The following is a 105,000-nucleotide window of genomic DNA, read 5'->3' as shown; positions in this document are numbered from 1 at the left end:
TCAGTTTAGCTGTAAATCATCCAAAAACCATATCGATTTTCAGTTCTGAAAGTCTACTATAAACATGTTCCAGAAAATATACATAATACGAGAAATTTTTATATCATATAATCCCTTGGTGCAGACAGAATATCGAGTTGCTTTCCACTGCGTGCGAACAACCTATTTTGAAAGAGGAAAACTTATGACTCAGGTACACAGCCTAGGCCACACGTACACATGTATATTACATACATATGTATATATGTGTATATGCATGTGGTTGTACTTCTATAGAGTCCAACCAAGCCACGGTTCGCCACATCTCGTGCATTCACAAATCAAAACGAAATTCATCTCATGGCTCAGTTCGAGTAGTAGACAAGTTAGCTGCTTGGGTTATGAGCTATACAGTTAACCTGAGCCAATTTCTTTTTTTTTTTATTATTATTTTGATATATACTTGGTTTTTTTTTTTTTTTTTTTGCTTTGGTTTTGGTCCAGCGACGTGGTCTACGTGCTTGGGCAGCTGCCCAGCATTCGATTCAAATTGAAAAATATATGCGAATCGGACTACGTGTGTGTGTGTGTGTGTGTGTGTGTGTGTGTTGCTGGGCGAGGGGCGGTGTGAGTGGCTTTTGAGCTGTAGAAATTGCTAGACAAGTTCTCAAAGTGCGCACCACTTACATAAGTGGGCAAATTTGTTGTTGAACTGTGGTGCCGAGGGGGGCTGATTGGTTGGTGGGCTGGCGGGTTGGGGGGCTGGCAGGTTGGCAGGTTGGGCAGCCTTGCCAGACGTTCAGGGTGCGGTAAATTGATCAGAAATCACGTTGAGGAAATTGCTTTAAAATGTGCAAACGCAGACATTTCCATGCGACTGGCGCGTAGCCCGACCTCCCCACGATTGTGGGTGTGTGTGTGTGTGGAGGGTGGATGGGGTGGGGGGTTGATTGACTGAGGTGACTGAGGCTGGGGCAGACGCCAATTAAACTTGTTTGAAATTCAATGTAATACGCTTTTATCTTGCATTCATATTATTATTTTATTTCATTTCTGCTTTCTTTCTTTCTCTTTTTTTTTGTTTCATTCACCATTTTATATTATATTTCTTCTTTTTTTTTTTTTGTCTCCTCTGCGCTCCTCTTTTCTCTCGTCAGATCAATTTGCAATGTTGGGCATTGTGCGTTTAATGAGCTGCCCGCTGAAAAGTTGAGCACTTGAGACAGCATTGAAATTGATTGATTGATTGATGGATGCTGACTGCTGGCTGCAGGCGATTGGCTGTTGGATACTGGATGCTGGATGCTGGATACTGGATACTGGAGGCAGCGCCTCCTTATCAGGGCCGAGCTGAAAGGCAGCAATTCATTAACATAAATTACCCGCAGGCCGTGGTAACGAAAACCGGTTCCGTCTATTAACTTGTACTCGATTAACATACAAGAGATACACGGAGATATGGCAACATTAACAATAGAGAGAGAGAGAGAGATATGGAGAGATAGAGACAGGGAGAGAGAGATTCGGATACGCAATCCTGTTGCACTCACATTTGATTTGATTGATGATGATGGCACTTGAGTGCGCACGATAATCATTTATAAGGCGAATAAATGTTTACTTAAAATCCGACCCACACACTCCTTGACCCCACGTTCCTGGACACGCCGGCCATGAACAGCCCGCAGTAGCAGCCACGTTTCAGACCGACAATGCGCCGAGATTCGGATTCCAGATTCCAGATTCGAGATACAGTTTTAGATTCAGTGTCTGCCAGATACGTCGAGGTCGTTGAAATTATGAAAGCCTCGCACAGTGACCACGAAATGTAAGTGCACAGAATGCAAATGTGAGAGTTTACTAGATATATCATGTGACTTAATACTTTGATCTAAGCAAATGTGAGATTGAAAAAAGTTAAGCCTATTATATATGTATGCTTATTGAATGATGATTGATTGAATGATTGACCAGCGAATTTGAAATCAAAAATTTTGGTACTCAGCATGAATATAATGGATTACAGCCTATTTACCTCATATCATCTATGATTGACATTGATTGACGGGCTAATGATTGGCATGCGATACTAATGGAATAATTTTCAGGCTGAATAGAAGAAATAAATGAAATGATTGATCCTGATTGACTAGCTAAGTGCAGACTGAATATCTTATATTAATCAAAATAACTATAATAAACATATACATATGACAAACAGAACGATTGATGGTGATTGACTCGTTGATTGATTGATCGACGTATAGCATATCACATAACGTATAGAAAAATTTAAAAGCTTGCTGTTGATCAAACCTAACACAAAGCAATATAATGTTGACTAAGCTAATGATTGTTGAAGATTAATCATATGATTGATCGGCTAATTGTTGGTAGATGGATTGACTTATTGATTCAAGGGAAAACAAATGTTGAAGCTAAGCAAATATAAATTATTTCATAGACAATATCGGACTGATTGAGACGTGCGAAGCACAAAATTTAACTTTCAGAACGATAAAACTTTACCTAGCAATGATTAAGTCACTGATTGACTGATTGATGGGCAGATTACAGCCTTGCAGCACGAAAATACTTCTCCTGCTGCTCGATACAGTAGAAAACCGCATGGAATTTCATTAGTTTTGTGGCTAGACTAAGGCCACTGTGCCGCCTCGGGAGACTACGGGAATGGATGTGGATTTGGATGTGGATGTGGATGGCGGCGATTGCGACTGGGCGCAGCTCAGCTCGCCGAAGGCCTGTCAGCTGCAGCTAGCGTAGAGTCTGGCCCTGTCAGGGCATGCCCCGCGAAATTTGCATTACAATTGGCTGCCATCAGCGGGGGCGAAGTGTGTGAAGTGGGCGTGTCTTTGGCATATGGCGCACTCCAACTTCAACTTATCTTCAGTTGCTTGTGGTGTGATTGTACGACTCCGTAGATAACAGAAAAAACTCAAGTATTTCTTGCAGTATTTTCAGACTACGAGTTAAACATGTCTTAAGTGTCGAATTTGGATATCGAAATTAGATAGAGTGGCTGTCAATCAAAATTTGCAGGAATAGATTCGATGGCATCCACTCGGAGTACTCAAATCTTAGAACGTTGCTTCTAAGCAAAATCCGTGATAAAATCTCAACTCAGCGAAAACTTTTACGTGGTAGAATCTTATCAGAGAGAGAGAGAGAGAGAGAGAGAGAGAGAGAGAGAGAGAGAGAGAGAGAGAGAGAGAGAGAGAGAGAGAGAGAGAGAGAAAGAGAGAGAGGGATAGAGAGAGAGGCAGAGAGAGAGAGAAGGAGAGGGAGAGAGCACAGACAGACAGCATCGTCTTGCTAATCATCCGCCTCTCTCCCTCTCTTTCTGAAATACTAAGTTTGACCATATGAACTGAAATTCAACCCAAGACTACAATAATTTCTTCATCACCTTACCAACTTCGATTAGGTGGATTGGGACTTCAGCTCTGCTAGTGATCGGAAGCCTAAATTTGTCACAACGAATCGCATTTGAATCCAATTGAATGCGCTTCATAAATATATGGAAAGGTCACTGTGATGTTCGACAGGGAATAACCAGAGCTGACTGAGGGTCATTGACCCCTGTCAGTTACCCGGAATTCATACGGAACTTGCTGACAATTTGCCAGGCATCAAAAATATGAAATGAAATGCCAAACGCTGCACTCCCCGCTGCTGCGCTGTGTGCAGTCCGTTCCTCTCTGATTCCGCTCTAAAAATGAGTATTGATAGCGCCTGTCGTCACTTCGTTATCTTTGGACTTATGAACAAAATATTTGTATGCGGCAACGTCTCAGTGTGGGCTTGATGTGTTTATTCCACTGGAAAGCTGAGTCAGCTCACAGTTATTAACAAATTCCAAGAAAGCCCAAGATTGAGAGCAGAGGAGGGAATTTTAGAGCTGCAAGAAATTTACTGTACAAACGTTGACCTATAAGTAGCTCACCTGGAAGGCGTGTGGAGATGGAGTAAGACTGGGGAGCTATAGATTGAAATGCGCCCTAGACTACTCTTATATAATATTTATTTGGAGTAGGCAATTATCTAGTTATCTAGGGGCTGAGCTGAAGCATATGGATAAGGTGGATAGTTTTCTTTTTTCTGTCCTGTTTAAGTTCTCAATGGCAAGAGACTTGCTTGGTATACAATAACAGTAATTGCGTTGTTAAAGCCTTTATAATTGTGTAATTATATAATTTCATTAGTCATTAACAAAGTTGCTCTTCCTCTTTTCACTTGAGCAAGAATATTCATTCACTCGACTCTCACGGAAGTAACGCAAAAGTTGGTAGAGAGTAGATACTCTGACATACTCATATACATACTTGGGCATATTTTACCTGAGCTGAACTCGAAGTAATTATGCATAAATAATGCGATAAGCCGTAAATGGCATCATCTCTCTCTCTCTCTATCTCTCTCTTTCTCTCTCTATCTCTTTTCTTTCCTTACGTGCGGCCCCTTAAGCAGACCTAATTGGCGCACCCAGCGGGCTCAAGTACTTCCCAAGTATAAACACCCAGCAATGCACTCTTCATGCACTCTAAATTTTTGTTGTTTCATAGATTTTAATGCAATACGCAAAGGTGAAGACCAAACAGTGCACATGCAGGGGCAGCGGAGAGAGGTAGACAGAGCACTATTAAAAAAAAAGAATATATAGCTACAGTCGAGTCTCTATAATCTGTACTACGCTAAGTCGAAAATCGCAAATAAATCGAAAGAAAATTCTATCGCCTGGAAACGAATTCGTTCTCTATCATTCCCGATAATTTGAATTTATGTGCAATTGCCATTTGGAACTATCGAGACTCGACTCTATACAGAATATATACAGGTGTGTATAGAAGAAGATATACAACATTTTATATTGTTATACCATATAGTGCTTGCTATAAAGATTTTAGGAAATTGACAAATATCAATAGAAGCATTTGCACTTCCCAAAGTTATCGATAACTCAAGCATATGCCAAGGCATAATTATCGATAAGAGTCTCACTCTGGCTTGGTCCGCTGCTCTTTGCATCAAATGCAGTGCAAACGTGCTTAAACATGTTTAAGCAAGTCATTCACGTAGCATGTGCCAGTCGTGCATACCCCACTGCAGCACGCCAACAGCCAAGTGACAGTCAAGAGCCAGCAATTGAGCCAGTACTTCATTTAACTGGAAGACTTCTTTGATTGGCTGTCAGACACGTTCTGAGTTGTTGTTGTTGTTGTTGTTGTTGTTAGTTGAGAGTTAAAAAAAAAACAGTTACCATTGCAGTTGCTAATTAAGCCAACTGCATTTTTAATTAGATATCCGTAGAAGCAAGAAACCCACACACACACGCACACGCACACATACGCACACACACGTGCGCACACGTAGTCCTTGGATGGAATTGGATGCGTTGCGTATACGACACGTCTGACGGGCGATAAATTAAAATAGTATAAAAGAAATTGGCTGCTTGGCTGCTAACCAGCAGCAAAGCTGCAACTGACATGTAGAGCTACACACACACACACACACACACATACAGCATATCTATGTGTGCATGTGTGAGAGAGTTGGTTGAACGCTCAACCGTGTGCATAAATCATCAACAAGAACGAAAAAAAATATATATATTTATGAATATTTGCGCGAATTGCCAAGCATATTAAAATAATATATATAAATATACATATATACATACATATATATGTATATATATAGGTGCAACGGCGCCCCTAGCCATGTGCGAAAGAGCCGGCAATAGTCGAGCTAATTTGATGAGCTTAGCAGCCCCAGGGCTATTGGACTTTTGGGGTCACGCTTTGGGGTCGACTAAGCAGCGCTTTGTCCGGCATGTGGTGCCGGTGGTGCAGGTGGTGCTGGTGGCATGGCATGCGGCCCCACTGCAGCGCGCACGAAATTAAGGGGCGCAAACGGTGAGCGAATTTGTGGAGTGCACTCAGCGCGATCGAAAACAAACGGCAGCCATGGCAGCCAATGCAGCAGCAGCCAAGCTCACGCACACACACACACAGATACACAAACCTCACTCACACACACACACACACATAAGCTGGCAATTGACTGCGTTGTGTTTGCGTGTGGTGGAAATCGTTTGAACACCTAGACGAAACTTAACTACGCAATCAGCCAAATAACACGCACGCAGTGTGCTCGAGTAGGGTATGCCTGACTAAGAGATACCCAGCGTCGACCATACTAATGTGTGTACATTCTAAATGCGGCCTACGCACTTAAAGTCTTCATAAATTCGACATATCTTAGGGGCAATAAGTCGAAGGATCTAAAAATTTGGTATTTAAGGTATTTAAGTACTAAAATCTGCGACATTCTTAAGCAATAAATAGCCGCTCAATATATCTGTGGTATTTTTCCAATCAATTGATAGTTTCTTATTATTAAATATAAAATACGGCCAATTTTATATACTTATATATATGTGTATAAGAAACTGTTTATAAAATGATTAATATGCAATGAGTAAAAAAAACCTATTACATTATATATTATTAATTATGATAAAATTTTAAATAAAAAAAATATATATTGAAAAATTTAATACAAAAATATATATATATTTTAACCATTTATTTTTTAAATTTAAAGATTTAATAGCATATTAAAGATTAACTTTATTTAAGATACACATATATACAAACATCCTCATGCCTCATACCTTCTGCTGCCCGCCTGTTGCATGCCTCTGCACAAAACCGATATACCCTAGCTCTAGCCTCATTTCAATGGGCTCAAAGTACAACAAATGAAGTTGAAATGCCGTTAAATGCTGTGAAAAGCCATTTACTAATTTGCGGAACGCATTCAATAATCGAAATAATAATATTTTATAGTTGAACATATGCATGTGTGTATATATGTATCGATCTATAAATATTTATATGTTCTATATGTTTACATGTCTAAATTATATGCGTGTATGTTTGTCAGTGTGTGTGCGTGCGATTTGTTTCACTAAGTAGAGTCCATTAGAGATGAAAGTCCATTTTATAGACCAAAAACAGTTGCGCAAGCCAAATGATAACGACTGTGAAATACCCTAGCAACCCAAACTTCAACATAGAGAAGCTCAAATTGTTTGTTTTATAGGTATTATAGAAATTTCATAAGATAGAAACTAGTTTGAGAGATAGGAACATGATAACAGAGAGAGAGAGAGAGAGAGAGAGAGAGAGAGAGAGAGAGAGAAAGAGAAAATAGCTAATACTAGATATCTCCACTTCTATCACATTCCGACAGTATTTAAATATTCTTACGATATGTAAAATTAATGTGGCCAACAATTTGGTTGAATTGCATTGTCAGACATATAATCCACTTTGTTTTACCTGCATATAATCAACAAATAAATATAAATTCTGGCAATCAAATCGAAATTCGCTTTTGATGCGATATGATAGTAAAATCAATTAGCATAATTATTTAGACGAACCTAAGGCAACTGCTTTACTGGTTTTCGATTTTACAAAAGACGAAAATTTAATTTATAGAATTTAATAAATATAACTTTAAATTTAATTAGAGTTTGAGCTGAAAACTTAAGCAAAAATCTATAAAATAAATATATTGTATATAAATACTAGCAGAAATACTGAGTGTATAATCATACATGCATCCATACATTTGTGCATACATACATACATACACTTAAAGATAAATATATAGGGCATGTGATTGGCTCGACTTCTACTCTTTAATCCACACACTCGCTGTCTCGCTCGCACGCATGCCAAGCCCTAACTCAGCTATCCTTAAGTCTACAAAGTCAAGCCTAGGAATCTCTTATACGCCAGCATTTATCTTATACACATTAAGCACAGCTAACTCAAAGTGAGAGAGAGAGAGAGAGAGAGAGAGACAGAGCGGTAGTCGATCACTCCTCGCACCTTATCCTTATCTCTTATACATAGAAGGCTAACGGATGGCATTGCATTTGTTTAGCATTATGTCACTTCCGGTTTGTTGCGCTTGCTTCCATTTCCGTTGCAGCTGCAGATGGAGCTGTTCGACTGCTCAAGAGATTCGCTCTCCATATTTAACCACCCATGCATATCACTATATTTATATTAAGCCATATGTTTCCGTTCGAATTTGGGGCCGCATGACCTTGGCCAAGTGGGGCACTTCTTGTGTGTTGCCCACCCAAAAAAAAACATATACATATGTATGTATATATAAAGCAAACAAAACTAAACAACATATCTAATGCCGACCACAGTGAATTTGAATCAATTAAAATAAATATGTTACTCAATTGAGATATACACTAACGAGCATACAAATGGGGTACTTTCCAATTGGAATGCATATCGCAAGACTTTTACATGAAAGAGTATAAAGATATACAATTGTATAGCTCTCTCACACACACTCACACTCGTGCAAGTAATTGGAGTACATCGAAATTGCAATGCATATCGAAATATCGCATGCTAAAGAGAGCGAGACGCAGAGCACTCTTATACTAACGCAGGCCAACCAATATACTCTCACATACATGTGGATGAAGACGAATCAGCAATAGTCTAAAATATGTACATACACATGTACATATATGCATATGTATATTTATACTTTGTCAGGGCATTCGTAAGTCGATGTAAGTTGAATGCTCACTTTTCCAATCATTAACGATTTTTCTCATTTGTTTATATTTGCCATGTGGTGGATATGAATCACAGAGTGGGCAATGCATTTCCACATGTAAATGAATCACATCAATGAGCGCGAGAGTGAGAATCCATCCAATCGTAAATTAGTAAATACATACACACACATACTTCCATATATTGAAGCACTCATTTATCTATGCTGCGTGTCGAAGGCCGAAGGCCACTCAGCGCTGCGAATTTGAGCTGAGTATAACGGATCGACAGCTGATAAGCTTGTTGTCCAAGCAAGTTTGGCGTTGAGTGAGTTTATCAGTCGATGCAGACGCAGAGCGCACAAAATCAAAACAGTGTGAGAGAGCGAGGGAGAGAAGCAGATGAACGCCAGAGAGCCGCGAGCACAAATGTACCAAAACTTGTACTCTTTGGTACACTGGATCGTTGAATTGGTACACTTAATGTGACGAATGAATGCTGTATTTCGCATGTTAAATTAAAAGGAGTTTGCACGTTAAGCTTACTAAAAATATAGTCTCAAATAATTTTGCCTAAATGACTCACAAATTTCATGGAAATTATATATGTATACATGAGTGTGTATATTGCGTGAGAGTGGTACACTTGGCGTGTCTTGCTTTTGGTACACATTTTTTTCGAGTGACGGCCGCTAGCTGTGAGCGCCTCAGAGTTCGCTCTATGAATTGAGCAAGTCTGTTGCCTGCCGCTCTCACTCTCTTACTCTCTGCTTCGTATATGCATGTGTGCGTGAGTGTGTGTGTGTGTGTGCGTGTGCATGTTGTTGTGTATTGCGCGCTCACTCTGACTCGCTCGCATACGTGCCGTTGCTGTTGTTCTAAGCTTTCAGTCGTTTCGCCGTCGCCAGTGGCATTTTGTGCTTGCTGCCGCACGCAATGTGATTTTCTGTGGGCACAGGCCGCGCTTCTTGTTATTGTTGTTGTTGCCTGCTAACTGTTTACCTTTTAGCAAGTGTAGTGTGCTTTTGTTTTTCTGTATATTTTGTTTTTGTCGTGATTTGTTTTGTTTCTGGTGTTGCTTTTTGGCAACTGCCGTTGCTCTGGTCATGTCCGTTAATCATGACTACGATCGCAAGTATTTGCGCAGCATACGCGGAATCTCCAAGATTGTCTGCCTGGTAAGTAATTCATCGGCCACGCCTACAAGAACAGCAATAACAGGCAACACTCTCATGCTCCTCTCTTCTTCTTCTTCTTCTCCTTCTTATTTGCCACTCATTTAGCTGTGCGCCTTCATCGGTTTCCTCTGCATCGTGTGCAGCTCGGTGCGGCTGAGCAATTATCGCGGCTGCTTCTACATAATCGTCGTTCTCCTTGGCTTCGCTGTGACGCTGACGCTGCTGCTCTGCCGCTACCTGCGGCTCGGTCAGAGCTGGCGATGGAACTCGGCGTCATGGTCGCTGGGCGTGCACGCGTCCCTGGCCATCACCCATTTCCTTGCCTCTAACTTCGTGCTCGGCCTGAGCGTCAATGCCTATACGGCTGCCGCGGTGAGTTGAGCTGGCGCTCTCTTATACTTATACACATATACATATATACATATATTTGAACTTGTCTCTCTCTCTCTCTTTCCTTCTGTGCTCCTTGCAGTTCTTTGGTCTTACGATATTTAGCATAAATGGCCTGGAGGCCTACAGCTGTTATAAACGCACTTGCCAGCGCGATGTGGCTACCCAAACGGTCTAGACGCTGCCCCGCTCTACCCCTCCGATCAAGAGGCTGTGTGGACGCGCTGAACTAGGCGCTATTTGTATTATCTTAAGCTAGTGTCAATTGAATGTGTCTATGTGTGCATGTATGTACGTATGTGTGTGTGTCTGTGTGTGTTTGTCTAGTGGAATAAAGTCTTAAGTAAGCTAGTTAAGCTAAAAGTCACATACTATGTATACCAAGTTATTGCCCAGTTTGTTTTTGTGGCCCGATTAGCTTATCAATTAGATATAGATAAAGGGCATCGGCGGCGTCTAACTGTAAACACGCTCAGTTATCGAATTCGGTCAGAAACGATGCGGGCAGAGCGCAAAGCAGAGACGATACTGCGCTTTATCCATTATGTCATGAACGCGTGCGATTGCAAGGTGCCAAATAGCTGAGCATGAACCGAAGAGTGTAACAGAGCGGGAGAGAGAGAGACTGGAAGAGTGCGATGAGCGTGTGGAGAGCGAGGGCTGGAGACTTGCAATATGAATGCGAAAGAGACAGCAAACACCAAGTGCAGCATATGATGCCAATCAAAGCTCTTAGAAAATACATACATACATACATATGTATGTATGTATGTCTGTATGTACATACATATGTAAATTGAAATCGGGAGAAATTACTCAAGCCTAAATATAGTCGCAGTTTATTTGGCTCGCTTTAAGCAAGTGCGCTTACTATTAACGTCAATTTTCGTGCAAATCTGATTAAGTTTGAACTTTGTAACTTATTTTTTGGCCTTCGTCCCAATTGTCGGTCCGCCTGTCTGTCAACTGATTTGGCCTCCAGCGTCGAACTACAGTTAAGACGCTCTGGGATTGTAGTCTCCAATTCTCCAATGAGAGCCGCACTGGCGACGTCTGTTGCCATTGTTAACTTTTGTAAATTTGAACTTATGCGTTAACCTGCCTCTAACTCTACACGACCGTTCCACCCCGCACCGTCCCGGCCCTTGGGCCAACACTTTTTGCATAATTTACCTTGAGATTTTTGCCATTGCCATTGCCATTGATGTTGTTGTTGTTGTTGTTGTTGCTGTAACTTTTGTTGGCAGCTGATGAAGTTTTTGGCTGGCCCAACGTCTATTTAAAGCTTGTTTATTTATGTTATTGTTACAGTTTACTGTTGTTGTGCTGCTGTTGCTGTTGCTCTTGCTGTTGTTGTTGTCTGCCGTCTGCCAGAGTCTCCATTCTGTTAAGCACCTCGCTTACGTCTCTCACTCTCTCACTCTCCATGTGTATGTTTGTGTGTGTGTGTGTTTGTGTGTGCACATACATAGTATATTTATTAATTTAATGAACTGCGCCATATCTCACTGCATTTTATGTGCCTCAAACCACCCATCCCCCCCTCTCTCGCGCTCACTTTAAAGCGCAGCTCACTCTCTTATACTCTGTTTGTGTGTGTGTTTCTGTGTTTGTGTAATTCAGCTAGTTACAGATTAACTTGGCCTGCTGCCTGCGCTTATCAACTTAAAGGAGCAAGCAGGCACAAGCGTGTCTATGTGTGTGTGTGTGTGTGTGTGTGTCTGTGTTTGTCGTGGTAAATAAGTTGGGACCACTTTTCGCTGTTGCTGCTTTAACTGATCAATCTTGAGCGGGGCTGTGGTCTGGCGGGGAGGGGGCGTAATTTAAGAGAGCACGTGGCTGACGAGGAGTGCGAGAGAACGGGCTGTTCTCATGAATCATTGGGTGGGCGTGGCCAGGGAAGCATTTAATCATTACTCACACTCAATTCGCCAGCTGCCAATCGAAAGGAAAAGAGTACAGGGTATACGGCATTGTACAAGTACTGGCACCGGCGCAATACCCAACTGCGCCAACCGCCGCCGCCCACTGCAAACTTGACTTTCCCATTCGAGTCACGCAGAGGGAAATTAATTAGCCCAGTTGAGCTGTTGGCCAGCTGGCCAGTTAGCCAGTTTGGCAGCCCCAAATGGAAGCGTGCCTACGGACTATTTATGGCTCTAATGGGGGTCGCTGCAACACTGGCCCCAAATGCCAATGACAATGAGAATGCCAATGATCATGATCATGATGAGCATCATGATCACGAGCGAGCGCTGCTGCCAATGCAAATTGACAATTCAATAAAAAACACTTGCGATCCGAAACGGATCAATTCCAATTGAATTCGAATAGCTTTGATCCCAGCACTGGGTATCAGGTAGCTGAAATACCCTGTAAATATGGGAAATAAGCAGTGATGGCTTTCATTGGCCATATTTGAGTTTTTAGCTAAGAAGGAATATGTATTATAATGGTCTATAGCTATTCTATAACTATATATACCCTGTAGATAAATACAAAAATTGATAGCTTTCTTAGAGTATAATCATATATCTAAATTCTTGGGTCTGATAGTAAATTTCAGTCAATATTTATACGAGGTAAATATTAAATATGAAACTATAGGGTATATCTGAGCTTTATACCTATGTATATAGGTTTCCATAGATTTATTCCATTGAAATCAATTGAAGCTACTACAGATCCTCTCTAAGCCCTAGCCTGTATATAGGAATTTTAATGTCCTTCTCCCATATCCACTTCCTCTTTTTAGGTAGGACTAATGTTATAAATGGCAGTCTCGCAATTTTCAGCAGATTAAAGTGAATTTCTTCAGTGAAACATATTAATCACTTTTGGCTTACCCGCTTAATTTATAGTTTGTTCTCCAATAAATGTCTGCGTCATGTTTTACAATCAACAAAAAACTGGAAAAAAGTAAACTAAAGCCCCATTTGATTGCACACAACATTGATTTTAATTAGTTTTAGGAACGTGTTCTTCCGTGGTCTGTGGTTTTACTTATCGAATAACCCAGCCCACAGCCGGGCGTAATTATAATTTAATGTTGTACAACAACTCATTTGCTATAATTAGTTACTTTGAGAGTAATCTGTTAAAATCAAATGGGGGTCAAATATCAGGGACTAAAGCAATTTGCTATGCGTAACATAATACCATAGCATACCCATGCTCCGCTTGGCCACGGGGTATGCCAGAAATGTTTTTGCTACAATCCGCATTTGGCGTACTCATGTTACCTGCCGCATTGACTGCGTACATAATAGATTCTGAGCCACTGTGATATACTTGTGTGTATAGCGGTAAGTGCTTCCAGTGGAGAAGACACCGACTAACCAAGAGAGCGCGTGCAGCTACCAGAAGTGTCAGACCAAGACAACATTGAGCATGCATATGCACATAAACATAACTGTTAATAAAGCGCCCTTCGCTCCTCTCTCTCTCTGTCTCTGTCTCTCTCTCTCTCTTCAATTAATTTCGGCGCGAGTCGAGTTAGAACTCATGGAAGAAAGTAGCCAGCAATAATTGTCAAGCACACGCACTCACACACACACACACACACACACACAAGAGCAGGCTTGCACACATGTTAATAATGCATATCTCCTCACCTACTCTCCTTCACTTTATTTACTTGTGCTTTTGGCACAGCTGCTGAACTCTGCAGGCTGAATCGTACTCATTTGAATAGTTTTACAAGTCTACAGAACTCAATTTCTACACATCAGCTGCCATTGGGCAAAGCAAAAGCTACAAGCAGCACATATGCATAACTGTTAATAAAGCGTCTTTTGCTCTCCCTCTCTTCTTTGATTTCAGTGTAAGTGAAGCTAGAGCCAATGCTAGACAGTGACAAGCAATAATTGTCAAGCACACTGACACACACACATGCAAATGCAAGTGTGTACATGCAGACACTCTCTCACCCACTCTCCTGCATTTCGTTGTCTTGTGCTGTGGCACAGCTGCTTAACCCTGCTGCGTGAGAAATTCTCATGTGAATATTGTTACAAGTCTACAAATGTCAATTTCTACATACCAAGTTGCCATTGGTCAATGGTCAAAATAACCGTTATATTGCTGTTCAATTATGTATTTAGAGCGCAGAAATTAATTAATAATGGAGCATTAGCCAATTGAGCGCCTTTGGCATTTGTCCAGTGCAAACAAAACGAATTCGATCAGATGTCCGAACACTTGCAATTAAATGTCAAAATAACAAACACTTATAAAGAGCGGAAAATCGCAACAGTCGCGATGCCAAGGGGCCAAGGGGGCCAACGGGTGGGCGGACGCGTTTAATTAATGAAATCATTTTCAAATCAAGCGCGCATTTAATCAAAGCGCCCCGTTCAAGCGAATGCTATTTGTCTGTCTCCCCGTCCGTCGGCTCGCTGCTCCCCTCCCCTTTGTCCGCTGTGCGTCATTTGTTTTGTCCTTAGCTTAGAACTGATCCGTCCCCGGCCAACGCGACGTCTGCCTCAGCCCGCTTTGCGGTCGGCATTTGCTAAATGGAGCATTCCAAAGTGTTGCCCGCCTACAAATCGCTGCCACAATAATGCGCCCGAAGTCCGGCGCACGCAGGATGCGATGGCCAATGGACGTAATGATAGCGCTTCCTGCCGCAATTGCTGCCGACTGCCTCATGCCTCCTGGTCCTGGTCCTGGTCTTGCCCTACTCCTGTTGCTGCTGTTCATTGTTCGCCTCATTATCCGTTTATTGTGGCGTTTGTTGCTGTCGCTACTGTCCGTTATTATTTTTAGAATTGACATATAATCTCTGGTTGCATTTAATGGGCGTCCATGTCCCTTTGGCTTCGTCCTCGACCAGCCAATTTCGAGTTAATTAATTGCATCAATCAACATTTTAATAACCTGCTCTATCTCCGGCGCCCGCTCTCTTCATCTTCCTCTCCCTTCCACTTCCATTCTCGCTTCCTTTCTCACTCTCTCCCTCTCTTTGAGATGGACATCTGTGTTTCATCTCGAAAGTCAACTCGACTTAACTTCTGTCATCTGTCAATCTCCGTTTCGCCTCCTTTGCAGTTGGAGTTAGAAAAGCTCAGCACAGAAATGACCGACTGCAAGTTACCCTGTTAATAAAATAAAATTAAAAAAAAAATAATAATATAAAGAATATCTAGTACCTTTATATCTATATATCGTTAGAGAAGTGATCATTGCAATATTTTTTAGTTTTAATTTCAATAAAAAATATATATAAAATAGATTTAAAATTTTTATACTTCTAATTATTTATTGCAATAATGAATTAAATATTTTTTTAAATAAAAATCATAAAACTAATTTAATACATATATAAAATAATAGATTATATATCAATAAAGAAGGAAATAAGGAATAAATAATTAATATATTAAATACTTATTGTAATAGTAGGCTTTTACATCATGATAGATTTGTATGTATATATTTTCGGTTTGTAACGAATCAAGATTGCCATGAGATCAGTGTTTTGGCCTTTGGAGCCTGTAGAAAACATTCGTATAGTCAGTCATTCTAACAAAATTTCTCATCGGAGTAACACTAAATTTTTTTTATTTATTTATTTTTATTTTTTGGAAATTTTTCAAAATTCACAATAAAATTTTTGTCTACGCGTATTCGTGAAAAAGTGCTTAAATATAATGGTAATACCTTGCTCTTACTATAGAACATTGTCTATTCCATCATTAAGAATAAAATTATTGCGGTTTTGTCACACAGTCGGATGTCAGATCCTGGATGGGAATACGGAAGTTTCTGTATTTCCCATCTCAACTGAACACTTGCGTCTTAGCTTCTGGACGTGCTCTTGACCATCCCGATTGCCTGGAGCATCTGATATGGCCGTATGTATATAACTAAAGATTCCTATTTACAGCGTCTTCAGTCATACAAGTTTTTTTTTTTTTTGGTTTAGTAAGTTTCGTTAAACGCATTCCATTTGTTGGGTTAATAGCTTTAGCGTATTTTCCAGCAAATTGTCTTTAAAAAAGCTTTTGCAAACTTGTCTTCGCCCAACTTAAAAGCAGTTGCCTACGATTGGCTTGGCTATGAGCTTTCGTGCAGCGCTTTCATTGAGCTTTTGAGAAACGCATTTGAGCTTGAACTAATCGAAGCCATAAACCATTGTTGATGATTTCGTACAGCTTTTTGCCAGCTTGTAACAAAAGCTGCAAAGCTTAAGTTGAGTGTAATCAAAAAGCTGTAATAATTAGCCACTTCTGATATATTCAAAGTAATATATATAGATGAATTTATTGGATTTTCTTATATCCTTTAAATATTATAGGAAGCTTTCAATCTCATCAGCTAGATCTTCTCGCAATACAATAATACCATATTTATACATGTAAAGTCAATTATAGATGTTAAAAACTTTATAATGCATATATTAAACGCTTCTGACAGCTGAAATGATTTGGAATTGTTCGTAAATTCCTTGAACTTGTAAGCTACAAAGGGTATAAAGATGGCTAAGCTTTCCTATCTTTCCACTATCTCAATTCCCTATCAATAATATTCTGTATATCGAATTTCCTATGAAGTAACTGTATACAGATGGATGTATTGAATTAGAAACCATTCCACAGAGGGAGACTTAAGGATTGTATGTTCCGTAGATATACAATATCCACATGGAGGGGCTATCAATTGCTGCCTGCCAAAGTACTCTAACCCGGTTTTCTTTCTCAATGTGACATCCTACATTAACAAGATATTTTCGCTTAGCGACGATTTATCAGTTGGATATGCAGATATATACACGCATATCTCGATGTGTATATAGAGAGAGAGATAAACGTGTCAATTTGCTTACTTAATAATCCTTATCTATATCAGCATCGTCTCATACTTTCATTAATTTTCCGCTTCGATTGGGAAATTCAAATGGCGTCAGTTTTCCAGTCGATGTGCCAAGAGGCTCCCCATCGATACATATGTATGTAGGTATAGATATATGTATATATATACGTGGATCGAGTTGCTTGGGGAACACTCATCATTTGTTTGGTTGTCGCGTTGTCGTTGGCTAATGAAACTGAAATGCTCTGAGCACTTAATAATAATTCATTCGGTTGCCAATAACTGATTGGCCAGAAAGATATCGCTATCTATCCCTCTCTTTCTCTCTCTCTCATACAATTTTGATCCTTGTGTAAAAAACTGCAAATGCAGCAAAGCCCAAACGCATTTTGATATCAGCTAACTGCATGTTAAATGCTTTAACAGTCAGTTAAATTTGATTTGAAAATTACTTTGCTGTAAACTTTTCTTCCTCTTCTAGCAGCATGGAAAGTTGCCGTTGCAATTTCTCTTCTTCTTGTTTGCTTTTTCCTACTTCATCTGGCAGTTGGTCAATGCGTCTGTTTGGCTGGCATTTGGCCAGGCTAATGCACTGCCAGCGAAACTATCTTTTTTGGCTTTTCCTCTCGTTTTATATTTTTGGCATAGTTGTGTGAGATTTCGCATCCCAGACGCAGTTGCTTGGAGCAGGAAGTTGGACGGAGCCAACGTTGACAACATTGCAGAGTGCGTAATTGCTTTTAAGCCTGATTTGAGGCACGCCCCGCGCGGCGCTATCTCTGTGGCATCTAGCGAATGCGTTGCTATTAGCGCTAAGAGCTGCGCATTGCCATTGCGCCTGGGCGGAAACATCGCAACGGGCACAGAGCGCCCACACACACACACGCACACACACACACAGATATACAAATATTGAGATACATTCAAGATACGAACTAAGCGCTGTGAGCTTCGAGCTGCGTCGAAGACCTTCAGTGGGCGTTTAACTACAGTTCAATGCATGCCGCAGCACCCTAGAAAGGAAAGAGAGAGAGAGAGGGACTAGTGCACGCGAGTGCTGAACAAATTGATTAGCTGCTTGAGGCAGAGACAATCAAGTGCGAAGCAATTAAAATAATCAATTACAGCGCCGATCGAAGCTGAGCCCGAATAGTGTCACGCTGCCATGTAAAAAGAGATACGCCACAGATGCACAGGCCAAGCAGCCGACAAACAACCGAGTCACTTGGTCAATAGCATTTTAGTTGCGGTCAACGAATCTGGCAAGTGCACAGAGCCAAACACAGCGCGACGGCTAGCAATACTTCGATATAGATACAGATACAGATATAGATACAGATATAGATATAGATACAGATATAGATATAGATATAGATATAGATATAGATATAGATATAGATATAGATATAGATATAGATATAGATATAGATATAGATATAGATATAGATTAGATATAGATATAGATATAGATATCGCTCTAGCTCTCGCTCTCGCTCTCGCTCTAGCTCTCGCTCTAGCTCTCGCTCTCGCTCTCGCTCTCGCTCTCGCTCTCGCTCTCGCTCTCGCTCTCGCTCTCGCTCTCGCTCTCGCTCTCGCTCTCGCTCTCGCTCTCGCTCTCGCTCTCGCTCTCGCTCTGCTCTCGCTCTCGCTCTCGCTCTCGCTCTCGCTCTCGCTCTCGCTCTCGCTCTCGCTCTCGCTCTCGCTCTCGCTCTCGCTCTCGCTCTCGCTCTCGCTCTCGCTCTCGCTCTCGCTCTCGCTCTCGCTCTCGCTCTCGCTCTCGCTCTCGCTCTCGCTCTCGCTCTCGCTCTCGCTCTCGCTCTCGCTCTCGCTCTCGCTCTCGCTCTCGCTCTCGCTCTCGCTCTCGCTCTCGCTCTCGCTCTCGCTCTCGCTCTCGCTCTCGCTCTCGCTCTCGCTCTCCTCGCTTCTCGCTCTCGCTCTAGCTCTCGCTATCGCTCTCGCTCTACGCATCCTCTCGCTCTCGCTCTCCTCTGCTTCAGCTCTCGCTCTCGCGTCTTCCCCGCTCATGCCGCTCTTCTCTCTCTGCTTCGCTCTTCTCTGTCCCTCGCGTTTCCCCCAATTGGGAGTGCTTGGTGTCAAGCTGTTACTCATCCCTCGTACATGCCTCTATTGTAGGTATGTATTATCCACTAGCCCATCTGTACATAATATTGTTGTGTAATTCGGCTAATGGTATTTGCAATCTGTGCCATATCAATGACATCATCTGGCTGCAATGCACTCAACAATGCTTTGTTTGTTATTTTGTAGCTCACATCTCCGATTTGTTTTGTATTCGCGCTTTGCTTCCAATGGCAGCCATCGCGACGCCTTGAGAGCAAATGCGATTTGTGTCCTTGTTGTTGTTGTTGTTGTTGTTGTTGCAGCTATTGCAATTGTGCAATTTGACATTGCTGAAAGCGCAGAGTCACATCGCTGGCGTGGGTAGCCCAAAGAGTTTCCTATAGCTGTTGCTATCGATATACATACATATGTGTAGACAGTCTGCATGCAACGAGGTTGGCTCAATGAGTTGCCTATTCAGTATACATATTATATACCATTTCACTTTACATTCAACCTACTCTTTGAGCCACCCTCGTCTTCATTCCTTCCACTCAATGCGAATGCTAAACTTGCCTAAGCAAATTGCTTCAATTGAAATTGTGAATCAGAGCGGGAGAGAGAGAGAGAGAGCGCGAGACTTTGGATCACTTCAAAAAGATCTCCGAAATGATCTCTCTCATTAACTAACAATTATGTCGACCATCATATGGCCAAATTGTTGCGATTTGTCACAGTCTAGTTAGGGAAATGAGAAACGCGTTTTTAATTTCGATTTCATATCTTATGCAAATCGTTCGCTTGGGTCTGGGCCCAAACTGTTATTTCGGTTGTGCGAATCGTCCGTTAATTTGCCAATCATTATGCATGTATGCATGCGACGGAGGTATTTAAGATATGCAAAACTGCCCCAGGCTGTTTATCATCGCCACATCTCTGTGCAGCATCAATCGCTCAACTTGCAGCCAGTTAGTTGGCCGCCTGGAGTTGGCCAAATTAATTGCATGCCAGCGCGCTTGAGCCCAAACAGTTGACGCCAATCAATTTGGCAATGGACTTGGCTGACAATTATGGGGAAATACGATAGCAGAGAAATTGGGGAGACCTACAGATTACAGATATGGGCATTGGTGGGGTGGCGAGAGGAGGTGCTAAAGTAAGAGATCTTTAATTTGAATATACCTTCAAGCAATTTATTATTGTATATCTCTATGTGTTCCATAATTTCCAATTGCCTGAGATCGGTGAAAATCAATTTACCTGCCTTTAAGCATTGCTCAATAAGAGCTGAGGACTATAGCTGGGTATATTTCAATCATACAATTTGACTGAGGGGGTACAACTGGAAAAGAGATAATTCTTCTGGTTTTCTTCCTTTTATTGCTTTATCGGAATTTCTCTCTTTCAAGATAGGCTTCTGTCTTTTCGACATATCTTTCTACCTATCTCTTTATGTTGCTTTACTCGAAATTAATCTCTGTCTCTCTCTCTCTCTCTCTCTCTCTCTATGGCGTTCATTCTCTCTAGAGATTTCAAATTTCTCAAGAGATTTTCTGCTACTTATCGCAATTTGTATCTAATCCTCTCTCCCTCTCTATCTGTCGCTTTTTATTTCTGGCTGTCTCTATTTCTATCCTGCTCTCTCGAATTTATCTGTCTCCAGATGTCCTTCCACTTTAATCTCTTATCTCTCGCCTCGCTTTTCTCTTTCTATGTCTCTCCCTCTCTCTATTTCTCTATCTCTATCTCTGTCTCTCTCCCTCTCTCTCCCTTTTTCTGTCTCGATTTCCACCAATCTTTCCCAAAATAGACCTTCCTTGAGATTTTCCATCCAAATCAATGTCTCTATCTCGCTTTCTGTCTATCTCTAACTTGCTCTCTCTCTCTCTCTCTCTTTCCTTTAACATCTCTATTCATAGTCTTTTGCTTATTAATATATATATATATATTGTTATCTCACTCTCTCTATCACTCTCTCTCTCCGTCTATCTGTTTCTTTTCTTCCTTTCCATACTTAATCAATCACCAAAACTCTACAGAATTTATTGACTTCTCTTCGTCTTCGACTAGCTGATATATATGTATATGCACTTTATCTCTTGCGTGGGCTGCCAATTGAATGCGTCACGTGCTGGCCACTAGAACAACAACAGCAACAACAACAATCCCAGCAGTCGCAGCAGCAGCAGCAACGTCAACTGCTGCGCATAATAGCATTTACAACGTTTACCGGTTTAAGGCACAGCTGATCGTGTTGAGCCGCTTCATTCATGAAGCTTCAATTGTTACCCGACTGCGCTCGCTCTCTCCCGCTCTCACTCACAGCATTTGCTGGCATTGCGCTCTCTCGCAGCTTAACGCCGCTCTTCGCAAGAGCTTTGGCTCGGCTCGCTCTCTCCCGCTCTCTCGGCTGTTACAGCGCTTTAAAAGTGTTTGACGGCGCCTGCGCGCAGCTCAGACAGTTGACGGCGTTCGCAGCGAGCGCTTGGCCAATCGTCGCGTTTCTCACTCGACTATTTGTTGTCTTTTTTTTTGTTTTTTTTTTTTTTTTATTTGACTCTCTTGATTACTGGGTTTGTTGTTTGCCGTTATCCCGAAATAGAAAACCAAATGCAAATGCAAATGCGTGCATGAGTGTGTGTGTGTGTGTGTGCGTGTGTGTGTGCGTGTGTGCTTGCTGTTGGCGCGGAAGTGTTGAGCCACCTTCGGACGCGCGATATCTGGCCACATCCTGCAATTACGCGCGTTTTTGCCGCGTTTCGTGCGCGTTTTCTGCTGTGCTGTGGACATAAACATTCAATTATTTTGTGTTTACTTTAATTTATTTCTATACACTATATATATATATATTTTTTTTTCGAGTGTTGATCGGGCGGCATTTCCGCATTAAGCAAAACTGCAAAGTGCTTCAACTAAACACAAGAAAAACGAAAATTGGGCAACATAATTGATACAACAACAGTAGATACCAACAAGTGCCATAAAATTATAAATAAAATGCAAATTAATAACGTTACTTGAGAAATACACTTAAAAGAAAAAAATAACAATAAAAATAAAAAAAATTTTGAGCAATTTGTTCGCGCTCTCTCTCTCTCTCACGCTCCTCGCTGTGTGTTCCGCGCTAATAGTTTCCTGTTTATAAAAAATAGAAATATACTTAAAAATAGAGAGAGCAAAATAACTGTGCCTAGTGTTGCAAGCTTTGTTGGCGCTGTGGCAAGTGGCAGTTGCAGCAACGTCAACAGCATAAAAATCAGCAACAATTGCTGTTGTTGTTGTTGTTGTTAATGCCTGCTGCTAAAACACGCTTAACAAAATACTTTTTACTTTTATGGCCAGCAACTGGCAGCAGCAACAGGCAGCAGCAACAGCAACAACAACAATAACTGGCAACAGGAGTGCGTGACCCCAACACACAATTCACTTGCCACTGCTGTGTGTGTGTGTGTGTGTTGCCTGCAAAAATTTCACTTTGCAGCTAAAGTTGTTGTTGTTGCTGCTGCTGCTGCTGCTGCTGCTGTTGTTGTCTCCTTAGCCTGACTATCAACTTATTTTATTTTTATTTTATTTATTTTTTTTATATTTGTATTTTTGTCTTTTGCTGTTGTTCAATATGAAAGTGAAATGCAGCTGCTGCAGCAATCAACAGGTCAATAGCAAATTAAATAAACACAAACGTAGTCAAACGATAAACGATAAACGAAAAGCGATTTCAATCAACAACAACAACAACAACCACAATATCGATCATTCGGAGAACAACTAAGCGAATATGTTGAAGGGACATCAAATGCTGAAGCTAATGCTGATGCTGGGCTGCTGCGCATTGGCCATGGCCAAGCCGCCGGCTGCCGCTGCCAAGCAGGAAGCCAGCAGCCAGCCAAAAGGTAAGTTTGTTTATCACATCTATGACATTATGTTTTTTGTTTTTGTTGCTCTCTGACCCAACTTAATTAGCGGGCGACAGCGAAAGTGACGCCTCGATCAAGAGTCGACCTGGCCGCGGCCTTTCGCTTTGAGAATTGTGGTGCATAAAGTCATCAACGGCAACAGCAACAGCAACAGCGAAACGAGCCATAGCATTAGCGTGAACCGGTTGCAAGGCGAACGAGCGAGACAGCAAGAGCGAGGGCCGAGGCCGAGCGAGCGGGACAGCGGATGACTTTGATTTGTGGCATCGCTTTCACTTTGGCAGCTGCTGTTGCCACCGCTCTCGTTGCCATGTCTCTTTGTCTGTAGCTTGTTATGGGCGTCGCGGGGGCGTGGCAAGCCTCAAATTTTTATTGGCGATTTCGGCCAAGAGCAAGCCAAGTCACCTCAGCTCAGCCTTACAGTTGTAATTGAATCGCATATCGTTGCACACCGAACTTGAACACACAATGAAAGAGAAACAAAAACAAACGAAAATAATAATAAATATATCCATGCAAGAAAACTTAGCAAAGAAAAGAAGAGAAAGGAACGGAACTAAACGCAAACTCACTTCGAAATTAATCACAGTTAACTAACCTACACAGTTCTATGTAATTTATGTCTATTGAACATATGTATGTCAGATAAATATATAACAAGATGAATATGTAAAATCCATATACATTTGCCAACTCATTTCGTTGCTAGCAAGCGGGTCGTATGGACTTGGAAGGATTTTCGTCGGGTCCTCTAAGATTCTGCTCAGAATCTTAAATTTAGCCTGAAATTTGAGTTTTCATAGAACTATTTCCTTGACTATATGTTTCCATATACATATATAGTCAGTCGTACAGCAATGTGGTCTATTTAGTGGGAATTGTGCTCAGCCTCTTCTGTCTCTCTCCCTCTGTATCTTCTATCTTGCGATTTATATCCATCTCTCTATACAACATTCTCACATCTTTCTCTCTATGGCTTCTTCACGCTCCCTACCTATTGCCACTCTCCTTTGTACCTCTTCTCTCTGTTACTGTCTCTCCCATTTCTCAATATTGTTCCCTCGCTCTTCTTAATTTAACTGGATGTCTCTTTCTCTCATTAGTTCTCTATATGTCTTTCACTCTACCTATGTATCTCTCTCTCATATCATATTTCATATTTCTCATTCTCTCTTTCTTTCTCTTTGTCTCTTTCTCTTTTGCTATCTTCCTGTCTCTCTCTCTATCTTCCCCTCTCTTTGTTCCTCTTTGCCTCTCTCTGTCTCCATCTCTCAAACTCTGATTGTCTCTCTCTCTGTTTCTATATCTGTATCTCACTCTCTGTATCTTTTTCTTTCTCTGTATATTACCCTTTCGCCGTCTCTCCTTTCCCACTCTCTATTTCACAATCTCTCCCGTCTCACTCTCACTCTCACCCAGTCTTTTCTTTATTTCACTTGCTCTGTCTCTCTTTATTGCCGACTTTCCATTTCATTCTATTCCTTTTTCTCTCAATCTCAATATCTTTTTTCTCTCTTTTTATCTCTCCTTTTCATTTGCAACAGTTTACTTAGTTCCATTCTCTCTACCATACCTCTCTTACCCTATTTCTCCATCTCTTCATATCTCTCTCTTTCGCTCTTTATTTCCATCTTTATATCCACCTCTCTCTGATATACCCATACAATTTTCATAATCATTCCAATTAGCTCACTATAACAAGTGTCTAAATTCTATTTAATCACTATATCAAATTGTTGCCACAAAAAATATTCGATTTTTTTGCTCGAAATGGTCATAAATCTTGGCATTTATGAGTTTTTATCATTCTTGAAATCTCTCAATTAATCAAAAATAGCTCGATCATACAAAAAAATTGTTAATAATTGAGTATATCTATAGAATGTTTGTCAGCCTAGCTAAAATAGTTGCTTTTATTTTACTTCAATTAAAAACTACAATTTGATATGTGTCTTATTTAAATACTATATTAAATATATTTTCCTTAGTATATTGATTCCCGTGTTGGGATAAATAGTATGTGTATTCCTTATTCCTTACATCATATATCAAAGTTTTAACTCGAATACTAACAGGGAACATATAGAACATGTAGATCAAATAGCTAGAAACAAGAATTCAAGATCTTTACGTGCTTCATTCTAATTTCTATTTGTACTCTGTCAGAGTAGGTCTAAACTTAATTTCCTGAAAGAGGAATATAAAGAAGATTTAAAGCTAACATCATAGATATTTGCAGTAGACTCGAAATATTTTCTACTTATTTATATGTCATAATGATATTCCGTCTCGTCTCTTTAAATTCCACTCTCCTTTTCTCCATCTCCCCCTACCTAGTTTTAAGCTCTTCAATTAAATAATTTACGCCTCTCCCACACACACACACACAGACGAGCGATAATTGATCATAAAAGCTGATCAATACCTCAACTACTTGGCAAATATCGAAGACAGCTCTGCCACGCCTTCCATATTTAAGACGTCCAGCTTGCCGCCCCATTGCCGGCTGCCGGGTGTCTTCCCGACTTGCCAATTTGTTGGTTAAGTAACAAAAAGCAAAAAGCAACCGAAAGCAATGAGCGAAAGAAACGGGCAGCTAATTAATCAGAGCTCACAAGGCAACAAAAGACACACACGCAGAGATCGCATACAAATGTCTACACATGTAACACTCTAATGCGATCCACAAACATTTTCCCAGATGCTGGAGCTTACGACATCGCCAGCAGCAACAACAACAATAACTTTTTGGTGCCCATCTCTGGCCAAAGCGGGCAGCTTCGTTTGTCTCATCTGCCTGGTGCACTTGCTTCCGTATTGTTGTTGCTGCTAGCTGATGTTGCAGTTAGCCAAGTTAATTTCTTTTGTTTATCAGCCAGCAGCAGCCGCAGCAGCCGCAGCTGCCTCACTTCTCACATGAAGAGCTCTCTCTCTCCCCCTTTGATGCGGTCGACAGAGTTGTCTTCAGTCCCAGTTGCCCATTTGCCTCTTTGCCCGCCCCTTTTGGCTGATGGGCGCAGCCCAGCAGACACACACACATAAATATATATATACATATATACTCTATATACGTACTTTATGGCCTGGCTTGTCCATTGTTCCGCGCTGCCTACAGCCGGCAGCACAATTTTCCTTTCTTCACATTTTCCCTCAGTTTTTCATTGCAAAAAAAAAAAAAAAAAAATAAAAATAATAATAAAATACAATGTATATTAATGCTCACATAAATTCAGTGGCATTATTTATGAGCACGTCAGAGTGGGTGAGTAACAGGCGTGCCAAACTAGCAGATACCCTGTAAAATAAAAATGTAATACAAATTTTATGAAAATGTTGAGAAAAATTCAGCTGAGGGTGCATCATTTATTATAATTTTTTTTTTTTTTTTAACTTGAAGTAAATAAAAATTAAAAAAAATTGTAATAATAATAAACATAATTAAATTAATAATATAATAATAAAAAATAATAATAAAAATGATAAATAAATATATAAAAAAATTATAATTAATAAAAAATTAATTTATAAAAAATTAATATATAAAAAATAATATATAAAAAAATTATATATAAAAAATAATATATGAAAAAATAATATATATAAAAACAATATGTAAAAAAAAATATGTAAAAAAAATATATATATATAAATATAAAAAAAAGCATATAAAAAAAATAATATACATATATATGTGTATATCATCTAAGTTCTCCAATTTTCTACTTTTTCAAATAATATTTCTTTGCAAACTTTAATCCTATTTAATTCATATGTTGTGTGAAAAGTAATAAATAATAATTATTATAATAACATGCATTTAATAACATACAATAATTTTTTTTGTATTCATTTGATATCATATAGCTGCACCCGACGCTCGAAAGGTGTGAAAAGTTATTGCTATAAAAAAATATAAATTATATATAATTATGAAAATATACACATATATAATTTATGTTAGGTCACAATCTCCGACTCAACTTTATTAAAGCAACAATTTTTGCTCTCGCTCTTTTTTTTTTTTGAATTAATATTTCAAATGTTTGACAATTTAATTGAGACACTCAATGAATAAAATATACAAACTCGCAATTATATTCAGATGCTGACTTATAACTTATATATATATATATATATATGTATGTATGCATGCATATATGTATAATCTACTTTTCTTGATGAGCTTGTCAAGAGACGCCCCCGATTCGTAGCGGTAAAATTGTAAGCAAACGATTGCCATTCATTTGCACAATGAATGAAGCTGAATGAGTGCATGAAATAATACGCATATAAATCGAAAGAAATATACACACATACATGTGTATGTGTATATGTTGTTCCAACCTGTGTATATAATAAAATTCATAACGATCTCAATTGCTGTTTGCCTCAGAGACGTGTTGCATGCCATGTGGAGATCTGCCTTTGGCTTCCATTATACATATGGATGGTGCACCGTTAGTTTCATATGCTTGAACGGTATTAGCATTTGTAATACCCATACGAATATCGTTTCATTTCTTTGCGGTTTCCATGCCATCGCTGGAAACTGGGTCTTGCGACTTTCAATTGGGCTAAGCTACCATAAGCAGTTCACTTAATTATTTCATTATTTTCAGCTCATTATGACCTTATGCCAATTGACTTTCCAATTGTCGGCTTATCGAATGAAGTGCTGCAGCTATGTGAGAGCAGTGTATATATGTATATATGTGTATACATATATTTCTAGCTAAAGCATTAATATATGTATATAACAAATTGATATAGATGTACATAAATGTAAATTTTGGTAATTTATTTGAGAGTGAATAAATATTTCAGATATCAAATCTAAAGCTAAAGCTGAATAGGAGTCTAAAATTAGTGGAACTTAAGTTGCCCTTATGGAAGGATCTCTAGACCATATCAGAGGAATTTTGGTTCATATTAATACAGCTCAAATTCACTATTTAAAAAAATATATTTATTTATATGGAAGTGCAAATCCAATATACTCCATGCTCTCAAATAAAAAAGTATAACAATTATGAATATAAATACTTGGAATATTCAAAACATTTATAAAAAAAAAAAAAACAATTTTGTTATTATTATTATAATTATTATTATTTATTTTTAATTATTATTATTATACTTATTTATTTTTATTTATTATTGTTATTATTATTTATTTTTATTTATTATTGTTATTATTATTCTTATTCTTCTTCTTCTTCTTCTTCTTCTTCTTCTTCTTCTTATTCTTCTTCTTCTTCTTCTTCTTCTTCTTCTTCTTCTTCTTCTTATTCTTCTTCTTCTTCTTCTTCTTCTTCTTCTTATTCTTCTTATTCTTCTTCTTCTTCTTCTTCTTCTTCTTCTTCTTCTTCTTCTTTATCTTCTTCTTCTTCTTCTTCTTCTTCTTCTTCTTCTTCTTCTTCTTCTTCTTGTTTTTATTCTTATTGTATTTTATTTAAATTACTGTAATAAAAGTTTTGTGTAATTCAATAAAAATATTAGTTTGGTTGGCCATAAACGTTTTGAACTTTAGCCAAAATATGGAAAGGCTGTAAGACACACTCAGAGTGTGTGTGTGTGTGTGTGTGTGTGTGTGTGTGTGTTGAGCATGGAAAGAGTTCAGCTTTGTGATTTGGAACAAAGCGTAATTTCGTTAATTGTTGTTATTGTTGCTTGTTGTTGTCATTGTCATTGTGTGCTGTTATTGCTGTTGTTGTTGTTGTTGTTTAATGCACTTTAACGGCTTTTAAAAATTTTAAATGCTGAGTTTTAACCTTTAAACGGCAACTGAGACTGACTGACTGAATGAATGCCTGACTGCCTGACCGTAATTACACAGTTTTATGTGAGAGCTGATTTTATTAAAGGTTTCGTTATACCAAATGCCAAAACGCATTTTGGGGCAATTGGGCAATTGAGAAATTGAAACCGAAACCGAAACCGAAACCGAAGCCGATTGCGATTGAAGTTAAGGTTGAAATTGAAATGAAAAGAAAAGCCGCGACCGTCGCTCGATTCATCGATCATTGATCTAAAGCAATTGGTATTGGGCAATTGAAGCCGAAAGATAAATCGTGTCGCCAAACAGTAGCGACAGCTACAAAAATCATTGCTCAGCCGCACAGAGATAGAGATAGAGATATAGAGAGAGCGAGTGAGTAACAGAGTGAGAGTGAGAGTGAGAGAGAGAGCTTATGCAAATGAGTAGATCTATAAAACGCATCGTCGCCAATAACAATAGATTTTTACTTACATAAGCTGGCGGCAAAAATGCATAATTAGCTAATTAAAATCGGCAAATCGATTTTGATCCACATTTGTGTTTTTATTGTTTGCCATTGAGGGAGGCGAAAGTAAAATAAAAAAAAATAATAATAAAAAAAACAGAAAAGAAAATATAAAAAAAGAGTACGAAAAGCCAAAACTAAATTAATCAAAATCAAAGCGCGGTGCATTTGAAATTTCGTCTGTAACATAAATGAAATTGTTTTTTTCTTTTTCTTTTTTTGTCTCTCACATTCAGTTAGTTTTGTTTTGTTATTGTTATCTGCTTTTCTTTTCTGTTTTGTTTTGCTTTCGGAACATTAAAATAAATTAACGAAAATGTGCGACATGCTGTGCAGAGTTGAGCAAAGCCAAGAGCTAATCGTGTGCACAAATGTGTTAAATACCCTAACCAAGAGGTCGCCCCAACGCTTTGTACTTGCTTAAATGGAGAAGAATGTGGCGAAGGCTTGATGGATAATTAACCGAAACTCTGCAAGTTATTGTTCAATTGAGAGATTGTCTTCGCTTGAGCAGCTAGAATTTAGGGGGATAACATAGGGCATATAAATGAATTTAATGTGCTAGAGAATCTAGCTCTCATTTTTTCTTATAAATAATGATTCTTTCGATAATTAGCTATATTATTGACTAAGTGATTGATTATATGATTGACTAGATGACTGGCTGGAAGGTTAGTTAAGTCATTGAGTGACTACCTGTATTACTGATTGTTAGACTTATAAACAGATTGATTGCCTGATTGACTAGCTGGCCAACTGATTGAGTGAATGACTAGTTGACGGACTGACTGACAGACTGATTGAATAGCTGATGGATGGACTGATTGACTGACAGACTGATTGAATAGCTGATGGACTGACTGATTGACTGACTGATTGGATGCTTGACTGACTGGCTGATTGACTAACTTGGGGACTGATTGATTGACTGACTCACTTATTGACACACTGATTGACCGCCTGTTGGATTGCTTGATTGACTGACTGACTCTAGTATTTACCAACTGATTGAATGCATAATATGCAGATTCTTAGACTGATTGACTGATTGATTGGTTGATTGACTGACTGAATCAATTAGTGATCAACTGATTGAAGATTTGAAGATACTTAGACTGATTGACTGATTGATTTACCAGTTTTTACACTGATTGACTGTTTGATTGTCTTGAGAATTGATTGATTGATTAAATGGATGATGAGCAAAAGATTTGTTCATTGTAAATTACAGACTAATTGGCTGGACAAGAGTGACTGACACGTTTGCTTGATTGGCAAACGAACTGATTGATTGATTGAATGACTAATTGGCTGTTGTATTAGTTAAGTGACTAGTTGAATGGGAGTTTGGCCAACTGCATCATTGATTGACCGATAAATTGACTGGTTTCTTGATTGAGTCGACACTCGCAGCTTAGATTGATCAAAGTCAACAATAATACTTAGGCATATAGCTCGACTAAGTAACTGATTGATTTACCTATTGATTAGTGATAAATTGCCAAGATGCTAGCATCAAAAGCTTTCTCTAACTTAACTAGTTAGTGCATTTAAATGTCGTCCATTGAATTGTTGTAATTTTTGTCGCTGATTTTTTGGAACATTTGATTAATTACGTTTTGTGTAGTCTTAGCCAAAGCATTTTCGACTGTTATTTACGGTTTATGTGAGTGTCCATGTCTGTGTGTGTGTGTGTTTGCAATTTGTTATACAAATCGAAATGTGGCAATAGCCAAATTGAAGCCAAATGATGTCTTCATTTCGCTCTCGCAGTGAAAATAACGTAATTGCTTGCTGTGCAGGGCCCGTTGGCCATTTGGACACGCACCGTTGGCCATTGCAATCAATCACAAAGTTCCATTTTCTATTTGCCACACAGATGGAGAGAGAGAGAGAGAGAGAGCGAGAGAGAGGGGGGTAGATAAAGATAGGAGTCGTACAGCCGCATGCAAATTGCGTTATGATCATAATGATCAGTTAGGTCATGTTGTAATCCCAAAAATCAATCAGCCAGCAGTTTAAAGCTGACGAAAAGATGAGCCAGCCATTAGGCAAGACAACAACAAACAACCAACCGACAACCGACAACTATCGATATATCTGTGTGTGTGTGTGTGTGTGTGTGTTTGCATTGCCGCATAATTGTGATTGGGGTTTTGCCACTTCAGGCAGCCTGCTTCCAAGTAATTCATGCCATCGATGGTACTCCACACTGCTTACAATGTGTCCAAGCTGTACAATAACATTATTATTAGATGTACCTTGCCCAATTGTGAGCTAAATGAGATTCACAATTGTCTCGTAACACACTTTCTATGGCAAACACTCACTCAGTCTGCCTTTTATATTAATGAAATAGAGAGTGGGAGAGCGAGAGAGAGGGAGCGAGAGAGCACGCTCGCTCTTACAGCTCTATCAAAAACTTCTTCCAAACTATTTACATATGGATATTAGAGATCTTTGTGTAAACACATTCGAAATTTCCATAAGTCGATTGATCTTTTGAAATCCGAAAGAAATTATAGATGCATAAGAGCAAAATAAATACGAGTAGAAGTCTGAAAGACTCGGTCGGCTCTGGCTTCGAGAGTAGAAAAAATACATATTGTTGACTCTGCTAAAAGTTAGCGACATCTTAAAAGTCTATAATGATGATATACAAGATTAGCTGTTAGTATTTTAGCTTAATCTGGGGTAAGCCGAAGACAGCAAGACAACGATTGCAGCTAGATCCGCGCAGCAATGCCGAGAGTGTTTCGAAAGCAGCCTGGCCAAAGCTGAGCTAGTTCGCGGAACTGATTTGGCAACTGATTCGGTCACTGGAAATATGACAATGAACAGAGTATTACGAGTTCATCTGAAGTTGAAGCTTGAAGTAAAGATCCCATAGGCAATCGAGTTGGGCTCTAGAATATAATGAAGCGCTATGAGAGCTAAGCTTCGTGTAAGCAGAACTAAGAAAGAGGATTTGAGTATATAGCAACTATAGCTACAGCACCCTACCCTATAGCACAGTATGCCCTACTCTAGAGCACAGCATACCTTACCCTAGAGAACAGCATACCCTACACTGCATATCCTATCCTTCCTATCCTTCTGTACAGTATACCCTACACTGTATATCCTGCATAGGTCACAGTATAACCTGCCTAGATAACAGTATACCCTACTCTAGAGCCCAATATACCCTACTACAGCACAGCATGCCCTACACAGCATATCCTGCATTTCAGTACAGTATACCCTACACAGTGTACCCTTCCCTACTGCACAGCAAACTCTACTCTAGAGCACAGCAAACTCTACTCTAGAGCACAGCAAACTCTACTCTAGAGCACAGCAAACTCTACTCTAGAGCACAGCAAACTCTACTCTAGAGCACAGCAAACTCTACTCTAGAGCACAGTAAACTCTACTCTAGAGCACAGCAAACTCTACTCTAGAGCACAGCAAACTCTACTCTAGAGCACAGCAAACTCTACTCTAGAGCACAGCAAAGTCTACTCTAGAGCACAGCAAAGTCTACTCTAGAGCACAGCAAAGTCTACTCTAGAGCACAGCAAACTCTACCCTATAGCACAGCAAACTCTACTCTAGAGCACAGCAAACTCTACTCTAGAGCACAGCAAACTCTACTCTAGAGCACAGCAAACTCTACTCTAGAGCACAGCAAAGTCTACTCTAGAGCACAGCAAAGTCTACTCTAGAGCACAGCAAAGTCTACTCTAGAGCACAGCAAACTCTACCCTATAGCACAGCATACCCCATCAAGTCCAGTGCCAAATAATGAGTAACGACTTCAGTCATAGTCAGGCTGGCCTAGCTTCAATAGTCTCAAAGTTTATTCAAACTGAATAGAACTAAGAAAGAGAGTTCGAGTATACAATAGATGCAACTATAGCTACAGCATAGCATACCCTACACAGCATACTCTACTCTAGAGAAAAGCATAACCTACAGAGCATACTCTACTCTAGAGCACAGCATACCAAACAGTGAGTAACAATTCCAGTCATAGTCAGGCTTGTCTAGCTTCAATCGTCTCAGAGCTGTTCCCCAGCCTCGCCAACTGCTGACTCCCGTTGCACAAAGCTGTTGCAACTACAGGCAGCAACTGCAATCAGCAGCAGCAGCAGCAGCAGCAAAGCGGAACAGAAGCCAACAACACAAGACAGCACAACATAAAAGTTAACAAAATGTCTGCCTGGCGATTCGTTGGCCGAGTTCACAACTGTGATTTGCATATTTATGGAGCTGCAGCCCGCTCGCATATTCCCATGTCTGTGAGTTCGTGTTGTGCATTTGGCGACAGTTCGCTAACCTTCACCTTGTTGCCCAAAAAGAGACCAGCAGCAATAGCAACAGCAACAGCAGCAGCAGCAACAGCAGCAGCAGCAACAACAACAAACAACCAACAAACAACAAACTGTAAAACCGTTTGTTGGCGTTTTTTCGGACCCAGTTCCAGGCTAACTGTTTGTCTGTCTGCCGGCCCCGTTGGCTGCTGTCCGCAGTTGGGCCAAGACCCGGCCTGGCCTGGAAACGTGTTTGGGGGCCGTCGCCGCTGACTCAGCCAAATAACGTAGTTGCCCATGGAGCCAGCCGTGTGTCAAAGCGCGTTTCAGGCGACATTTAATTGCATGCGGCGTGCATATAAATAGCTATTCGTATATATGTATCTCTCTATATATATATTTGGCAAATATCACGCATACGCCAAGTAAGCTGCACGCTGCTTATTAGCCATTTTTAGCCGCATAATAACTGTATTGTGCGTTGTTTGTTGTTGTTGTTTTTCTCTTTGTATGCTGATTACGGCCCATTTCACTCGGCCCCTTGGCCGCTTGGCTTTTGCTTTTGATTTCATTGAGGACGGGGGGAACGTGACTGCCCCACATTTTGCCCTTGTGTAAATATTTTGAAAGGAATCTGCGATATTTGATCGGCAAAAATTATTGTAGCTGCCGCCGCCCCAAACAAAAGCCGCATCGTTAATCAAAAAAAAAAAAATAAAATAAAAAATAGTTTTGTTTGCAGTAATTTTTTGCTTTTATTTGTGCAATTATTTGGAATTTAAGTACGGGTATTATAATATATTTTTGATTTGATTTACTTCCATTTCTTTAATTTTCATAATTATACGCCATTGTCTCCTTTCATTATTATTTCGAATCGAATCGAGTGAATTGCCAGAGATCGTTTGCAGCGTTTGCTTGAAATAAATAAATCATAAAATTGCCTAAAAGTCAATTCAGATTGAGGGAACTGAGAGTTGAGACAAGCTGAATGTAGATAGATGTGGTATAGATGAAACTGACATATTTTGGCAATAATAATATGTAATGAAAATAAATGAGCAATTTTTTTGATATGCTTTTGTTTCATATGCTCCTAGAAAAAGCGAAAAATTATATTAGGTTTTACTTGGAATAATTTATGCTTAAAGTCTATCAACTAGTCAATTGGCTAAGTGTTATCGATAACTGAAATGCACGTTGAATTATAAATAATTAAAGTTATAAAAAATTATAAAAAATTAAAGTCAGCTCTTCATAAGATATGTGATTGAACTCAAAGCCAGAGTTTATTGAATCAAGTTTTTTTTTTACCTAGGCAATTTGGGATAAATATAAATATATAAGCAGTCGACTCTAGTTTTTTCAAACCTGCGACTTTTTTAACTTCTCATAAGTTCAATATTATCATGAGTCTTCTATAGAATTCAGGAACCGTAGCTATTATAATTCTTATAGCAAAAAATTAAAATATAAAAATTATTTTTGAGTACCTTTAAAAAAAAAATATTTTCGATTATTAACATTAATTTTTATGATAAAACCAAACATAATTATTATAGATCAATTTTCATATAAAAAAAAAAGCAAAGCATAACTTTTATTTTCAATTTTTATAATCAAATTACGTTTGATTTTTAACAATTATGATTTAATAAATTATTTATAATAATTAAAAATAATTTTTTTTTTCCAAAAAAAAAAGTGCAAATAAAAGTTTATCCTCTTTTTGAATTTAGTGTAAACAAATATCTTTTGTATATTTTCCCCTCTCTTCTTGGCGGGTTTGAGCCAAAATTTTCAACAATTCATAACTCTTATTTGCGGTGCCTGGTAGAAAATCTTTGATATTTCAAACACTTAAAACATTCGATAATTCGTAAGACTGTGCTATAGATATGCGTATGTTTATATATATGTAAATATCTTATATCTGTTTTATTCACTTCAGGGATCTACATATACTCAACTCAGTAAAACAATCATAGACTTTAAATGTTTTTTTTTTTTTTTTATAAGTATTTAACAATGATGAATCGCAGTAGCAGCTGCATTGTGATTGCGCCCATGACGCCTACACCCCCGCCCCCACCACCACGCTGATTGGCCGACTGACTGACAGACAGACAGACAGACGGTACTTGCTCAAACGTGGCACGTTGCACTTCACATATGTATTTAGTGTATGTCTATATACATACATACATATATATATGTACTTATATTCGCCTCAGAAATCTATCTTCATGGCACAACTGAGTCAGCGCCCAGCGAAGCGAGCAGCAACAGTCGAATCCATGACTGCACAATGATTATTGAGGCATACACACACACACACACACACACACACACCAACACACACAGACATACATAGTTAGAGAGCCACGGACAGATGGCAGACGAATGGAGGCAGATTGAGATAGTCAGTCAGACGGTGGTGCATGGAGAACAAAGTATGGAAACGCGAAAAACCTCAATAACAAAACGCAACTAACTAGCGCGTCCTTGGCCAGTCAACATTATATATAATTATTTCTTTTAATTTTTGCGCCGTGTCTGCCACACGATGACGATATAAATAAATACTGAAAAAAAAAAAAAAAAAATAAATAAAAATATATATATACACATATATATTGTAAATAACATATAGCGAACAGCTTGTAGCTCTTTAGGGGTATTAAAGAGCATATGCGCAAAGCTTGCTCCCCTTCCCAGCGCTCCGCCGCCGCCCACACACCCCCCCTTGGCCACCCACTCAACTTGGATTCACGACAAAGACAAAGGCGCAACTTTAATTAGACATAACGATGAGAAAAAAAATTATATATAGTAATAATAAAGAGATATACATACATACATATATGTATATACAGCTTAAGAATTATTACGTTATGAAAACTTTGGCAATTATTATGAGCAGCTCTCTATAAGAAGCAGCATAGTATACACTCGCCAAGGGGCTGTAGACTTTTGTGACCGAGTGTGTGTAAGGCTTGAGCTGTAATATTTTAAATTGTATTTCTATTATGCCTATAGCAACATTTATATATTTAGAGCAGCTCTATTGTGTAGCAGTTCTTCTGAGCATCTGACTTCCTGATAGTTCCAGAAATTTGGCTACTATTAGTTTACTTGATGAATTTACTCCATCTCCCTAAAGAAATGTTGTTTACTTTCTATGACTTTTCCTTGACTTTTCCTCCATTCAATCTCGAGCTATGTCGAATAGAATAAAAAATCAAAATTTCAGATGTTTATTGATTTTATATTGCTTTTAAATTTTAGTTTTCAAATTTGGTCTCAAACTCACATTCTATATATGATAGAGCATATCATCTTCGACTAACTAAAGTTAAGTTTATATTCTTGATTTGTTTGTCTGCTGTAACAGATTACACAGGTTCTTGTTGTTGTTGCTATTGCTGTTGCTGCTGCTGATGTTGTTGTTGTTTTCTAACGATGTGCCTCAATATTACAAGCCAAGTCTAGTCATGTCTGCTCCGACCCACTGTCATTATGTCTATTTTCAGTCATGTTCATGACTTTTCCCATGGAAGAGACCTGAGGGTCATATGCGTGCACAGTCAAGCAACAACAGCAACAACAGCAACAACAACCGGAGCAGCAAAGCGACGACAGCCACACATTTTATGTCATGCAACAGCTAGAGCACTCATAAATAATACTCAAAAGAGCCATTTAAATGCTATTATTGCAAAAAAAAAGTATATATATATATATAGAAAAAAAGGTGGATAAACAAAAGCAACAACAAAACAACAATAAATAAAGCAACTAAGTGAGACACAATCGAAATGGCGGTAAATGTTGCTGTGTCGTCTGTCTGCCTTTCCGTCCGTTTGTCTAGCTGTCATTTATTTATATTTATAATATTATTTATTATGGCTTCAGTTGAATAAGTCAATTCCTAATGCTAAATACACAATCGCACAATTCTCCAAAGCTGTGAAATGGGAAAGCAACTTCGTGATTTATAGCATTGAATACGATTCAACTATTCAAATACAAAGCTAAGCATGTAGCTGATAGAATGCATACAATGGGTGCTACATAGAGCAGAGTTCGATTTATTTGCCTGCAACTAAAGCAGTCGATGCTGAATGTAAACCCAAATACGGTTACGCCTTTTCAGGCTTACCAATGATTGTGTAAATTCTATGGCACTCTAGTTATAGCTCTACAATTTGTTGTTATTCGACAACTCTTCTTGAAATAATTTCAAAATGCATCGATTAAATTTTAATAATTATAAAAAATGAGGTTGAGAAATTTGTTTATTATAATAGTTCAATCAACTTGAATTGTTAAATTGATTTTTTAAATATTTTCAATAACAAAAAGTTGAAAACATCTGCATAAATTGTTGACCAAAATGAATGATGATTACTTTTCTATTTTATTCAGGATTTTTATAAGTTGATAAATAATTCAATAATTTAATATACATTTTAGTAATTTATTTTTATTACAAATTAATTATTGTATAACATTTTTTAATCTTTTTAAATTGGTATTTAATTTTCAATTCAAATTATTCAAAATAAATATTTGTTTAATAAATTTAGAGATCAAGAATCAACGCTCTCTCCTACAGTTCTTCTTACTCACATTAGTTAACCTCACGCCAGCTATTGTAATGGCCATGGAGCGCATCCAGATTTACTCTCGACAGCGAATTTATTCATTTTAATTTAATGTTAAATTTTATTATAAGCTAGGCAGATCTAAATTCGATCTATTCTAGATCTATTCTCGTCCGCATATGAACTGAAGCATCTAAGCTCAATTGGTTTTTTGGGTTTTCCCTGAAATGTCCGACTATAAAGTCCTCTCTTAGGTATTAGCTATTCTGAAGTATTATTAACTTATATATTTTATGATTTCTGATTCCGAATTGCACTGTTTGCCAAATTTAGCCAATCATATACAAATGAATATGGCTGCATAGGACTGCTGATGCGTTGCCATATCATGTATTTAATCAAATAACACTAAACCGCTAAAAACAAGTATTTTCATAACATATTTAAAATTTTAATATCATATATTTCACACTTTATCAAATTTTGCTGAATTACATATATCGTATAAAATTGTATATTATTATAAAATATAATTCAAGCACTTTGAGCAGCATTTTCTTATCATATATATGGTTGTATATACATATATAATTTTCGTTTCACTTATTTCACATTTAATAATATTACAATATTAAAATTGTGAAATTAGAGTATAAAATAAATCACTATTGGTTATTTTATTCATTTAGAAATGTACTAAAATTGTTTGTTTTAAATGTATTTAAGCTCTTGCATATTTGCTTGCCTTTCCGCCAAGCGTTCGAATCTATTAAAACAATTCAATTGAAGCTGCATTAAGAAAATTGTAAAAAACAAAGTCATTTACAGCTGTATTTATTTATTTAGATTATATTAATGTAAATGAAATGAATAAATAAATACAAATGAGAGCATGCTCTGATTCCTGTAGCATATTTCATGCTAAGCAGCTCGAGCTTTATTGTCGAAGTTAGTGAACTTGACACCTAAGCTGCAGCGGTCTACAAAAGTTCTTTTCGAATCGATTCAATATATGCATACATACATACATGTATATATGTATATGTACCCATGGCATATCCATATCCAATGCTGACAGAGCAGCAGCAAAAAGTTGGGCACTTGATATTTGAAGCAGAGTTTGGCTTTGCATTGGGGTCGCCGTTTGACATTGAGGCGCTTGCAACAAGAGCTCGCTGCGGCAGCGGCAGAGGCAGCATTGGCGATTGTGCATCGACGATGGCAGATTACTTGTATAAATAGTTTTTTTTAGCAGATACATGAAATGTGCATAGGGGCTGAGCACCAGGCGCAAGATGAGCTGCAGCCGAAGAACAAGAAAAACATAAACAAAAAACAAAAAAAAAAAAACAGAAAAAAAACATAAACGAGGCAATTTTCAATAAACTGTTTAAGGTCAGAATAATGCACATTAAACGATTGTTGTTTATTGGCAAATGTCATGTTCAATTAGTCGCCAGACGCTGGCTCCAGCGCCAAACGGCGGCCAATGTCACCTGACGCCGCGGCTGAGGCGCTCGTCGTGTGGCAAATGGCGCAGCAAAACGTGGCATGCAACGCGTCGCTGTCAGAGCGAATTATGTTAACAAATTGAGTTATGGTTATGGTTATGGATGATGGCGCACTAATGTATGTGTGTGTGTGTGTGTGTGTAACAGGTGCAGGCCGAAGTCAAAGCCACAAATTGCCAGCTAAGCAACAATTAAGCCATGGCCAGAGCAGCCAGCCAGCCCCTGGCCCATTACAGCAAACAAACCATTGTAAATCATTAAGAAACATAACAATACCAACACACACATACACACACACACACATATGCGAAACGAAGTGACGGAAATGGAAGTGGTAATGGTAATGGATATTCAAAATTTGACCACAGCGCTACAAATCTCCAGTTGCTCATCTCTAATTACAAACCGAAGCTCGCGGCCATTCAAATGCAGCCCGCTAATGAATTGTTTCAATGACAGTGCAAAGAGGCGCGCTTAGGTCACAGTCAGAGTCACAGTCCGGCTAATGATAACTTAAGCCAAAACGTAAACGATTTCGTAATTGAGATTGTTATCGTTATGGCTATGGTAATTAAAGTGCTCGGCTATTTGGCTCTTTATAACTCAATCAATGATTTCATAGCCATAGTAAATTCAGTTCTATTGCTCTGTGATCGTTTTTTGCCAAGTGATTGCAGCATAGAATTTGGCGGAATTTTTGTATTGACTGCATGAGTGTATTGCCTTTAACAGTTGATGAACGATCGATAAGTAATCAAAGCAGAGCTTACATTTGCATTTGCTTAGCCTTACTTTAAGTCTAAGTCAATTATATAAGCATTACTGATATCGTCAATGTTATCATTGACAATATTGTTATCGTTATCGAGCTAAATCTGATTACAGTGACTAAATAATCGATTGCATGATTTAAATTACCCGATTTTATCGATACATATAACCTATCTACAAGTTATCAACTATTATACTATTTCATATAACCTATGAATAAGTTATCAACGATTATAATATTTAAATCAACCGATTCTTATCGATTTATATGGCCTATCAGAGCGAGATACCGATATATGATCTTAATTATCGATAGAGTATCATAATCAATGCCAAGTTATTCCATGTATATTGCTTACATGGTTGTTTCTATATAATTTTATCCTAACCTTTATATTTTCATCATTTTTTCGATAGATATGCGATATTATATATAACTCCTATCGTTCTGATTTCGTTATTTCATGTATGTATATGCTCAGTCTGAATCTTTCAGATTCAGCTGTAGTAACTATCCTCATCGCTATGATTATCTTTAGTATAAGCGATTACTAAACGGTACAAAAGCTGATAATAATCTCTTAAGTAGTACCAGTTCATTTAAATATAATCTTTATATAAGCGATAACATTTAGAATAGAATATAAATCGTTGCTTACCGTAGCTTTATAGGAGAGATAACAGCTTTATATGACACTCTTATGAGTTTCTGAAAACTACTTGAAAACGCAATTCATTTCCACCAAGAACTTCTCTTCTTATTGAGATATTCTGATCAGCAAATGCTTCTATAAAGTTTATTTTCTATAGAAACCATTTCGTAAGACCATAAATATTATGTCGCATTCTGATCTGTGGCTCGATAAGAGTTATAGATGCATAGCAGCAGCTAGACACGCTCGTAAAATCCTTAATAAAAATGGTTTCCTATTTCACTTTATCGTCGCATGACTTTATCTCTGCATATATGTATGTATGTATATCTGATCATCGGGGTATTCAAAGACAATTAATGCAGTGCCAACTCACAATTTCAGACGCTGACAAAGCCCATTCAATTAAAATGAATGTTAATAAATGTTAAAGAATAAATGAGAAAGAAATAAGAAAAAGAGCTCAAGATACTTGCATGCAAATGCAAAACGTGTGGATGCCATAAAAGGTGCAAAGAGGCGCATGATCCGACAGTTTGCGGATATGTGGGTATACATACATAAATGTGCGAAGCGGAGCGGAGTATATAAATATATTTATGGCTGTAGGTATTCATTAGGTGAGCAGCTCCCACTTCGATAAATCGATAAATCAATATGCGATGCAACTGTTGAGTTGTGTTTCTGTGTTTAGGTGTGTGTGTGCTTTTAATTGAGTCAGGCGAGGCGTCAAGATTTATGGGCGCAGTCTGGTCTGCTTAGTCCGTGGCCTGTACGAGTTGTACATAAAATCAAATTGCTTATGCACAAACCTCTAATAATGTTGCCTACCCGGCATTGGAATGCCAGGCACGGAACGCAAATGAAACTGAAATTGAAACTGAAACTGAAATTGAAACTGAAACCTAAAACCAAAATCTATGCTAAAATTGTTATATTTGTTATTTGTGTTGTTGTTGTTGTTGTTTGTTTTGTTTGTTTTGAATCGAGGCAAGAGACTTGGAGCACACGTCGCAGCTCATGGCTAAGATGGCTAATTGCGAGCGCATGTGTGGCAAAGTGTTTTAGAAATTAACTCCAATGCTAAGGCATTAAAGCAATCGCATGTTATTGAAATCGGAGCAAACTCATTTATCACTAACACAAAACAAACAAAAACAATACGAAGACAGCAAAAACGAGCCGCTTCTTCACTTAAATTGAGCTCTAACTCGAAGATGGAGCAAAAACCTGGCCGAGTCGCTGGCAAAGGTCAAACAAAACTAAATCAAATCGGCTTCGGATTTTGCCAGCCATAAAAAGAAAACGTTCTAAATTATTGCTGTCATTGAGGCAAAATTATATAATTGAGCGCTGAGAGTTAAAGATCTATCAATCAATCAATCAAATCGGCAGCAGCCAAACAGAACTGGCTATATGTATGTGTGTATGTGTGTATGTGTGTGTATATGACTGAGAGATCGTCTGGCGACAAATTAGGCTGTGATTATTGCCTCCCGCTGCAGCGACAGCAGAAATATTTCGTGTGCAGCGCGAGTGCATATTGTTTATTGTTTGGCCTGTCCTTGTTTAAAGTTCGTGTCTTAAGTCTTTTGTTTGGCTGCTTGACATTTGCACAGCAACATCTTTGCCGTTGCAGTTGCCGTTGCCGTTGCCGTTGCCGTTGCCGTTGCTGTTGGTCAAGTTAAATGCCATTTTGTCGCTTTGAACTTTAAAGTTCAAGTCTAAAAATGTTGAAAATTGCTGCCAATATTTGCTTTTGGGTTGGGCCAGAACCTCAGCAAGCATTTGGCTACACAGCGAGCACATATCAACATAAATACATATATACAGATGTATGTATGTAGCTTCGTTAAGCTTACTCCTACGAAGCTCTTCCATCGCACACATTTCAATGGCAGCCTAGCCCCAATAATTTTTGCTTAGCACACGCCTTAAACACTAATTGCATGAACATAAATATACATAAATATAATAAGCCTAGACTCGATTTCAATGGGCAATGCGGAAGAAGAATTGAGTCTAAGGCCCGCAGCGCTGGCCAGTGTCAAGGCTTTGGCAGCCTAAACTAAATTAGAGCGTTTCGCCTACTGCTCCTCTGCTCCTCTGCTCCCACCATCAAATATGAAGCTCAGATATCATTAGGCCAATGTTTTGCTGCAGCCGCAACAAAACTAATTTTCACACACTAGAAAAATGCAATTTTAATTATATGACAACAACAACAACAGCAACAACAATTTGTTGCTTCGCTTGATTGTTTAACTGCGGCTTCGTGTGTATTTTGTTTTTATCATTAAGTTTTGTTGTTTGGCTTTTTTTTATGTCATTCCATTTAGCTCACGGGCTGTTGTCCCAGACCATGGCATAGAAAATCAAATATAACATAATGACCCCACAATGCTATTATTGTTGTTGTTGCAGTTGTTGTTGTTGCTTTGCATTTGCTGCTGCTGCTGCTGCGGCTGGCAAAATCGCATAGAACGAATCTGAGGTAATTTATAGCATCACTCATACGCCGCGTATGCCGCAGCGCAATAAACTGAACAGTGGAGTAAAACTTATATTGCCGCAGAAGAACAACTTGAGTAGTTGAAGTAATTGAAAATATGACTACGGCCATAATAATAAAACAAAGGAAATACTGCGACTCTTTTATGCCAGCCAATTAGTCAGATTTGTTTTTTTTTTTTATACCTCAAATTATTATTATTTTTTGGTAGATGTGCGTGAAGTTTTTTACGATACAAATTACGGTTAATTTAGTATTTATTATATATGAATTTTTTATAGATGCGCATAAATAAATATATAAATCTATTTGTAAGTAACTCACATCAATCAATATAAATATATTTTTATTGCATATTCAATAAATAAATAAAAATTTTTTTTTTTATTTACCTACATTTTTATACCCTGAACCCATTGAAAATGGGAAATCAGGGTATAATGGTTTTGTTAAAATGTATGTAACAGGCAGAAGGAGGCGTGGCAGACCCCACAAAGTATATATATTCTTGATCAGGGCGACGAGCTGAGTCGATTTAGCCCTGTCCGTCTGTCTGTCCGTCCGTCCGTCCGTCCGTCCGTCCGTATGTTTGAACGCGTCGATTTCAGAAGATATAAGAGCTAGAGACTTCAACTTTTTTTTAAAATGCCCGTAAAAACAGCGCGCATATCGAGTTTTTCACTAAAAAACGATAACTCATTCCGATACTTTTTTATCGATAAAAACCCTTATCGAAGATCAGTTTAAACATTATATCTCCTACATCTTTCAAGCTAGAGTCTCCAAATTTAAAATGTATACTAAGATGAATTTTATACAATTTCGGTTTTTGTTAAAATTTACCCCCCACCCCTAAATCCACCCCCTCACCCTCATCTTTGTAAAAGTCGTATATCAAATACTAGAGACTTGTGCTTCGGTATACACATACATTTAAACATCATGATTACGTTCTGTAAGTTTCATTACGATCGTACGTCTAGAAATTAAATTATTCAACAAATAAGTTCTCCTAATATTGCCAACACTGCAGCGCAACCCAAGCGCAATAGGTTATAAATTTATAACTCCTACATTTTTAGAGCTATAGTCTCCAAATTTTAAAAGTATATTCCAATGCATTTTATACAATTTCGGTTTTTGTTATATTTTGGATACCGGCTCCAAATTCACCAGAATCCCCAGTGAAGGTCAGATTCTAGTATAGCTAATTGTGAATGATTTGACATGTTTTTTTTTAAATGCCAAATATTCAATAGAATATGTAGATCATATGCTGAAAGTTTCATTAAATTCGGTTTAGTCAATCGACGTTAAAAAATAACAAAATGTTTGGCCAATTAACAAACGCACGTGCTGTAGCAACAGCAGTTTTCCAATACGTGTGCACACATACATTCAAATATCTTCTAGCACATTCTTAGAATCACATCAGCAGTTAGTTTCGTTTAGTTCTGCTAGATGGCGTTGCATCAGTGAATCTATTTCAGTTTTGACATTGCGAATAACAACAGAGGAGTGGCGTCATGGTAGAGGGCGCGGCGCTCGATCGCGAGGTCCCCGGTTCAAATCCTGCTGGGCGTATTGTAGTTTTCTTTAAATTGCTTCAAAATTTTTATATATTTGTGATTAATTTCTCTTCTATTTTTTCAAAAATCGAAATTGAAATTTTAACATTTTTATTAGTTTGGTTGTTCTTGCACATTCTTAAAGTCACATCAGCAGTTAGTTTGACTTAGATTTGGTAGATGGCGCTGTAGCAGTGAATCTATTTCAGTTTTGACATTGAAAATTAAAACAGAAGGGTGGCGTCAAGGTAGAAAGCGCGGCGCTTGATCACAAGGTCTCGTGCTCAAACCCGGAGCGTGTCGGAATTATCTTTTTTAATTGTTTCAAAATTTTTATTTATTTAATTAAATGAGTTTTCTATTTAATTTATATTTTGAAATACATCGAAATTGAAATTTGAACCATACTAAATGTGCTTTTCTATTAGTTTGGTTCAGGGTAGTATCTAGTCGAGCACTCTCGACTAGAGTTTTCTTACTTGTTTTTAGATAAATTTTATTAATTTTTTTTTTTTTTTTTTTTTTTTTTTTTTTTAAATATTTTTTGATTACATATGTAGTTACATTTTTAATATATTTTTATTATAATAATTTAATTTATATAGAAGGGATCCTTGGGCTTTCAGTTTTTATTTATTTATTTATTTTTCTTGTTATATTTATAATATTATATTATTATACATGTAGTAACATTTTTCATATATTTTTATTACAATAACTTAATTTATATCGAATGGATTCCTCGGGCTTTCAGTTTTTATTTATTTATTTTTCTTGTTATGTTTAAAATATTATTTTATTATACATTGGGCTTTCAGTTTTTCCTCACCTTTTTATACCCTGAACCCATTGAAAATGGGAAATCAGGGTATAATGGTTTTGTTAAAAGTATGTAACAGGCAGAAGGAGGCGTGGCAGACCCCACAAAGTATATATATTCTTGATCAGGGCGACAAGCTGAGTCGATTTGGCCCTGTCCGTCTGTCTGTCCGTCCGTCCGTCCGTCCGTCCGTCCGTCCGTCCGTCCGTCCGTCCGTCCGTATGTATGAACGCGTCGATTTCAGAAGATATAAGAGCTAGAGACTTCAACTTTTTTTTAAAATGTCCGTATATATCACGCGCATATCGAGTTTATCACTAACAAACGATAACTTATTCCGATACTTTTTTATCGATAAAAAACCTTATCGAAGATCACTTAAGAAATTATATCTCCTACATCTTTCAAGCTAGAGTCTCCAAATTTAAAATGTATATTAAGACGCATGTCATACAATTTCGGTTTTTGTTAAAATTTACCCCCCACCCCTAAATCCACCCCCTCACCATCATCTTTGTAAAAGTCGTATATCAAATACTAGAGACTTGTGCTTCGGTATACACATACATTTTAACATTATGATTACGTTCTGAAAGTTTCATTACGATCGTACGTCTAGAAATTAAATTATTCAACAAATAAGTTCTCATAATATTGCCAACACTGCAGCGCAACCCAAGCGCAATTGGCTGTATATGTATGTGTATGTATGTATGTATGTGAGTGTGTGTGTGCGCGTGTATTTGTTTGTATGCGTGTGTGTGTGTGCGTGTGCGTGTGCTAACTATTATTGAAATATCAGTTGCTTGTAGGGTTCAGGGGATCTCGTAGTCGAGCAGTCTCGACTAGAGCTTTCTTTCTTGTTATTATTATTATTATTTTTTTTTATTTTAATTTTTAATTATTAAAAAGCCTTACTCTGTGATTGCTAAACTCTTAGCTACATTATAATATTCAATATCGTCGGCGTTCATTTCTGAGAACTAATTATGTGCTCTCTAAAATATGAATTTGAGACTGAAATTTCCTAGAATCCATTAGAGCATCAAAGGAATTCAAATGGAATGCATTTCCAATATTCTCTTTCTCCCTCTCTCTCTCTCTCTCTCTCTCTCTCTCTCTCTCTCTCTCTTTAACGAGCGCATGCCACAATTGTAATTGGCATTTGCAGCGCATTAATTGCATTCAAATATTTTCAAATTAACACGGCTATTGCTCAATCAACGCCCCCACAAATGCGCCCATGAATGCAATTGCAGGAATTTATTTATTACAAATTCCAGAATCAATTGCAATTCAAATTGGCGTCAAGTATTGATTAGTTGTGAAAATATTGCTGCTTAGCTCATGGGAATTTTCGGCAGCTCTCTAAATGGTTGGCTTCATTTGGCCCACTGTGCCACTGCTGGAGATCTGAAGGCATCTTTTCAGCAATTATTATTGACAATTACGAGTAATGTGCAACATGTGCTTGGCAAGTGGTTTGTCTTGAAATGAGATTCGTGCACACACTCGATGCACACTCTGACATTGACCGCATGCATCGCCGGCCGGCTGACTGTCAGAACTGTTTGAATCTCTGTCCGGCTGTTCGGCTGACCGGCTGTCCGGCTGACCGGCTGTCCGGCTGACCGGCTGTCCGGCTGACCAGCTGAGTCATCGTCTTGAGTCTCGAGCTGCGGCATCATGCAACGCCGCGGCGCAAGATTCTTGAGTTGATTTTCTTCATTTGGTTCGTAGTTTTATTTTTTCTTCTTCTTGCATTTTTTTTCCTGCATGAAAACGAATTGCAAATGAAGTTAAATAAATGTCGTGTTGGTTAGTTGGTTGAGTTGTTGAATTGGCTGCTAGTTAGTTGCACTGCCAGCTTCAAGGTTGGGCGCCTCAATGCGGAAAACATGACAACACACAAAATGCTGAGACAAAAAACAAAAAAACAAAACAAAACTGTCATTAAAATGTAACATAAAAAGCCGCTAATTGCAAATGCTTAGACACACACACACACACACGCACACCTTGCACACTCTCACGTACGTTAATAACAAGCTCATAAATAACTGCAAGAGCCGTTGCATTGCATTGCCCATTGGCCCCCAGTGTCAAACAGGTTGCGATTGCCTCCAAGTGTAATCCAAGCCCAAAACACACGCCCGCAATTCTCGGGCGCATAGAACCAGGTCACTGCGGCAATGCTGCACTCACAGATACCCTTAGAATAATAAGATATATGCGAGACGTATGTATTGCCATGGCGTTGGGTAGCAGAGGCTATGAAAAGAGATTTAAGTAATCGATAACTGATGATACTTAACTGCATACATATATGATCGATAACTGCATACATATATGCATCAAACATAAGTGCATATTTGCATGATGTATTAACAAAATTTAGTTCTACTTAAATTATATGTAGAAAGGATTCCTTAGAGCATATGCATGTTAATATTGCAATAGCGACCAAGCCAGAAAGTTATCGATAGCCGATTATAGTCAAGTCTCGACAATTGGAAATGATAAAGGAATCAGTATTTTTTTACACAGAAATTGAAATTATTTAGGGTACAGAATTTTTTCCATTTATCGCGATTTTTGAATTAGTACAAATTTTCGAGTCTCGACTGTATATACAAAGGAACATATCTAATAAGTATATCGATAACTTTGCACAGTTTATCGATTCGGCCCTTATTAATCATCATTAATCAATTATTGATCAGTTCATCTAAAAAATATTTAATAATCTATTGCACTCTAGATCTATCGAACGCTGCGTTGCTTTGAGCCAGCATATTGATTGATTTATCGACAGCAACTAATTTTTTACTCAACTGCTCTTGGTTTGACAGTTGCATAGCTCGAGAATATCATTGAATTGAACTTTCAATTACGGAACCGAACCGTTAATATAAGCTTTAAGCAGCAGCATTATCTATGGCATTTAAGCTAGACCTTACACAGCGCCCTCTGCAGCAGCAGCAGCAGCAGCTGTGGGCGAAGGTCAATGCTATAACGCTTCAAACTTGCCCCAGGCAAAGGTCAGGCAAGTGCAAGTGCATCAAATGCGACTTTCCGACATCAACTCAACTTCAATTTAAATGGCTGGCGGCTTATTTGGCGGGTTAGTTAGTGAAAGTGAGGCTGTCTTAAGGCATTATAAAATTTATAATCGGCTCACACACACGCACACTCACATACGCCGAGTCGAACACGCACGCGCCGCTGTAAATGCCAGCTAAGTGCCGGAAAATTGCAGCGAGTCGCTGATGAGTTGCTCGGCTCGGTTCAGTTTTTTTTTTTGGGCGTGGCCAGCGGCCCGCGGCCCGTGGCCAGTGGCTACAAGTGGCATGCATCATAATCAAGTCGTGCCATGAATTATCGTGTCTGTTTATCAAATCTTAATGTGTGGGCCGCGCCAATTTCGTACACCTTTCCAGGTCTAACTAGTCGGCGTGTCGGCTATATCATTTGCTGCCACATAAACCAAAGTGGCTTATGAATTGTTTTTGGCCACAAATTTTACAACTGATTGCAAAACTGGCCAAAATGCATGTAAAAGAAATTTTATGGATTTACTTGCAAAAATATGCAAATGTATCTTTAAAGACAAGCTGAGAGACCATATATCATCTTGAAATAGGGTGGCTTAAGTGAGTCGGGTCTAAGCTATATGTTAAGTGTTTGTTTCTCAAACCGCATCCATTAAAGCATATTAATATATTTCATCCGCTTTAGTTTTAATGAGCGGCAGTAGGGCAGATATCGTATAGCCTCTTCATATTGCTGAAGAAGATTAATAATCGATTCAATTCAGCTACATTAATCTGTCTGCGTGCATGCTATAAGCGCAGATTACTTAAGATATTTACAGGTGTTTATGCAACAATTGTAAAACGAGTTTCGTATTAGCGAATCTCTTGTTATTAAAGTTGATATTGCAGTCATTGTCTCTCTCTCTCTCTATCTCTCTCTCTCTCTCTCTCTCTCTCTCTCTCTCTCTCTCTCTCTCTCTCTCTTTCTCTCCATTTCTTTCTCTCTCTCTTTTTCTCTTTCTTCATGCACATGGTTTCCTTCCTTTTCCACCACAATATCTTACCTTGTCTTAATTATTAAGAAATATATTAAACAATTTTAAAATAAAATATCTATTTTATTATAAAATATGATTATTCAAAAAATCATTTCATTAATTAAATTGCATTAATCATCATTATATGAAAGGGAACATACTTTAAACTACTCTAGACTTTTTTTGATATCTAAAATTAGTATTACAAAGTGAACTATTTATTCAATATATATTTTTTATAATATAACTTGATAAAAAATAAAATAATTATCTATCAATACATCTGATAATAAGCATTTGGCATTATTCACCTTGAAGTCGAATTGTTAACGGATTCAATCACTTCTATCTCTCTCTCTCTCTCTCTCTTTCGTTTTCTCTTACCTCTGCTTCATCCACCGCACCTTCTCACACTCCATCTCTCTCTCTTTCACCCTCTCCCCATTATGGAATTCTCCTTTGTAGTTGACATATGCAACGCATCATTGGTATCAGAAGACCTTTGAATTGCGTGACGTCACAAAAAATCAGACACAATCAACATAATTGACGCCCATTTAACGCCCACTTAACCGCGCTCGCATTACAAACGCGGCCTATTGCAACACGCAGGCTGAACAATGTGATAATTACACGGCTGACGCCCGCGCAGCTACCGTCCCCCTTCTCTCGCCTCCCGTCTCCCGTCACCCGCCTCGTTCAGGCTGTTGCCGAACAAAGCCAGATAATCAGCGAATTGAAGAAGAAGTGTCATGTTTAAAATACAATGTAAAATCACCGACAACAATCGCAATGTGCAATTTTCATGTAGTCGTCGTTGTTGTTGTATGAAAATGACTAAACACATGTATGTGTCATGGTGCATAAGCATACGCACACACAGACAGTCCCTCATATCATTTGCTGTGGGCACGACGCGCTCAATTTAACGCATACGCCCCGTAGTACCGCAAGTCTCGACATCGTCATCAGGGTCATCATGTTACGAGTACTCGAGCGAGCCTCGCACACCCGTACATCACAACCGTGTATAGCTAAACTACACACACACACACACATACATACACAATCCTACATTATAATTATTTGGTTTGCCTCAACTCTCAGTCTGTAGTCTCTTTCTCTTTCTTTTTCTCCCTGACTTCTCGCCTTGCTTTTGTCTCCCTGTCTGTCTGCCTCGCGTTAATCATTATGAAATATCTGTATTTTGCTTTGCTTTGCCTGGCTTTTCTTTCTTCTTCTTTTGCTCATAGTATTGTTTAACACTTTCATAATTCCCCCAGCAGCAACAACAACAACAACAACAACAACATCAGCAACAATTGCAATAATCACTTTTATGCTGTATTTATCACTTACGTCGCCTTAATTAATATAATACACAGATTCGATATAATTATTTTTCTTTCTTCAGCTATTTCCACACAGCTCTCTCATTACTTGCACATTCGCTCTTTACCGTTTTCTCTCTCATTATTTTCAAATAGTTTCATGTTTCAAAAGTAGTATTTAGTCTAATAATTGGACCGGATTACAGAAAACTAACTTTTCTTTGATACAATTCAGGTTGCTTCTGCTGCTTCTCTTGCTGTTTCTATTTGAAATATATGTTTAGCTTGGCTTAGATTTAACTTGATTATTTATTATATGCGCTTTGACATTTGTAAAAGTCTTAGAGTCTATGTTCTTAGGCATGCAATTTCGATATACCCATATGCATATTCAAAGGCTAAGCAAACGAGTATAAACACTTGTGTTACTTGAGCTCTTGAGTACCTCGAGAGGAGGCGTGTTTAGTTTTATGAACTTATGTTCGTGTAAGAGCAAAGCTTAACAAAGTACTCGTAGAGGGATCTCTGTATCTCACTCATCTGAGTACAGCTTAAGTTCCTGTTGATCTGTCGAACTGCTTAGAGTATTCCCGACCATTGCAATGCATTAAATAGATGCTCAGAACAAGAGCACAGAGACCATAAAGCGCTTTAGCTAATATATTGAAGTGCTGCAGAGATCGCTGTCGCTCATCCAATATTTAGTATATGTCTAATGCATATAAAAGGGATAAATGCCCTTCATCAATCAAATTCTCTTTTACTTATCTCAACACTTCAGTCAGTCAATGTTTGAGTCTATTCTTGTTTGATTGCATGGTCTAGGCCTATTCTAGCCAAAATGTAATGCGTTGACAAAATTCAATGAAATCGTATAGCAATGATCACAATATCAGCTGAGTTCTAGCTACAGGGTATCTTTAGGTCTTTGACTATCAGCAGGTTGTTAGCACTCTCTTTGGCTTGGGAATAAATTCAAACGCAGGAGTCGCTTAAACAAATTTCCATTTCATTAAGCGCTCACCTCTATCTACAGGGTATCTTCAAGTCAGGCACTGCCTGCTGTTTGCTTGTCTTTTCTTTTTCAGAGTTTGCCGTTTCGTGACTTTCTGAAGTTTTCGCGCTTTGCTTTCGTTTTCATTTCAGTTTTTCGTTGACTGACTGACTGACTGACGGACTGACTGGCTGACTGAATGAATAAATGAATGAATGATTGATGAGCAGACACTCACTCGATGAAAGCGTTGCGCGATTTGTGTTCGTCTGCCTCTTCAGTTGCTTTCATCAGTGCCAAGCATGAAATTGGTTTTGTTTCTGTTTCTGTTTTCGTTGCCACTTTCAGCAAAAGCCAAAAGCAACGGCCGCTCATTTGCTTCGGGCCAACGGCAAAATGCAAAGAAAATTGTAACTGAAACAATTTATAATTATTCTCTTTTGTCTTGCTTTCATTTCCATTCAATTCAGCGTGAATATTGAATAATTGTTGTGCAATAACAATAATAATAATAATAATCATACAATAATCATGCAATGCAAACAGCTAATCGAACTTTCAGTTTATATATTAGAATTAACTGTAGCCACCCACACATAGGTTAACTGTTATTCCTATTGGTTAGCTTGAATGTGCTTTGAGCCAATCAATTGTTGGCCAGCCTTGGCTCACGTTTCCATAGGTGTTATTTCTGTTTACTGATTCGCTTGATAATGACTCTACCTGCTGCCTTTTCATTTTGCCGTTGCTTTTCCTTTGGCCAGCGGCAAATGCAGGCAATTGCGCAAAGCAGAGAACTAGTCGATATTACATAGAAGACAATGCCAGAAAGAAATATGTACCTCACATGTCAGACGAGCTTACAGATACCCCTTAACTCTAATTTGTCGATATATATTTGTTTTACGATATTTTCATAATAATATATTTAATTATTATCTAGATATTGATGGGTCTACATACCTATATCATCTATCTAGCCTTTAATAATAATAATGAAATACATATAATAATAATAATATAATGTAATACATGAAATAATTATAATAATAAATAATATTAAGGTCTGCCAACTGTCTTTCGACTACCTTCGGTATCTCGTAAAAATACAGGGTATTCAGCTGGAAAAAACCGTGCTGTGCACGCCTTAAATCGGGCATGGCCGTCCATGAAACGCTCCAACGAGCTGATCAAATAAATAATAAAGTAATTTATACCTAATACACGATATATCGATGCCACAAGCCAAAATCTGTTTGACCCAATTTGTGGTCGGCGCTATCGAAAATCATCAAACCGCCGGCCGGGCAGCCCCCACAGTCGTCACACAAGTGTAGCAAAAAACTTCGCTACTCTGGCCGGGCTACCCGAATCTGAATCCCAAACCAACCCGAAACATGCCCAGACAACGGCCAATTACACTTAACAAACTCATTATGTTCCGTTTTCCAGGCAACAAAGAAAAAGCCAACAGCGGGTGTCAATATGCAAGGCAACTGCCAAACACAAGTAGACGACTAGGTTATACCCTAGATAAAAAAAAAAACTTGAGTCAAATTTCATTTGCAGAGGAAACTTTTTTCGACTCAGGCAATATGCAGAGCACAAAATAATAATTGCCAATAGTCGGGTATAGCTGCTCTTCAATGTGTACAGGGTATACAACAACAGCAATAATATAGAAAAAGGCCAGCGAAATACCGTTAGCATTGCATGCAGTGAAAATTTGACTTCATGTTGAAATAAATTCACAGTCAAGCGGCCAACAGCAGCAATTGCCCATATTGTATGTATGAAAGGCGGCTCGTGCTGGATTGCCGGCAGTTGGTGGCGGTGGCGGTGGCGGGGAGGGGTGTGGCAAGCCGTGCATGTGCTGTGGGAGGGTCGGAGGCTAGCTGGATTGGCTCGGCTGCCAGGCTGACAGGCAACATGGCTAGAACAAAATTTATGCCAGCTGCCAGCTGCTTACATTATTATCGACTTTTATCGAGGCGACATTTGACTGCTCAACGGCAGCTAACAATAACAGCGCCAGACAATAAAAGCAACAGCAACAGCAGCAACAACAACTACAAATTTGAATGCAACCACTGAAGCTAAATGTAATTGAGCCGAGCGCCAACGAGTGGCGGCACGAGTGGTGCAGCGCTTAGATCGAACAGCTGATAGCAGCCAAATATTTTGCTCTCTTAAGAATTTTGCATGCTACATTTTTCCACATGTTGCAAGCCAGCTGCCAACGATGACAGCTGACTGATGTATGCAGCGTACCATTTGTGAAACTAATCGATATGTGTCTGTGCTATCGATATGCCGATCTTTTGCATAGCGAACATAAAGTTCATAAACAATTATGAACTTTCAACTGTGATCGTTGCGAAAAAGCATCCCTGATGAGCGACAAATATTCAAATAAAAATGCAAACAATGCAAAAAATTCTTTCATTTTGCTATGATCATAAGCTAATTTAGATGTGTGATATATCTAGTAAATATAATTCTATATTTTCGTCTTGCATACGTATGGAATTGTGTTTTTGAGGGAGCCCAGAGAATGCGAAGAGTGATAAATAAATAAGACAGACATGAATGAACTGCATGCATATGTATGTGTGTATGTATATGTACAGTGTATAAACATATATATGTACATACATATTATGTATGTATGTATGTAAGCATGTATGTATTTCGGCTGAGAAGCTTTTAAGCGCGCTAATAATGAGCTCTTATATGCATATGTAAATGTATGATATGTTCATATATGTATATTACTATATGTATATGTATATCTATTTGTACATACATATATGAATACGTACATATGTATATCCATTATATAGGTATAAGTAAATCTATATGTATGTATATGTGTGTTTGTATGTATATCAATATGTATATGTGTGTGTATATGTATGTATATCTATATGTACATATATGTATATGTATATATATGTATATGTATATGCATATCTATATGTACATATGTATATGCATTTCTATAACTATATGCATATGTGAATGTATGTCTGCATGTACATACATATATGTATGTGTATCTATATGTACATTCATATATGTGTATGCATATAGACATACTTACATATGTATGTGTGTGGATCAAACATCCAGCAAATACGAAGTTGAGTGGAAACTCCTGCACAAGTTTATTCTAGAAGCTTAAGTACAGAGTGCTCAAATGTAATTTATTTATTCATACAAATTTCTGGTACATACATACATATATATATCAATTTATGCATACATATGTAGCTTACATTTGTTTCTTTACTTAAAGTAGTTTCGAATCCTTGAGAAGAATACTGACTAGATCTAAAGCACTAGGCCTTTTGCTTGGGAGAGTAGCCGAGTGGGGCATTATAATATGCATATGTATATGTATATAGATATGCATATATGCATGTATGTACATAGATGTTTAGCTATTATAATAACACTTCTAAATCATCGTATATGTATGTATATATATAGGTAACATAGTGTCTGCTCGTTATGGAGCCTATGATTGGATAATTTACATACATACATACATATGTATGTACATTGTACCTTATTTTATCTGAAGGGATATCATATTTACGTGTCTATTCCTATCGCTATAGAACCCATGCGCAGATTTTTGCTTACAATGAAATTAATTTTCGTGGCTTATGCAACTGCAGCTTGCATAATTTAGTGCAGGAATAGGATGAACAAGTCCAAAGTCTTTAAAATTTCTAGTTGAAGACGTCGCGACGTCTTCAATCCACTTGATAATTTCCGCGTCGCAAATGGCTGAGGCTCTTCCAATAAATGTTGCAGCTTTCGCTAGTTTCTCGACAACAGCAAATGCTAGCCCATCATCATCATCATCATCGTCATCATCGTCATCGGCATCATCGTCATCGTCATCTACCTACACATTTCGCCACTTAGCAATGACGGGGCAAACAAAGAAGTGCTGCCTGCTCGGGCGACGAGCCACTCGATGCTGAAGTCGATCTTCGAGTGGAAGCCCGCTGGCTCGAGTGGCCCATCGAAGAGCCGTTGAGAAGACGTTGCTCGCCTGCCTGCCGGAAGATGCATTGCAATTTTTTTTTGTTATTTTGTTTTTTTCTTGTTTTTGTTAGTTTTTAGTTTGTTTTATGTCGACTGTGTAACTCACTCAACTGTCTGTCTCTCTGTCCGTCTCGTTGCAGCCGAGTTTCCCGAGGAGGACAGTGACATGCTGATGGAGCCGAATGACTTTACGCCCATAACGGTGCTGCGCTCGCACGAGCAGCAGCATTTCCACATGCCGCCCACCACGCAGCTGCAGCAGCCGCACCATCGTCCAGTGGCTGTCACGCCCGCACAGAGCCGCCACTTTCAGGCGGTGCCCGTGGAGCAGCAGGAGCAGTTCCGTCCGATAGCCAATCCGAACACGCAGCTGATCTCCAGAGCCGATGTGACGCCCGGCCCGGGCGCCGACTCGCACAGCCAAGCGGCGCAGAACTTCTATCCGCCCTTCTACCACGAGGCGCCGCCACTGGGTCACTCGCGTCCCTATTTCGCCGGACCCGCTGGACCGGTGGCCGACAGTACGCCGCTGCAGCTGCCGCTGTTGACGCCGGCGCAGCAGCAGCAGCACCAGCACCAGCAGCAGCAGCAGCGCGGCTTTGATGCCGCCATACTGGGCAGCGGGGACTTTGGCGTGCTGCGCGGCGGCACCTTCTATCCGGAGGAGGAGATGCCCTACCATCCCGAGGACAACAGCGACTACATCTATGGCGATGCCAACAATGGCCATGGCCGGCCCAGCGAGTCCTTCATCCAGAAGTACACCTATCCGGAGGAGCAGTTCGCCAACTTCCGCGACTTTGCGGACATCAATACGCCCGCCGATTCGGCCTTCTCCCAGTTCGTGGTCGTCTATGCGGCCAAGAATGCGACCAAGCCCAGCAATCATCCGCATCCGAAGAACATATTCGAGCAGCTGGAGCTGCTCGATCGCGAGAAGGCGCTGGAGGAGGCGGCCCTCAAGAAGCAACAGCCCAGCAAATCCAAATCGAAGCTGTCCAAGACGAAGCTGCAGAAGAAGTACAAGAAAAAGCCAATTAGCAAGGAGCTCGAGCTGGAGCCGCTGCTGGCGCTCAGTTAAGCACTTCACTTAAGCTCTCTCCATCCACTCCCATCAGCTGGGATCGAATTTCAACTGCGAAATTTGCACACAATTTTGTCCGCTGTTCGCTGTGTGCTTCATTAAATTTTCTTTTATTTATTTTTTGTTTGAGCAAAATGCAAATTTCAACTTTAAACACTTTACGAACTATACCCTACCCCCCTACACCCCCACACCCCTACTCCTGCTTCAGCGGCACTCTTCATCTTCTTGCCTTTCATTCATTTGTACACGTGCCCAGGTCCCCCTCCTCATCTTATGGATTGCAATAGTTCCGTTAGTTGTGTGTACTTATTATTATTATATTATTATTCTAATTATTATAATTATGATAAATGTAATTTTTTTTTACCTGTTTACTTGTTGCCTCACAGTTCGTGTTGCATAAATTGTTAATTCTACGTAATTTTAGCCCGTAGCCTACACGTATTTGTATTTGTATTTGTATGTGTTTAATCGTATTTTATGATGCGTATCGATTACTTAATTATTTTTTGTTTAATTAAACATAATTTTACATGTATTTGTATTGTGTGTGTACATAAAAAAAACAACAACAACCAGCTCTTAATTGTAATATTAATAATAAAAACTTAATAAAAAAAAATACTATACAACATCTATTATTTTTGGCAGGTGTGTAAAGGGGTTCTCTTTAATTTTTGCAAGTGGAGCAATTAAAAACAAAATAAAAACACTATTCATTAAAAATATATATATTAAAATAATAGATAAACTCCGTTGAATATTCGATATTAGGCTGAAATTTCGATAAGTTTTCAAAATTGCATTCACACATTTCGCACACAAAAGATAATTTGCATTGAATGGCAAATCTTATTGCAAAATGTTATCGATAATATATGGAGCTGCCAAAAATATAATTATCGCAAAGTCTGCCATTCGTACTTCCTCTCTCTCTAGAACTACATGCACAGCTGAACGTACTTTTGCCGAGACAAGGTGAATTAAAAATCTGCAATTCATGTATTTATATAAAATAATCGGCGTGAAATATTAAACACCAAATAAAATTCTACGCAATTAAAAGAGAAGTGTGATATTATCGAATTGAAAGTCTTGAATATTGAATAATAAAACGAGTGTAGCCAGCATGTGCTTTTAATAAATTGTAAGTACGTACATACAGATATACAGATATATATATAATTTAACAAAAATTTGGCCAAGTTTCAGTGTCATTTGCGCAAATACAACAAGAGTACGGTGACTTTAGTGGCACACTGTACATAGGTATATTTGGCAAAAATATCATTGATCAAACTAAATTCTATGCAATTAAAATAGAAATATTATCCTATAGGGCATACGAAATAAAAGACAAGTCGAGCGAAGCCGGCGCATGGTTTTGATGAATTCTAGGTATGTATGTACATGCACATACACAGATATACATACATATGTATGCATGTATAGTAAAGCAAACGAAGTATATACATACATATGTATGTACGTACATATAAGAACAAAGAAAATTCTGTGCGATTTAAAAAGAAATGTAATAGGGCTGAAAATTGAAAGACAAATCGAGTGAAGCCAGAGCGTGCTCTAAATAAATTCTAAGTATGTATGAATGTACATACATACATACATATGCACATGCCCACACTTGTACATACATACATACATACATATAGTAACAATAGGTGAAAGTCAAATAATACATTTTATATTGGGCTGCAAATCAAATAAAAATTAAGACAAATTATTCAAGTACGAGTGTAATTTGGGCGTGTTTTCATATTTATATTATGCACATATATATATGTACATACATACATGTGTACATACATTCATACATACACGTGTGTATTTATTCACTAGGCAAAAACACATATTAACGTTTTTACATACATATGTACATGCATACATATATACATACTTACATACATACATTGTGCATGCTACATACATGGCTATGTATATACATACGTTGTGCACATGTACAAACATACATACATAAGTACTTAAATGCGTGCATACACATACATACATATATACATTTATATATAATATAAATGCACAAACACATGCATAACTACTTACATACGTACATAAGCACACACGCGTATACCCCAACATACACATACATACATATGTATATAAGTGCACACATGTATAAAAGTACACACATATGTATATAAGTACTTACAAATATAAATACATATGTGCATACAAGCCTACAAACACACACACACACACACACACACACATGCATAAGCACATATGTATGTGCGTACATACCCACACATGCATATACATACCCACATATACACATATGATACATACACGCCTAGGTACTTACATACATATACTCATACATACAAGCATACCTACACACACACACACATATTATTAATGTTTATATACATGTACACCTCTACATATGTATATACCTACACACACATACATACATACATACATTGTGCATGCTACACACATGGTACATACCTACATACATACATAGCTATGTATATACATACGTTGTGCATATGTACAAACATACATACATAAGTACTTACATGCGTACATACACATGCGTACATACACATACATATGTACATATACATACATGCATACACATGCATAAGTACTTACATACGTACATAAGCACACACGCGTATACACCAACATACACACATACAAACCTACATACACACACACACACATGCATAAGCACATATGTATGTACGTACACAACCACGCATGCATATACATACCCACATATACACATATGTAGATACATACATGCCTAGGTACTTACATACATACCTTCATACATATACTCATACATACAAGCATACCTACACACATACACATATTAATGTTTGTATACATGTACACCTACATATGTATATACCAACATACACACATACATTCATACATTCATGCATATATAATAAAAATACGCGAACAAATATATGAAAGCCAACAAAAATTAAAAAAGATAATTCTGATATAAAAATGAAAAATGTTCAATGAAAATGAAAATCAATTAAAAGAATTACTGTACTCAAGTCCGCATGCAATTTGAGCCTGTTTATATTCATATACAACATTTTTAAAGTATAAATAAAGTTCGTATTTCTTTCCCAAAAACCTTAGTCTTTGGCTCGAAGCGTATTGAGTAGCGTTGTGAAGGAGCTCGCCGTGCGAAAGATCTACAAGGAGAGGAGCGCCTAGTCATTGCTTGATTCCATTACTGCGGCAATGCCAACTCACCCACACGAGCAGAGGTCTGCCCAGCCTGAAGAAGTAGGCGGCCAGTTGGGTCTCCTTCTGGGCGCGCTGCAGCGGCAGCAGCAGGAGCCGGCGCTGGTGCGGCGGCAACTCGTGCCAGGGTAGCAGCTGGTAGAGCTGATAGGCGAACTGCTGGCCCTCGTGGCGCACCTGCTCGGCGCCAAAGCCATAAATGCACAGCTGTGAGCTGACCACCAGCGAGAAGAAGCCGAGAAAGGCAAAGTTCTGATTCGTGTGCGGCATTATGTACTGGCAGATCACCGAGCAGTAGAGCACACAGATCAGCAGCACCTCCACACAGGCAATGTCGCGGAAGCCCGCCTCAAAGCGAGCCACCAACTCCAGCAGTCGGGCATGTTCTCTGAACAGCTGTTCCAGCCTCTGATCCAGCTCTCTCCCAGTTGACGACTGCATGCGTTCGCTCTGCAGCTCCAGTTCGAGGCGGCGATAATGGGCCGTCAGGCCGAAGACGAACCAACCATAGAGCGTGTCCACGGCTGTGGTGGAGCAGCAGAAGAATGTCAGCACCGGCACCATCAGGCAGCAGTCAAGGAAATAAATTACAGGATTCGTGACGTCGTAGGGTAAGCTGCAAGCGAAAATAACAGCTAAGTCGGAGGCATGTCTGTACAATGAATATGTCGAGAATTACTATAAGCATTTTGTTTCCAGTAATATGTGTTCCATTAATATAAGTGAGCAAAGGAAAAAAGGCACAGAGGGTAACAAATTAAAGATTAATACATTTGGGTTTCACTCAAGGCGAAACTAAGTACTATCTCAATCAAGTCAGCTCAGCTGCGTTATTAACTATTGATCTATAGATCAATAGATAACAACTCACTCACTCATTTTACTTTTTAAATATCATAAACGACATTAAGGGGCTTTAATGTTTATTTTCGAATTAAAACCCAAAATTAGAAGTTTCTAAACTAAGGCAAATATTGTAAAAGCTCAGAACGAATCTCTATAGATATTATAAAAATGATGTACTCAAATTAACGATATATCCACGATTCCATATATTAGGTAAGGTCCTAATTACTTCGGTATAGTTCTTTAGGTAGGTCCGGAAATATTAGAGTCCAGAGTTCTGTTAGCAGTTTCGTTAGGTTCTTATAAGTTGCAACGATATGTGGGTTTCTAGCAATTTGTTGAAAATTCTTAACGTGTATGTCCTGAAATATTAGAGTTCAGAGTTCTGTTAGTAGTTTGGTTAGGTTCTTAAGTATTACAGGCGAAAGATTTGCTAGAAAACGAGATAAGTCCTCGGTGTCAAAGCATTTTGATTCGGCGACTGAGCATTACAGCCGCAAGTTCTGCTAACTGCTTAAAAGACAATCAGATATCACATAGGAAATTTCGTCAAGAAGATTAGGAAGGTCCCCAAATATTACAGTCTTGACTTCTGTTAGCAGTTTGGTTAAGTTCTTAAGTATTACAGGCGAAAGATTTGCTAGGAAACGAGATAAATCCTCGGTGTCAAAGCATTTTGATTCGGCGACTGAGCATTACAGCCGCAAGTTCTGCTAACTGCTTAAAAGACAATCAGATATCACATAGGAAATTTCGTCAAGAAGATTAGGAAGGTCCCCAAATATTACAGTCTTGACTTCTGTTAGCAGTTTGGTTAAGTTCTTAAGTATTACAGGCGAAAGATTTGCTAGGAAACGAGATAAATCCTCGGTGTCAAAGCATTTTGATTCGGCGACTGAGCATTACAGCCGCAAGTTCTGCTAACTGCTTAAAAGACAATCAGATATCACATAGGAAATTTCGTCAAGAAGATTAGGAAGGTCCCCAAATATTACAGTCTTGACTTCTGTTAGCAGTTTGGTTAAGTTCTTAAGTATTACAGGCGAAAGATTTGCTAGGAAACGAGATAAATCCTCGGTGTCAAAGCATTTTGATTCGGCGACTGAGCATTACAGCCGCAAGTTCTGCTAACTGCTTAAAAGACAATCAGATATCACATAGGAAATTTCGTCAAGAAGATTAGGAAGGTCCCCAAATATTACAGTCTTGACTTCTGTTAGCAGTTTGGTTAGGTTCTTAAGTATTACCAGTAACATTTCGGCAGACCACTTTATAAGTTGCAACGATATGTGGGTTTCTAGCAATTTTCTGGGAATTCTTAACGTGTATGTCCTGAAATATTAGAGTTCAGAGTTCTGTTAGTAGTTTGGTTAGGTTCTTAAGTATTACAGGCGAAAGATTTGCTAGAAAACGAGATAAGTCCTCGGTGTCAAAGCATTTTGATTCGGCGACTGAGCATTACAGCCGCAAGTTCTGCTAACTGCTTAAAAGACAAACAGATGTCACATGGGAAATTTCGTCAAGAAAATAAGGAAGGTCCTCAATAGTACAGTTGACTTCTGTTAGCAGTTTGGTTAGGTTCTTAAGTATTACAGGCGATTCCATCCTCAAAGTCTGCTATATAAAACATTTTTCACATTTGTTATCCTCTATAGCCTTTGCTTCCCTATGATTATGTTACAAATGCCTTAATCAAAATGAATGTAAATAATTTCAGTTTAAATTAACTTGTATATAAGTAAGCAAATCTGTCAATATCAAATAATAATATCAAAAAATGAGAATAAATTGTTTGTGACAAGGGCAAAGGACTACTCTGATGCCAATTTTATGTGGGAATAAAAGCTGATCTCAGTTTAATCAAATGATATCAGATAAATATTAGCCACTTACGCGACCCGAAAGGAGCTGACGGGCACAAATTGTCCGGACTTGTAGTAAATCAGAGTCGTGGATGCGACGGGCATGACCAGGAAGGAGATGCTGGTGCCAGCACACATCAGCAGGTAGATGGCCGAGAAGATTTGGCCGCGACGGTTCTGCACTCGCCAGACTCGCAGCTCGGCTGCATCGATGATTGGCCGCAGAAATGGCGCCTGGATGGCGGCGATCAGAGACACCAGCTCCCGGCCCTTGCACACAAAGATGATCATCTTCAGCAGCGAGGAGACCATCTGGATGCCATGCATCAGCGCCTCGGAGCAGAGCACTATGTCGTGCCGCTGCTGCACGATGAAGCCGCAAACGGTGCACAGCTCGAAGCTGGTGGCCAGCATCATGACGAGGTAAGTGACTGGGGAGCGGAGCGTTCTCCGATCCTGCTGCAGGTCCAGGCCCATCAGACCAAAGGTGAAGCGCTGCACCCACAAATTGCCCAGACACGCCTCCAGCAGCTTGGACATGCTGATGCCAACTGAGGCAATGCCAGCCGAAACTGATAAGGTTTTGTCGTCCAACTGCCAACGTCGAAGTCGATTTTTGTGTGCATCCCAGTGTGGGAGTGTGGGACAGTGGAAGAAATCGCTTAACCAGACTCGTCTAATTGACCTTATAAATAAAACGTTAATTTGTCGGTCTTCATTAAAATACACACACACACACACACACATACATACACACTGGGCAGAAAACGTGGCTAAGTAAAACTTCATGGTGAATGATTTAATTATGCGCCCCGGGCGCGGGTCCGAGTCCACACCTACTGCAAGACAGGCAGGCACCTGTTTGGCACAGTGGAACAAAGTCAGCAATACTTAAATGTAATAGAAATGCGTGATGATGAAGCTGAGTTAGTTTTTCCCAGATATTATAAGTCTTAAAGATTTATATTTAGCTAAGATCTAGCAATTTAACAAATTCATAACTGGTAAATAAAAGTCATAAAAATAATGTTTATTAAATATAATTTCTATTTCATCCTACATTTCAATCCTACAAAGAATTATTATTTGTATTTACAATTTCAGAAATAATCACCATTATAAATAATAAATATATTAATGTCAATACAAATTATGTGCTAAATAATTAATTCACAAGTAAAACAAAAATTTGTTTAAACGGAGCTGCATTGACCTTTTAAGCTAATTGATCCCGATGCCACAAGTGGCACGTGCAGCGCTAATTTAGGTCGTGGACTGGAGTGCTGCTAAGTTTAAGGTAAGTTTTGGTAAATGGGAGTAAATAATGTTTGTAATTTATATACATTTCAGGCACTTTTATAGCTTTAAAATATTTAACATGAGTGTGGCATTGTGGGAGGGGATTGTGTCTGGGTTTTACTGAGTCAGCTGAAGAATTTAATATTTATACATATACTTGTAGATGCAACAGTAAATATGCTACTAGTACTGCTCCTCCTACTTTTCCTTCTCTCTCTCTCTCTCTCCCTCTCTCTGCATAATAGCGGAGAATAGGTTTAGATGACTGAGAAGAGCGATTTATGCTGCATTCCGATGAGTGAGCGATTGCTTTGTTGATAATCTGAAATTCAAATACAGCAGATATAATCAAAATATTTTTTTACAACAAACTTGGTAAGCTTATGGATAAGCTCTGCATAGCACTTTACTTTTTTTTTTTTAGATGACAGATATTGTAATTAATTCACAGAATTTCTTCAAGAAATCAATGGACCTGACAGAAAATACGTTCTACCTCAATACTTCCTACTGCATTACGGGCTTATTCTAGCTAATGTAAGTACTTCAGCTCTTGTCAAATGAAATATGTTGGCTTTAATATAATGGATTTGCCAAGTTAAAGGACTGGCAAATTATTAGCCCATAACACAATTAGAGCTATGGAAGTATTCAAGCAAATTGTTGTCTAATGTAATGTCAGAGCAAGTTTGCTTTTCATTTTAGAACATATTTCCTGCCTTTATCAATCAAATATATATTGCTTGCATATTCATTCACTCATATTTGATCATGTTTTTTCTTCTTTTTCAGTTTCAACCACTGTGAACTGTTACCAGATTCGTCAGTCGGGCAGCCAGCTCACAGCAGCTTGTCGAAAAGTAACTGCAACTGTAACTACAACTGTAACTGGAACTGGAACTGCGAATGCTACTGCCTCAGTCATGGTCATTGTCCGCTAGCGGTTCTTATTACATGTGGGCCTGCTGCTGTTTTTTGCTGTCTTTTATCTATCTCTATCGACAGCCACTGAATTCCCGGCTTGGCATATGTTTTGACATTTGGAGGCTGGCACTTAATTTACGGCCTCACCTTTTTCTCTACACACACACACACGCACGCACACAAATGCATGCTGTGAGCTGCGAGTGTCAGGCCCAGGCCCAGACCCAGACCCAGACTCAGACTTCGACTCCAAAAGGTGTGTGGCAGGAGGGAGGGGTCTCTGTCTACTCTAGTTGCGTACTAGGCGCGTATTTATAGATCTCGATCGGTCGGCTTTCCCGTCAGCCTCGCATTTGGGTGTGCGCATGCGGTCAGTCTGTGGCTCTGCGATTTTAATTAACCAACGGCCAGCTGGCAACTAATTAAAAGTCTTGCTACGCTCACAATGTGCTGCATTGAAAATTCAATTATCCGCAATGCCGCCCATGTTTTGTCGTGGGAAAACGTCAAACTCGTTCCGCTGCCCATTCAAATGAGGCCAAAGCCAAAAAAACAAAAAAAAAAAAGTCAGTGCAGCAATATTTCAATATCGCGCATACGACGCGTGTACGCCCTTTGTGTGTAATGCGATCGAGAGATCTACAATGTAATTAGCCCGGCAATTAATGAACTGGGCGTGCACCCGATAAACAGATCGACAATCAATCGGACTTTTCATCATCATTAGCGAGAGAACAAACTTCCGTTTGACTCTGGTGGTCAGCCCGCATTGAGTTCACTAGTTGTCATTGTGCCTGTTCATATTGTATATACTTATTGTTGGCCAAATCGGCTATTGATTGCCGGCTCTTAAGTCAGTTTTTTTTTTTTTTTTCTGTTGTGGCAGCGTTCGATTTGTAGCAATTTGTTGCAAGCAATTTGAGTCGATTTCGCTAACTATTTCTGTGGTATCACTTGCATTCGTTGTTGTTGCTGTTGTTGTTGTTGTTGTCATTTTATTGTCAAATCAATGTTTTATTAGAGACTCGTGCACGAGCCGTGCTATGCGATGAATCAGACGCAAACAGTTTAAGAACTCAGCTCGAGCTGCTTGCCTACAAAACTTAATTGCGGCTAATTAATCGTTGTCAACTCACATCTACCTCACTCCATATGTGTATATATGTATCTATATGTAAGACCTGCTGTAGCTGATAAGTATATCATATATCATATACTCTGCAGGTTTGGGAATTTGCTCAGATCTCAGCTGCTATTTGGCTGCCTAAAGCGTATTGCCAAGTCGGAACTGCTTCGCGCCACGATTCTAACTTGATTTGTCTGGCCTTTAGTTTTTTTTGGCAGCTCTTGAAAAGCGTTTTGCATGTTGCCTTGTGGCAAGCATTTGTCAACGCGCCTGGCTCACCAACAAGCAGCAAATTTGTTGTGGCTTAGGGTTGTCCGCTGCTCTGTCTCACTGTCTGCCTGCCTGCCTGCCTGCCTGCCTGTTTGGCAGCAACTCAACAGAACGCGCTGGCCGAACACCCACACGGCAGTCAGCTGCATGAAAATTCGCGCTGTTGGCTAATAAACTGCAGCAGCCAAGCTTCAGCTGTTGTGGGGCCAAGCGCAAGCTGAAATTCAATCACAAACACAGAGAGAGAGAGAGAGAGACAGAGACAGCGACTCGAAGAACTGAGACTCTATAATAAGGCGCAGTTAGACAACTGGCAAGCACTTTAAGTGAGCCCCCCCAAAAAAGGTTTACATACTCAACACACACAGACACACTCACACTCACACACACCCCTTTGAATTGGTTTTTGGTTATTTGCCTTTCGTGCCGCTGAAAACTTTATTAATATCCAAATCGTGCGCTTAATTGAAATTTATTGTTAATGAAAACAAAATTATGGCAAACAAAAGCTACACAGCCACTTGACACGAAAGAACCAAAAAAGAAAACCAAAAGCCAATGCGAGCTCTCCGGCCGAGCCAGATTCAGTGACCCAACACACGAAGACACAAAGCAGACTAAATAGAGTTGAAAAGTGCAGATTTTGTCGCCCACATGCGGCAGTTGAGCAAATCGAAACAGAAACCACAAAAAACAAAAAAAAACTGAATCAGAAAACTCTGAAACTGAGACAGAGATTGAGGCTGGTCGAGCACTGCCATGGGTATGGGCTGGGGTAGAGGTATGGGACGGCATTTGAGTCACGGTCTCTGGCCAAGGGCCGCGTGTTAATGCTGGCTAAGCTGGCATTAATTTGGCATTTAAACGCTCATTAAGGCGACAGACCCGACAATCATGAGTGACAGAATCTGTGGGTGGATATCTAACTGGACACACACACACACACGGGCTGGACTGGCTGTCTCGTTTATCTACTTGCTGCACTCAGTGTAAAGCGAACGTGCCGACAGCCAATTGCATTTAACTACAACAAGTTTGTTCTTTTGTGTCCACGGAATGGAGTCTCCACTGTATATTTTGCTAATTATTTTACATTTGCCGACCATATCATTTATTTTGTGCATATCTTAAGTGTGTCACATCATTAGCCGCCTCGCAGTGCCGCTATTTCAAGTCTTTGGCCAGGAATCTTACGAAACGACTTGCTCGTACCGAAACTAAAATTCGTCGAGTTCTTGACTTTCGATATGTTGGCAAAAGTAATTCATGTGTTTCCAAGGCTGTACTGAAATCTTTAAAGTTTATTAACTATCAATTAACATATGTTAATAAGAAATGTTAAGTTATATCAAAATTGTGAATAGTTTTATTATGAAATGTTCTTTCTTGGTATATGTCAAGTGATATAGCTGTAGTCTCTCATAAAATACAAATTGCATTCGAGATTTTGTTTACTCATATATTCTAGCAGCACGTAACAAACTCTCTCTGGACAACAGGATAAAAATATGTATCCTGGCCTGTTCTACGCTATTCAAGTATATGGTATCGCAGCCATATCGCACTTGAATAAGCTGCATGCACTACAAGCTAAAACTCTAAGGAAGATTACTGCAGCTCCTTGCTACATGGGCACAAGAAACATCGAACGCAACCTCAACGTTACCAAAACTGCTGACAAATTTCAGGAGGTACCTAGAAAATACCTCGAGAGATGAAATTCTCCTTCAAATAGCTTGCTCAAACGCCTAGGGACTGCAGCCCAAAATTCACTCAACCACTATACTTGAAGACCTGCTGGATCGGGTCTTGACTTATGCATCTTAAAAACCCAATAAATATATATATTTAAGAATACATACATACATATTTAAGTATCCTAGATTAGAAATAATGTAGCTTATAGTAAGTAAATTTGTTTAGACTGAGTTGCAGAGAAAGGTAGCGGTACTCTAATCTATGAATGAATATAATTTATAATTTCACTTAAAAAATATATATAAGTATATACATATATCAATATTGTTATAATTTATTCTTACTCAGCATTTTGAAGTGATTTTTTTCCACATTTTCCATAGCTGGGCTGTAGGTATATTTCGATAAGTCGAGCACTACCGACTAAAATAGTCTAACTTGCTGGTATTTCATTTCCTACTTCTCTTACTCGTCTCTTACCATAAATATTATTCTTTTATATACCTCTCCAAATTCTCAAAGCTTCACAAGAACATGACAAATTCAACTTTAATTACTAAAAGCGTATTTCACAATTATTTATCAACTCTCTCCCTCTCTCTCTCTCTCTATCTAAAATCTAGATCTATAGATGCAGACCTCCCAGTTGGCTGCCATGAGTCAAGCTTCTTAGAGGCATTTACACGCTGATAGCAACAATTTGAAATGTAAATGCGAGAGGTACTAGAAGGTAAATATTGAAATGTCTCAACGAGCGAGGCTCAAGGCGACTTTGCTGGCAGCGGCTTCTGTTTGTTTAGGCTGTTTATTATTTTGTTTTATTCTTTATTTAGGCTTTTGTTTTTTTGTTGTTGTTTTGTTTTGGTTTTCGTTTTCGATTTGGTTTTTTTCATCACGACGTTAAACATTCGCATTTAAGCCTTTCACAGTCGCTAGACACTGTGATGGCTACCCTGATGGCAGCTAGCATATTTAACGTAGCTATCAGTTTGTTGCCAACTAATGCAAATAAATTGTGAACAGTCACTGCCAGCAGCAGCAACAGCAATAGAAACAGCAGAAAAACAAAACAAAAAGCACGGCGTGCTCATCATCATCCCGAAATGTTGTCGCAGTTGCAGCTTTAAGTCAGCGACGTCTTCGTCTTAGTCGCAATCGTCGCAGTCAATCCACAAGCGTCATCCCCATCATTGGCGTCGTGGGGCACAGTGAGGCAAAGATTTGTGCGATGCATTTGAACAACGCTTAACAAATGATTGCTGTGACATTATTACCCAACAACAACAGCGACAACAGCAACAATAAAAGTAACAACAACGACAACTACTGTAGCCAACCAATATGAATCACCTATAAATACCCTAAAATACGGCTAGAGAGGCGAAGGGCAATTCGAGCTACAACTGCAGACTGAGCATCGATTAATGTGTTTAATATATGGCAATCGATAAATAAAAATCGATTTACTTGACAATATGTAACAGCTAATGTGGATCGATAATTAGTTGATCGATAAATGTTTATCGATGACAGCAGTCCGATTTGTTTATTGATGAATAGATGGCAATAATCAATCCAGCAGCTGAAATCGATATACGATCGATAACATTAATAGAAAATAGACAACATTCAACTTGAATGATTGTCTTACATGTGACATACTCAAATTTCTTATACAAAATAGCTATAGTTCGGCTATATCAGTTTGCTTTACTATAAATGACATTCAAAATCTATGAGTGTATCGATATACAATAATTGACTTTTTTGATCGATCAACTTAAAATTGACAGTCCTTAAATGGGAATAGCCGAATTCGCAATATTCAAAATATCATTAGACTAAGTCAATATAGGATATCGACAACATAAGCAAACGCTCAGTTAAGCAAGAATTCTACAATAAATGTAATTATCGATAAATAGCAATGATTAAAATCAGCAGCTAGCTCAATATCAACAATCAGCAGCTGCAATTCCAACCCGTTCAAGTCTTGAGTAGAGAATAAAATTAGTCAACAATGGGATAACTATCTGAAATGCATTCAGTACTCGTATCGAGTCATTTACAGGGTATTAAGAGGCCGTTTAGATTCTTGCTGTCCATTTGCTGCACTGCTGGGCTACCGTTCGCTGTTCGTGGCTGTTGCTGATGCTGTTCTCGTTTAACTTTTGCATGTTTCCTCTTTGGCAACTGTCAATGTTATGCTGGAAACTTGAAAATTCAGCAGCAGCAACAACAGCAACAATCGAATGTTGCTGTTTGCGTTTGTCGCTTCGTAATGATTTTAATGCCAAACATAAACAATTATTTTCAATTGCAACACATTCTTATTGTTATTTTGTACAAAGGCAATGGCCGCCATTCGATATTGCTGTTGCTGCTGTTGCTGTTGCCGTTTGCCTCAATTGTAATCGCATGTGCGCGCATTTTGAAGTCAACGTTGCAGATGCCGCACGCTGCAACAGATGTTCAGAAGAGACGCTGTCAGCGCACAATTAGCGCAGAGCCAGCTTAGGCCTAGTATTGATAAAGCGTCAGTCACTCAATCACTCGCATCACTCAAGCTACCAGTTGAAGACGGAGCGCGTGGCATGCCCGAGCAGAGTTCGTGGGCCAAGTCTTTTGTTTTGATTGAAAGTGCTCGAGCAGCTGGCATTTGTTGTTGCTGTTGTTGTTGCTGAGCGGCAGCTTGTGCCGTGTTAATTATGCAATCGCTTTTGGCCAAACGGCAAAGTGCGGTTGAAGCATGCCACACGCATGCAGAAATCGCTTCGCAGCAGCAGAAGCTAGCGATACAGATAGAGAATCTTGATTCTGCATGCTAGCAGTGGGCAATATGAATGCAACGACCGGACCTGCATGCCAAGTGCTTGACAAGAATACACCTACAACAACAGCAACAACAACTACAACAACATCTGTGCTGACAGCAGCCAGCTCTTGCAATTGATCAAGCATGCGGCAAGTGACAGCAGACAAATGTGTGTGTGTATGTGTGTGTGTCTGTTTATTCATCAAGTCGAATTTTGCATACACTCTACAATTGTTTACCCTTTTAGCGCTGTCAGTCTGCTTCAACAATGCAAGCGAGCGAGAGGGAGAGAGAGACACAGAGAGAGAGAGGGAGGCAGTTCAAGTTTTAACTCAAGCACAGTTCATTCCTGTACCAAACTCGCATTATGATTATTTATTGTCTGGCGCTGTGAGTGACATAATAACTATTTGCCAAGTGCCCATGGATGGCCTCAGGCTCAAGTGCCTTGTTCTAAGTAATAGATGCTAAAGACATATTCAGATGTGCGCCATGAGCGACTACATTGAGTTGTCGAGCTTGGCTCTGTGATAATGAAGTTGATGACGATGATGATGATGATGTTGTTGTTGTTGTTGTTGTTGTTGTTGTTATTGGTTACGATGATAACTCATGTCAATTATTATATAAGACTATTGCACGGTCCAGCGCTATAGCCATTACTGTCTCTCTCTCTCTCTCTCTCTCTCGCTCTCTCGTGTTGTTGTCGGCGATAGCCTCAAAGAGATTCAACAGCCAGAAAAAATGTTTATATACATACATATATATTTATGTATGTATGTATAAGCGGCAGCAGCAAAATGCAATTGATTTTGTTGTATAATTTCTACAGCTTCATCTGTCGGCAGCTGCATTCAATTTATTGAAGATGCGCGGTGCTTTATTGCTGCCAGCGCTCCCGAGTCCAGATATGAGTGCCGCGCGTCAAGTATGGCGAGTCAAGAGGCGAGTTGTTAAACGAGCTGCAAACAGCGACAATGCGACACACACACACACACACTTGCACACCTCAGTTGTTCATGTGTTTCGCAAACGAAAGACTTAAGACACGAACTCTTTTTTTTGAAATGAGCAACGGCGGCAAAAAGTAAATTTATAGGGCGCGCTCGTGTCATAAAATTTATCAACCATGATCTAAATTACAATGTGAGCTTGCAATTTTTGTTTTCTTTCTTCATGCATATAGTTAAAAGTTTGTACTTCATATACTTATGCATATCTATATACATACATATACATATGTATGTATGTGTTGTGATTTTGCGCTTGTTATTTATGACTGACTCGCTAAGGACTTGCCGTGAATAATGCAAACAATAAATATGTCTGGCCGTCTCTCAGGTCCGGCAATGAATTGCTTTAATCAGTTGTCACTCCATGACCAGCATACTCGGTGCCCTCTGTGCCACCGCAGTGTGGCTCAAGTGGTGCAGAGTCATGGTCGTATCGTGTTCTATTTATGTAACTCCCTCTATAGCGCATGCCTAAGAGTTTTCCCCAACCCCAGCCCCCAGCCCGGCCGCCACATGCATATATTGTATTATAATTGCCTCGCTTTCTTTTTCCACAAAGGACAAGGCAAAGCACGTCAGTTGTCAATTGCGACTCGGCGCATTCGTTAGATTCGTTTTCGTCTGTTGTCGCTGGCTCGAGCGAAAGTGGAAAATGGTCTGTTGGATGATGTTGTGGCGGCGTTGTCTGCGCCTCATGAGCCATGCAAATGGCAAGACCAAAATACACACATAGCACTCGTAAATGTTGACAATTTTGCATAGTACCCGAAAATAACAACAACTGGCTGACAACAACAACAACAACAACAACTGGCGCACGATTTGCTGTGGAGCAGGAAACATTTTATGGGACTGGGACTCGAGAGAGGCAAAGGAAGCGGAGTGAACAGCAGCTGAGCTTATTGCAACGCTAACCGGCCATGAAAGAGGAAATCAATGTTGCTGAGAAAAGCAGCACGACGGCCAACGAAAAAAGCAAAAGCGAACGAAAATAAAACCAAAAAGAAAAGTCGCACGCTTTTACTGGAAAGCCAAACCAATTTCACTTGCCGTCTATTCAATTGCGTTAGTTATGAGTGCAACACACAGCAGCAACAGCAGCAGAGCCAGAGTCCAGAGACAACAGACCAGCGACAACATAATCATGCCAATTGACAAAATGTGTCAACCCAAGCAACAACAATTACAACAACAGCAACTCAGTTCGAAGAAGGAAAGCGTCTGTTGCACTTAACTGCATTGCAATGCCCCAAACAAATTTCCTGTTGGCCAAAAGCGCGTAAATTGCCGCCCCTCATGCTGCGGCGGCAACAGTTGCTGCTGTTGCTGCTGCTGCTGCCAGCTGGCAATTTTTCACAATTTGCAATTATTGAATTTCTTCGATGACATCAGCGAGACTTCCTGTCATTTGATTTCGTTTCGCTAATGTGCTATTAATTTGCATTTGCATTTGCATTTGCATTATGTCGCAGCAACAGTTGCTGCCGCTAATTAGTTATTGCTGATGTTGCTGCTGCTGCTGCTGTTACAACACGATAATATTGCAGTTGCAACAGTTGCTGTTGTTGATGTGCAATTTGGTGGGACTGGCACAGCTCTCGATTTAGGTTTGATGTATGTTAAGTGGAAGATGTCAGCTGAACTGGTTCGCAGCTGAACTGGTTCAATTCGATAATGTCCAAATAAGTAAAATTATTTTAACTGCAATTTCTTTTCGCTGACAAAGAGACAGACGCCTATTTACAGATTAAAATATAACTGGTTCACAATTGAACTGGTTCACAAAGTGGTTCAAATAACATGACATGGAATATAAAGAGATGTGAAATTGACGTTATTAACTTAGTGTATTTGTTGCAAAGGTGCATATGTAAGTGGTTCATAATGGAACTGGTTCACAAAGAAGTTGGCATATTGAATATACAAATATCAGCAAATATCCTGATGCTGAAATATATTTGTTGCAAATGCTAATCATACTTAAGTACATATGTAACTGGTTCATAATTTTTGTTGTTTACAAACTGGTTCCCAAATGTAAATTAAAAGAATTTGTTACTGAAATACCCCAAAAACATATAATACATAATTAATATGAAAATATATCATAAAATACTATAATTCATATTCAAATCTCAGAACTGAATTGAACTGGTTCCCATAGTGCTTCGATTTAGCAATTACAAAATAAGCAAAGGCTTTAGGCTAACGTCTAGCTGCTACTCTTGGTTCATAATCTTTATACAGTAAATATAAAAAATTTGTAGCAGCGGGAATAATGGAAAATTGTTAGTTGACACTTGAACTAGTTCAAAGATATATCCGAAGTTAACTAGGCTAGTGAGCCTTAGTTCGACTAAGGTCTAACTGGAACTGCATTCGCTATTGATACAGTTAGCAGTCGGCTAATCTTTAGTCGATTCTAATTTTTTAACTATATTTTTGAATGGAGCTACAGATGATATCTGAATGTAGTTGGAACGAAAAGTTCCTAATTTATAGCCAGATTGCTGCAAATTGAACGATCTATAATGATATGTTAATGGGCGAGCTATTGTATTAAATTGTTTTCAAGTTTGGCATCATAAAATTTGATTTGCAGATTATGGACGTTTATGGAGTCGAATTTGGCAAAATTTTGATGAACTGAAATGGGTTTGGCAAATCATGTGACGGCGGCGCATTGCACAAATTCAAAAAGTATAATCATTTCGACGCTTGACGCAAGCCGATGTTGCAAGAGCCCCGCCACTCAACGGCAAAGGCAGCGGCAGCGGCAAGTGTCATTGACTAATGTTGCATGAAGCGCATAAAGCAAGCAGCAAACCACAATAACCAAAACCAAAACCAAAAACCAAACCGAAACAAAAACCCGAAAACTAAAACCAAAACCAAAACCAATCTAAAGGCAAACAAAACAATAGAACCAAGCAGCTTCCAGTTGCGGCAACAGTTGCTGCGGTTTCTGATGCGGCCCAGGCCCAGCCCCAGTCGCAGCGACTGTTGCAGTTGCAGCTCCCAAAAGACGACCCAGCCACCGAATGGCAATTCTGATGGCATGCCTATAATTTAATGCGGCTTTGTGTGGCATGCATCCATACAAAGTCAGCTGAGCCGAAATGTGAATAGGTTGGCAGGGTCAGCCATAACTTTGCCGGCGCTGAAGCGACGCGGATGGGCGAGGGCTGCGCCCAGGCTAGATGCAGAGCTGTGTGAGCGATGGAGGCGCCGGGAGGAGGGGGGGGGAGGCTGGCTGCTTGAGGCATGTGGCAATTAATTTGAGCGGCTGCCATGGACTGACATTTGCGGCAAACGTGAAAGGGCGCAATTTTTACAATAGAAACATTTGTCGCACAACACCTCCCCCTGCCCAATCGCTGAAGCAGCGCCAGCGCCAGCGCCAGCCCTCCCTCGACCCAATCACCGCTGCCGATCAATGTGGCAACCATGGCGGACGGCGACGATGCGCTGCGCTGCGGCGTGCCAAAATGTTAAATGGGACAAGACGACAACGGCGACGGGTCGACGCTTGGCTCAGCGACAGAGATGGAGTTCGGAGTCGGCCACTTGCCACACCAGCTGCAGCAGCAGCGGCAACAACAATATGTATATGCAACCGACTCCGGGCTGAACATTTTTTTCTTCTTGGTTTTTTTTTTCTTTGGTAAATGTCAGGAAAAATATTGCCAAAATCTAGGCAAACGAGCTGCATTCCGCAGCGGCAACATTTAATAAGCAAAATGGGTTATTAAACAAAGCTTCCCCTCGCCAATGCCGCGCCCTCTCCACCCACCTCAGCGACGTTTGCAGTGAAGAGGCTGTGGGTCTGTGCGCCCCCACAGCAAATGCTTTGTGCAATTTTTATTGCGCATAAACTGACCTTTTTCTCTTGTTGTTCATTTTATTTTTCGTTTCTTTTTTTTTTTTTCTTTGCTCAAGGTTTGAGCAATGAGTGGGAATCTGCAACAGCTAAACAAAATAATAAAAAAAGAGCTGAGGAAAATTTCATTTGCTTCGCTCAATGCCAGCACGACAACAGCAACGCGAATTCCACACCTCGATTTGATCAGCTTTGGCAAATCTTTAGCCGGCATGGGAAATTCTCCGACGCTGGAAAACACCAAAGTAAAATATTTGAGCTATTCTAGAAATTGCTGAAACAGGCTTAGAGACAGCTATGAAAATGTTGAATTCATATGAGATTAGCGATATGAAAGGCTAGTTGAAGCTTCGATGATGAGCTAAATTAAATTAAAATAAATTCCTTTTCAAAGGTTGCTGAAAAAAAGATGGGGAAAATGGGTCAAGAATGTTTAATATAAATTTTAACATTATTTCACTACTGTTATTATTATTTAATTTATTTAAGCCGTGATTGAAGAATATTTTAAATATATATTATGAACATGAAGGCAATTTATTCTAAATCCGCACTTATTGATTTATTTTTTTAAGATTTAGTTTAATTTTTTTAAATTTATTTATTTATTATTTTTTTAGTTAATCTATATTATTCAGAATTGCTCACTTATCTTATTTCTATATCACGCCCTTAGACATATATAATAATTTATACAGAACCCGAAAAATTACTATCATAAACATTTTAATAATAAATAAATACGATAATAGTTTATTAAAAATAACATAAATTTTAAAATTAGATAGAGAATAGCTGAAGGCAGAAAAGCCGCTCATAAAAACCAAATCAAGCATAAGATTTACAATATGTATATGTATTTACAATATGTATATGCATAAGATACATTTGCAAGTCTTTCATTTCATATGTCGATATATGAAGATATGATGTATTATCTTGCTAAGCGCATGATTTGCCACTTCAGACATGTTAACGATATCAAACTCGATCGCCCACAAGAAGCCCAAATGATGGCTACAATGCGCCAATTCGTTGGCAAGGTGCAGTAATCATAATCAAAGCAAATGTCGAATTGTTGCACTCGGCTCGCTTTGACATTCGGAACAGGCATTTGAGAGCGACGCGGACAGCAGCAGCGAGCATTGATCGGGGAATGTGGACAACTGGCAAATGCATTATAATAAATGTCCTATGATTGTCACAGAGCTGTCAGATGTTAGCGAAATGTCAGTTACATGGCCGCTTGGCATCGATAGAGCTTCTAGCTGATCGTGGATCAGCGGTGTAGCTGATCGCTGATCAGTGATCAGTGATCAGTGATCGATGGTTGCTAGAAGCCAAATGGACACTTGACTGGGCATTAACGATTGATCTTATGACGGCCTTGACTTTCAAGCGACAGCCAGTGAAATGTCAAGCCAGCGAGTGAGATAAAAACAGAGAGAGAGAGAGAGGGAGAGGGAGAGGGAGCTAAATAGAGACAGTTGAATGACATGGAAACACTGGCAAGTACACAGATAAAGCCGGGGATTATGCAATGAAAACAAAAGTCAACAAAAACAAAGAGGCGAACAAGCAGAGCCGACTCGAAGTCAATCACTCGGACATGCCGAACAAATTGTGTATTTTAAACGGATCTATCCGGTTCGACAGGGACACGGACACACAGCCAGACGCTGGCTGGCCATATGTGGGTTCAATCAAAAGCAATCGGCCACAACAATCGATGCTCTCAAGGCTGAGCGATTCTAATTACCAGAGAACCTAACGAAAATACATACATAAATATAGATATATACATACATATGTACATATGTATGTGCCCGTATATGTTATCGATATGAAAAATGAATACTTATCAAACACGACAAGCGAATAACAAACAAATTACCAACAATTGCCATTAAAATATGTTTTCATTAACGTTTAATTGAGTGGCCGAGAGGCCGAGCAGCAGCAAGCTGTTAGCCAGCAGGCGGAGGGATGAGGGGAGGCAGCCTATACGATTTTGCTATAAGCCAATGGCCAATGATTGTCAGCGTCGTCGAGTGTGATTGATTGATGTACGATAAGCGGCAGGGCAGCCAGCGAGAGCCGAGATTGCGCAGCTCGGTTCATTGGAATCTAAGCCCCGCACATAAAAGACAGAGAGAGAGAGAGAGAGAGAGAGAGAGAGAGACAGAAGTGGAGTAGAGCTGCCTGCCCCCATTGTTATGGCTATGGCGCACCCAAATTTGGTGATTCTAAGAGCAACAACAACCACACGGTTAGCTGCTGCTGCTGAGGCCACTTAAGCGCCCGCCGCCGAGATCAATTTGAGGCGATAAGATTAGAGGGCGGCCAAGCGAATTGTGTATGGAGCCAATTGAACGCCCACAGCGATCCCAAAATTCGCTACATAGAAGCATCGGACAATTTTTCACTACAGCTATGCACAGTGGGGCAAACTGATGATTAAGCGTGTAATTGTATTGTATGAAACTGACATAATTATGTATTATATAAATGTTATCTAGGCAGAGATGCCTGTAATGTACATATAATATAATCTTTCTGATATATCTGATGCTTAAGATTTCTATACAGCAAGACTCACTCGACAAGACTTCAGTCAGACTTGACTCTTACGCAACTCATTAAAACTGATAATATCCAATACTTCTCTTCTCATATCCTAACACTGTCGTATATATTCAATTCTTATATTATTCAACTCGGAAATTTACATAAACTTACATGGTTTTCTATGCCTTCGCTCCACTATGCCGCTTTGAGATCAGCTTAGCATAAGTACTTCTCTACACAACAAGAGACCCGCATATCCACTTCTGTGTACATAAATACAGGCATGCGCATGCGTGTCTGTGTCTGTGTGGTTAGCCGCTTGGTTGGGCTCACAAAATAGAAAAAAAAAAATACCATACCATTGCTGGGGATAGGTACAATGTACACACAAATAAGGAAGCAATTTGCCATGGCTCTGGGCTGGTGTGGAGTAGGAAACGAAATCTAAGCCATAGATGCGAACAAATTATGCGAGACGGCAACGCCAACGCCAACACCGAGCGTGAACGCAATTATAAACGAAAGACTTAAGCAACGAACGCGCTGCTGGCAAGCTAAGAATATTTTTGGCTTTGTGTATTACGGCGCCTTCGCTGATTGCGATCCCGCCCTGCCAGCATACCAAAAGCTCAGCCCCCCACAGATTAACTGTAGTTCGTATACCCACGCAGGTTGCCTGCCCCGCCAAACAGTTGCCAATGGTAACGAAACGAAGCCAAAGTGGCGCATGTCAAGGACATAGACGTGGGCAAAGGTGAGCCAAAAGCCAAAGCGCTGCATTCATTTGCATAACAAGCGACATGGCTAACAGCAAACGGCAAACGGCTAACAGCTAACGGTCAAAATGCCTAAGCAAACAATTGTGCAAATTGCGTCAAGATTGAGATTTGAGCGACTCGAGCACTGGAGCAAGCCAGCAGGGCCCATCAAGAGGTGCGGCTCACTCACCCAGTCACTCCGTCCGTCACTCAGACAGACTGTCAGGCCGTCAGACCGTCTGTCTGCTCAGTATAACAATAGCAGCTGCATGTTGCATGCCACCGAGCTGCTCTTCATATTTGCGGCCTGGCTGCTCAGTCTCGCTGCTTCTGGGTGACTTTGCTTTGCCATTCGTGGACTACATGAAGTTTTGCGTAAATATTTGCCATTTTTATCGATGATGCCCCATTGTTCATAGTCCAAAGAATAATAATAATGGCACTGTCCGGGGCACGGCCAGCCGTTGGGCAAACGCTCAGTCAGTTACATCAGAGATTTCGCAGTTTCGCAGTTTGGCAGCCAGCTGAAGACAAAGCCTAATGAACTTCCGTTTTGTCAATGATTTTCTGTGTCAGCTGCCAATTAATGCTTACGACTGAGAACTGGGCACAGCACAGCGCGCACATAAAGCGAGTAGACAAACGACATTTCCACTCACAGACAATGCACAGACACAGACGCGCCACGAGGCAATTAAATGTTACGTGAGCCCGGGCAGAAGACCGCGATTGGAGGGTCGGATAAGGCCTTTATTACACTATAATTGGGTTAGGCGTGAAAATGCGTACCAGCCCCATACCATACAATGGATGCATAATAAGCTGCCAGATAACGAATTTATGTCACTTTGCGCATAGAATCGGAATGGAGAAGCAACGAGTGCTTAGTTCATTTGAACTATTTCGACTCACTCTATATATGGCACGGATACGAATTGAGTCAAGCAGGCTGAGCCAATCAAGTCGAGCCAGAAAATATATTTGTGTCTCTGTTTCTGGTCTCTTGGCTGTTTCATCTCTGGTCCCTTATCGCTTGCCTCTGGTTTCAGGTCTCGGTGTTTTCTATCCCTTATCTCTTTTGGCTTCTCCCTTGTCTTTGTTCCTTGCTTCTTGTAATTGATCTCTTGTGCTCAGTCTCTCTCTCTCTCTCTCTCTTTCAGAGTCTCACTCCCTCGCCATCCCTCCCGTTTGTACTCTTTCTATCTTTCTAAGACTTTCTCTCTCTCTCTCTCTCTCTCTCTCTGCATACATCTCTCTATCAGTGTCTGATCATCCTTTTCACTCTTTCTCTTATGCCATTTTATCTTTTTCTAATTTTCTCATCTTCTCATGTTCCCCATGTTTTCGTACTCTCATCTCATTCTCTCGCTCTCCTTCTTTTACTTTCGTCACATTCTGTTGTTCCCCCTATTTTCCCATTCCCTCGTTCGGTCGCTTTCTCATTTTCTCATTCCCTCTTCTCTCTATGTCTCTTTTGATCTCTCTTTGTCATTCGCTCTATATATTCATCGCTCTCTCTCTCTCTGTCTCTCCCTCCTGCCTCCCTCTCTTTCTCTTCTCTTCTCTTCTCATCTCTATCTATGTATTCATCTCTTTTTACCTCTCGAACAATTCTATGAGAAATCCGATGTACTCTATATATTTGCATATGTATTTCGTTTTACTACAATCCATGTTTGGTTTTTATGGTTAATTGTTCAACTGTTAATAGTTGACAGCTTGCGTATTCAATGATAAAGTTGTTTAGCCAGCAAGAACAAGAACAACAACAGCAACAACAATCAAACAACAGCTAAAACTAACAAGATACTTTATAATCAATTCATTTGTGTGCATATCACAGCCGAGTGCCAACGACTACTGAAAAACCCCATGAATAATTCCTCAAGTACGAAATTCGTATTTGAATTTGAAATCGAATTAAGTGCAGCATTTGCATACATTAAACGAGCGAATGATGGACATTAACATGAGCCGCTGCGCAGCGCGCTGGCAACTTAATTATGGAGTTTATAGCCAGGCAGAACTCGGCAGCTGAAGTCGTACGCCTACGCAGAGTTGCAATTGGAGAATGTGTCGCCCACGGCATTACCAATTGGGGGGACTGAGATGGGCCACAGCCAAATGGACAGCAGGTCCACGGCAACAACAACAACAACAGCAGCAGCAACAGCAGCAACAGAAATCAACCAAAATCAAGTTCTTCTCAATTACATTGCGATGTCTTGAATCTTTTGGGGTATTCGGCGCTCAAGTGCAGCACTTGACAACGCGATTAACTCGCTCGACCGTTGACTGCGACTGCGACTGCGACTCTGGTTGTGGCTGTGGCTGTGGCAATCTGCCCTCCTGCCCGTCAGATTGCAGTGATTGTTGTTTTAATTAACGAGCTCGGCTGAAAAATCAATTGGTTTCGCTCAGTCGCATTCGCAGTCAAGATCTTTCTTGAGCCAAGCTGCCCCACTTGAGCATTGGATTTCATCTCTACAGCCAGCTATGGAAGACATTGAATTGCTGTCGCTGCCGATGTTGTTGTTGCTGCTGCTGCTGCTGCTGCTGCTGCTGCTGCTCCAAATGTTTAATACACTTGCAATAAGTATTTGCTTTATGACTGCCGTTTGTTTTGGCTTCTTTATTAGCACAAATGAGCTCGCATTTGCTATTCGTGTAGTTACTTCATAAAGCCAAACATTCTCATAAACATGCCAAGCGAACAAGGCCCCGCAGCACCGCCTCCCCCATCGGCGAGCTGCTGGTAGCAAGGTTAGACAACTATGCACATACTTATTTGATTGAATGTAAACAGATCAAAAGATATGCGTACTTGAGCGAGCTTGGGATGAATACAAATTCAAACTCAAACTCAAGCTCAAATTCAAATACTTTGGCTGACTCGCGCTCGACTCGTACGATCAAGAATGATGCGATATTAGATTGGTAGTCTATAAGAAATTTATTAAACTATTGCAGATTTTCCCAATTTGATATATACTCAGAGCTTTATCCCGAAAAGTGTGCGAAATTTGGTAGTTGAGGGCCGAACCGAGGTGAATGGAATCAGAAGTGACCGTTGATAGCGATGCGCAGTTAGCTGTTACAGCGCATAGCGTTCGTGGCCAACAGCATCAGCATGGACGTCATGGTCTCTACGGCTCTACGATTCTAGGAGAAGCGCATGCACTTGGCCTTCTGGGTGTACGTGACGGCGCCATATTCCTCGACAATTTGGTCGATTGCGATCTTGTTGAGGTTCTCCAGGTAGAGGCGAGTCTTGCGCGATTGGATGATGTAGCTGATGACGTCGTGCATGTTGGTGAAGAAGAGGAAGCCGGCGGTGCCGCAGCTAAGGTCCAGATAGCGGAATCGATTCACGTCGCATGTGCAGCCATCGTAGAGGAAATAGATGAAGTCGCTGTTGTTGTGGAACCGGAACACCACATAATTGCCCCAGGGCGCCATGACAAAGACGCGTTCCGCACAGCGAAATCCGGCGCGCAGTAGCTTACAGATGCTATCGTAGCATCCATTCTCGGAGCCAACAACGGCCATCGTTTCCGGTATACGCAGCAGAGCCGGGTAATGATTGGGCTGTGCGCGGAGCACATCATGTGGCCCGGTGGAGTCGGGGCATGGATCCAATGGCTGTATCAGCTTCGGTTGCTCGGGGCACACGGGGCACTCTGGGACAACCGCCTGTGGTATTGCGACAATGGTTGGCTTCTTCTTCTTGCCCTTGCCCTTGCCCCCCTTGCCTTTGCCTTTGCCCTTTCCCATCTTACACGATTATCGCAAGAAACTGTATCGAAAACGTTGCCAGAACCTAAATGCTCCTTTCCATAATGTTCGGCGTCAGAACCCAAGAGAAATGTCTATTGCCTACGAGGGAAAAGTGAGGGAATTATTATCGCGTGTGAGGCAGCTGCAGCGGCTGCGGCGGCTCACCCGAAACTGGTTGAACGCGACGAACGAAAATTTATTTACTGAATTTGGTGAACAAATTTTGTAATTTGGAATTTTATTTTATATAATTTTTCTGACGTTGTGATTTTGTGTAACTTTTTACTATTTCAATTTTGGTGTATTTTTGCTTTTTCAACTGGATGCCGAAAAACGAGAATTTTTCAGGAAATTTATTTCCTATTTTTTTCCGAGAATTTTATTTTTGTTTGTACACATGCACAACCAGTTCTGATTCTGAAATAATGATCTGTGCCTTTAGGTAGACTGCCTCGAAAGGCGAATTTCCAGTGCCTACTTGGATGGAAACCGAAGTTTTGCCAAATTCCAGATTATCCAAGCAGGCCGAGAGTGTTCCGGGGCGAGTCTCGGTTGTGTTTTCTCCTGAAGTTGAATTCATTTCTCAGAGTTTTCATTACGTATGTATATATTGAATTGATTTCTTGGTTCCCTAATCAAATTCAAATTCAATTCAACTTGGCTGAGCCTGCGGCAGCATTCTAATTGATTTCGCTAGCTAAGGCCGTGCGATTGTTTGCTTTGAGCTGGCCGACTCGCGTCGGATGGCGGCGCATCAGGCTGCATGCTGAAGTGCAATTTAGTTGCCTGTCAAACTGATAACTCGCACAGTGTGGCAAGCGCGCGCATGCAAATGAGCAAATGACCAAACACGAAATGCCAATTAATTAAGCCGTTAGTCAAGGAGCTGCCGCGGCCTTCGCTGCTCCAAGACAAATTCTTGGGAAATCGAACGTGAAGCACGATTGCAAAAGGATCCTCTAGCAACGGCAACAACAACTGCCAGCTGACACGCTAGTGACATCAAACACCACACACATACACACACACACATAGAACGGCTGTGGGCAAATGCAAAAGTGAATGGCTGCCATAGCAATTAAAATCTGTTGGCGTTAAAGACCCTTGCCGCCGACCAAAATGAAAACAACAACAAACTGTGAAAAAGCATAAAAATAATTAATTGAAATCACTTGCTGCAGGAATAGCCGACTGGAAAGAATTCCAGATTTATGTTGAAGCGACGACGATTAAATACTCTAGAAATATTTAATAAATATTTATATGAGCTCTTCAATCTTGTTGAACTCTAAACAAGATAAAATGACTTTATAATTATATTTTTAAAATATTACTCATATTATATTTATTAATATATAAGTATTACATTTATTATACTGGCTTGGATTATATTTAAATAATATATTTTTCTTCTATCCAATGAACCACATTTTGTTGATATTAAATTATTATTTTGATTACAATATAAAATATATATAGCCATAAAATAAATTGGGAATATTTTGTTTCTTAGGCCTAGGCCAAAACTAAAGTAACTTACTCATGCATAGGACCGATAAGTCGTTACACATTTCCTATAGATATTTGATTAGCCATTCATAGAGTATATACAAGCAAGGAACCTGTTGCATATGGGTTCGCTCCTAACTACAATATGAAATATTGAACATGCAAATCTGCGCACAATGGCGAAAAATTATTTATTCAATTACCTATGCGCAATTACCGAATAGCTGCTTGACGCCGCCGCCGCACAGTGGTGCGAAAGCGATTTGTAGGTAATTATGTTCAAATAAATGCGAGCAACAAAATAATACAACTTAAGTTTTAATAGAAAATGTAACAGAAATATTGATTTTAGTCCAAGCTGAACTTAATTATTATTATTATTATTATATAAACAATGGTAAATATGATTAATATTTTATGATAATATATATTCTATTATTCTAACATTTTTCTTATTCTTCTCAATACTTATAATTTTTAATATATAAACAAAATATTAATAGAATAAATATTTTTATATTTAGCATTTTTATTATTTTTGTCAATATTCAAATATTTGCAAGCAAATTTTTGGTCAATATATATATATTCAAATATTTGCATACATAAGAAAAATATTAACAAAATATATTATATTATTTTAAGACTTTTTCTATTATTCTCAATATTTCAAAATTAATAAATATATATTATTTCCACATTTTTCTTCTTCTGTTAAATACTCAAATATTTAGTTTTTTTTTTTCCAATATTCAAGTATTTACATATTCCAACTGTTTTTCGTCATTATGATTATTAATTTAAATTAAAATATTTTAAATTATTTCCGCAATTTTCCTATTCTTCTCTATATTTAAATATTTGCATACATAATTAAAATATCAGCCAAATATATATTATATTGCTCCCACATTTTTCGTATTCGATAATTTCCTTACATTTTGGCCAATTGTTTCAACTGTCTTTCGCAACATGCAAAAACTTCCTCGACTCTAACTTATTGCCACGAAATGTTGCCGCTACATGGCCCGCTGTTTATATGGCCTCAGCCATATTTCTGCAGCTGACATAACTGTTAAAAAGTATTGGCTCTCCTAGGAGTTTTACGGTCTGTGATTTCAGGCTTTCCCCAGCGGCCTGTCCCACTGTGCAGGGGCAAGTGCCTGGCTGCCAATGGGATGGTGCAAGCTCAACTGGGCGCCAATCCAAGATCCAATCCCACATCCAATCGCTGACTAAGCCCCGAAACGTGGCTCAAACGGGGTCCGCAACTCGTCTAGACGAATCGGCATTTGCTCGCGGCTCGCTCTGGGCTGCCGGCGTTAATGTTTTTATGGCTGTCCGATTTGGTTTTGGTAATTTCTTATGCACAATTTGCATCATTAATTTGTTGAATCAGGAGGCAATTGGCTGGTGGCTGGTGGCTAGTGGCTGCTGGCGAGTGGCGACGGCCTGGCGATAGTGAGCCATGGTCAGCAGTTGTATGTGTAAGCGCATCTTGCCTACGACCGGAAAAGTCAGCAGCCAGATGCCACCGGCCAGGAATAAGCGGCGGCTCAGCTTGCCACACAACCTGCGCGCCCAACCACAGGCAGCTCGCATTGCAGCATCGCGCTTGCAGCAGAGCCAGACATGTGCAAATATTAACTGAGCAGCCGTGTAGATGCCATTGGCGTCGTCTTGGTGCCCCATCTTCAGCTGGCAGTCGGCAACGACAGCGCACCGAAAGCAGAAAGCCACAGCAGCTGCAATGACAATGCAGCCAGGTTTCTTCGCTGGATCTTTCGCTTCCGCCAGGTCGCTTGGGGTCTGCTCGCTGGCTGTTGTCGACGTCGCGTTGGCTTGTTCAACTGAAATTTGATTGCTTCATCTTCAACTTGATGCTGCCAGTTGCATAGAGCTTAGCTAATAGGCCAGCATCAGACGACGCCTCGCTCAAGCCACGAGTCTCGTATATATACATATATTTTGCGGTCTCCGTGTTTATTTTACTATGGCTGAAGCGGCACTTGCCCATGAGTAGGACTCCAGCTCCGACTCCCCCATATTCCTCTCTAAATATGCGACTCCCAGCCTCATTATGTAAGCTCTCGCTGTTGCAGTCGCCGCCGCCGTCGCCGTCGCCGTCGCAGTTGGCGGTCGTAAATCCAGGTCATTGCAATGTGGGAGTCAAAGTGTATAAATATCAGACTTCCCTTTGAATGCTGCAGAGAATCGATGCGGCAATATATGCGCTTATTTGGACAAGTGTTTACTCTATGGACTAATTGATTGACAAACATTCCGCGTATTTGCGAGTGGAAAAGAGAAAATAGGAAATGGAAAAATTATTTTTGACGTGTAAACAAAAGCCAACTTAGTTAAAGAATTAAAGCAATACAAAGATAAATAAAGTAAAAGATAAAAAGAGAAAAAGAAAATATAAAAAAAAAATAGAAGAAAAAAAAATATAAAATATAAAGAAAAGGAAAATAGAATATAATAAAAATAGAAAGAGAAAAAGAGAAAAAGAAAATAAAATAAAGAAAAAAAAAAAAAAGAAAAAAAAAAAGAAAAAATAGAAAAGAGAAAAGTTGGGGATAAAATAGAAATAAAGATAAATATAAAATATCAAAATATAAAATATAACAATATAACATTATAATTAACTATAAAATCTAAAATATAAAATATAAAATATAAAATACAAAATACAAAATCAAAATATAAAATATAAAATACAAAATATAAATTACAAAATATAAAATACTTAAACAATATTAATAACAAGCAAGGCTAGATCATAATCTTAATAAGGAATATTTTGAGTTTTATGGTTCTAGCCCCTCTTTATTCTACCGCTTACCTGCATTTGCACTGAGCTTTTATATGCTGAATTCAAGTTTTTAATTAGTTCTGGCCATAAAAAGTGCTTATAAAATAGATTTATAGTTTCAAGTAAACTCTACTGACATTCAAAACAATTCAATTAGAAGTAACGCATTCTCTTCTTCTTTAAGCAAGCAAATTAAGACACTCGAGTTACATTCCCCTGTCTCCTTACCGCTCTTCGAGTCTTTTTCTATATTTCTGTCATATTTCATTTGCTCAGACTCTAACTTGTTCACGTTGTCTTCGCTCAGCTTTTAGCAGATACTCGCACCTTTCAGAGCTTTAAGCTTAACGAGACACAGCTAAAAAGCAGCTGCTGAATAAGTTAATGCTAAGCTTTACGCAGGGGAAATGCCAACGTGTTTATGTGTATGTGCGTGTATGTTTCTGTCCTGTTCTATTCGAGCCTCTCTTTCTATGGGCATATCTCTGTCTCTCTCCCCTTACATACTCACTGTCCACGTCTCGTTGAACTTGTTTCAATTGCTGCGATAAGAGCATTCGCACTGCCGCAACCAAAAACAGTTGCTCCCATTGGCAAGCGGCGATGATGGAAGTGTGCAGGAGCACGCAGGGATGTGCAGGGTGCGCCGGATGGGAAACACTTAACGAGCTGCTCATGCCCATCATTGCGGCGACACATTGCCAAATACTTGCACCAAACTGGAGCAGTCAACTAACCAACCAGCCAGCCAGGCAGGCAGGCAGCCAGGCAGCGCCGTGGAGTCTGTGCCCTGCCTCAAATATAGAAACGGAGTCATTGGGTCAGGACAGCGCGAAAGCGAACGCTCCGAAGGACACAACCCATTCGAGTGCTCGCGACCCACTGGCAGGCATCAAACAACAAAAAAAAAAAAAAAAAACGAAAATAAATAAAATAAAAATAATAATATGGCAAACGCTGGCGCCAACATTTATATTGCAGCCATCGAGTGGGCAACGGAACAGCCAGGGATGCCGGAGATGCAGGCAGGCACAGGTGAGCGAGCGGACGTATTTTGTTAGCCAGTAGCTGCTCGACTGCAGCAGGTAGCAAAATATGCGAAATGCAAAGCGCGTTTGCACGCAAATCAAACATCCCCACCGTTATATATAAATACATATATATATATACATACATATATGTATTTTTTTGTATTTATTTGGGTTTTTGCCCAGCTAAAAACTGAATGGCATATTAAAAAAGTTTCAAGTGGCTGGCGGAGTGGCTGAGTGGTGGGGTGGTGGGGGTTGTGTCCAAAAGTATTGAAGGTAGCCAAGCCGCTTGCTCGCCATACGCACGACGCTCGCCTTGAGCACGCCTAATCCTAATCCCAATTCAAACGCCACCCGCACCAAATTGTATCTTTAAGTTGGCATCGCATAGCCTTGTATGTGTATCTATCTGTGTGTGCTGCTTCTTTTTTGTTTTTGTTTTTTTTTTTTTTTTTTTTTGGGTCTCGCCGTTTTACGAGTTTCCTGTTCAATGAAGTTGCACGTGGATGGCTAAAGAATTGTTTGTTGTCGTTACGCAGCATCAGCTCTACATACATAATGTAGGTCCTGCAGTCGACCAGCGTCCTGGCCTAGCTAGCTAGCATACCAGACCCAGACCCAGACCCAGGCCGAGGCGTGCCCCTTGAAGTTGGAGAAATGTAAGCATCTGCTAATGGAAAATATACATAAGTCTATAGGGCAGAGGGCATTCGCCAGGCAGAGCCCTACGCCCCCGACCCTGGCCAGGTCAGCAGAATTTTGGCAACAATCAGCTGGGCAAATGCCTAAGCCAAATTTGAGATATGCGAAGCTTTAATTTGCCTATAGAGAGTGAAAGCGAAAGGGAGTGGGAGCGGGAGAGGGGGAGAGTGAGTGGGACTTATCTCACTGCATTACCAAGTTAAGTTGAATGAAATTTGTATTTGATTGTAAAAAGGATTTCAGCTCCGACCGAATCGAACTGAACTGAATCAGCTGCCTGACTCTAAGCAGCTTTGGCCACACCACGAATTAAGCCCACAAAGCGAGTTTTGAGAGTGAAACACAGACAATTTGCAGTATATTCGGTGAATTTAATGACAATGCAAACCGCAGACAAATTGTATTCTGGCTGGCAATTGTATTGACGTCATCTTCGATTTGTTGCCGTCAACCGAATTTGGCAAATCGCTCCAATTGATGGCACAGCCACAAGTGCCGCGTCGAGCAATAAACTACTCAAAGGCTTTGCCCGAATGCCGAGAGCCGTGAGCGGGGAGCGGGAAGCTGAAAGCAACAAGCTAAATAAATATAGCACTCGAAATATTGAAAGAAACCCAGACGAAGACGGTGGGTAGCCCAAAAGCAGCACGACTGCAAGATACCCTGTTGTATGTGGGCCATTGTGCTCAGACTTTGACTGCTTAAAGCGGAACTGATAGAGGCTGAGCTGTGTCGCTTTAGCTCACTCGCCTGTGCTTCTATGTCAAGCTAAGCTACCTTATCATACGCCAGCTTATAGGGTATTCAATGTGTCTACATGTACAAATAAATGATAAAAGATGCCAAATTGCCACCATTTTGCCTTTAGAATAAAGCAAAAATCACAACGCACAGAAACAAACTGAGCGACAAACGCGGACAATGCACGACAACAAAATACCCTAGCAACAAATATTAGGAGGAAAAAAAAGTCAGAAAAATCATAATCATAAATCACAATCATAATCTAGGCCTATGCATATATACAAAATGGAGTTCATCTAGCGCTAGACTCAGGCACATAAGACCCCACGTATATCCAAGTTAAGACAGGGTATGACGACACAGGAAAATGATTGGAAAGTTGGCATCACTTGACGATTTCTTTGCATGCAATTTACCAGTACGCAGTGTACTCTCCCCCTCTTTCTCTCTCTCTCTCCCTCTCTCTCTGTGTTATTTTAGGCGCAAATCCGTTGATGCGTAGAAATGCGCATAAGAAATATGCAAACATTTAGCTCACACACTCAAATAAACAAACATGGCGCCAGGCGCTGAACGAATGCCAAATGTGAGCCCAAAACGCGAACAAACATGACGAAATGGGAGCCAAGGCCAAGGCTGACGGGCGTAAACATATCAATGGCAATGCCGCCGTGGGACCCATATCACTAGCCGCCCATCAGAATACCAAAGAAGGCAAGCTTCTAGTCATCCCCTTCCCCCTCCACTCCGCCCATCAGGCCACCATTCTTCGGCCGCCTCTCTAGCCACGCCCCAGCCAGTCCAATACAGGTGTTGATGATAAAGCGATTTGCGAATTCGCCAAACTGCGTGTCTCAGCGCTAAAGCGAATGCTCCGCAATGACCCGAAATCCTCACGTGCAGTGCGTTAGCATCTTTTTCCCTCGTTTTGCTTGTTTTGCTGGTCAGTGGGCAGTGCGCGTGCCGGGTGGGGCGGGGCGGTGTTGGTCCGGGCGCTCAATACAGAGCCAAAAGAGTGCGCCCCCGGCTGAGCTGGGCAAAAAAAAATACATATATATACAGAGGTAAGCAAAAATTGTTTGTACCCGGCCGATCCGGCGGCCATTCCGGCAGGTGGTGCTGAAGAGATAGCTGGCTGCCTGGTGGTGCAGGCGGCGGTGGCATAGCTGAGGCCAGAGGCGGCAAACGCACTGAATGACACGAGGATGAGCGAAGCACTCCTCAAGCTGTGCGTGTGTGTGTGTGTGTGTGTGTGTGTGTGTGTGTGTGTGTCAGTGTGTGCACAAAGGAGACACGCCTACTTCTGACTGCACGCCTGGCCTGGCAATAACTTGGCTCTTTGCAAAAGCGAAACCAAAACCGAAACAGAAGAAGCAAACAGCGCCAAAAGGCTCGCTGTGGAGCGCACAGTGGTGCGCGGTTGATGAAATTGAGTTGAGCTAAAGTTGGATTTGCAATGAATATATTGCAAGAGAGTTCCTTTTGATGCGAGTTAAATCGAAACCAACGAAGACAGCAGCGCCACAGGACTGCCTTAAAGCGCACAGTGGGGCAAAGTTGATTAAATTTATTTCAAGTTGCATTCACAATAGAAAATATAAAACGAGAAGTGTTTTTTGTTGAAATTCGAAACGAAACAGGCGAAGCCAACTGTGCTAAAGGAGCTGCCTGAGGCGCACAGTGGTGCCAAGTTGATGAAGTTGATATAGATTATGTATAGCCTCAATGTTCCATTTTGATGAATATTAAATTGAGAGAGAATGTCCTCAAAGGGCATTCTAGTGCGCACAGTGGTGCAAAGCTGATGAATTTTAGTTGAAGTAAAGCTAAGAATACATATTCGTGACAGTGGAATTACCCTTAAAGGTAGGCCATAATGCACAGTGGTACACAGTTGATGAAATATAATATGGGTAAATTAAATTTTCGAAGTACGCTCTGAGGCAGTTCATTTTGAGGGAAACCTCATAAAAGGATGGTGCAAGGCTTAAGGAATTTTTGAGCTGGCTTTACATATATAAATATCTTTGACAATGCTTGCCCGAATCTTAGTTCCTGTAGCGCACAGTGGTGCAATATTTGCAATGTTTACTTTTGGCAGTTAACAAATAAAATCATTCAGTCATTCATTCATATCAGACTTTGCTCCACTGTGCCCCGCCCCAGCTGGATTTGGCCCATTTCAAGCGATGTGACATTGGCAACAGCTTCAATGTCATTTAGCCTGGCAAACGTTTACAGCTAATGTGTAATTAGGCAGCCAGGCCAACAACCACTTGAGCCGCCTGTAATGATATCCTGTGCTGCTTCCTGATTCGCAACAATGCCCAGCTCGCGCCCGCCCACGCCCACACGCACGCCCACACTCCGGCTCTCTGCCAGCCCAGGCAGCACCCACTAAGCAGGTATGTCTCGAAATTTTGGCTGTGTAACGCCCGCATGGCTGCCAACACTTAGGGCAGGCGGCTCAATTATTTATAACATGGTATTATTATCACGCATACGCCGGGTAGCCCACATAGAGCCAGCGCCTGGCCGTGCGATCTGATTGATGCAGACCATTTGACAATGTCGCCACCCTTGGCTTCGCATTTTGCTGTCACGGATAAAAAGCGAAAGAGACCGGCAGAGAGAGAGAGAGAGAGTAAGAGAGAGGGAAAATTGGCAGACGCCTGGCTGCCATGCCGTTGCACATTAATCATACGCCGCGTATGTCGCCAGACAGCTGATAAATGGAATGCAACTTAGCTAGCGCAAAATGCAACGGCTGCTAACGCGCGCGCCATTTCCGGTGATGGCAACCCACTTTCCAAGCGATAAACTACAGCGCCTTCTTAGAAAACAATTTGCCAAATGGCAAACCCAAGCAGTCGTCCAGGCTACCCATAGCCAATGGCTCCACTGCAATACGTTCATTATTATGCATACGATTATTGTTGCTGTGAAAGCTATGCAGAAATGTAAGCATTTTTGTTGAAATTCCTTTGCCTTGTCACACTCGAATCTGTGCCAGAGCTCAATGCTGTTCGTTTCCCATAGAGACTAGAGAAATTGTCATGACTTTTCTATTTATTAGGTTAGATTTGTTTCAGGGCAAGGCTACTCCATTGCCTGACTAGAAAATACACTGAATTCAATTTGAAAATATTTTTCATTTGATAGGATTAAGGTATGGCGGTTATTTACCCTAAACAAAATTTCGGAATGCTTTAACATTGCCCTGATCAATCGTATTAAAATAATAAATTTATGTAAAAATCGTATTAAAATAATAAATTTATGTAAAAAAAATTTATTAAATTGATTAATAAAAAAAAGTTTTCTGTATAAAAATTGGCTTTAGTTAAATTTGAAAAAAAATATATAATATTATTGAGATAATATAATTGAATAAATAAATATATGTAAAAAATAAATATCAGAATTAAATATGGATATTATATTAGAATAGATTTAGGTTAAAAATTTATTTAATATATTAAAATCAAAAAGTATATATATTAAATAAATCATGTATATAGTAAAAAAAATAAATAAAAAAAAAATAATAATAATAATAATAAAAAATTATGTTAAAATATATTAAGGTTACAATATATGTGTTTAATTTATTAAAATTAAAAAAATATATATTAAATAAATAAATAAATATATTTAATAAAAAAAAAAAAAAAAATATCCCAATTAAATTTAATAATGCTTTCTAGTTACATTGCTTATGTATAAATTATAATAAAATTAATTTATGTTGAAAACAAAAATAAATGAAAATCAAAGTATTTGTTGTTTATATTATTTATATTGTATGAGGTTCAATTGCCTGAGTAGAAAATAGACTGAATTTAATATAGCATTCATATAGATATCAGCCTTAACATATTTCCCTTAACTACCTCAACTGATCTCGGCTTGGTTACAGAATCTCTGCCTCAGCTGGCATACCCTTTTGGCCAATGGCAACTGAGTGCTTGCTGGCCCAATTTGTCCGTCTGTGTGGGCAGACATGAATAGTTTTTGACAAGCTTTATATGAATTTGATAGATAACTGAATGCAGTTTTCTTTTGCTTTACAATGTGAAATATGCACTCATAAATTGAATTCCACTGCAAACCTTTGACGCATCCACATACATATGTATATTCCCTTTGATCACATATTCCTTTTCGATGCATTGCAGCTAACAGAGATGCAGTGATTTTTTGGCTTTAGCTTTGACAGACGGCGGTCAGCCGCCGGCTGCCTTAGGGATGAGATGGATGGAGTGTGCGTCCTCGCTGCTGTTCATCGGGTTGCCCAATAGACAACTGGCTGCATTTCAAATGACAGAGCCAGACACGGAGAGCGAGAGTCAATGCCAATGCAAATGCCACGGCAACTAATTAGAGTCGGCTGAGACAGCGCTGCACAAAGTCAAAGTAACTCGAAGCTCAGCACTCGAGACTGCCAGGCAACAGCTGAATCTTGCGAGAGCCATGTGTGTGTGTGTGTGCGCGTGTGTGTGTGCAGCTGACATATGAAGACCGCATACATGCGTATCACATATGCCCCGCCCGTCCACAGTGGCTGTCTTGCCACGCCCATCTGTACACGTGCCCACGTGTCTAACTACATGATGTTATTAGCGTTAATTGCGCCTAAGTGGATTAGGTAGATTTTATGAGTTGAAGCCGCGCGCTCTCTCCCTCTCCATCTCTCTCTGTCTCTTTCTCTCTCGTGCGCGCTTTCGCAAGCCATCAAACCAAAGCCTCACTACCAAGGACTCGCAGCAAGCAGCAGATGAACAACAACAACAGCAATAGGCAATGGGCAACATTGTTGCTTGGCTGGCTGGCTGTCTGTCTGTCCGCATGTCTGGCTGTCTGCTGGTTATGACAGGCCCCAACAACAACGACAGCCGTTTTCTGATGTCGTTGACAGCGCTCGCAGCGTCCACAGCCCACAGGTGTTGCCTGTACAGGTGATGATGAATGCTGAGACACCAGCAACGCGTCATTAATGCTGCTGCTGCTGTTGTTGTTGCTGTTGTTGTTGCTGTTGCTCGTGTTGCCTGTGGTACTTCCTCTGTGTTGTTAGCGCTGTTTAGCTTGTGACATTGACGACATGTCTACGATTTCCATGACGCTTCCGTTTCCGTAGGCTCACACACACAAACACACACACGCACACTCACACAAGCATAGGCGCGAATCTAGGACACGTGCCCGTTTAACTGCCTTCGCCGAATCCGCGTCTCAGTCTCGGTCGGCTGCACGATGTGTTTAACGGTATGCTTTGAATGCATTATAAATAGCTTTTGATATTTTACGTTTAATTTGGCAATAATTAATTGAATGCCCGGCCAACAGTCACGGCATTTTGTGCGTTTATTTCTATTTCGGGCCAAGTTCTAGTCGGCTTTAACTCCAGCCCAAGTCTCTGCTCGCATGACACCCAGCCATCTATGTAGCTGGCTGTCTGGCATGCCTGCGTATGTCTAGATGATGTGTGTGAGTGTGTGTGTGTATGTGTGCGTGTGTGTGTTTGTAAGCTGGTGCGTGCCGCCATTAACTGCCGCTGTGATTTCCCATTTTTTTCAGCTGCCAGCTGCGAGCACACACACATTTCGGGAGCAATTGCTTTCAATTTGGATTTGAAATTTGGATTTCGCTGTCGCATTTGGCTTAAATACCCTGTAATCAGTTGAACCTTGAAGGTGTGTATACATAATGCGGGATTATTGAGCAGAATATGTAAAACGAGAGCGAGCTGCTTAAGAAGTTGGCTTATTTATGTTCATACTTAATATGAGTAGCATAAATATCAGAGAAGGGCTGCTCGACTAGTAGATACCCAGCAGCACTTTCAATATATATTGAACGATTTAGCTTAGAAAACATATATGTGAAAATATATTTCATTTTAGACAACTGAATGTAGATATTAGGCAGAGTACGTCTATTTTTTAGAGAGCTGGCAGCACTACTCCATTTGGTGGCTAACTTAACTGATAGCGACTTTTTCTTGAATTTGCTTCATCATTTCAATCTGGATCTGAGCACCAAGTGGGAGGAGTTACCTTTGCCACGCGATGTCCTCGCATTGCCATCGAGCTACTCATTCAGTGGACCTCGCCAGGGAATCTCTGCATTTCTGTGCACCTGCCAGTCATATTTACTCTCTCGCTTCTGGATCTACGCCAAATACAAATCGCGACTGTGGCCCACTCGTGGGAGCATTGGAGATGCGCAAATGCTCTGAGGCTATAATTCTTGCAAAAGTGCGAAGTATATTTATTTGAGTTGACAGTAATTCGACAGTTTTATTAATGGCAGCGCTTAAAATGATTAGGAATTGTTTATATAGAATTTTGACTGAAGCCCAAGTGCCCTATACACAGCACACAGCTGCGATATATATTTTGTAATGATATTTATTTTGTGAAGCAGCTAACAATTGCGCTACTTATAAGTTCTCTTAATTTTAATCGCTCCTTTCTCCACCATTTCTATTCATATTCCCCTTTTTCTGTGTTCCATATATATATTTTCCTTTTATTTTATTTTCTATTCATGTATGAAATTTTCACAGATTAAGCTAAACTGAAATTAATTGGATTTATCTTTTGGGCATACAGGGCTTTTCACATTCGACAGACCCATCTGACAGCCCTATAACTTGTGAAAGAAACGATCACAACACGCCGTATACGTTCAAGGAGGGACTTGAGATATATCATATTCAAAATGTTATGTAAGTAATTCCACTTGAGCCAATATAATTGTTATGGAAACCTTCTGTTTTTCTATGATATAAAAATAAAATAATAATAAATAAATAAAGTATGGGTCCATCGAATATAGATAGCGCTGTATATATATCTATTTCTCTTAGGAAAAGCAAGTGTTGTAAATTTCAACTGAAGTAGAATGAAGGTAAATAAGAAAAAATAAACTTTTATTTATTTATTTATTTGTTTATTTATTTTTATTTATTTATTTATTTTTTATTTGTTTATTGATCAATTAATTTATTCATTTATTTATTTATTTATTTATTTATTTATTCATTTATTTATTTACTTATTTTTTTATTTATTTATTTATTTATTTTTTTGTTTTTTTATTTATTATTCATTTATATATTTATTTATTAGTTAATTTATTTACTTATTAATTCATTTATTTATTTACTCATTTATTTATTTTTTATTTATTTATTTACACATTTATTTATTTATATATTTATTTATTAATTAATTTATTTACTTATTTTTTATTTATTTATTTACTCATTTATTTATTTACACATGTATTTATTTATCTATTATTTATTATTTAATTATTAATTCCATGGCTACAGCTTAAAGCCAATTAAACAAATATTTTTAATTCTTTAATGATTGAAGTCGTAGTTGCACAAAAGGCTGGACATTTTTCAACAATATTTTTTGAATAATTACAAATTGTAAATACATAACTTTTACCTGGACGGATTGTTCCAATTTATTTAATATATGTAATATAAATACTTTTCTGATGGATTTCATAAGAAGGGAAATCCTTATTGAATCATTCATATTTGTGGATTGAAGTATGCAATACTCGCACATCGACATCAGATTCTTACAAGTCTTAAGCCAACTCCACAGCCACCAAGTAGCTGCTGCTAAGACTTTCGACAGGACTACGACACAGTTAACTGCACTATGACAGCAATGTGGCATAAAGTCTGAGATGAATTTCGCCTGCCGTCAGGTGAGACGAGCTCGGGCTCGGCATTGTTGTAGAGGTGAGAGAGAGGCTTGTGTGCAAAGGAAGCCACACGAATGTCTTATTATTCTCAGTGCCTGGCAGTGCTGGCATTTATTGATCCCGGCCTTGTGCTGGAATTGTTGACCAGAGTTTTTGGTCGGGCTGAGCCTCGATGGCTGTCAATGGGTTGGAGCGGAGCCAAAGGTACGATGCTTGCGATGCACGCTGCCAAAATGGTGGCCCAATTCGATTGGCAACAAAATCAGTGGAGTAACTGTGCGCCGTGGCGCCGTTTCCTGTTGTTGCATGCCGCACATTACGTATACGCAGCGTGGACTGCACCCTTTCATAAATAGCGCAGCAATCGCCAACTGGCAACTGCCAACTGGCAACTGGCGACTGGTCGATGATGATTCCTCCTCGTACTCTACCCACATGGCCCGCCACAGTTGAGCGAGCCGAACGTCTGTGCGTCGTCGCCTTTGTTTGTGCGCTTATTATTAGCCATTAGCTTTTGTTGCCTGCAACATTGATAAACAACTCTTGATTGAAAACTAACAAAACGCATGGCTCACTGCATACTCCGCACAATCCAGCGACCGACCCTGTCAGTCCCCCTTAGCCACTGCTATCCCAGCGCACAGATGGCATCCATTGTGCAGCAGATTACGGAAAACAATGTAGGCGTCTAAATATTTTACGTGGCGTGGCCCAAGCAATGTGGCACATAGTAGAGATAGGGGCGGGGCAGGGCGGGGCAGGGCGGGGCGGTACGGTTCTGTAGGGGCAGCCAATTTATGACGCAGAGCAGCACTTGGAGATGGCCAGGCAATGCGACTGCCTACAGGCCCATTCCCCAGGCAACTAATCGGCTTTGCCGCCTAACCATGCAGCGTAGCATTTATGCAAGTATGTGTGGGCGTGTGTGTGTGTGTGTGTGCGTATGTGTTATGCATTCCATTGACAACTAGCTGCAAATACAATATGAAGCTGCTCTAGCAGCCAGCGAGCGCTGCCCATATTTCAGTTCATGTGCGCGCTTTTGATTTACTCCTGTCTTGGTGTGTGCATGTGTGTGTGTGTGTGTGTGTGTGTGCGTTTGTCTGCTGTCTAATATGACAGGACATGCTTCAATTCTTTGGAAACTTATTTATAGCTGTGACATACGTAAGGTCAACTGCAGCTCAGCGAGCAACGCTTGCATGCGGGAAGCAGCCTGCATACCTTGTGGTTATTTATATTGTGTATATATTTTTAATTCTATACTTAAATTTGATAGTCTAAGGTATATACATTTATTGCAGAGATTATCTAGTCAAATACAAACAGAATATTATTTTATGTAATTTAAAGTTAACTATTTGAATCGTTTTATTTATTACATTTAATATTTGTAATAGTTACATGTAATGTTGGCTAATAGTTGTTGACAGTGATGGATTGACCTTGGGGCTTCAGTGACATTGAGGATTCAGTGACCTTACGGTTCCAATGACCTTACGGTTCCAATGACCTTACGGTTCCAATGATCTTGAGAGTTCAGTGACCTTGAGGATTGAGTGACCTTGAGAGTTCAGTGACCTTGAGAACTCAGTGACCTTGGATGGAAAGAGAGAAGGGTAAGATGAGAGAAGGATATGTTGAGAGAGGGATATGGTAAAGAGTGAGGAGAAGACGGAGAGGGCTAATTCGACTCAGCTCGTCACCCTGATCAAGAATATATGTATATACTTTTTGGGGTCTACCACGTATCCTTCTGCCTGTTATATAGCTTTAATAAAACCATTTTACCTTGATTTTCCATTGAAAATGGGTTCAGGATATAAAAATATATAATCCTCCAAAAGGGGGCGTGATAAGTTCGCGCAAATTGAGAGCTGCCAGATATATAACATTAATTTCTGTCCGAATGGCCCGGCAGCCAGATTCCTATGTGGTTTATATAAAAGATGAGCCTAAGAAATAACTTGCAATTAAAGCGCCTGTAATTAATTACAGCGGATTTGCTTAAAATTTCATCGAGAATATATTATATGAGACGAATTTGCGAAATTATTCCTTTTGCTCTCAAAAATGTAATTCATCTTAATGAAATTAGACATGGACGAGCCTAACTAAAATATTTAAAATCTACTCTTCCCTTCTGCTCGCCCGATAAGAATGCCAAATGTTTGCTTTCCTAATAGGTTTCGGTGTGAGTGGCCGGCTGAGCTCAGCTGCCATATCCCCAAGGCTTTAAGAAGTTACGAGTATTTGGCCATGCCCGACAGCTGAGCAGTTTAGCCTGATTTGTTTGCGATGCGATGGCCAATTAACAGCTGTGATTGGGCATAATTAAAATAATTTACGGCATATTAAATATGAGCTCGCATTTGCAACTTAAGCCAGCTATGCATTGCATTGACCCAACAGCCGTGCTCCATTCGCCAGGCAGCATACGAATTTGTCACTGTGGGATTATGCAAACATATACATATCATATATGTATATGTATATATGTATGTGTGTGCTACTCTATTTATTGTATGCACAAATAGAAATCTATATAAAATATGCAATATGCATTTAGTTGGACACGTTTTGTAAAGTTTTCCTGCTGCTCCTGCTCCTGCTGCTGCTGCTGCAACTGTTTATGCTCAGTTAAAGATGCTGTCAAATATTTTCATTGTCTCGACAGGGGACAGAAATGAAAACAGAAGCTAAAATTGAAATGTAGACGACATATATGAGCGCGCGTGTGTGTGTGTGTGTGTGTGTGTGTGTGCGGGAGACTGCTGTATTGGGCGTGTGCTGCGAAATCCCCTGGCGAGTGCAAAAGCTTAAGATTATGCAAATCGAAGTACAGTATGCAAAATGCAACAAAAGCCAAACAAGCAAACAGACAGCCATGATGCGAATGAGAATGAGGACGAGACTGGGAACGAGATGAGAGCAAAGCCTGATGAACATGGCCTGGGTCTGGGCCAGCGCTGGGCTGGGGGGGGGGGATGGATGGAGCTTGGCTCGGTTTGGTTAGAGTATGGGGCATGTGCAAACACTTTGTGCTGGCTAACGGCACGAATATTGAGTCTGCCGGAGTCGCAACAAACCGCCGGATGGCGTTGGACGTTCGACCCGTTCCAAAAACCAGCCGAAGCAGAGGCTTTAAGGTTGGGCCCTTAATGATGTCAGGGATTTAGGCGAGGAGATCAGCCACTGCGCAGAGTTGAGTAATCAAAATGCAAAATATGCAATCATAAGGGTTGGGCTACCGTTAGGAACTAGAGGGTTGGGCATGGGCTGGGGCCTGGGCCTGGGCCTGAGACTGCGACTGTGGCTGCTGGCGTCGCCATTGGCGTTGGCATTGGCATCGACGTCGGCTTATATCGCCTTTGATGACTAATTTTGTAATGTGTGAAAATGCGGTGCGTATACTTAATGCCACAGCGAGTGGCTTAGGCGCAATCGACTCGACTCCGTTAGTCATGCAGACGCTGACGGGGTCATTAATCATCAGATTGGCATATTTATTGAATTTAAAGCATAAATGCCGTCAAATGTCCCGAAGATGTCAAGATGCCAAAATGTGGCAGCAGCAGCAGCAGCAATACTAACGGCAACAGCAACAGCAACAAGCCTCATTAATGTTGGCCCAAAATGTCAAATAAGTGAAGGATATTGCTTTATTTTATGCGATTTTATTCGCACACACACACACATCACTCGGCTAACTTTTGGTCACATGCGTCAAATGCTGCCAACAGCAGGAGCAGGATCCGGAGCAGGAGCAGCAACACGAACAGGGACAAAGGCTCGGCGTAAATTGAAGCAAAAGGAAAAGGCAGCAATAAGGACAGAAATGGGATGAAAGAAGCGAAAGCAAACAGAGGGCAAACACAGAAAGCAGCAAAGTATACGTGCGTGAGTGTGTGTGTGTGTGTGTGTGAGGCATGGGAGCAAGCAAAATACAAATAATAATAAAAGAAGTTAATGAGATTGGAATACAATAAAACTTAAGCGTATTTTTTTTTTTTCTCTTTTAAGGTTGAGTTTTACTCGACTTGGGCCAGCAAAATCGATTGTTGCTTTTGCTTTGGCTTTGCCTTAGCCAGGGCAGGACACAGCTCAGCCCATAGTGAAGCAACCAAACAAAAAATGCTCTTATTGTGTTTAGGCGCCTCACTTGTTGATAACCTGATAACAAGTGTTGTTGGCATTTTATTTGAAGTACTAAAAATAGTGAGAAATCTCGATTGAGCTTCTGATGAGTAAAGATTATAATTATGTGATACATTTGCTTATTCCAAATACATTTGAATAAGGGAGAGTATAGTATATATAGAGTATACAAAATTGCTTTGTTAATTAAGCTCTCTTTATGTATTATCTTTATTATTAGATGTAAAATGTGAATACATATGTCCCCTTATATATATGTCGAAGCTAACGGAGAATGATCGTTTTCCATATTCATAGATCTTCATATACATATGTATAGCCACGCTCTATAAAAATTTTCCTGTGAAGCTGTTCCTCTTTTCTCTCACAACCTGCAACACTCGCTACTCTTTGACAAGAGGATTATGCTTCATCTCGCGCTATCTCTCTGTCTCACTCTCGTAGAGCACCAACTTGAGTGTGCTAAGAAGTGTGAGATATTTCTAGTTTTGCTAGTGAAGGATTTCCCTGTCTTGATGTGCTTTTCTTATTATTTTTATTACTGTAGCCTATATGATAATACAATATCTCAAGTCTCTCAACTCTTTGGTATCACATCATTGCAAGTCTCATCCCTTATACAGGATTTTCAATCAACCACACCAAACTAAAACTAAACGAGGGACAGCACAAGTCCTGCCGCTGTCCACAACATATTGGCCACAATCTTGCACTTGACGCAAGTCCCTGGGCCGCGGAGGCCGCGTAGGTGTAGAAAGAGGCTTTCGTCTTGGCCGCTGATTGCAGCTGAGTCAACAGCAACAGCAATAACGAAATGATGAATCATCGAGCTGAAATTTATTGGCAACGTTGCAAAGCCTCAGCTCGAGCTCAGGCTCGTGCGTGTCTCTATGTGTGTGTGTGTGTGTGTAGAGGCTGGCACTGGCCTCATTATGGCATTCAAATCACATCGACTGTAACTACAGGCGAACGAGCCGTCCGGCACGGCATATAACGTGCCTTTGCGGTCTGCACCCGGGCAGCTGTCAATCTTAAACAATTTGCTTACTCAGTCAAGTATGCCAAACAATAACAAGCGCAAATGAGAAAAAAAAAGTCAATAAAAATAACGGAAATAAAACCTAGCTGACAGACGACAGCTGAATACACTTGCAACTAAGCGAGAAACTAACCTCAGCTTCATTCGCCTCTGCTTCTGCTCTGTGGGCGGGTCAAGCGCTGTGGCTCATCTGTTGTACCCTTCTGCAGGGTATTTGCATGGCAAAGCCAAAGAAATGCGTGCCAAGTAATGGGCGTGGCACTGGGCAAAACAAATTCATTGCAGATGTCGAAACGACAGCTCCAGAGCCAAAGATGCTGCCAGCTCTCAATGCTGGATAGATGGATATGCTTCTCCAATTGAATGACTGACTGAATGATGCTCCTGCTCCTGCTGCTCCTGCTGCTGCTGCTGCTGCTTACTGTAACTGTTGTTGCTGCTCTCAGTGGTGGGCGTGGCTTTTGAAATGAAATGTCAAAGTATTGTTAGGAATTTCAGTAGCTTCCTTCCTGATTTGCTTCCGTCAGTGCTTCCGTCTGGCTAACGTTTCGATGACATGTTCAGCTAACAGACAGCCGATATCGGGCCGCCCTTTTATAAGCGGCCAATGTGGAGCACTTGATAGACGCCTCGGTATGCGTTGATTGCCCATTGGCATTTAATCTCAGCAGCACAGCTGCTGAATAGCTGGCATTTCTGACTAACTTTGGCATCTCAAGGGTCATTTGACGCCACGCCGTGTCCAACTATCTGGCAAAGTCGTTAAAAAAAGGGCGTTCAATGCTTCGTTGACTGAGCCATGTACAGCGATGCCGCAACCGAAAAAAGTCGACAAAAAGGCAAAGCACAAAGAGAATGCTTCATAGGTCGCTTGCAGCAGAGGCCAGCTATTTTTAGCCAATATTACGTATACGCAGCATTAAACAAACTGCGGCCGAATACCTGAATAAAGTGCACTTGAGTACTGGCAACAAATACATTAAGAGCTCATGAGTATTTTCACATGTTTTCTGTTTGCAAATATTTTGCGATAACAATATCCGTTAGAGTCAAGCAGATATTACGTATACGCAATGTGGCCGAAGTGCAAATGGAATTGATATTCGTTCTCTACTTACTTTCTGCTCGTATAATTGCTTATTTCTGCTTCTTCTTGCTTGTTGCCATTTCAGGCTTTGCTGCTTAAGCTCTCTCATAAAACGCATTCCGCAAAGATTGCAAGATTCATTGTACTTCATAGCATGCGGTGCACATCGATTGTTAAAGTCATGTACATAACGCATGCACTCCAAAATGCTTTTAATGTAAAAACATTTCAGGAATCCGGCATGAAATGTGGCTGCTGCTGAAAATTGAATGAAAATAGGGCAAAAACAAACACAAATGCAGGCAGGCAGCAGACCATAGTTGTTTTTCAACAGAAATTTTCTTAAGCCCGTGCGGTCAGCAAGCGTCCTTTTGAAGACAAAGTGCCAGGGCTCACAGAGCACAGCGCACAGTGCTTAGTGCTTAGTGAGAAATTTCAACAGCACACAGACGAGCCAAAGTCAGACAAAAGGATGAAGATAGCCAGATCGACAGATTGACAGCTGGACATCCAGTCGGGCAGTCAGCCAGTCAGGCAGTCAGCCATTCAGCCAGTCGGATGACCAATGAGAGACAAG

General features: G+C 39.8%; 4 protein-coding genes across 5 annotated transcripts; 2 read left to right on the top strand and 2 right to left on the bottom strand.

Annotated features, from left to right (window-relative positions):
- The first annotated feature begins 9,478 nt into the window (after window positions 1–9,478).
- LOC108655961 (uncharacterized) lies at window positions 9,479–10,544 on the top strand. The gene is made up of 3 exons (XM_018107805.3): window positions 9,479–9,780; window positions 9,886–10,152; window positions 10,253–10,544. The coding sequence occupies exons 1-3, from the start codon at window positions 9,709–9,711 to the stop codon at window positions 10,346–10,348; spliced, it is 435 nt and encodes a 144-aa protein (XP_017963294.1). The 5' UTR covers window positions 9,479–9,708; the 3' UTR covers window positions 10,349–10,544.
- Window positions 10,545–15,677: 5,133 nt separating this feature from the next.
- On the top strand, window positions 15,678–57,878 carry LOC108657807 (uncharacterized). Of its 2 annotated transcripts, XM_089264218.1 has the most exons (4): window positions 15,678–15,824; window positions 15,901–16,025; window positions 22,668–22,934; window positions 56,576–57,878. In XM_089264218.1, the coding sequence occupies exons 3-4, from the start codon at window positions 22,820–22,822 to the stop codon at window positions 57,514–57,516; spliced, it is 1,056 nt and encodes a 351-aa protein (XP_089120344.1). In that variant the 5' UTR covers window positions 15,678–15,824; window positions 15,901–16,025; window positions 22,668–22,819; the 3' UTR covers window positions 57,517–57,878. The 2 variants fall into 2 exon arrangements, with proteins under 2 accessions (XP_089120344.1, XP_017965941.2); XM_018110452.3 differs by lacking the exons at window positions 15,678–15,824; window positions 15,901–16,025 and adding an exon at window positions 21,488–21,617.
- Window positions 57,879–60,741: 2,863 nt separating this feature from the next.
- Or1a (Odorant receptor 1a) lies at window positions 60,742–64,019 on the bottom strand. The gene is made up of 2 exons (XM_030388022.2): window positions 63,511–64,019; window positions 60,742–61,387 (listed from the first exon to the last, which is right to left on the bottom strand). The coding sequence occupies exons 1-2, from the start codon at window positions 64,017–64,019 to the stop codon at window positions 60,742–60,744; spliced, it is 1,155 nt and encodes a 384-aa protein (XP_030243882.2).
- Window positions 64,020–82,764: 18,745 nt separating this feature from the next.
- On the bottom strand, window positions 82,765–84,049 carry LOC108655957 (uncharacterized). Its single transcript, XM_018107801.3, has 2 exons — window positions 83,773–84,049; window positions 82,765–83,706 (listed from the first exon to the last, which is right to left on the bottom strand). The coding sequence occupies exon 2, from the start codon at window positions 83,602–83,604 to the stop codon at window positions 82,993–82,995; it is 612 nt and encodes a 203-aa protein (XP_017963290.1). The 5' UTR covers window positions 83,605–83,706; window positions 83,773–84,049; the 3' UTR covers window positions 82,765–82,992.
- Between the last annotated feature and the right edge of the window lie 20,951 nt (window positions 84,050–105,000).

Source organism: Drosophila navojoa, chromosome X (assembly GCF_054131105.1).
Source record: "Drosophila navojoa isolate 15081-1374.11 chromosome X, UAZ_NAV_1.0, whole genome shotgun sequence".
Taxonomy (NCBI): domain Eukaryota; kingdom Metazoa; phylum Arthropoda; class Insecta; order Diptera; family Drosophilidae; genus Drosophila; species Drosophila navojoa.
This window is presented reverse-complemented; position numbering and strand designations above follow the sequence as displayed.

Coding starts and splice junctions, on each gene's coding strand:
- LOC108655961 (XM_018107805.3), top strand. CDS start 9,709: ATGTCCGTTAATCATGACTACGATCGCAAGTATTTGCGCAGCATACGC. Junction 9,781..9,885: donor TCTCCAAGATTGTCTGCCTG/GTAAGTAATTCA, acceptor CCACTCATTTAG/CTGTGCGCCTTCATCGGTTT. Junction 10,153..10,252: donor ATGCCTATACGGCTGCCGCG/GTGAGTTGAGCT, acceptor TGCTCCTTGCAG/TTCTTTGGTCTTACGATATT.
- LOC108657807 (XM_089264218.1), top strand. CDS start 22,820: ATGTTGAAGGGACATCAAATGCTGAAGCTAATGCTGATGCTGGGCTGC. Junction 22,935..56,575: donor AGCCAGCAGCCAGCCAAAAG/GTAAGTTTGTTT, acceptor GTCTCGTTGCAG/CCGAGTTTCCCGAGGAGGAC.
- Or1a (XM_030388022.2), bottom strand. CDS start 64,019: ATGTCCAAGCTGCTGGAGGCGTGTCTGGGCAATTTGTGGGTGCAGCGC. Junction 61,388..63,510: donor GTCAGCTCCTTTCGGGTCGC/GTAAGTGGCTAA, acceptor TTTCGCTTGCAG/CTTACCCTACGACGTCACGA.
- LOC108655957 (XM_018107801.3), bottom strand. CDS start 83,604: ATGGGAAAGGGCAAAGGCAAAGGCAAGGGGGGCAAGGGCAAGGGCAAG.